This window comes from Miniopterus schreibersii (genome assembly GCF_964146895.1).
Source record: "Miniopterus schreibersii genome assembly, chromosome: 4".
In the NCBI taxonomy this organism is placed as follows: domain Eukaryota; kingdom Metazoa; phylum Chordata; class Mammalia; order Chiroptera; family Miniopteridae; genus Miniopterus; species Miniopterus schreibersii.
Window position 1 is genome coordinate 68,294,649 of NC_138105.1, and position 143,010 is coordinate 68,437,658.

At 49.2% G+C, this 143,010-nt stretch overlaps 1 protein-coding gene across 1 annotated transcript; it reads right to left on the reverse strand.

The window, feature by feature from the left end:
- Nucleotides 1-15,737: 15,737 nt before the first annotated feature.
- Nucleotides 15,738-74,621, reverse strand: MUC16 (mucin 16, cell surface associated). Its single transcript, XM_081135770.1, has 56 exons — nucleotides 72,769-74,621; nucleotides 71,339-71,457; nucleotides 71,177-71,244; nucleotides 68,687-68,859; nucleotides 66,861-66,896; nucleotides 66,562-66,627; nucleotides 65,800-65,924; nucleotides 65,645-65,712; nucleotides 63,666-63,838; nucleotides 61,671-61,706; nucleotides 58,387-58,511; nucleotides 58,133-58,200; nucleotides 56,287-56,459; nucleotides 55,940-55,975; nucleotides 55,615-55,680; nucleotides 53,594-53,724; nucleotides 53,432-53,499; nucleotides 52,657-52,829; nucleotides 51,980-52,015; nucleotides 51,663-51,722; nucleotides 50,345-50,469; nucleotides 50,009-50,076; nucleotides 49,309-49,481; nucleotides 49,153-49,188; nucleotides 48,883-48,927; nucleotides 46,278-46,399; nucleotides 45,872-45,939; nucleotides 44,325-44,497; nucleotides 43,956-43,991; nucleotides 43,663-43,728; nucleotides 41,972-42,096; nucleotides 41,712-41,779; nucleotides 38,264-38,436; nucleotides 38,086-38,121; nucleotides 37,468-37,592; nucleotides 37,215-37,282; nucleotides 36,385-36,557; nucleotides 36,242-36,277; nucleotides 35,543-35,578; nucleotides 31,705-31,829; nucleotides 31,544-31,611; nucleotides 29,690-29,862; nucleotides 29,030-29,065; nucleotides 28,014-28,079; nucleotides 26,967-27,088; nucleotides 26,811-26,878; nucleotides 26,476-26,648; nucleotides 25,082-25,212; nucleotides 24,659-24,726; nucleotides 23,930-24,078; nucleotides 22,204-22,367; nucleotides 21,794-21,861; nucleotides 19,910-20,076; nucleotides 18,455-18,496; nucleotides 18,177-18,256; nucleotides 15,738-16,481 (listed from the first exon to the last, which is right to left on the reverse strand). The coding sequence occupies exons 1-56, from the start codon at nucleotides 74,612-74,614 to the stop codon at nucleotides 16,431-16,433; spliced, it is 7,149 nt and encodes a 2,382-aa protein (XP_080991896.1). The 5' UTR covers nucleotides 74,615-74,621; the 3' UTR covers nucleotides 15,738-16,430.
- Between the last annotated feature and the right edge of the window lie 68,389 nt (nucleotides 74,622-143,010).

Here is a 143,010-nt window from a genome sequence, read left to right on the forward strand (position 1 = left end):
TCCATGTGAACTTTTAGCCCAATTTTTGGTCACAGAAATGAATGGACATGTTAGCAAAGGACATCCTGAAGAAATGCATTGTGTTTTTATTACCTCTCCACTTGTAAAGGTCAGCACGTACAGGCCCAGTGTCAATTCAAGCTGTTCAATAAATACTTGAGTGCCGACCACATGCAATGCTTCATGCCTGAGTGGTATTTGCCTTCGCGACACAAACCAGAGCCCTTCATCCCAACTCCCCAAGATCCCTTAAAAGCATGCAGGGCACTGCCATTTGCCTGGTTGCTGGGACCCAAAACCTCCACTTGAGTTAGCTTAGCTTGCTCCGATCTGTTAGCAATTCTTGTTATCTCCACCGATCACTGGCAATCAGATCGCTTTCTATTCTACTTGTCACTTCTCACCTGTGTCACTGTTATTGCCTCATGACTTTACTGCCTGCATTCGGACTCCCAGCGACAGTCTCTTCTCCCCAAAGCAGCCAGAGAGACTGTGTAATTAAGAGCACTTCGCTCCCCGGCTGGAGGGAGGACTAATAAAATCCCAACCACCTCTCACTAGAAGAGAACCTATTTCAAAAGGTTAAAATCTTACCATAGGAATTCTGTGTGGATGGCACAAAGGTCCTTACACAGGTGTAGCTTAGCAGGCCACTAGCAAAGCCTTTCAGGTGCGATTGGCACTGTGATCCGGGGCGACTTCACAGGCAGGCACAGGACAGCAGGGTTGGAGGAACAACCCTCATTGAAGGAACAGAGAATCTAGGGCTCTAGTTCCCAGTCAGGGCACACGCAAGAGCTGCCCGGGGCACAGCCTGGGGCTCAGAGGGACTTTCCCTGAGCCAGTCTGTCCCCCGCCCTGCCAGGCCCGCACACCCTGTATGCGTGTGCACTTCAGGCGCATGTGTCTCCTGAGGAGTGGAGGGAGAAACTGGAAATCTCTCCTGATGTCTTTAATAGCAATGGCGACATTTTAAATCGCAAGGATTATTTAGCTCGAATGTGTGTATTTTACTTAGTTTGATAGGTTTCGCTTAACAAAGTTCTGATGATCATTTCGGGAACTTACTTTGCTTTGAAAAGCAGGACTGTACCCTATGTACAGGACAGAAAAGCTGCCTTCTGCAAGAACTGTCTTACCAAAGTCACAATTGCACATTCGGCGGTTAGGTGTTCGGCGCTGAAAAGAGTACAGACAAATCTGTAGATAATTTTCAGTTCAGGATCGAGCATGAAGTGGTCCCTTGTAATTAGTTCTTGCTGAAAGAGAAAACATGCAATATAAGTATCCACTGAAGAAAAATGATTGGGTGACATGTCTTTTAGTCTTTTAAATATAAACAATGGATCTTAAACAATACTGATTCAATGCTCACCAGTTATTAAAGAAAAATACAGGTGCAACCTCAGAAAACATATATATATGCTCCTTCGCCCTACAGAAGTCTACCTAAATGAAAACTATTTTTAGGCTCAAAGGTCTTGTTGATCGCCTGTCATACTTCCCTGTCACCAACTCTGAAAGTACATTTTCAGTTTCCTGTAACCCTGAGACCCTGTGCTCTATAGTAGTCTCCAGCCACATATTGCTACCGAGCATCTCAAGAATGAATTTGAAAATTTCTGTCATTTTAATTGATTTAAAATTTAAATAGTTGTTTAATTTTTTTCATAGATATCTTAACCTATCTTTTAGGTTTATTTAAAAATATTTATGTTGTTTGATATCTTTTAAAAAGATATATTTACTTACTCGAGGCACAGTTATTATCCAAAGCTGAGGCTCGGTTCTTAGTGACGTGTCCCCTACACAAACACTCCTGTGTAAAATAATTAGATACAGCATGGAGTGGGGAAGCAGACTTAAAAGAAGATGGTTTTGACTTCAAGCTGGAGGGAGTCATTTTCTTCTAGCGATTCATTTCAAAGTGGATCAGTATGAAAGAAACACAACTGCACGAGAGAAATAGAACCTCAATAAAGCCCACACTTACTGCGAATGGATGTGTTCTTTCGTCAAAAATGTCGTAGGATCTGTTTCCAACTCTATAAAATAAGAACATGCATTTAAAAAACAAACTCAGGAATTGTTACTATCACCTGGGAGTGGAAAGAGGGCACAGGGGAAGCTTAACTTTCAACAAAGCAGTTTTGCAAACTCTTGCCTTAGATTCGGTGAGAGGGTTTCCTGACTTCTTTTTATTCAGCACATCCAATTCCGTGAAATCTTTTCCTCACTGACTTCATAAGCACTGACCCTGACAGGCAATGCTAGTCAACCAAACCTGTTTCCACAGAGCATTTTATAAAGCTAAGTGTTGGGCAGTCGTGTCTTTAGAATTTTAATTCATGTGGATATGGGATTCATGTTTCTTCTATTTTTTCCCCTCTTATTATTTTCCTATATTATATTCTTATTATGTATTTCTTCCTGCCTCTTTGAAATAGTTTGAGTTAAAATCGTGCCTTTCTATTTTAAAAGTGACCCGTCTTTTGATGAACTGTTCCCGCACTAAAACACTCTGTTCATTGAAAGTGGTTCTGGGCCACCAGCGAGGGCCCCCTAGGCCTTCTCAGGAGGCTGTGAGGTCAAAACTATTTCTATAGGATTATGGCGGCATTACCCGCTTCCACACCGACTTTGCAATGAGCAGGAATGAAGGCAGGGGCACCACGCTGTGCTAGTAGCCATCCCATTCTTCACTGCCACTTGCAGTTGAAAAAAATCCTGCTTAACACCCTTGATAAAGCAGTAAAAATGAACAGTATTGATCCTGTGCTCACATCCTGAACATGGGGAAGGCACCCACCAAGCACTTCTGCACAGGGAAATGTGGTTAAGGAAAAGCACTTACGACTTAGTTGCGAGCAGAACAAGCCACTTTTTTCACAGAATAACATCTTTATTTGATGGTACAACTGTCATCCTCTCAAAGATAAAAAGTGAGCCTGTCAGTTCAGGAAAAATTGTGTATTTGTTTCCAATGACATAATTCAAGCTATCAAGCTAAAAATCAGGATTTGAGAAAATGTGTACCTTCTTTTCTGTTCTTTCTTTCTTTTTGTTGTTGTGTGTGTAGGTGTGTGTGTGTGTGTGAAAGAGAGAAACATCAATTTATTGTTCTACTCATTTGTACATTCATTGGTTGATTCTTGTATACGCCCTGACTGGGGATCGAACCCACAATTTTAACATACTGGGACAATGCTCTAACCAACTGAGCTATTTGGCTGGGGTAAAAATGTGAACCTTCTTTTGTGAGCTTGACGGCTTCTCAATACTTAAAGATTTTTCTGGTAAGATTGGTAGTGATACTCACAAAAGCGAGTTTTGACACTGTATAAAGAGCGTGAACCAGTACTTTCCAAATGATCAACACAGAATATCATAAAATAATGTACAAGTAAAAGATCCATTCAGCGTACAAGAGAGATCAATGAGTATTAACAGAATACTTACTACAAGTTCATGGATATGATTTAAAATTCCATTGTAAGTAATTTAAAAAAACAGCACTTGTGGACTTTTGGTCTAGTATCAAAGAATATTCACAATTATCCGAGGCTTTAGAAATACATCTTTTTCTAGCCATACTACATGAGGCTGTCTTCTTCATATTGCTTTTTCAAAACAAAGGATTAAAATGATTGAAGTAATTGCAAATGATTGAAGACAGAGTATACATGAGAATCAGGTGTCTTCTATCAAGCCAGACGTTAAGGAGATTTGTAAAAATAAATGACACACTTTCCACTCAAACTTTAGTGTGGAAAGTAATTGTTTTTCATACAAAATTACATTATGATTCCCAAGCAGGAGGGATTTGGTCCCCTAAGGAGGCATTTGGCCATGGCTGGAGACATTTTTTGTTGTGATAATGTAGGGGGGGCTGCTGTTGGTGTCCAGTGAGTACAGGCCAGGGACGCTGCTAAACATCCTATAACATGCAAGACAATCTGCCACAACAAAGCATTATTTAGCTCAGAATTTCCGTAGTGCTAAAAAAATTTTTTAAACATACAGTGTACTGATTTTAAAATTCTCTATTTTAATTTCTAATACAGCAAATAGCAATATAACCCACATAAACAAAAACTCTTTGGGATCCTCAATAACATAAGTGTTATGAGTCATAAGACAAAAATAAACGATTCGATTCAATCATGTAATAAAAGCAGTCCACAGCTTACTCCAAAAGTGTATACAGTTATGACCCGACACTGAACTTGATGTCTTATAAATTTATTAGCTAGAATAACAAGACAGGTTTTAAAACTCACCTGTTCTTTATGCGCTCATGTATCGCCAAGGTAACACTGTGGAGGAAAAGAGAATTGTAGCAGCTGATTTTATTGTCAAGTCTGAGGACATTTTTCAAGGGGTGGGGGTGGGGGAAGATCTTCCCAGCTGCCCAGGGGCCTCGGAATCCTCATTCACAACAGTGCCATATGGGCACATTGCCCTTGTTTAGGTATTTTGCTTTAGCAAAAATAGAACCAAAATGCTAGGTGATATGCTGTTAGAAGATATGTTTCAATTTATTATTATAATACAGGGTGGGGCAAAAGCAGGTTTATAGTTGTGAGTACATGAAACAGTTTATTCTTGTATTATTTATTAATTATTGTATCATTTTCCATACAAACAACTATAAACCTACTTTTGCCCCACCGTGTACATGTTACTACATATTCCCCCATCATTTGCCTTCCTACCCATAGAACTTGCATTCTGTACACGCTATATGCATTTGTACACTTGCTCAAATTTAAGCCATATAGTAGTAGTTTTTGTGCTTTTTAAAGAAGTTGTTAGGCCCTGCATTTCAGTTGATTTAGTTCACTGTCCACCTATCTACCCATTTTTCATTTTCCTAAAAGTAAATAAAGTGTTCTATACTAAAAAAAGAGGTTTAAGGTCACTTTTACATAATTATTAGAAAATTTAATGGCAAATGTAAGATACCACACATCGGTAGGTCCAGCTATCCTGACACAAGCAGTGCTAACAATGCAGCACACTTCCTCACAGTGTAATATTTATAATACTTATTTCCTAAGTAGGTTAAATGAGATTTTAATGAGCAGATGTATTCAGATACTATGTAAGTGACTGGGTTTTAAGTTATTCACAGATGTGGTGTCATAGGCAACAAAGAGGTTCTCTTAGTTAAGTTAAATGCTTCTTCTCCTTGCCCTCAGTGTCTAAAGGAAGCTCCATTTAACTGAGAGAAGGCAAATCCGAATTTTATAACTAGGTCTGTAGAATATGAGCAGTTGTCAAAAGGCCTATAACACTGTGAGCATCGAAGATGGACATTTCTATTGTGCTTCAAACAGCTTCATCTTCAAATTGATTTCAAAGTCACAGAGTTTGAAGCATTATAAGCTGCAAAGGACCACTAAACTTTAGATGATATTTAATTCAACAACCTATTTTATAGATAAGAACACAGAGGCTTAAAACAGACTTGCTCAAGGTCCTGCCAATAGTGAGGAGCGGTTCTTTCTCCCCCCCTTAACCAGGCAGTGGTCCCCAAGTTTGGCTGTACACTGGATCATCTGGGGAGCTGTGGAAACTACCCGGCTCCTGCCTTGAGATGTTCTGATTTAACTGGAGCTGGGAAGACGTGGGACTGTTCGCAAAGCCCCCCAGGTGCTGCAATGAGCAGCAAAGTTTGGGATCCCATGAATCAGGGTTAAGATGAGAATTTCCATTTGCTTTTGTCCATCTAATCATGCCTCACAATTTTCCTCAGCTGACCAAAAGATTGTGACATTGACAGGCTGTGTTGGGGAGGGGGCATGAAATACATGTATTTAGAGGCAAAGATTTTGAAAAAAGTTGCATCCCCATTGAGAACAATATACGATGATAAACATTTTTCAAAATCATCCCTAAAAGCCAATTAGTTCTATTGATTTTCTCAGTAAACCTTTATTTCACCAACAGTGAATGTTCTGAATGATCATTTTCAGAACTTAAGGAGAACAAATTAAAACTTATTGTACTTCCAAAATTAGACTAATTTGGAGAAAGAAGCATGAAACCTACTTGTCTGAGCAAGGTTAACCTCTAAAACTACTTTAAAAAAATATATATGTATCTTTATTGATTTCAGAGGGAGGAAGAGAGGAGAGAGAGAGAAACATCAACAATGAGAGTCATTGATCGGCTGCCTCCTGCACGCCCCTGACCGGGAATCGAACCTTGATCTCCTGGATCGTAAGTCGATGCTCACCTGCTGAGCCACAGTGGGCCAGGCTAAAACTACGTCTGAATTATATCCTCTAACATCAGACTCTTTTGAATTCAAAAGAAGCTACAGAATGGAGCGAAAGTTGAGTGGTTTTTTTTACTCTTGGATTTAGTGTCCTGGCTGAATGAAAACATTCAGTGATTACTCGATAGGCCTCAAAGCTCAGGACTTTAGAGAGAGACTAGGCTCAGTTTTTGCTGAAACAGAATTTGATCTCAACTATTGTTATAAGTGAGAGAGGAAAGTTACGTTATAATAATTGTGAACTTGCTGGTTTTCATTAAAGTAGAAGTTACTGATAATTAGCAAAAAAGCTGGTACATTATAAACAAAATTATGCTTGTAAGTAAATTATATTTTTAAGATTGAAAAACAAAATTAAAGGTGAAGATATTAATATTGTCAGGGAGCATTTCCCAAACTGTGTTCTGGGAAATCAACACTTGTATTCCAGAGCGACAGAGACAATGTACCTTGGACAACCCAATGGGAGTCAGGAAATTCTACATTATATATGTATTTCTCTCCTGCATAAGCTTGGAAGTTCTATCTTAGAGTGTTTTTAAAGTTCACCCCATTCGTGGACTATGTGGTGTTCCCAGAAATTAGTAAATACTTTTCAGCATCATAACACTGTTATGTTTGCTTAAGTATAAATCTGACTATGGCTATGCTTCCAAAACTTCATCTCGCTCATTTCCCCCCCTGTGATTTTTATATATATAGATTGATATAGTGTCTTGAAGATATATTTATATATCTATACATGTATATAATTAAAGTTAATATATCTATTAAATTAAATAGGTATTAAATTAGATTGATATTGAATTAAATAGATTCAAACCAGTTGAACAAATTTTATCCACAAAGAAATTAGCTTGAAAAGTTGGTTCTTAAGACTGGTGTGATACATTCTCCCCACACACTTTGGGGGGTAGGAAGGAGAAGTGAATTTTTATACAGAAATAGTGCAGGAAAAATGTATGATGGGAAATATCTGATAAAATCCAATTAAATTTTAATGCAGATACACTCTGGTGCCAGTAGGGGACAAAATGTTCTTTCTTCTAAGAGTAGCTTCCAAAGTGATGTGCCCATGTCTCATAAAGAAATACTTTTTAATGGAAACATCCAATAAAAGCACCTCTCCTTTTCATTATGGTCAATAATGTCTTAACAATGGAAATGCACCAAATAAAGATCAATGCTTTCTGAGGGATTTCTTATTTGCTAACTGGCTTTCCCTTCTTCCATTCACTTTAAGAGCAAAATGGAAATTGAAAATTCATATTTAGGTCCTTGAAATCAATATACAATTGACACCAGTTTCTTAACCTCATCACCGAAAGGACGACCAAATGATTGAAATTACAGGTAAGTGGGTGCTTTTAGCAAAAGGGGGCTGTCCGCCCTTGGCAGCCCAGCTGGACTCACCATTGGATTGTGGTTCTGAAATTCGGCTGGCTGACTGTGCTGTCATCGAGAAATACCGTTGGGCATGACCTATACTTTTTAGTAAGGCGCCCCGGAAATCCCTAAAAAGGAGGGGAAAGAGTAGAAAATGTTACAGTACATTAAACCTATAAAAGTGTGTTTTTTCTTTGGTTAAAATGTTAAACGACTAAGCATTAGGATTCTCTTACACTCCATGAACTGCTTGCGTGTGATGTGGTCAGCTCTATGGGAAATGCATTAGCTACTCCAGCCTGCACAGATGAGATCTGAGGAATGGGTTATCAAATGCTGCCCTTGATAGAGTACCGATAAACCTGGCAAACACCTATTATAAATGCCCTTTATAACAGTGTAAAAAGTTTCGAATGAGACTTCAGTGTTTTTTCCCCTTAAGAAATGAAAAGCAGCTGAGATTTTCTGCATCTACTGTTCATTTACTACAGTTACATGTAATGCCTTACATGATAATAAATCAGGACCATTTCATTGCAGTAAATGAAAGCCACTAATAAATATTAGTTCAGGAGACAGGGGGACAAAACAGGCATATTTGACCAGAGGTGTGTGTGCCGGGGCTGCCCCTTCGCTAACAAGCTGGGGCCCAAAGGTCTCGCTGGGGCCCAAAGGTCTCTCGGAGCCTCACTCTCCTCATCTAGAAGATAAAGTGGTGTCCAAAGACCCTCTCACGTGCAAAAAACCAACAACAAAGCAAAAAAACGAAACCAAAACCAGATGACACAGCTTCAGAATTTAAATCTCACTTCAGGTGTAAGACTATCATTACTCAAGTGAGAACCTCAAGAAATAGTTTCCATTCATTTCCAAATGTCATGAATTCCATTCTCTCAGTTGGCACTCTCACCACACTCAGAATCTGGGACAGATTAGCAGTTCAACAAGTGCTTGACAAAATTTTTAACATCATTTATAGCTGGAAGGTAAATCTTACTGCAGATACTAATTAGAATTTATCTGCAGTGGTATTGGAGAGGTGACAATAAACTTCTTGATGAACCTTTAGAAAATAAACGATCTTAACACACTTTAGACATCTCCATTTATTTTACAAGTATCCATTGATTTGCAAAGAGCCCAACAATTCAGCAATAATCAAATACTGACATAGCGTGGACTATGTTTTGCAAATTCTCTTCCTTAAAGTAAAGCCACTGATGAATCCCAGTCACTGTAAGTAGTTGAAAGTAACAGTAGCATTCTTGAATATCAGAAAATGCCAACAATTTTAATAGGCTTGGTTTTGTTGTTCTTTAAACTAATTCAGATGAGCCGTCCTTCCTCATATTCATAGAAAATAGTTTTCATTATGCCGTCAGACTTTCCCGTCAGTATCCCCCACAAATGCACAAAAGATTGGGCAGGGGGAAGATCTACTTGATGCCTCTTAAAATACAGAGCATTTTAAAATCACCAGTAGCCAATAATCAGAAAGATCCCCATATTACATAAAACACCATTTTGCTTGTTTCAGATGTTTCACTGCAAAGCCACTTATTATTTATTAACCAAAAGTTGCAGGTGGTATATTTTTTGAAAAGTATCACTATTTGGAGAAATAAATTCTCCTTCAAGCTAGAATAATTAGGAAAACAGAAGAGATTTAGAAAACCTGCAAAAAGAGGTCCATGCTAATGGTATTGGGCCCATTATACTTTTTAGGAATCATGGCAGACAACTTTTACATCAAACTATTAATTTCTTACTTAACTTTTCAACTGTTTACTTACATGAATCACATCATTGTTCTTCTTCTTGTCTTGCACTAAGAATAAAAAAATTAACTGATCAATTCTGATACAAATGCCATAGAAAAATAAAAGTTGCTGATTATCTGACAGACTGCAACACACAAAATGAGACAAAATTTTATTCCATTGTAAATAATTTCCAACAAAATTTATAATTTGAATTGCCTGGAAAGACGAGCCCCATAAAGTAAAATCTAAAAACTTCATTTTACTTGTTGACCTAACGTATAATCTCCATTAGGTACAAATGAAAGACTCTCCATATAGAAGGAAAGGGCAAAACAAATTAGACCAGGTGAGAAACTTAGCTAATGAAAAAGTTTACCTGTTGCATATCTGAACCTCTACCCAGTGGTAGTTTCTGATTCTACATTTACACCCACCTCACTTGAACCCCTAGGATCTAACAGTTGCCCGCTCTGAGAGCCAGTTTCAGGCCGGGCACTAATCCTTAGACTCCTCAGCATCCCTGGAAATGTCCTGAACCACTTATTGATAATCAACTAAAATATCTTACTAAAAAAAAGGGGGGGGGGTCTTTACTCAGTTGGAAAGTAACTTATTTAAATTTAAATTTTAAAATAAGAGTGCTAACCTAGCCCTGGCTGGGCGACCTCCTGTGCTGATCAGGGCAAATGCCCAGGATGCTGGCAGGTCCCTGGTAGGGGGCGTGCAGGAGGCAGCCAATGTTATGCTCCCACATTGATGTTTCTCTCTCTCTCCCTCTCCCTTCCTGTTTCTCTAAAAATCAATAAACTATTCTTTAAAAAAATAAAAAACAAAATGCGTGTGCCAGCCTAATTGAACACGGCTACGGCACACAAAGCCGTTCTGCACTCCCAAAGGCCAGACAAGAACAAACTCCCCAGAGGCTCTTGGGCTCGCCTGCTGCCCACACTGTCCCCTACAGTGTGGGTCAGGCAACGTAGACACATGTCCCTTAAGAGCGAAGAGCTGCTTCTTTGGGAAAAATCCAAGCAAACGAAAAGCTCCAAAACAAACGCCTATTCTCTGCAGCGCCAGCAGCAACACTGCACATTGTTCAGTAATTCAGTTAAGCTCCCTCTTCCACCACTTTCTTTCCTTCTGTGTTCAAATCATAGTTGGAAGGAATAAAGCAGTTTCTATCGGCAACTGAGAAGAGCCCACTTACACCATATAACCCTGGCCAGTGGCTCCGTTGGTTGGAGCATCATCCTGAGCACCAAATGTCGCGGGTTCAATTCCCGGTTAGGGCACAGACCTAGGCTGTGGATTTGATTGTTGGTTGGGGTGCATATGGGAGGCAACCGATCGATGTTTCTCTCTCACATTAATCTTTCTTTCTCATATCGATTTCTCTCTCCCTCTCCCTCTCTCTAAAAATCAATTTAAAAACACATACCATATAGACTCTCCTATGTTCATCTCTATTTTGAATTTAAGTAACAAACCGTAAAATGTTTGCATCTGAATTGTCTTGAGTATCAACTACCTTAACAGGTGGGAGCTAGGGTACCACAGGCCCTTGCCTGCTTCCTTCACTTAGGTACCATGCAGATAGACAAGGATGGGGGATGGGATGGATACCCTGGAGTTGGGTATGAAAGTTTCATTGAGAAAAGAAAGAAAATATACCCCGAAGTCTCATGAAGTCCCACGAGATGTTAAATAGAGCCATAAACAGGAAGGGGTGCAAACCGGAGGGTCACAGGCAGGGGTGGGAAATGGCTGTAGGGGAAAGAATTAGGTCTTAGGGTAGTAAAGAGGAAAAAAACTGGCTGGCCACCTGGGGAAGGAATTAGGGGTGGGGACCCCAGGCAGAGCCAGCTTTCATCCCCAGTGCCTAGCTCTAGAAAGCTGGCTCCAGGCAGGAAGGAGCCCAGGCAGTGGCCCCCTCCCAGGGGATGCTGGGGGCAGCGGAGGCCAGAGGCAGCCAAAGAGCAGGTGGCATTTGCCTCTTCTTACCTTCGGGCGTCTCTGGGCCTCTGATGTTCTCCGGGTGGAGGCCCTTGAAGCCTCCGAAATTCCACTTGGGGGGCTTCGGGGAAGCAGGAGAGGTGCCTACCGCCACCGCATCCCTGGCAGCCGCCTCATAAACCTCAGACTCACACCTCGGCTCAACCCGCCTGGAGTGTCGGCCCAGCTTGGGGTTGGCACTGGGCTTCAGGCAACAGGTCAGCTTGTTCCCCATGGGGAACCTGCACTCCTCACTGCTGTTGCCGGTTCTCTGGCACCCCAACTCCCCCCCACCCACGCCACAGCCCTCAGCAGTTCCCTTTCCCCCAGCAATGGCCTCACCAAAAAAGCAGGTAAGACCTCACCCACTGTTTGCTTGGCCGCTGGGCTGCCAGGCCCCGGGCAGGGCTCAGGGCCCAGCCACACCCCTCAGGTTGACTAGTCTGAAAGGACAGCAACCAACCCGACTTATTTAAAATGGGTAGGGGCCAGGCAAGCGCTGAGAGCTGCAGCCACCGCGGGAAGAGAGCACAGCCCAGGCTCCTTGCCTTTCCACAGTTGCCTCTCAACTGAAGGCTGTTCTCCTGGCAGGTGCCAGCCAACCAGGACACATTCCGCAGTTACCTGGTTACGAGGGACCAATCCCACCGAGTTCCACCTGCTGGAGCTCACGGAGAAGCCAGTGACTTACAACCCCTTCCCCCAGACGTGGGTTTCCATTCATTGCCCACAGCCCAGAGCTTTCCAGCCCCGCGGGAAGCGCAGCGGGCATTCATTAATGCCAGCAGGCCTGTTCCATTAGTATCCCCGTTTCCCCAGGTCTGACAGCCCACCCATTTGATGTATTGCGCACTGAACTTAGTTACACCCTAATTGTTGACCATTTTTGTAATTAAATGCTCCTTCTCTCTATCTTCCAAAAAATGTTAGTTTTCACCTGCGCCTTGACTGTAGCAACCCCTGGAGCCCTGGTCCTGCTCTCAGTAAAGAGCTATGACTGTGTGTTTTAAATGAGACTCAAGGAAACATCACCCCTCTGCTTCCTCATAAGTGAAATAGGGACCAAACTTGTCTATCCCAGGTCAGAAACACAGGGGTTCACCAGTTTGCTTTTCTCTGTTTTTCCTTGTTTCCAGATTTTCCTTTTTTGCCAACAACAGTGCTTAAAGCCAAGCTTAAGGAAGCACAGAGAGGCACACAGAGGGACAGATGGAGACCCTGGCCAGGTCAGTGCTTGTGTCTTTTAGGCTGCTGGCCTTTCCCACACCCCAGCTCTTGGTCTGCAGTGGGGCTCCATGGGCCTGAGGGCCTGGGCAAGGGAACTGGGCCGGCTCTGCCTCCACACCTGTGGGCACACAGAGCTCCCAGTGCAAACCTCCTCTCCAGAGCCCCAGCTTCCACAAGCTGGCATGGAGTTGGGGCCTGGGCAAGCAAAGGACCCTCTCGTCTGGGAATGCATGGACTGGGGAGTACACATTGGGGCCCAGTGTGGTTTTGCTACATCTGAACTCCTTGGGAGCCCTGGAGTTAGAGACCCCCTTACTTGCTGTCCACCACCATGTTTTCCACAGCGCTACAGGACCAGCTCTGCTTGCTGTTCCAAACCTTGCTGTTCCCATTCCCAAAGGAGTTCACCTGACCCTGGGCTGGGTCTCCAGCTGCACCTCCTGCCTGCTGGACAGGCTAGGAATTGGCAGTTCTGGGACCCAGTGGAGCAATTTCCCTGCTCAACTGAGCTGCGTGCTCCAGGGCCTCATGTGAGTTGTATGAAATTGAGCCCTGATTGCTGTTGGCATGTCAATGGGTGGAACTGACCCTCTGGCTGACTGGTTGTGAGGACTGGCCATGGCTACGGTGGATGTGCTGATGTGGGAGGGCTGACCCCATGGAGTGGGATTCACTTTAGTGGAGCTCTGGTGCCTGCCTAGTCCACCCTTTGTGCGTGTCACTTGTGGGACTAATTGGCTGGTGCCCTGGTGTGCTCTGAGCTGGCCACCAGGTGCGTTGGTATTTGGGCCTCTTGGGAGGGGCTCTTGTGCAGGCCAAGGTCAGCCGCTTCGTGTGCCTGGCCTGCGGCTCCATGGTAGGAGCTAGAGTGGTCTGTAGTTGGTAGCTGTCTGTGCTAGGCTTGGAGTTGCCTGGGAGAGGCTGGCTGCCACTAGTGACAGCCGAGCTTGAGGCCATTTAGCAAGTTGTACAGTGTACTCTGAGGCCAGCCGCTCGCTGCTTGTTTGGGCTTTGAGGACCAATGAGAGATTATAGGTAATTCCACAGAGTAGGTAGAGGCCAGCTGCTTGTGAGGAAGAGCTGCTGAAAGAGGTTCGGGCCTGTGTGCTGGGTGGGTGGGGCCGGGTCTCAGGGAATCACCAGGGTGAGGCAAGTGGTGTTAGCAGATAGATGCAGGCTCAGGTTTTGCACCACCTGTGCCTGCAGGCTGGGTGGGAGGAGAAGCAACAAAGGAACAATGGCCTCTACCAGCACTTCTGTCCCAGACAGAAGGGCCCCTCCAGCTCTCACCCTGAAGGCAGACAGCTCAGTTCCTCCCTGACGCTCTTTTCAAGCTATTGTCCCTTTGCTGCAGCTTTGGGCTAGTGTTTGTGAGCCAGTGAGATTGTGCTCAGGCCTTTTAAAAGGATGCCTGGGTCTCCAGCAGCCCTCCATCTCATCCACACAGAATCCCCGCTGGTTTTCACAGCCGGATGTTGTGGGGACTCCTCTTCCCAGCACTGGTGCTCCGGGATGGGGAGCCTACTGTGGGGCTAAGACCCCTCACTCATCAGGAGGCACCTCCAAAGCGGATTTTCCACCACCACATATGGCTATGGGACCAGCCTGTTTCATGTCTCTGCCCCTCCTACCAGTCTCCACGTGGCTGCTTCTGCAGAGCCTTAGTTACAGGAATTCAATTCAGCTAGCCTTGAGGTGAGCATCGACCTACGATCCAGGAGATCATAGGGCACATGGTCAGGGCACATGTCTGGGCTGCAGGCTTGATCCCCAGCAGGGGCTGTGTAAGAGGCAGCTGATCAATGACTCTCTCATCACTGATGTTTCTCTCTCTCTCTCTCTCTCTCTCTCTCTCTCTCTCTCTCTCTCTCTCCCTCTCCCTTCCTCTCTCTGAAATCAATAAAGATATATTTAAAAAAATAATTTAGTTGTAATTTTGGTGTGGTCATGAGGGTAGGTGAGCACAGTGTTTGCCTACTCTGTCATCTGACCAGAAGTCCTGTCCTTACAAACTTTTGTCTGATTTATCAGTTTCTGACAGTGATGTGTTACACAATATATCATGGTATTTATATATTCCCTAAAACTTAGTTTAAAAAAAAGTTTTGATTTTAGAGAGAGAGGAAGGGAGCGGGAGAGAGAAAATGAGAAACATCAATGTGAGAGAGAAACATTGATTGGTTGCACACACCCCGACTGGGTATGGAACCCGCATCCTGGTCATGTGCCCGACTGGGATTTGAACCAGAGGCCTTTTGGTACATGGGATGATGTTCAGCCAACTGAGCCACACCAGCCACACCAGCCAGGGTGAAAATTAGTTATTTTTAATTGAATCTTTTCTCCACTATTCTCCCATGTAATCATCTTGAGTTTTAGTAGAATGTTTTTAATGTCTTGTTTTCAAAACTAATACTAATTTTCATACACTTATTTTTTGTTTTCCTCGTGACTCCTGTGATGGTTTTCTGGGTTCACATTTCTTCTTCCTGATGTACATTCTTTACTGGTTTTCTCAAGAACTTAGGAGAGGTCAACTTTGAGACTATATGTCAGAAAATGTCTTTATCTCCTTCTTTGACAGATAGCTTGGCTAGGTGCTTAGTTTCTTAGTAATTCTTTTTCCTTCCTTACTATTTAATATTTCTTAGCTAGCACATCTTTATAGAAATAAAGCCCCAAGGATGGTGAGAATAACTGAGACAATGCATTCCAAGCTTATCAATCATGTTGCTCAGCAGATATGAAGTTATCAATAGTGATAGCTAATATTATCATTATTAAAATCTTCAAAAAGTACATTCATTCTCAAAGAATGGCTGTTTAAGACTGAGGAGCAGAAGTTTGCACCAAAAAAAAAAAAAAAGGAATGGTTGTCATTACTGGGACTTTAATTTTTGGCCCTTGGGTGTCTTCAGCTGAGGTCATCTGCAAAATGTGTAGAGATCATACATCTGTTTCTGCAAACCCACTGCAGGACAGCACAGCTGGCCCCATGCCTGCGATGCTTTGAGCTGCTTACTGGGGAGTTTCTGCTATAACTGTCTTGTCAGATTCTGTGTAGACGTCTGAATAAAGACTCATTCTCTCACATTTTCCCCCTGAGTTTTATTCACTGTACATCCAAAGCAGACACTCTCTCTCTAGAGCCTGGGTATCACTCTGGATCCCTACATATCAAGTCATTTCAGGTCCCACGTCCCAGGCTGAATGCAGAGTCGAGTCTAAGCCATTCCTTCCAGCCTGTCCTATTTTCCATCTTGGAGAACCACGAAGAAATAGGAGCCACCGAGACAGGTTGATCTTAAGTCCTGACGAATCTGAACTTCAGAGAATGAAGTAGTGCCGTTGGCGCCTGAGATGCCAGGGCTTTGGGGTGGGAAACGTGGAGGAACAGAGATAAGTGTGGTGGCTTACACAAGTCAGGGGCGTGTGTTGCAAAGTTTCCTAAGAAAGGAAACCTCGCACTGAAGAGGATATGATTCAGTAGGACGGCAATTTCTGCTCCAGGTTTGCCAGTTCTGCTGTTCCTGAGGGATAAAGGGATGTGAAACCACAAGACAGAACCAGCAGCTGCCTTCAGGACTTAACGAAGGGGGAGGATTTTATCTTAGTTTCCAGTGAACCAGACAGGGGCCGTGTTGGGAAGGGCCCAGAGACTGACGGGCGGTGTGGCAGGTCTCTCTTCGGCCACACTCCTTTGGGCCCTAGCTGGGAACAGGGGCCTCTGGCAGACCGTGTCGTCGCAGCGTCCTCTGGTCTAGGCATGGCAGGTACTAGCATCATCGCTGGATCTCAAAATCGCCCTCCTTCTTCCGCAGGCACGTGGTGACCTGCCAAGGGGAGGAGGGGAGGGGGCCTCAGCGTGGACTGTTCAGCTGCCCGGTAGATGCCAGGGAAGAAGATGGCCAAAGCCAGAGGCCAGACGTGCCCTTCTCCTTTTTAAATTTAATTTTCTCCCTGTCCTTTTTGTCCTTTCCTTTTTTCCTCTTTTAACCCTTCCTGTTTTTCTCTCTCCCTTTTCACTCTCATTTGTTCTACCATTTCCCTTCTAGTAACCGTTTATGTCCCTCCCTCCCTCCCTCCCTCCCTCTCCCCTCCCCTCCCCTCCCTCCCTCCCTCCCTCCCTCCCTCCCTCCCTCCCTCCCTCCCTCCCTCATGCTGTAGCTTAACTGAGGTATAACTGACATACAATAAACTGCATACATTTAAAGTGAGTGACTGATAAGTTTTGATTATAACTTACTGAACCATCACCACAATCAAGATAAGGGACACTCATCACCCCACAGTGTCCTAGGGCTCCCTTGTTCTCCTTCCTCGCCTGCCGTTTGCAGACACACTCTCATTCCCAGGCAAACAGTGACCTGATTTCGGTGCCTACAGATTGGCCAGTATGTTGTAAAGTTTGTTTATAATGGGATCATACAGTCTCTTCTTCACCTAGCTTCTTCCACTCAGCAGGATTATTTGAGATTTATACATGTCCCTGCATGAATTAATAACCTTTTCCTTGCCATTGCTGAAGAAGGTTACATCGGGGGGGAAGTGTGTCACATCTTGGCTGTTTTCCATGTCAGGCTAGTCCATATAAACCACTTACAGACATTTGTGTACAAGTCTCTTTGCATAGATGTATGCTTTTATTTCCCTTGGGTAAACTCCAAGGAGTCGCAGGGCTGGGTAGGTGTATGTAACTTTAAAAAAAATACCAAGCTCCTTTTCACTAGCACTGTATGAGTTCCTGTTGCTTACCGACACTTGTTTCAGTCAGTCTTTATAATATGCTAGCGATTCTCACATGTAAGGTAACTACCACTAGGATGGACTTGTGACTTTTCTTACCTTTCCCTAATGGCTCCAGTTGTTAAGAAAACAAGCAGGCAAGCCACACACAGACCGCGAAAATTATTTGCAAAACGTGCCCATCAAAGAACTTGTATTTCAAATACAGTCATGCACCACATAAGAACAAGGGGGTGTTCTGAGATAGGTGCTGATAGGTGATTGCCTGTACAGCACGTTACTCTACAAAACAACACACGATTAAATCAAGCAGAGAAAATGGTGCTAGCAAGATGCAGTAAACACGAGATGTATGGGGCTGCTGCGGGAGTAACACGGCCTAGCGTTTTACAGCAAATGTTTTCATAAGTAGAAAGAGCACACTCTAAAATAATAATAAAAGTATGGTATAGTAAATACCTAACCAGTAACATAGTCCTTTATTATCACTAGCAAGTAGTGTGTACTGTATACAATTTATACTTTGGTGCAAGCGGAAGCGCAGTAGGTTTGTTTGCACCAGCATTAACCTCAGACACTTGAGTGACTTCTTTTGCCAGGACCTCATGATTGCTACGATGCCACTAGGTGGTAGGAACTTTTCAGCTCCATCATAATCTTAGGGGACCACCATCGTATATGTGGCCCATCGTTGACCAAAATGCTGTTATGCGATGCATGAGTGTATATAAAAACCTCTTACTACCCAATAGCAAGAAGACAAGTGCCACGTCCTCGCTTACCAGCAGACAGCAGATCAGGCATGTGATGAGCACCGAGAGCCCTGTCAGGCAGATGAGGATGACAGCCCAGAAGGGGAGGCCTGGGGACACAAGGGCTGGGCTGAGCCACCTTCCCCCAGGCCCGCAGGGACCTTGCTTTCTCCCCACGGTGCCTCAACAGTCCTTGACACGGATTGGCCAACTCCTGTTATCCCCCACGTTCTTGGGTGCCTGGTCCTCTTGGGTGAGGCACGGCACCAAGACAGTCCCTCCCTGCCAGGGGCTGCCGCGAGGCTTACCCGAGTCCCCAGCCAGGGCGTCGTGTCTGCTGGGAGGATACCCTGGGAGCGAACAGAATGCAGAGGGCATGTGAGTGTGTGTTACTCTGTTTAATAAAACTCTTCAAACACACAGGAAAATAGAACAATATCATAAACACCCACCCCTGGTTTTAGTAATATTTCATCCAATGAAAACAGATTTTGTCCAGTGAATAAATTATTAACACTCGCTGCTCTTGCCTCGTCCCATAATTTTTCATGGAAATATTAAAGCAGACACCACGATGGCTCACTCCACTTGAGTCTGCATCTCTAAGAAATGAGGTGCAGTGGCCTACATAACTGAAGGCCATTATCACACTACAGGAGTGTGTGAAATTAAATCAAATTCGTACCTCTGGGCATGGAAGACTGAAAGTGGGCTGGACCATCCTATGATCGTCAGGGGACAATGGTTCATCCCAGTTGGCAAGCACATGGGATCTCTCTAAATATGTAAATTCCCACTCACAATCTCTCTTCTCTGCCTGGAAACACATTCACCTCCTTCTCCTTTACTGAGTTGTTTTATACTCATTTTCCAGGATTCACCTACAATATAATTTCTTCTAGGAAGCCTTCTCTGATTACCACTCCCAAGTATGGATTGGTTTATATCAAATAATTTACTATTGACTATTGCCTATTCTGTTATTTTCAATTGCAACATAAACTCCATGAGGGTAAGGACACATTGCACCCATTGGGCATGGGGGGAGGGTTGCAGGTCCCCTACTTCTACAACTTCTCCCTAGCCAACTTCTTAAGATGTGCTGTCCAATACAGAGCTGCCACAAGGGGCTTCTTAAATTACAATTTATTTTAATTAAATACAATTTAAAAATCTGGTACCTCATCACATTACAAATCAGTACCAATAAAAATCAGTCCTATTAGCCATATGTCAGATACTCAATAGCTCTACATGGCTGATGTCCTGGACGGCACAGATAGAGAATGTTCCCATCAGTGCAGAAGTTCTATTGGATGGTACCGATCTACAGCAGTACCGGGAAAACTACAGCCATGGGCCAAATCAGGTCCACTGCCTGTTTCTATACAGCCTGTGAATCAGAAAACAGGTCCACCCCATCAAACCTGCTGAGGCTGGTTCACACACAGTTTGCTGCTGAAAGCCCTCACTGACCGCCTGGAAACAGGCTTTCAGTACAGAGAAGTACACAGAAGTCCAGAGCAGGGAAAGGACTAGCCTGAGGGCACAGAGCTGTCTAGGTGAAGGGCAAAGGCCTCCTATATCCCACTGGGTGTCCTTTCCTCTCCCTCAATAATGGGTAAAGCCAGGGGACTGTGCTACCTCCTGCCAGCTTGAGAAAGTTCAATGCTGACTCATCCCCAGGACTCCCAATTCCCAGACAAGTCCATCGGTGCAGAAGTTAGACCCCCACTCCCGCCCCAATGACTGGGAAGTCTTACCATCCACTAGGACACTGTCCCTGTCCAGGGTGAAGTTCTGCAGCTGGGTGCCATTCCGGGTCAGCTGCAGGAATTCCTCATAGACAGCAACTCTGTCCACTCTCAGTGCCAATGATGAGAAGTGGCACAGGGTGTCCACTCTGGTGTGGTTGCTGTGGGGGACAGACCTGGAAGCACATGGGATGCAGGGATATCAGAAAGTCTGCCCTGATTCTAGGTTCCCTGTTCTAGGTCCTGCCCAAGAAAACCTTCTGCAATGATGTAAACCTCTGTGTCTGCACCGCCCAAAGTAATCATTATTGGCCACCAGTTGTTATCGAGAGCTTAAAATGCGACTGGTGCCTGTGAATGAAGAACTGAATGTCTCATGTGATGTAATGAATAGTGAGAATACAGTAAAAATGGCTGAGATCAACTTTTCAAAAGTCCAGAAATGAACCAGAGGCTTGCAACAATCTGAGGAGTGATTAGTTAATAAAAACGGCTGAATCATGACAGAGGGAGAAGGCACCGTGGCATTGTAACCTGCACTAGTCCCATTCTGCTCTCACAGCGTCCTCAATAACTTTGAAAACCATCAATTTCAGAACCATGGTAACTGAAAAACAGCAGCCAAGTAGCCATAGTGGGTTTGGAGCTCCCCAAAATATCCATCCCAATTTGTTTCTATTGGACCTGTCTAGCGACCCCTTGAAATATCCTCATTTTCAGGGCTTGCCTTTATTTGTCTCAGAGTTTGCTCAGCAAGGAAAGTCTATCCTCAGGGAACTTTCTAAAAACAATCAATGGTAACTGTTTTGCATTGTAGTTACATGAAGCAATATTAGTTGAGGCAGGCAAGAGGTGAGCCAAAACTTAAAAGAAAAAATTGGAGGAATGAGATGTCCATAGTGGCTTTGAAAATCTCCAATGTATTTGAGAGGATCTAGAAGGCTGCAGGAGTGCAGGTCTGGGTGCATGCCCAGGAAAAACTTGAAAAGAGATTAATCACTTATCTCTACCTGAGAAGTTGGCTTACTATATTAAAAAAATTGGCTGACGTGATCCACCATAGTAATAGAATAAAGTACAAACACCACTTTATCTTAATACACACACAAAAGAATTTCACAAAATAGGTCTTCTTTGATTGAAAAAAAAAAACCCACACTCAACAACTTGGAGATTTTAAAAAGGAGATTTTTAAAAGGAATCTTCTTAACCTGATAAACAGCATCCAACTCCACACCCCCCCCCCCCCCCCATATCCCCATAGCTAATATTAGAGTCAACAGTAAAAGAAAATTTTCCCCTAAGACCAGGAACAAGACAATGATATCTGCCCTCATCTCATATGTTAATCACATGGTATTAGAGGTTCTAAATTGAGCACTTAGGTATGAAAAAAAAACGCATCCAGATTAGAAAAGAAGATGTAAAACCATTTACTTTTGCAGATGACATGATATTGTATATGGAACATTCTGAGAAACAAACATACACACACACACACAGTATGTGAATAATATCTCAATAGGCGTATAAAATACTTGAACTGCCACGTGGGGTTAGTGGCTACACTACTGGACATCGGGATTAGACTACTGGATTTTAAATCATCTCATGATAGCCCCCATATATGGATTGTGGATTCAGGAGCTGATTTCTTAAGGCATGTTTTCTACAATCCATATCCCTTGGACCCCAGAACCAGGCACCTCCATCTCTGCTGAGACATTGTTTGTTTGTTTTTTAAGTAACAGCTCCATATTCCTAGGGCTTTCTTCTATAACAGCCAGGGGTGGAGAGATTGTAGCCTAGGGATACTCCTACCGAAAAAAGACAGTATATCCTTTATGTAAAAGAGAAGGTTACAGAGTCACTAGGTCCTGATTGCAAACTCACCTGAATGCTAAAACTTGACAGTCAGAAAAAGAACTCTGGATGCTGCTGTTTTGGAAAAGCCGGTTGAGCTGAAAGACAGGGTAAAGTTTCTTTCATCAGAATCCCAGGCTGGGTGGCCTTCGAGAATGTTCAGCCACTGAGCAGACTTCTCCATCTATTTTTTCTTGGCTTAACAGAGACTAGTGAAGGTATATGTACCAAAAAAAAGCAAAAAAAAAAGCCTTGTTCCAGGGTGACTTAACTACATGACCCTGGGACAGCTAGTAAACTTCTCTGGGCCTATTTCTTCATTTGTAAAATGGGAATAAGAACCTTTATTCATGAGTTGTTATGAAAGTCATCATCTGACTACCTGGCATCCATAGGTCAGTCCCTACATGGGAACAGAGTGGACACCACCCCATTCTCACCACATTCTCCATACTTCTCTTGTTCCGCTGGTGTGTGGCGGTGCCTGGCTGGGCTATGTCCTGGACATAGAGTAGGTTGGTGACAATGAAATTCAGCTGGAAGTGCTGAAGGCTGGGACTGCTTGTTGGTTTGTCTGTGGGCAGATGAACTGATGTTTCCACTTCTAGAATAAAAAGAAAGTATAAAATTCCCATATCTGGGGAAGGTTTTAACAAGAGGTCATTTAAGCCAGTCTACTTATTTCTGGTAATGTGATCTGAACAGGGGTTTTTAAAGTAGGCTCCAGCCTGGCCGAGCTTGGCTCAGCGGTTGAGCATCGACCTAGGATCCAGGAGATCGCAGGTTCAATTCCCGGTCAGGGCACATGCCCGGGTGACAGGCTTGATCCCCAGTGTAGGGCATGCAGGAGGCAGCCGATCAATGATGACTCTCTCATCATTGATGTTTCTATCTCTCTCTCCTTTCCTCTATCTCTGAAATCAATTAAAAAAAAAGTATATATATATATATATTAAAATTGCTTAAGGTGGGCTCCAGAAGACCCTCCATCTACCTGTCCACCTTGAATCTAGTCATCTGTGTACCTGTGCAACCCCTTTCCATCAAGGATTGTGAGAGTTTCCTAGGATGTCTGGCAGAGGAGACTGGGCTCTCTGAGGCATGGCTGGCAAGTGCAGGTGCTGACCACACCAGCAGGCATCTGTCGCACACCTCTGCCGACCTAGGTTCCTAGTGTGTCTTGCTGCCTCTGGTCTTCTTCCCCTCCCAATCCATTCTCCATGCAGCACCCAGGATACAGCCTTTTGAAAGCAGAACTCAGAGTGTGTTGTGTTCCTCCACAAACCATTCCAGTGCCCAGGAAAGTCCCTGACCACCTCTTTAGCCTCAATTGTTGCCTCAGCTCTCACCTCTCCCATGTCAAAGTGCATGCACCAGCCACAACACACTTCTTATAGCTTCACCAAATATGCCGTGCTCTTTCTAACTTCTAGGTTAAAGACACATGTAGCACAACTGTCAATCTCTTCCCACAGGCTAGGTCATGTTCTCCATCACATCTGCACTTCTTCATCACTTTCTTATGAAAACGTTCTAAGACAGGGATGTGCGTCCCTCCCTGAGGGTCCCGCAGGCTCTTGAAATCCCCTTATAGAAATTTCACAGTGGCCCGGCCGGGCGTGGCTCAGCAGTTGAGCATCGACCTAGGATCCAGACAATCAGGGTTTGATTCCCGGTCAGGGCACATGCCCGGGTTGCGGGCTGCAGCCGATCAATGACTCTCTCATCATTGATGTTTCTATCTCTCTCTCCCCCTCTACTTTCCTCTTCCTGAAGTCAATAAAGATATATTTTTTTTTAAAAAAAAAGAAATTTCACAGTGTTATCATCAGAACCTATTTACTTGCATTAAATATTAGTTAAATGAATGAAAGAATAAATGAATCACAAATAGATGGCCTAAAAAGGCAACTCAGGGTCCTCCACATTTGAGGCTGGAAAAATTTACGTGTAAAAATAAGTATTCCTTTGAGGGTAACTGCTGCATGTTCTCTTCCTTACTCTTGCTGGATGACCCACTTCCATGAACATGGGTCACCAGCACAGGCCTCCAAAAAGTACCACATCTTCCTCCAGAGCCTACGTCCATTCCATTGCCACTGAGAAGACCCATCCTTCCTCAAAACCCCATCTCCACAACCATGTAACCAGTCCCCCATCTTGTACCTGTCACTTGAATATCTACCAAATGGTAGGTGGCACCCAGCCAGTGGGATGAAGCATTGAGGGTCTTGTCTAGAAAGACTTGCTTCACCATGCTGAGGTCGATGCTGGAGGAGAACAGCTCCTGGATGGTGACTGACACAGAGCCCAACCTGAAGTCAAAGACCATGGGGACTCAGCCAGCGTCCAACACCAGCAGTGTCCCCCGAGCTCCTGCTTTATAGATTCAAAGAACTAGGAGAGTCATCTGGCTGCCTCCTCCCTCAGGATAGAGAAGAAACCCTGACCAAGAAGGGAAGGTTTTAGGAGTTGGGAATAAGGGCAATAAGTAATACTCATAAACATCTACTAGGCACTCCTAAGAAGTGACTTACACATTCTCTCACCATCACAGTGGGGGAAGGTATTATTACAACTATCCTCATGTTGAACACAAAGAAACTGAAGTTTAGAAATATTCCAAGTTCAATATTAAATTCAATATTCAAAACAATGTGTCTCATGATCCTCCTCTCCAGTGTAGATGTCCTAGTTCTTCTACTCGTCCCTCAGAGACCTGGGTACAAACCCAGCTTGGACAGTTCTTGGGCTGTTCATTTTGCTGAGCCTCAGTTTTCCCATCTGAACAATGGGGACAATCATTGTATCCACATCATGGGGCTGTGATGAGAATTAAATGATATGATCATGCATGAGAGTGCTCGGCCAATGCTTCTAATCTCCTCAACTTACTTCAAATCAGTAACCAGGCAGGAGCGGAATACATCTCGTAGCTGGCTGCCTCTGTAGAGTTTGGTGACCTAGAATAAAGGGGGGCAAGAGTGGGTGATATGGCGGTCTCTAGGGGCTGGAGGCAGCCACTGGAGCTAGTGAAAGAACAAAGGCCTTGGAGCAAGGGAGAACCGAGTTCAAATCCTGGCTCTGCCCCCAACTCACTGCGTGATCTCAGGCACACAACTCCCTTTTCCGAGCCTCACTTTCCCAATCTGGGAAAGGGGGAAGGCAGACATGCCTCTGCTTCTGGAAACTGACAAAACTCAGAAAAATTGGGTAAAGTGAAGTGTTGAAGCAATCACTTAATCGATGTAAGTTAAACAGAGGAATGAGAGGGGCACCCAGAGCAAGGAGAGATGAGATGGGTGAGAGAGACCACACCTTGTCCTGGATGTCCCTCAGTAGGGCAGCGTACTCGGAGGACATGGGGTCTGAGTTGCTGAGGTTCCGGTTGATGATGCGGAAATTTAGCTGGTACTCACTCTGAACAGATAAACTCTGGGGGGAATAGCCTAGGGCCATGAAAAGGAAGAAAACACAGGTGAAGATGCTCAGCTTCTAGCACAGAGGCATGGTATCACAGAGGGCCCCTGACTGCTATCAGAATCAGCCAAAATAAGCCCCACACCCTGGCGGGCTATGGGGGTTCCCAAATGGAAAGTCACCCAGAGGGGGAAATGGGAGTTTTACAAGAATTCTTCTGAGCTGAGCTTTTATGTTTGTGCTTATGAAGTTACCACTTCGTGGAATACCTTTCCACACTCTTCTTCTTGGAAAACTCCTATTCATGCTTCAGAAGCCCAAAGATATGGAACTCCTGGAGGGTAGGAACCCACCCATCTATCTTGTTCTAGTCGTGCCCCAGTGCCTAATACAAGTCTGGGCACATAACATTTTTCAGGAAGCCTCCTTGACTTGCCCCCTCCCCCATCTCTGCTCCCACAGCAACCAGTTATATAGTGTTGCTGCAATTTTTGTGTCCCTCAGTAATCATTAGTTCACTTCACTGAGTTTTCAGGGACAGAAGCTTTGTCTTTTATCTCCATACCCACCCAGCACATGGTTTGGGACAGAATTGTCACACATACGTGTTTGTGAAATGAATGAATGGGAACTACAGCAGATACCTACAAATGAGGGGCTGAGATTCTCGAATTTCATCTGTTCACTCACTCATTCATTCACTGAGTACTAAAATGTGCCAATATATTAAGAACCAGCACCACAGTAGACAAAACTTGATTTTGTAGAGTTAGATAATTAAACAAACAATTGCAGTGAAGTGTGGTAAGTGTTGGCATGGTGCACATCTAGGTATTATGGACCATGTACCAGGGTTTCTCATCTTCAGAACTACTGCTGTTTGGGGCTATTCTTGGTGGTGGGGTTCTCCTGTGTATTGAAGGATATTAGCAATAACTCAGCCTCTGTCCACTAGATGCCAGTAGCACCCTCTCCCAATTTCGATAATTAAAAATATCTTCATTGTCCAGTGTCTATGGGGGTGGGCAGAATTGTCCATGGGTGAGAATGACTGGCATAGAAGAACCTCAGAAGAACCCTGTCCCAAGAGATATCATGTGTCTGTATTTTGGTTTTGAATTAAAATTTATTACATTAATTTGGTTAAAGAATTTCATGTTATTTACCTGAAATAACAGGAGATACCTTCCCCATGGGGGTTGGGGACGGTATCTCCCAGCCAGACCTTGGACTGGTTTCTTAAAGAGGAAATAAATGGTCTCTGTAAATTCAAGTTTAGCATAAACACTCACCATTGACGAAGAGGCTGCCCCTGACCAGGGTGTAGGGGTTCATCTGGGTGACACTGTGGGTCAGCTGGCTTAGCTCCCAGTAAAGTCGTTCTCTGTCTAGCCCATGGTCCAAGGGGTCAGAGTGGTAGGTGCAGATAGCATCCACGCCGGTGGCTGCCCCATTCTTCTCAGACCTGGGGAGAGAGGGAGGTGGGGACTCTAGAGAGAGATCCTGAAACTTCTGGGTGTCGGGGCCAGAAAAATGAAGAGGCAAATGTGAGGTCAGCGGGAAAAATGGAAAGGGGGTGGTCACCAAAAGTGCCCATTGCTGGCAAATGTTCAGAGAAGAGTCTTACCTGAGGGACATCAGTCTGCAACCTGAGTAGTAGGGGCCCAGACTGCTCTTCGTGAACAAGGATCTGAGCTGGAGAGGAAGGAGGGTGGGCAGGAGGGTTGGGTGAGGGGCTGGGTGAGATTCGCCCCACCAGGAGCTGCCAGGACCAGGGTCTCACCAGGTGCTGCAGGACCCTCTCGGTGGAGTTGAACGTGGCCAAGCCATTGCTCATGTTTGTTGAATACTGGAGGTTGGAGATGGTAAAGTTGAGTGTGAAGGTCTCCAGGTTATGCAACAGAACTGTAAGAAGAGAAGGGGAGAGATGGCTGTCACTGAGAGCTGGCCCGAGTCCAGATCACAGTCCTGCAATCATGATAATCTGTTGTCTTCTTTTCCAGGGGCACCCCACCCACCAGCGTGGTCAAGTCAAAGCCATCATATCCACTCAGTAGTATGAGTATTACTCACCTCACCTCCGCGCAATACCAGTTCCACATGTGGAATGACCCTCACACACCTCACCTCTCTCCAGCCCTCTCCTAGCCCAGGTCCGACCTTCTCTCACCTGGACCAATACCCCGGCAGAATCCCTTGGAGACCCTGTCTAAAAGACATTCTCTACACTGACTACTAGAAGAAATGTTCTTAAATGAAAGTCTCACTATGGTCACCACTGTTCTATATCATCCATGACTATGGCCTTCAGCATTGATCTGGCCCTCAAGTTCCTTTCTAATCTTGTTCTTGCCAATCTTTCAGTTCCATTTATCTACCTACTCCATCTTAAGCCTTATATCCAAGCAAACCAAATCCCTCTCAGTTCTCTACACTATGCTGTTTGTGCCTACTGACCCTTTGCTCATAGAATCCCCTCTGCCAAGGACTCCCCTCTCCAAGCCCTGTTAGCCCAGAGCACCCCTCCTCATGCTAAAGGCTTTGTGTGGGTGAAACACTCACCAGAAAGCTCTTCCCTTTCAATTTACACCAGATGCCTCTTCCCCAGACATCCCACATTGTGTTATAATGGTCTGTTAACCTCACAAACCTGGGGCCTCCAGGAGGGGAGGCATTGAACTGAACTGTTGGTATAATCCTTAAGGTCAAGATGGTTACCCTAAAACCAGAGCTTCACACCCTAGCTTCCCAGTTCCTGTGTGACAATTGTCTGGTGGAGGTATAGGGCTGGAGAGCTTCTCTTAGGAAGGAAAGGGGGCCCCTCAAATACCTGTGGTTGCTTCCGGTTGCACAGGTGATGATGAAGTGGGCAGGGGTGGGGTGGCTGGCTCAGGAGCTGTGGGAAAGGCAGTCATCAGGGAGGGACAGAGCCCCCCCACCCAACCCCCTGGACACAAAGTGGGCAAAGTCCCCTCAGGCTCTCATGGGCTCCACGCACGTGCGTATCAACAATGGGAGTGAGGAGAGTGACTGTGTGAGTAGAGGGGTGAGCAAAGCTGAAAAGGAAATGAACTCAGGGGAGTGAGAGCGGGTCAATGAGAGAGACTGAATGAGGGGACACAGCAGGGTGGGCAGGAAATGTGCAGCCACGTGGGACACCTGGGCGGGCAGGGGGAGAGTGAACAAACGAAGGGTCAAAGGGAAAGCAGGGCAAACAAAGACAAGGGAGAGAAGTTGGAGGGATGAAATGAAAAAAGGAGGGAAGGGCATAAGCAGGGAGGGACAAACAGGTCAGAAGGATGGGTGGACAGATGGGAAGCTGGAGAGATGAATGGAAGGACAGAAAGAAGACAAACAGGTGCCTAAGCAGAAAAATGGTGGGAGGGAGGGAGGAAGGATGGGAGGGAAGAGCGGAGAGGGAGAAAAGGTGTCTGAAAGAAGGGATAACTGGGCTAATGGGGAGCAGGTGACTAAAAGGTAAACAAAGGGCCGCTGGATGAGTGCATGGACAAATCTGGCCTAACCACTGAGCAGCCCCGGGGGGATTTTGTTGTCAGGAGGCATGGCCTCTAAGTCACTATCTGACCCCAACCCCTATCCCTGTGGGGAATTCTTGTTCAAATTTCTTATTCCAAACCAAAGGGATGTGGAGAATTTAGAAAGCCAATACCATGGATGCAGGTCCAAAAGGAGGCCAAGGACTCAGCATTCTCCCTCCCACTGACACCTTGGCCCCACTCAGGAGACCAGCCTGAGTTTGGGGCAAGTGCCTTTTGTCCGTGAGGAGAACAGTTTGGCTCAAGACCCATGGAGGTTGAAACGGGCACGGGAGGCAAAGATACGTACTTGTAGGAGGCTCATCTGGGCCACGTTCATTATAACCTGGAAACAAACAATCACAAATAAGGGGAGGTGGCAGAACAATCCCAGGTATTCCATGCATTTGACCATGTGGGGCCCCTGCCCGGGTTCTTTTCCCTACGTGTACCAGTGAGCATCTGCGCATCTTCTAAGATGAGACTCAAATGTCATGTCCACTATAAAGACTTTCCTGATCTTTCCATTAAAAACAACCGTTCCCTACCCACCTATCCAGCACGCCCCCAACAAGAGACTCTCACACATTTGTTCATACATTTATCCCCCCACATATCCGTATACTCCACGATCTTCCCTTCCACCCTCCCTCCCATCTATCCCTCCATCCCATGCTTATTTATTGAGGCTTACTACGTGCCAAGTTCCATTACATTTGGGGAATACTCTCAAACTACACCCACTTGGGCAAATTACTTAACCCTTCTAAGCCTTAGTTTATTCATCTGTAAAATAGGTTTAATCAAGGATCAACCTTACAGGGTGGCTGGCGGGGGGAGAGAGAAGAACCAGTGTGGAGTAAGAGAGTCACACCTGAGTTTGTCTCAACTTTTCTCCTAGAGAACTGGTAAATGGGAACCCTCTGGAGTCAGGGGGTGGCCCCAGCGCAGTGGGCTGAGGACTGCTAACCATTGAGGTAGAGGCTGTCCTTATCCAGAGAGTAAGGGCCCAGCCAAGTGATGCCGTGGGTCTGCCAGCTCAGCTCACGGAACACCTGCTTGGCAGGCAGGCCTGGGCCGCCGGGGGGCTGGCGGTAGGTGCAGAGAAAGTCCACCCCGGTGTTGGCGCCGTTCCTCACAGACCTGGGGGAGAAGAGGTTCATCTCTGGGGGATGCAGTCACTCGGCCCCTCTCCACCTGGGGTCACTGTACACCCCGGATCCTGTGTTTCGGCCTGTTGAATCTTTCCCAGTTTCTCCACATGGCTACACTCCATCACTTGGGATCTCTGCACTTGCAGTGACTTCTGTCTGGAAGTCTCTTCCTTCCTCTCCTTACCTGGGCAGTTTCCTGCTCACCTTTCAGGTCTCAACTTAGACACCTCCTCTTCCTCCAAGAATCCTCCCAGGAGGGTCAGGGATCGCTTCTGTTTCCCACCATGCCCTGTGATGCCCCCATCTCAACCCTGGTCACTGTTTGTGAGCATGTATTATTTGTCCCTGTTCCCACCAGACGGTGACTTCCAAGAGGTCAGGGAATGGGACAGTCTAGTTCATTGCTGTTGTGTTCAACCCCCAGCACTTAGCACATTGGCTGTTCCCTGTAAAAACCAAAGTCCTAATGAATTAATTAACAAAATGTGATATATACATGCAATGGAATATTATTCAGCCTTAAAAAGGAAGAAAATTCTGACATGCTACAACATGGATGAACCTTAAAAGACTTATGGTGATTGAAATAAGCATCACAAAAAAACAAATACTATATAATTCTATTCATATGAGGTACCTGGAGTGGTCAGGTTCATAGAGACAGAATGTAGAGTGGTGGGTGCCAAGATCCAGGGTGGAGAGAATGGGGAGTTGTTGTCTTGTGAATACAGAATTTAAGTTTTGCAAGTTCTGGAGATTGGTTTTACAGCAACGTGAATATACTTAACACTACCAAACTGTATACTTAAAAATGGTTCAGATGGTAAGTTTATGTTATGTGTATTTTACCACAATTACAAAAGATCAATTCCTTCAGGACTCTACACAGTGTAGACCCTGACAATATCTCAGATCTCATCCCCTCCCTCTTTCCCTTGTTCTCTCTCTGCTCCAGCCATACTGGCCTCCTTGCTGTTCAGTGAACTTGGCAAGTTCAATCCTACCACGGGACCTTTGCACATGCTGCCCTCTCTGCCTAGAACCATTTTCATGGCCAAATCCTTCTTGCCAACTGGGCCACAGCTCAGATGTCGCCTCCTCAAGAGGCTCCCCTGTGCCCCTGGGTAGACCTCCTCTCCCACTGCTCTCCTCTTGGGTATGCTTCGCATCACCTTATGGCATCTGAAAGCCTTTTACTTCAGCACCGACTCTCCCGATTCCTGTCTGTTTTCTCCACTAGATAAGGGCAGAGGCAGGGCCTGTCTTGTCGCTGTGGCACCTACCACCTTCCTCAGAGGAGCTGTACCATCATGTCAGTTGAATGAAAATACGAATTGAGAAGTCCTTCATAAATACCGACAGAACAAAGTCTGACCCGGAGGCGTGAGAACAATTGCCCAGTGGGTACAGAGTTTTTGAAACTAGATGGTAATGATGGGTGTACAACATTGTGCACATAATTGATGCCACTGAATTGTGCACTTAAAGTGGTTTAAATGGATCCTTTTGTGTCTATATGTATTTTATCACAATATAGCAAATTAATAATGCAATATTTTTTAAATGGATGTAGAAAAGGCCCCTCCAAGAGTAGCCTGCAAGCAGAGGCAGCTCCCGCAGTCAGAAGTCCATGTCCTTTGGTGGTGGGCTATGGTGGGGGGTTTTCTCACCTTAGCGAGGTCACCTTGCAACCTGCATATCGGGGACCCAGGCTGCTCCTCCTGAACAAGCGGCTGAGCTGGAGGAAGGAGAGAGGCCATGTTGGTCAGAGGCGAGCAACAGTCCCCGTGGCGGGTCATGGCGAGGCGGGAGGGGTAAGCAGGCCTCTCACCAGGTGCTGCATGAGGGTGTCTGTGATGTTGAACGTGAGGGAGCCCGGATGGCCCATGTTCGCTGAGTAGCGCAGGTTGCTGATGGTGAAATTCAGCGTGAAAGGCTCCTCATGGACCTCCGCAGCTATGGTGGGTGCAGAGAAAGCCGAGGCTCGCAGGGAGGCGGGGGGGCCCAGTGTCTGCTTAACAGAGGGGCTCCAGGGGGCCATGTCCTCCTCCTGATAAGCCTGAGGGTCACTTACTAATGGAGACAACTCCAGCAGAGAGCGGAGCAGGCTTAATGTGGGGGTAGCGAGATTGGTTATTTCTACCCAGATGCAAGAATGGAGGGCTCTGTGAACACACTTGGCTTTGTACTTTCCCAAGAGAAGTCTCCAACCTGCCACGCTGATGAAGAACTGATGACCCTCGGTATTTTTATTCTCTCTGCTCCCATCTCTATCTTTGTCTCTCTGTACCTCAGGCTTTCTCTCTTCCTTTCCACAGATAGACAGACAGACCGACAGAGAGAGAGAGAGAGAGAGAGAGAGAGAGAGAGAGGGAGGGAGATGATAGATATCTAAATCTATATTTATATCTATGATAATTGTTGGCTTTTTAAACTATTGCATAGAGAAGATGGCATACCTGTTGTAACGGCAGGAGACAGATCTATTTCTTTCTCATCTATCTTTCTATGTCATCTATCTATCTCTCTATCTATCTATTATCTATCTATCTATCTATCTATCTATCTATCTATCTATCTATCTATCTATCTATCTATCTATCATCTATCTATCATCTATCTATCCATCCATCTACCCATCTATCATCTATCTCTCATCTCTCCCGCCATCACAACCAGGTATGTCAACCTTCTATGCATTGATTTAAAAAGGTTACAAAACCCTAGCAACTATAACCAACCTCTCTGCACCTCAACTTACTCACCTGTGAGATGAGATAGTAACGATTCCTACTTCAAAGGTTGCTATAAGGTTTAAACAAGTTAATTTTTGTAACGTGCTTAAGCACAGTGCTGAGCCCAGAATAAGTGCTATATGAGGATTCATTACATAAAATAAGGAAATACTTTCTTACTGTGCCGAAGCTTTTTACATGGATAAAAATAATCTGGGTACTAGAATTACCCATGTTAAATAAAGGAGGAAACCAAAGCACAGAAATGGTAGTCTGCCCAGGGTCACATGGCTGGAGGGAGGGAGGCTCTGGTTTGGACCCCAGACTTTGCTTGTGAGCACCCCTGTTGTGCTCTGGCTCAGACTCATGCAGCTGGCACAATGTTCAATAGTTGGGGTGACCTGTGTAAACCCCAATAGAAGTAGCATAAATGAACATATAATGCAGGTAAGATCAGTGGCCCCATGGCTTGACTCTAGAATAGATAAGTGATGCGGGGCAGAGTATTTAAGACAAAACTCTGGGGGAAAAGCTTACCTCACTCTGTTCATCACCCCTTTCAAGCTTCCTTCTGTCCATAATTCTTCTACCTTTCCATCCACCTTTCTTTTCATCCATCGATGGGTCCTTCCTTCCTTCCTTCCTTCCTTCCTTCCTTCCTTCCTTCCTTCCTTCCTCCCTTCCATCCATCCATCCATCCATCCATCCATCCATCCATCCTTCCAGCCAGTATCCCTTCCTGCCTTGCTGCTTCCCTCTCTTACTTCCTCCCATTTATACCTCCTTCTATGTGTCCTTCTGCCCATCCCTCCTCTTCCCCCTCTTCCCCCATCTCTTCATCCATCTTTCACTCTTCCCATCCCCCTTTTCTTCCTTCCGGCTGCTCATCCATCTCACCTCCTTCCTTTCGTCCACTCATCACCTCTTCCTTCCTTCCACCCATTCATTTTGCATTCCCTCCCTGTGCACTGACTCGCTCCTATAATGCTCCAGGAACTATTCCAAGGACCGGACAGTGATAAACAAAAACACAGTTAGTGGGGCTGATTTTAACTTATTTTTCCTAATATAATTTAGGAAAAGATGGCTATTATTGGACCTCAGGAGCCCAGAACCCTGTCATGGCTTAGAAAAAGTAAAGGAAGCCAGTGGTGGACCCAAGGACAGTTTGAGAAACCCACCCCTAATGCAAGGGCAACTAATTTTTGAAAACCTCCAATGTTTTGGTGCACACCTACTATGTTTCAGTTTATGGGCCAGACTCCCTTTGCCTCGGTCTATGGTATTTTGTTATGGCAGCCAGAGCTGACTGATACTGTATGTAACTTAGATGGTGCCTGGAAGGTAGTGAGTTGAAATAAATGTTCACTAAAAATCAATAGAACAACGGGTGTAACACTGATGCTGAGAAACTCTAACACCAACAAACAACAAAGATATGAATGAAAGGATGAGAAAAGAGTACCAAAGGCAGAGTCTTAGAAAAACTGAAATGAAAAGTACAGCCATGGGCTGCAGGAGCTGAAGGAGAGAACATTATGGAATTGCTAAGACATCAGGAACCTTCACTCATATATTCAGTGAGCATCTACTGAGCGCCTACTGTGTGAGAGGCTCTGTGCTGGGCTCTGCGGTTCAAAGGTGAATAAGGCATAGTCTCGATGTTGTGACCAGGAGAGGGACCAGAGCATGATGATGCAGGGAAGCCGGGGGACATGCCACAGACAGACACCCCCTCAATGACTGGGAAAGCCTTCTCAAGGAAGCATCATTTCTGGTGTCACCAAAAGCAAGAGTAAGAGTTAGGTGATAGGAGCTGAGCAAGTGGGAAGAGTGCTCAAGCAGAAGGACCAAGGCCCGACAGTAGGACAGAGCAGTTGCCCTCAGAGAACTTGAAGTCCTTTCACTACAGCCTTGGGAGTGTAGACATGAGACTGGAGGGAGCCTCTGAGCCCAGGAAGGGGAGGTAGTGACTGTGCCGCAAAGGGTTTGGGTGTGATTTATAGAGCAGGTGGTCATCCAAAGACTGTCAACAAGACAGGAGTGATGTGGACAGAGGTGCACTGGGAGGGAGGCTGGGGCTGCTGCGTGGACTGTTGCAGGCTGGAGTGGAGGCAACTGCAGTCATCCCAGCAAAAAATGCCAGTGGCCTGAAAAAAGGCTGAGTGATGCAGATGCTGAGAAAAGAAGGACTCATGAGACATTCTGTATGGAGCAGAGATGACCTGGTTATGCACTAAGGTGGGAGGTGGGTGAGAGGGTGAGTCAAGTTTGGCGCCTATTTCCCTGTTTTTGGTGATGAGAAAGTACGTTTGGGAAAAGATGATGACTTTAGGGTCAGAGACTGAGGGGCCGGATGACGGCAGGAGGTGAGTGGACCAGGGGTCAGAGCAGCTGTGTGATGTGGGTTGGACTCAGGATTTGGATTCTGAGCAGCTGGACTCTGAGCAGCTGGGGGTGGGGGAGGGCTGAAATCTACAGATCTCACCCCCTGGAAGGTGAGTGAGCAACTAGAGAAGTGATCTTCTGAGTGCTTTGCAGAGGGGACTTGGTGCCTCCTACCTGTGGGCCTGCTGGAGGGGGGTGGAGCCAGAGAAGTGAAGGATATGGAGGTCACAGGAACTGAGGGGAAAAACAGGAATAAAATCCAAAGTGTGTTATAACCTTACGGGAATGGTGGCGTCAGCGGTGGTTCTAGTTATAAAAACATGCACCTTCTCTATGCACCATTTACCCTGCGGTCAGTGGTTTGGGGAGTGGGGAGAAGGGGTGACTCCTTACACCCCCAGTTTAACCACGGTTCTATGTGTGGCCTCTGGACTCCTTCCCATCCAGATGGGGGGTGGTAACAGGAGGGAAGTTTGGCTGGTGGAGCAGCTCCTATTTTTAGGGACAGCGCAGTGGTCACAGGTACACAGAAGTCAAAGTACTCACAATTGGGCGTGGTAGCTGAGGCCAAAGGGGTGGAACCTGTAAAGGGAGGAAGAGACGGTGAGAAAGGGGGAAAGGAGAGATCTTCAATCAAAAGGCAAATTGGCCACCGGAGAGGTGGCAGCTGGGCCCATCTGTTTTTCCCCTCGGTTCCTGTGACCTCCATATCCTTCACTTCTCTGGCTCCAGCCCCCTCCAGCAGGCCCACAGGTAGGAGGCACCAGATCCTCTCTACAAATCACTCATAGATCACTTCTCTGGGATTCATTCAAAGGAAGACAGAGTACTCACCTGGAAGATACAAAATACCCCCTCCCGCCCCAGAGAGGCCAAAGCCTTGCTCAAATCCCTCTGAAATTCGAGACCCAATGAGAGTCTGAACTAGGGCCAGAAGCCTGCTGCCCAGAGCGCACTCAGTGGGGAGGAGACCCGGCCCCCACATAGCTCCTCAGCATGGACGTAGACACCTGCATCGCAGAAGCTGGGGAGAAAACACCCCAAGTGCTTGGGCAGGAACCTCATCATTCTGGAGATGCCAGGGAGAAAGTGCCCACTTCTGGACGCTATGGGTACCAGTCCCCATTTCCCCAGGCTGAAGGTGAGGTGGGGGTGGGAGTGGAGGCAGTGAAGTCCTGGTCTCTTCCATTCCTAAGGGCTGGGACTTACAGGACTCTAGAGACTTCTGAACCTCAGAAAACTTACTGCTGGGGGTGGTGGTCTGGATCTGGCAGGTGTAACCTGCAAAGGTAGAGAAACAGTGAGGAGGAGGAGGGATTAGGGAAAGGGGCAGTGGAGAGGAAGGATGTGGGACCTGCTGAGATGCACAAAGGACGGCAGCCTCTCACCATTGACGCAGAAACTGTTCTGGTCCAGGGTGTAGTGGCCCAGCTGGGTGAAACCCCGAGTCAGCGGGCTCAGGTCCCAGTACAGCCGTTCTCTGTCCAGCCCGGGGATCACAGGGTCAGGGCGGTGTGTGCAGACCATGTCCACTCCAGTGGCCGTCCCATCCTTCTTGGGCCTGGCGAAGGGTGGGTAATGGGGGTGACAATAAATGAAGTGAGTTCCTAGGGAGGGGTCCTGAGATTCCTGGGGGCAGGACAGGAAGAGGCCATAGGAAATAATGAGGCTGTTAGAGAGGTGACAAGTCAGACAGATTCTCTGAGCTCACCGGCTCTGACCATCCCCACACTGTGAGCAGGGTCAGTGGGTGGGAAAACTATTAAGTTGCAAGGGAGAAACTGTCAGTGGGTGGGAAAATTATTAAATTGCAATGCAGACACCTGCATCCTTAAGGCCTGGGGATAGGAAAGCTCATATGCGAGACATTTAGAGATGAAATTTGGGATTAAACAAGTGGAAAAGACATTTGTCTTGAGAAAAATGCTGGAAACAGAATTGAAAACCTAAAGGAAATGCCCTCACTGGTCAAAGGGAGGGGGGAGGAAATACCGAAAGATGACCAGGCTAGGGGTCCAGTCCTGCTGGTGGGCTCTGCAGAAACTGGGGACAGCGACGTGGGGAGGTGCAATCAGAAGAGGCATTGGTCCTGGAACAAATGCCTCCCGAATTTCACTTCTTCTAAGGACATAGACAGGGAGGGCAGGAAGGAAGCAGAACAAACTCCTCAGACCTGGGCGCACCTGAGGCTGCTCCGGCCCGCTCCTGGAGGTCTCACCTGAGGCGAGTGAGTCTGCAGCCTGAGTAGAGGGTGCCCACGCTAGAATTCTTGAACAAGGGCTTGAGCTGTGGGTGAGGACAAGGGGAGTGAATAGATGGGCTCAGAGGCAGGGGCAAGATGGTCATCTATGGTTGGGACAAGAGCTGGGCAGGGCTAGCACTGATGGACAAGGCAGAAGGGGAGTGGTGGTCATCAGTGTGCTGGGCAGAGGTTAGGTGGGCAGGTCTGGCATCATGGGCAGGGCTCTCACCAGGCTCTGCAGGATCTTCTCCATGGTGTAGAATTTCAAGGAGCCTGGAGGCCACTTGTCCTCCATGTAGTGCAGGTTGGTGATGGTGAAGTTGAGGGTAAAAGGCACGAGGGGTGGTCCTGTGGCTGTAGCAGGAGAGGGAGAGGACAGCCCACACTGAGTCAGGCCTGTGGTGGATGTAGGGGGCAGGGCCTGGGGCCACCGTGCTGAGACCAGTGGCTGTCTCCCTGGAGACACAGTGAGGGCTGATGGTCCTGTGTCTGGTTCCAGAATGACCAGTGTGGAGGTGAGAACACCCCATGCAGCAGGTGAAGGAGGGAGCCATTTGGAAACTGTCCAGCTTTGAAGGAGACTGTTTACAACCCAACCTTATTATTTATTTCCATTTAGTTGCTGACTTATTTATCTTCCATCCATCTACCCAACCATCATTGACTGGCCATTTCTCTGCATCCAGCTGACAACACAGAGGTGATTCACAGCTGAGTCATATCGCAATGACTCCCCAGCCTGTGTTCCTGACTCTGTCCCTCCTTGGGAGCTGGAGATGTGGGCAGGGGCCTGTCCTTTCCTTCCCTGGTAGGGTAGAGGGGCTTCTGAAGTCCACTCGGTACTTACCACTGGGGGTGGTTTCTGAAGTCTGGTGAGTGTAACCTGCAGAGAGAGAGGGAAAGAAGAGAGAGAAAAGGTGCTGGATGTGGAAAAGGAATTGAAGAGGCATATGGGGGGGGGGGGGAGAGGGGGGCGTAGAATGCAAGCTAAGCAATACAGCAAAGCAAAGGTGGCCCCTGCTCACCATTGACATAGAGACTGTCCTGGTCCAGGGTGTAGGGACCCAACTTGGTGACACCTTGGGTCAGCTGGCTCAGCTCCCGGTACAGCCGCCTTCTGTCCAGCCCAAGGCCTGCAGGGTCAGGACGGTGGTTGCAGACTGTGTCCACACTGACGGCTGCTCCATCTCTCTCAGGCCTGTGCAGGAAGGGACATGGAGGCAGAGACACTGGGGATCCATCTGTGGAAAGTCCTTGAGAATGTTGTGGGGGCACCGTAGGGAAAGTTAGAAGGGGTGCGGCTCTTATCAACAGGACCTGGAATGCCGTGTCATCCACCACTGAGTGAATTTACTCCACATGTGAAACCAGTTCCATGAAAGGCCACCTTCGGAGCCCAGGACTCCCCTCACTGGCCTCGCTGGGCTTCACAATCCGTTCTATGCGCAGCGGCCAATCCCTGCTCTAAGTGGAAATCCCTCCTTGTTAGACATTTGCTGAAGTCCTTTCCACTCCTCGCTGCCTGTGCACGAAGCCCCAGTGTCCCAACAGGCACGTTGGGACGCCCACGGCCTGCCTCGCTCACCTCTCTGCCTCCCTCCTTGCAGGGGAGGGTTTCTGCTCTGCCTGTCCTCTCTGCCTTAGACTCCGCTTTCCCCGCATGCTATCACCTCTTCCTGCAGCACGGCTCCTGGCCCGGAGCTGTGTCTCCTGGCCATCACTTACTGCTCTCCAAGAGTGAGGGTCCATCTAGTTCCTCCTAGATTCTACACTTCCCTCATCCCTCAGCACTTCAGTGCTGTCACTGGGCCTCAGTTTCTCATCTATAAAATGGGTGTAATCATGGTATCCAGGTGTATCATGTGAGGATTAAATATGTTGATATTAGTAATATGCTTAGAACAGTATAATTAATAAAATAAAAAACAAAAATCGTGCGATCATATAACTTAATGCAGAAAAAGCCTTTCACAAGATACAACATTCATTTATGATTAAAACATTCAATAAAATAGATATAGAAAGAAAGTACCTCAATATAACGAAGGCCATATATGACAAACCCCTAGCTAATATCACGCTTAATGGTGAAAAACTGAAAGCTTTCCTTTAAGAACAGGAGCAATTCTGCCCACTCTCACCACTGTTATTCAACATAGTACTGGAGGTCCTAGCCAGAGCAATCAGGCAAGAAAAAGAAATAAAAGGCATTCAAATTGGGAAGAAGTAAAATTGTCACTTTTTGCAGATGGCAAGAATCCACCTAAAAAACTATTAGAAACAATCAACAAATACAGTAAAGTTGCAAAATACAAAATCAATGTACAAATACCCATGGCATTCCTAGATTAACAATAAAATTTCAGAAAAAGAAATGTAAAACAAACAATTCCATTTGCAATTACAACAAAAGAATAAAATACCTAAGAATAAACTTAAAGAATGTGAAGGACCTATACATTGAAAACTACAAGACATTATTTTTAAAAACTGAGGAAGACAAAAAGACAATCATGGATTAGAAGACTCAACATAGTTAAAAAGACTCAACGTGGTTAAGACTCAATATACAGATTTAATACAATCCCCATCAAAATTCCAATGGCACTTTTTGGAGAAGTAGAACAAAAAAATTATCAAATTTGCATGGAACCACACAAAAAACTCAGATTGCCAAGGGAATCCTGAGGGGGGAGAAAAAGCCAAAGCCGGAGGTAGTACACTCTCTAACCTCAAATTATACTACAAAGCTACAATAATCAACAGTATGGTATTGGCAGAAAAATAGACACACGGATCAGTGGAATACAGTTGAGAGCCCAGAAATAAACGCACATGTATATGGGCAACTAATTTTTGACAAAGGTGCCCAAAACATACAATGGAGAAAAGAAAGTCTCTTCAATAAATGATGTAGGGAAAATTGGAAAGCCACATGCAAAAGAATGAAACTAGACTGCTACTGCACACCACACACAAATATTAACTCAAAATAGACCAAAGACCTAAATTTAAGACCTGAAGCAATAAAGTAAATAAAAGGAAACATAGGTACTAACTTATGGACATTGGTCTCAGAGAGGATTGTGTGACTTTGATCCCTGAGGCCAAGGAAGTAAAAACAAAAATAAATCAACAAGAGTACATCAAATGAAAAAGCTTCTGCACAGCAAAAAAAGCCCAACAAAACAAAAAGGCAAAAATGGGGGAAGATATTTGCAAACAATACCTCTGATAAGGTGCTAACATCCAAAACACATCAACAATTCATACAACTCAACAACAACAAACAAACAGTCCAATTAAAAAATGGGCAGGGGATCTGAACAGACACTTTCCCAAGAAGACATACAAATGGCCAGCAGATATATGAAAAGATGCTCAACTTCACCAGCTATAAAGAAAATCCAAATCAAAACTACAGGAAGATAGCCCCTCACACCTGTTAGAGTGGCCATTATCAACAAGACTGGTAATAACACCTTTGGAGAGGTTGTGGGGAAAAAGGAACCCTCATTCACTGCAGGAGGGAATGGAAACTGGTACAGCCACTGTGGAACACAGTATGGAGGTTCCTCAAAAAATTAAGGAGATAGTTACCATATGACTCAGCAATCTGTCTTCTGAATATCTACCTGGAATTTTTGAAAAGACTTATTCATAAATATATATGTGCCCCTACGTTCATTGCAGCATTAGTCATGAAGCCAAGACATGGAAACAACCTAAGTGCCCTTCAATGGGTGATTAGATCAAAAAGATGTAGTGCATACATGCAATAGAATACTACTCAGCCACGAAAAGGGATGAACCGCTGCTGTTTGCGACAACATGGATGGACCCTGAGAGTACCATGCTGAGGGAAATAAATCAAATGGAAAAAATAAGAAGCCTATGATTTCACTAATGTGTGTGATATAAAACAAAAAGTAACAAACGAACAAAGTCATAGCCACAGACCACAGAATGGTGGCTACCAGAAGGAAGGGGTTGAGGGGAGGCTGAACAGGGTGAAGGGGTCAAATATATGGCGATGGACGGAGACTACACTTTGGGTGGGGAGCACACAATGCAGTATATGAGTATTACAGAATTGTATGTTAGAAACATATATAAGTTTGGTTATTAACCCATGTCACCCCAATGAATTAAATTAAAAAAATAAATATATGCAGTGTGAGTTGGTGGCATGGTAGGCTGTGGGTTTATTCTTTGTGAAGGATCAGGGATGCATCCTTTATGTAAGAAGTCTGTGCATACTTTCAGGTTATTACTCTTTATCGTTTTGTTCGTATGTGAGATTTGAGGCTCTTGGGAATGGGAAGGTCAAGAGCAGGGGGCCAGAGCCGGAGGGATAGTGGCTGTTTTAGGTGGGGAGCTGGAAGAAGCTGAGGCCAAAGGGAGGACCCAGCCCTAGAGGATTGTGGATAAAAATCTCCACTGTGCTTCCCTGGGGCACCCTGGTGGTCTTACCTGAGCAAGGCGAGCCTGCAGCTGGAGTAGAGGAGGCCGATACTGGTGTTCTTGAACAAGGGTCTGAGCTGTTGGAGGAGAGGAGGTGAGGAGAGGACTGACAGGGAAGGACAGGGGCAGGCTAGGATGAGGTGGGCAGGCTGGCATCAGTTGGAGGGCAGGAAGAGGTGAGCGGGGCATAGGAGAGGCGGGGGACTGATAGCAGTGGGCATGGTGGGCATCGGTGGGCAGTGCAGGAATGAGGTGGGCAGGACTCTCACCAGGTGCTGCAGGATCTTCTCTATTTTGTAGAACTTCACTGAGCCCGGACCCTGCATGTCCTTCATGTAGTGCAGGTTGGTGATGGTGAAGTTCAGGGTGAATGGCACCAGGGCGGGGACAAAGACTGCAGCGAGGTCGAGAGAGGAGACGTCACACCCCGAGCTAAATTTAGGGGCCAGGGCCAGTGGGGTGGGGGTGAATCTGGTATTCACATCTCTTGCAAGAGCTCAGAATGTCTCTCCCCAGAACAGGAAGCTTTATTTTGAACAACACTAATAATAGTAATAATGACAATAAATAAAAATAGCAGCAATAATAACAGCTGATGTTTGGTAAGAGCTTACTCCACGCTACACTCCGGGCTAGCACTTTCCATCCAGCATCTCATGTAATCCTCACACAAGCTTTGAAGGTACATCCTGTTACTTACCCACAACTGATGGGGATGAAAATGAGTCTCAGAGAGATTAAGGCACTTCCCCAAGGCCACACAGCTATTTTAGGGCAGAAGCTTAGGCTCTAGAGTTTGAATAACTTAGGGTTCAGTCCTGACCATCTGCGGGCTGTGTGACCTCAGGAAAACATTGGTTACTCGAAGAACCAGCCTATGCCTCTCTGAAAGGGAGAAACAGCAGTGGCCAGCTGCAGACGTTGAGGATCAGATAAATCAGGGTCCCCTTATGTGGCAATCAGCGAATGCCGGGACATTTGCTCTGTTGTCACTGTTGTTATTTACGTCTGCTTCCTCTGCTGACCCTTCTGGTCTGCCCTTTGGGAACCAGTCCTGGATTTGCCCTTGCCTTTATCTATTCCATTCTAGTAGAAGGTGAAGTCTGGGGAATTATTCCAGAATGCACGTCTGGATCTGTTCTCACTAACTGACCCCCCTCACACCCCAGGTCACCATGTGGTCAACCTAAGGCCACATGGTCACAAGTTCCCTAGCAGGTTTGGGGTAGATTATAAAAATGGCCAGCAATCCTTCACATCCCTGAACCTACACACTTGCAACGTGTGTTGCCGCCTGTCTCTTGCGATGGGAGCCTGTTTCTTCACCTCTTGACTCTGGCTCAGCCATGATTTGCTTTGGTTAATGGGAAAGAGCAACGTGGTGCAAGCAGAGGCTTGAAAGACCCTTGTGCACTGAGGCTTGCCCTCTCTTGGTGCTGGGAACTCTAGGACCCCCATATGAATGAGCCGGAGCTAGACTGGTAGATGAGAGGCCACGTGAAGGAGAACTGAGGCACCTCACCCATGAGCCCACATCCTCCAGAAGCAGAGTCGCCTGGCTGACCTGCAGGAGGCTGCAGGCACATGAGGATGCTGAGTTCAGACCACACAAACTGCCGAGCTCACCTGTATACTCATGAGCAGCGCCGAATGATTGTTTTAATCCAGTAGATTTGGTGCTCATTTGTTATACGGTAAAAGCTAACTGATACAAAACCTTAACGGAAAGCCAAAGGTGGATTAAAAGGAGCCATACCTTCAGTCTTGGATAGAAAACCTGGAGTCTCAGAGCTCTCCAAACACAGGGATGGAGATGACTGGTCTGCGATGAAGGTGTGGGCCCCAAGTTTTACCCTCCCACACTGTTCCCTTGCCTTCCTGCCCGTGCACACTGTCCTCTCAGTGCAAACCATGGAGGAGTGTATCGGGAAGGTAGTAGACATGGAGAGGAGGCTCTTACTTGTAGAACTGGAGGAGGCGACTGGAGTCACTGAGGTTCCCAAGGAGGGTGTGGAAGTCACAGAAACTGAGGAGGAAGCATCAGAAATGAGAATGATGCAGCTTCACCTTGGAGATGCTAGAGGCAGTTTGGCCTTGATGCCCAAACTGAGTTGAAGTTGGGGTGGCGGTGGGCATAATAAGGGCTCTAGGGCTTCTCCCCCCACCATGAGGCCTTAGCCATAGGGAAGAGGAACCAGCTGCCCCCACCAATCACTGTGGGGCCGTGGGGCCGTCTAAGGTTTAAACACTTACCACTGGGAATGGAGGTCAAGGCTGGTCTGGTGTAACCTGCAGAGTGGGTAAGAGTGAGATGGGACATTTCAAAGGTTATTAAGAAAGGGATGAAGGGGTTAGACCGTTGGTGGAAGAGTAGATACTATCAAGAGGTTGTATCCCTACAGACAGTGGGTTGTGCCTCCTATAACCTTTCTCTGACTTTCCACCTCTCTCTGTGTGATGTATATGCACATGATGGAGAACAGGGACCTCCCAAGGAGAGGGAAAGTGAGGAGAGAGAAATCTAGAAGCAGACATAGGTGCATCCTCTGGTTAGAACTCAGACCATCAACAGAAGAATCCAGCTGGTGCTGCAAAGGACCACTGTCACCACCAGAGGCTCACCATTGACATAGAGACGATCTCTGTCCAGGATGTAGGGACCAAGCTGGGTGACACCATGGGTCTGGTGGCTCAGCTCCCAGTAGAGCTGCTCCCTATCCAATGCCAGGCCTGCAGGATCAGGATGGTGGGTACAAATGGCATCAACTCCAGTGGCTGTTCCACCCTTTTCAGGCCTGGAGAGAGAGGGACATGGATATGGAAACAAGACAGAGACATCCTGGTAGGACATTCTTTCCTCAGCCCACTTGTATGTGGATGCCGGTTTATCTGTTCTCCTGGTCCAGGCATGAGTGGCTCACAAGACAAGGGGCATCATTGAGCCACAAAGGACCAGAGTGGATATTTTAGAGTCAGATGATCATCAGTTCAACCTTAGCTCTGTCACTTGTTGAATAATCCACATGGTTTCTCTGACTCAGTTCTCCCATTTTTACAGCACAGAGAATTCTGAAATGTCATGGGATTCAGAAATGATTGATATAAAATACCCAGCCCTCCTGCCAAGTACATTAGAAGTGCTCATAATTAGTTGTTTAATTAAACAAATATTTACAAGCACCCACCGTCCCTAGGGAAACTGGATAGCAGCTCTGAATAGAGATTCATCAGCTCTCTAGCTGATCCAGGCCAAGTTTTGGACATGAGCATCTGAGCATGAGACACTGTGTAGCAGAGACGCCACCACTGCTTACCTGCCTCTTGTGTTACCACCTCTTTGGGCCAGTAGGAGAACCTAGGCCTGAAGAGATAACCTAGGAGACCCAGCAGGTTGTACTGACAGAGGGCATTAGCAGGGAAAACAGAGTGTCCCTTGCACCTCAGCAGGGTGGAAGCAACCTGGAGCTAAGCTGCTTCTGGCTCTGGTTTCCTACTTGACAAAGGTGCAATGTCGGTTGCCTTGCCAGGCGATGCTGCTTTTGGCCTGCAACTTTTCTGGGAGGACATTAAATGGACATCTACACCCAGTAGGAAGCTATAGTTTTGGGCTTAGGTGTGGGGTGACCCTGGTAACTGGGCAAGACTGTTACAAGAGATATTGGTTCCCCTTTGGGACATGGGACATCTAAGCCAGGGTGTCTCCAACACCTATCCATTGAGGTTTCATTTCTGTGCACAGGGACAGCCACCTGGAATGCCAAAAGATCAGCCTTTCAACTGCCAAGAGCTTTCCTGCAGAGAAATAAATGCCCAGTGCTGCCCTGCCGGCATGCTGTTTCCTCTCCACATCCTTCTAAGCAAATCTATAGTCGGGTCTGTCCCATTCAGATCTTGCAAGTCAGGCTGGCTGGTTGGACGATCTAGAGCGAGGAGGGCACAGCACTAGCACCAGGGCTGGGAATTTAGGTAAGCAAGGTGCCCAGGTACAGCATTTAAGGACATGCTATCGCTCAGGGCTGTGCAGGCACAGGGTTAGTACCCAAGGGTGGGCATCTCATTAAGTTCTGTGCTCTAGGCACCTCGCTTCCCATAGCTTAGTGTAGGCCCTGGCCAGCCCAACCAGCCCACCCTTACCCACCACTAAAGTCAAGACCAACAGGAGGTCTCACCTCAGTGCGGTCAGTCTGCAGCCAGTGTAGACGGAGCCAATGATGCTGTGGCTGAACAAGGGCCTGAGCTGCGGAGGAAAGCGTGGGTGGATCAAAAGTAAGAATAAAACTAATCATCATTTAAAACACAATGTTTTCCAGTAAAATAACAGCTCCCTAATCTTCTCATACCACATTTCATTCTCAAAAGGCACCTTTGGGATAAGGCTTTCATTGTCTTGGTTTTACAGGTGAGGAAACATTACCACAAGGCTGATCACTCCAAAGCCCATCGCTTGCCTGTGGCAGTTCCAAGCTTTGAACCTGGAGCTACCTGCCTCCCAACCCCTCCATATCCTCCGAAATTGTGGCAAGGAGGGGTAGGGTGGAAAGTTGGAAAGGAAAACGGGTAGCAGGGAGCCCTCACCAGATATTGTAGAACCGACTCTGTGGAGTTGAACTTCGCAGAGCCTGGCTGCATGTCCTCTGCGTGGTGCAGGTTGGTGATGGTGAAGTTGAGGGTGAAGGGCACCAGGGCAGGGCCAGCAGCTGCAGCGGGGAGGGGAGGGGAGGCCACGCCTGAGTCAGTGCTGGATCAGATGTGGGGCAAAGGGTCACTGGAGCACAATCCCTGTCTGCTCTGGGACCCCATCAGCTTGGACATAAAAGGGAGGGGTGCCCATGGCTGGGGCTTTTAATGGGTATCATTTCCTATTTATCTGGGGCTGGAGATGGAGTGGGGGTGGGGAGTGGAGGCAGTGGTATATTTTGTTTTACATGGTTCCCAACTTTGGCCACATTCAGAAAGTAAAGATGATGGTATCAGGCTGCTATATTAATGACCCCGAGATGGTGCCTGTATATGAGCCTCTAGGTTACTTATTTCTTCACAGCAGGCTGGGATCCATCAGCTCAAAAGCTTATCAGGACTAAACTCAAATTTCAACACGTACAATTGTTTTAAGCAAAGCCCAGACAAGCATATTTTAGCCATTTCGAGCCTGCCTGCTCTGCATATCCTGTGAAACTGCACCCACCATATGATAGCCATAAAAAGGGTAACCCTTGTGCCTGCAGACATCCTAAGCCACTGCTGCCCCTCAGAGCTGTCTAACCCAGAGACCTGCCCCCTGGGCTGCCGGGTCACATCACCTAGACACATAGCCTCTCTCATCCCCCCCCCCCCCCCCAGTGTTCCCTTGCTTTTCCCTCCTCAGTAGTGAACTCTCTCTTTTATAAATTTTTGTTTCAATGACAATTTACATTCACTATTATTTTGTATTAGTTTCAGGTGTACAGCGTAGTGGTTAGACAATCATATACATTACAAAGTGTTCCCCCTGATAGTTCCAGTACCCCACTGGCACCACACATAGTTATTACAATATTATTAACTATATCCTCTATGCTGTACTTACACCCCTGTGACTATTTTGTAATTTCCAATTTGAACTTCTTTTTTTTTAAATCCTCACCCGAAGATATGTTTTTATTCATTAGAGAGAGAGAGAGAGAGAAACATCTGATGTGAGAGAGAAACATCAATAGGTTCCCCCCCTCCACCCGCATGCACCCTGACCAGGGACCAAACCCGCAACCCAGGCATGTGCCCTGACGGAGAATCGACCTGGTGACCTTTCGTTGCATGGGACAGTGCTCAACCAACTGAGCCACTTAGGCCAGGGCTTGGCTGACTTCAAGTAACCCTCCTTCCAAACCTCTTCATGAGAACTCACAAGCTTCAATCCCTGTGATGACCACTTCCACAAGGGAACACCAGGTCTCTCTCAAGGTAAAGGGCTATATTTTTTGTAGTATTTATGTATTTCTTAACCACTCAACATACATAAAACTTCTGTTTTATTAGATTCCTATTTTTTTATGCCACTGACAAGGTTTTCAGTGTTGAGCCCCATTTTTTGCATAAGCCCCGTGATTTCCACTGTGCAGTTTTGCACAGCACAGGTCAGCAACGCCTGGGTCAGGCGATGGCGCAACAATGCTGTGTAAGAAACAAGACCAAATGTCAATAATGGGGCCAGGGGCATGGAGGCTCCTGGCACTACTGTTTCCATGTTTTGGCTATTTTTGACAGTTCTCATTATAAAAAATTGGGGGATGGGACAAACACAGGCAAAATAATCGTGAAATGGAGAAACACTCCATGGTCCCTAGACTTCAATAAGTTTCATGTTCCTTACCGTGTGGCTAAGATGAAATGATTCTCTGCACTGACTATAGCCAGAGAGACTATACAGTTGACCCGTGAACAGTGTAGGCTTTAGGGGTGCTGACCCCTGTGCAGTTGAAAATTGCATGTAACTTTTGATTCACCCTGAAAGTTAAGTTGACCTTTGGTATTTAGAGGGATCAGTTCCAGGACTCCCTGTGGCTACCAAAATCCATGGATGCCCGAGTGCCCTGTATAAAATAGTGCAGATCAATATATACAGTCGGCCCTCCTCTTCCATGGGCTCCTAACCATGGATCAAAAACAAGACAGGTATTTCTTGAAAAAAAATCCACATACATGTGGACCTGCATAGTTCAAACTTGTGTTGTTTGAGGGTCAACTGTATATATTCACAAGGAACAGATTCATAAAGGTATTAAAAAAATAAAGTCATATCTATTCAATATATTCACAAAGAATACTCCTCAAAGTGAGCTATTGGTGAAGTAGGTAAACTGGGGAGTGGATCCTTTACCGATCTGGCAAACTGGCCACTGGGCAAATCGGTTCTCAGTGAGAGGTTCTGCTTTCTGTTCTTCTAAGGTTTGTGAGATGGTTTAGAATTCTGGGTCTACCTATAGTTTTCAGAAACATGTCACAGAGAATGGCTTAGGACTCTGAGTCTGGGGGTGGGACTGGTATTCAAGAAATTTGCAGGGGCCTGGGTAGCTGGTCATACACTCCAGAGTCAGCCTTGGCCTCGCTGGAGAGATGCCACCTACTGCACCCCTCCTCTACGTCTTGTGCTTAGAACCCAAAAGGGGAGACCGGGAGCATCTGCAGAAAAGACAATGCCTACCTGTGGAACTGGAGATCCCTGCAGAAACTGTGGCCACCATAGACACTGGAGAGAAAAACCCCCATAAGCTTGGGCTGGGGAGCCATCATATCTTGGAGATTCGGTGGGGGGGTGGTCATGCCTGGGGATTTCTTGGGTACTGGTTTCTTTTCATTGGAGGCTGGGGGTGGAGTAGGGGTGGGCCGTGGAGGCAGTGAACTTCTGGTCTTTTCCATTCCTAAGGGCTGAGACTTATGGGGTTGTAGAGCTTTTAAACCTCAGAATACTCACTGCTGGGGGTGGTTGCCCGAGTCTGGCGGGTGTAACCTGCACAAGTAGAGAAAGATAAGGTGAGGAGCCGGAGGGATGGGGGAAAGGGGGAAAGGGGGAAATGAAGAATGGGGATGTGGGACTTGCTGAGATGCAAAAACCACGGCAGCTCCTCACCATTGACGTAGAGACTGTCCTGGTCCAGGGTGTAGGGGCCCAGCCGAGTGACATCATAGGTCAGTTGGCTCATCTCCCAGTACAGCCGTTCCCTATCCAGCCCGGGGACCACAGGGTCGGAGCGGTATGTGCAGACCATGTCCACTCCAGTGGCTGTCCCATCTTTCTTGGGCCTGGCAAAGGGTGGGTAATGGGGATGACAATAAATGAAGTTAGTTCCTAGGGAGGGGTCTTGACATTCTTGGGGGCAGGACAGGAAGGAGCCAGTGGGTGAATTATTATTAAATTGCAAGGTAGAAACCTGCATGCTCAAGGTATGGGGACAGGAGATCTCATACTTGAGATGTGTACATTTGAAATTGGGGATTAAAGCAAGTAAAACAGACACATTTGGCTTGAGAAAATCCTGGGGATGGAAATGAAAACCTAAAGGAAATACCCTCGCTGGTCCAAGGGAAGGGAGGAGGGAATTCAGAAGGATGACCAGGTTAGGGGTCCAGTCCTGCTGATGGGCTCTGCAGAAGCTGGGGACAGTGGTAGGGGGGAGGTACAATCAGAAGAGGCATTGGTCTTGGAACAAGTGCCTCCTAAATTCTACCTTGCTGGGGACCTGGACAGGGAGGGCAGGAAGGAATGGGACCAAACTCCTCAGGTCTCGGAGCACCTGAGGCTGCCCTGACTGGCTGTTCCAAGGTCTTACCTTAGCATGGTCAGTCTGCAGCCCAAGTACAGGGGGTCCACACTGCTCTTCTTGAACAAGATTCTAAGCTGTAGAGGAGGCAGAGGGAAGTGAGTGGATGTGCAGCAGCAGTGAGGTGAATGGGGCTGGCATAAGTGGGTGGGGCTTGAATCTATGGAGACAAAGATGAGATGGGTAGAGTCTACTTCCACGGGTGTGACAGGTAGGTGGACGGGACTTGCATTGGTGGTGGGGACTAGAGTGAGGTGGGCCAGGGTCAGCTTCCATGGGTGTGGCAGGGGTTAGGTGGGCCAGCTTCAGTGGCTGGGACAAGAGTGAAGTGGGTGAGGCTCTCACCAGGCCCTGCAGAACTCTTTGAGTGCTGTTGAACTTCGAGGAACCAAGGCGACCCATGTCCTTTTCGTAGTGCAGGTTAGTGAGAGTGAAGTTGAGAGTGAATGGCACCAGGGCAGGGACAGTGACTGCAGTGGAGGTGGAAGAGAGATGCCCACTGAGCCCACCCGGAGCTCAGTGCACCTGAGTGTGGGGCAGCACACATGTCCTCTTCCAAAACGGGCAGCTTCAGAGAAAGGACATCCCGGACATCAGCATGAACTGGGGAGCACTGAGGACAAGTGTGACAAATTGCACTACAGAAGCAAATTCACCATGAAGCCGGAAGCAGACACACATGGCCTTCCAGTTTGCTAAAATTCCAGACAAATATCCTCTCTTCCGGAGGGTTTTCTTTTTTATTTTATCCAAATTGTTTTTATGAGATCCACTTACTTACTGATTTTTTTAAATTGTCTGAAGAAACACACTGTGGTTTTAGGGGTCAGGACCTGTTTTAAGTGCTTCACTTACATTTTAACTCATTTAAGCCATGAGGCTAACCCTTTGGAGGAAGGTAGTATTCTTATCTGCAGTGTACAGATGTAAAGACAAAGCCCAAGGGAGTTTAAATAATTTGCCCCAAGTCACACAATCTCTAAATGGAAGAGGGTAATTTGAACCCAGGCCTTGTGGTCCCAGAGTCTGTGCTCCTGTCCTCCACCTAGGACCACAGGCAGATCCCACCTTCACTGACCGCTCTTTCTGGATGAGTGAACAGGGATCCAAATGCCTTCAAGAGGCCCTGGCTGATGAGTATGACGGGCTTGAGTGATAAAGAGGTAACGCCAGTCCATCTAGGACCCTCATCTGGGACAGTGGGTGTTGTCACAATCTATCATGAGCCCAGGAGTGGAAAGCTGGCCCTCATTCCAACCAGAAAATGCCCAAATCCCTGGCCAGGGCCTGTAAGAGGGCATTTCTAGGTATACACAGAGCTCATGTGGTTCCCTTGTTTCCTGGAAATGAAAACTAAAGATCCTAGAGAAAGAAGCCCCCAACCCCCCAACAGACACTTGCAGAATTCACCCAAAGCCATCCTGATTGTAATTCAATACCGATTTATACCCTCAAGTCTTTATTGTCTGTCTTTCTTGCTGGAAGCCTATCAAAGACTAGGCCCCTTTCTATTCTGTTTGCTTCTGCACTGCCGGGGCCTTTTATGAATACTTATTGAATGTGGATCTGGATCCACATTCGCAAGTGCCAAATGAATACTTATTGAATGAATGAAGAAATGGTCGTGGCTCGCCACTGGGAATTACAGAGAGGAAGCCCCTACCTATGGAGACTGGAACTGGGGTTGCTGAGGTTGCCGGGGAGATGGTGGAGGCCACAGCAACTGCAAAGAAAACACAGCAAGTCACAGATGATGGATGAGGGCCTCCCTAGCCAAAGAGGGCCCAGCGTGGGGCCTTCAGACCTTTTTCCTGTTTGTCCTCTAGCCTGTACCAGGCTTCTCTTTTCTGAGCAGGAGAGTGAAGGTGTGAAAAATTGAAGTTTGCTGACTTTTTGCCTCCCTGGAGAAGTGTGGTAAGGATAGCAGAGAGGAGATGGGCCCCAAGGCAAAGAAACCTTGGGACCCATAATAGTACTTACTGCTGGAGGTGGAGGTCAGGGCCTGATGGGTGTAACCTGCAGCAATAGAGGGAGAGAGAGGGTGAAGAGTTGTAAGGATCGGGTTGGGAGGAAGTGTCAAGAACTGAACCTCAGAGGGAAGGTGGGGGTGGTCGGGTGGGGAGAGATTAACCAAAGAATCTATATGCATATACACGTAACCCATGGACACAGACAATAGTGTGGGGAAGGCCTGGGGCAGGGAGTGGGTGGGAGGTGGAAGGGGCTAATGAGGGAAAAGGGGGATATCTGTAATATTTTCAACAATAAAGATAAATTAAAAAAAGAAGAATCTGGGCCCATTGAGTATCTATGAATCTATTTAAGCAGTATTTTTGGAGCATCCTCAAAATGAAGACCCTATAGACCAATCCCAAACAATGCTACTAAAGAACAGGGAAGAATTTCTATATCAGGTCATCTGTCATCTTCATCCCTCTGTCCTCTGTCCCCAACCCCCTTCTCTGAGTGTCTGATCTCTCACTATATCTCTGGAAAAGCTGTGAACGGATAGATGCCTCTTCCCTAATGGTGTCGGCCAGTCTGAGACAAGCTCAAATCCTCCCCACACCGCAGAGGACGACGGGAGATCCAGAATGTGTGCCATGAGCCAGAGCGCACAGTCTGCATGAAATCCTGACGGCTGAGCCTCCACTCACCATTGACATAAAGACTATTCCTGTCCAGACTAAAGGAGCCCAGCCAGGTGACACCATGGGTCTCATGGCTCAGCTCCCTGTACAGCTGCTCTCTGTCCAGCCCAGTGCTTGTGGGCTCATAGCGGTAGGTGCAGATGGCATCCACTCGGGTGGCAGATCCATCTTTCTCGGGCCTGGCGTAGGGGAGGAACACAGATATGAGGAAATATGCAGGACTGATGCTGAGGGAGACTATAAGAATGAAATATCTAGAAAAGTCACAAAGCTGAAATACTCTTCCTCAGAAGGGAAAATAAAAAGACAAAATATCTAGAATTTATTAATAATCAATAGACGAAGAAGGTGGATTGAAACTCAAGTTGCCAAGGTTTGTGCATCTTTCAAGTGCCAGTTTCTTGCTATCCCACTGTCAGATTAGGCCACGGTGGGCAATATTCAGGTGGAAGCAGCCCTGAGATCTTGCATCACCTTTGAGCCTCTTAAATGTGGGTTAAGAAATGTGCATGCCACAAGGATTGTTCATTTTTGCTTTTTAAATATTCCTCAGTACAGTATAATTTTGGAAATTACAGGGCTTTAAATACTGGGAGATGTTCTACATCTTGGTTAGGACCTATCAGAAGACAAAACAACCCAGAGAAACAGGAACGGGGGGGGAGGCTCAGTAGGTGCAGCAACACAGGTACCGAGAGCCTGCTATGCTGGGCAAAGGGGACACACGCGGGGTGGAGAACAGAAACTGGATCTGGGAGGCACCCTCTCCCCAGCACCTCACCTCAGTGAGCTCAGTCTGCAGTCAGAGTACAGCGGGCCGATGCTGGTGTTCTGGAACAAAGAACCAAGCTGGGGAGAAATACGAGGGAGGTAAGCAGGAGAAGGCAAGGGAACTGGAGGGGGGGTGAAGAGGAGTGGGCAGCAGGCAGCCTGGGGCTCTTACAATGGGCTGCAGGACCCCTTCCGTCATGTTCAACTTTGCAGATCCTGGACGCCCCATGTCTGGCGTGTACAGCAGGTTCGTGATGGTAAAGTTGAGGGTAAATGGCACCAGGGTAGGGCTTGTTGTTGCAACTGGAAGGTGAATGAGAGGACCTATCTTGAGCCTGCTAGGACTCTCTGTTTAGTCCAGCCTGAGCTTCTGAGCCCTCACAGAGATGGGCTCTGATTTCTCCAGACGGCTCCACCCAGCCCGGTTCTTAATCCAAAGCAGCCAGGATCCTCCATGTAAATCATACCCAACGCTCCTGATATCTGGAATTGGTTCTTCCCTCAGGAGTTCTGATTTGGAGGTCCCTAATGTGATGCCAAGACTTTATCAGCCCTGTTATGTGACCAGACTCATGCCTCAGGTTCTTAGTTACAATTTTAGTTCATTCATTCATTCATTCATTCATTCATTCATTCATTCTTTGAGCAAATATTTATTGATGCATAAGGCATCACATCAAATTATGTGCCACCACCACTGGGCACATATATTTCTAGTTAGGAAAACAGAATCTATGTCAGGTATTTCAATAGAGGGAATTTAAAACAAAAATACTGAAAGCATAGCACAGAGAGAGATGAGTAAAATGAAGAATCCCTAGCCCCATAAGGCTAATGGCACAAAGGGACGAGAGAGTGGCATACCAGAGATTACTGAGACCATGGAGGGGACAAAGCCCCTGCTGGAGATGCTACATGAAACAGAAGAGCGGAGGGTGAAGAAATACCCTGGCTGTTCTCTTGCCTTGCCCACCACTGTTCTGCCAATGCCTCCTATTGGCTGAGCCTCACAGGCAAGTAGTTAGCCAGTATGAGTAGTCTTGGATCAAACTGGGGTTCTCAGTTATGACGCAGTTGAACCTGAGCTGAGAACTTCCAACTCACAGATGCCTCCCAGGAAAACCAAGGAGCCTCTCGCACATCATCTAGGAAACTAATTTCCTTGAGTTGTGCCCCAGAATCCTGTGACAATTCCAACTGACATGGCAGCGACTGCCTGGGGCATTTTGTTGGTAAAGATTCTGAAGCTGTCTTGAGCTCAGAAAGAATGGATGCTGTTATCACTTGGTGATGCTGGCCACGGGTGAGGGAGTGGGGAGTGCTGACACAGAGCCATACATTTGTACTGGGCACAAGCTGACAGAGTCAGTCGGGGTTAGAACCAGGGAAGGAATGGAGGGTTTCCACACATCACAAGGAATCATACTTCATTCCTTCCTCTCCTGGGAGGATCCACCTATTTCCTATAGACCTACCATGAGCAGGTCACTGCAGTGGACGCTGGGGAGCACAAAGGAGGAAGACACAGTTGCTCCATACAGCAGGTTTACTTAACATTGAGGTCAACAGAAATAAACATAATGCTCAAATACAGAGGAAATGCAAGAGTGTGCAGTATATCTATTTTTAAAAATAAGCAACAAGATTTAAAGTGAGTGATAAAATGTTTCCATGCCTTCCATGGCTATAATGATAAAAAGTTTTTAAAAGCATCTTTAATAATACTAGTTAGATGCTGAGCATAGCACTGGGTTCATATTCAATACTCAATAATGTCAGATATTATCTGTTATCTTTTGATCCCCACCATCACCACTGTCACCATCACCATTATCATCACTGTCATCATTAGCACCATCAGCAGCCTCATCACCACCCTCATCATCACACCATCACCACCACCACATCACCATCAATCATTATTATTATCACCATCATTACCATCATCATCATCACAACATGTATTCTTATATCACAAGGATATAAGCTCTGTGAGGGCAGGGATTTTTTAAAATTTCACGTTCCCTGTTGTATCCCCAGGGCCCACATAGAGTAGATGCTCAATAAAGTTTGTTGGCTGACTCATTATTACTAGATTTACTATGACTTTCCATCTTATTCCAGAGAATAATATCGGGTATGTTTACACTCAACGGGCACTCTCTCACAGATGTGCCATTGACTGGTACTCACCTGTGGGGCTGGAGAATGAAGATGGAGTCCCAGAGTTCTCTAGGTCAACTGTGGAGGTCGCAGGAGCTGCAGAAAAGCCTTGTCAGTGAAAGCAGAAAGGCACTCACATGGCAGAAATGCCAGCAGGAGATATTATTTATTGGGCTTACTGTATGTGGGGATGGAGCAGGGATTCCCTCTAGAACTGGGGAAGAGGGGACAGTAAATAATTTGTGCCCTCCCGGGAGCTCCTTCCCTCCTGGAGAGGACATAAGTGGGCGTGAGGAAGGGTCAGCTCCTTTCTTGCCTGGTGTAGGGGGCACTGGGACACCAACTGTATACTCACTGCTGGTGATGAGTGTGGAGCTCCGATGGGTGAAACCTACAGCAAGAGTGAGAAAGGAAGTGGGTAAGGGTTGGGGAGAGGTGGGGGACCAAATACGGGTCGGGGTTACCCTGGTGCAATGGAGGGGGTTTCACGGGGCAGAGGCTATTGGGGATTCTCCATCAGCTCCCTCACATCAGGAAAGAAGGCCCCGAGGGAGAAGTCAGTCCAAGTTGAAGAAAAAGTCATGAGCCCAAATCACTCTGTGCACTTGGCCAAACCCCGAAGGGCCCACTGGAAGTGTGATCTCAAGTCAGAGGGGAGGGGCTGCCCAGTAGGGAGGAAGAGACCACGTTGCAGCTGCTCACCATTGACATAGAGACTGTCCCTGTCCAGCATGTAGGGTCCCAGCAGGGTGATGCTGTGGGTCAGCTGTGTCAGCTCCCAGTACAACTGCTCTCTGTCTAGTCCAGGGCCTTCAGGGTCAGGGCGATGAGTGCAGATGACGTCCACTCTGGTGGCTGTCCCGTCCTTCTCGGGGCTGGGTGAGAACCTCCATATGGTTGGTCCAACTATCTCTCCATCATTCATCCTTCCCTCCCTCTCTTGGCCAGCCCCTAAGACAGGAACTAGGGAAACTAACTGCTGCCCTCAGGAAGATAACCTCCAGAAGCAAGTAGCTAGAAACCCATGGACTCCAAGCCTCTTGCATGCCTGGGAGAGATGCCTCTGAAAGCACTAGGTGTGGGACAGACACAGAGAAGGCACTTGTTGAGGGGGGCGAACAATCCTGGAAGAGGCCAAATGACAGCCAAGTCCTGTCACAAATCCTGACAGACATAACAAGGTGCTTAGGCTCAAGCTGTAATGGGTGGTCACCCTGTCTGACAGCGTAACTCATTCAACATAAGGGCCTCCTTGTATCGGCACCATCTCCAGAGAGAAAGGGGCACCCATGCCCCAGCGCCAGGGATGCCCTGCCTCCCACAATAACAACGACCATCTGTTTATTTACTTATTGAATCCTCACCTGAGGATATTTTTCCCATTGCTTTTCAGAGAGAGTGGAAGGGGGAGAGAGAGAGAGAAACACCGATGTGAGAGAGACACAGCAGTTGGTTGACTCCTGCAAGGGCCCCGATGGGGGCCGGAGACCAAGGCTGCAACCGAGGCACGTGCCCTTGGCCGGAATTGAACCTGGGACCCTTCAGTGAGCAGGCCGACGCTCTAGCCACTGAGCCAAACCGGCTAGGGCACAACTGCCGTTTATTAAATATTTACTACGCAGGAGGACAGCATTTCATACTCATTAGCATGTCATTCAATCACCAAAGCATCCCTACGGGCTGTATTGTTCAATTCCTACAACTTTCATTACACTCATTGTAGTATGTATTATATATAACACAACTATATATAATGTAAATATAATAAATCAACAAACATAAATATATGTTTAACATGTATAATAATGTATATTTACTTATATTTTATTTATTATTGTATTCTATATTGTGCATATATAAATTATATGTTATTTCTGTTATACCTATACCTAATATGTGATATATATACACTAAGTAATATAGATTATAATTCAATAATGTGTATTAGGAATTATACCAGTGTCAACCCATTTCCACCCCAGGCTGTGTTCAGATGCCCTTTCTAGCCCTTTTTAGGGGATGGTGTTTGCCTAAACCCCTAGCTGTCTCTGGGCAGGGCAGGCTCCCTTCAGCTGAGTCTGACCCATTTGGGAGCACACCTTCTCTCTGTAACACTAGCTCTTCTTCCTCTTGTAGATTATCTGGGCAGTTCCTTTAGAGAGGTTGTCAGATTGATATTTTCCACACACTGTAAGGTCATAATGTGGGCAGCGGAGACAGTGCTGCTTAAAGGCTAGGAGTTTGGATCTACACCCCAAAATGCTGGGATTGCTCTGTGAGACTTGTGCAAGCTACTTCATCCCTCTGAGCCTCAGTTTCACCTTTTGCTCCTGCTTCATGAGGCTGTTGGGAAGACTGATGAGATCAAATATAAAGTGACAGCACAGTTCCCTGGGTCTTAGTAATTTTTAAATGCTGTTGTTGTTGTAGGTATTTTCAATGCTTAGGATCCATGGGCAGTGGTTATTCCAAATAGGGACAAAGTCACAGAGCCCATAGGTTAGGGTCCCATAGCCCAGCAGGGCTGTGTTCTTGGGGAGGGTCTCACCTGAGCGAGGCTAGTCTGCAGCCTGCATAGAGTAATCTCAGACTGCTCTTCCTGAACACAGATTTGAGCTATGAGAGAGGAGAGGGGAGGTGAGAAGGAACCACTGAGGGAGGGCAGGAGGAGCTGGGGGATTGGTGGGGTGAATAGGGTGGAGGTGGTGAGGATGGGGGCATAAGCGGGGTGGGAGGGGCTGACACTAGTGGGCAGGGCTGGGTAAAGTGGGTGGGGCTGGCATTAGTAGGCTGGGCTCTCACCAGACCCTGCAGGATCCGCTCTGTGGCATTGAATTTCCTGGAGCCCCGGTGCTGCATGTCCTCCTCGTAGTGCAGGTTGGTGATGGTGAAGTTGAGGGTGAAAGGCACCAGGAAAGGGATTGCTGCTGCAGCAGGGAGAGGGGAAAAGGAGGCATGATTGCGTCAGGCCTGGGCCGGGCTCTCAGACAGCGTCTGGGGACCAAGATGAAGGGTCCAGATCTGAGGAAGCAGGGGTTTAAAGTAGGCAGGTAAACTAGCTTAGGACCAAACTATATAAAGAGCAAAGCAAGATGCTGTCAGATGCAGTAGCGTGCACATCCATTAGAACGGCTATTATTTTTTTAAGAAAAGGAAAATAGCAAGCGTCGCTGAGAATGGGCAGAAATTGGAGCTCTCGTGCATTGTTGGTGGGAATGCTGGTGGAGCTGTATGGAAATCAGTTCCTCGGAAAATTAAACACAGGATTACCATATGATCCAGCAACTTCACTCCTAGGTACATACCCAAAAGTAATGGAAACAGGGACTCAGATACTTGAACACAATGTTCATAGCTATTGAACACAACAGCCCCAAGGTGAAAACAAAATAAGTGTCCATCAACAAACAAACAAATGTCCATTCATGCAATGGAATAATATTCAGCTATAAAAAAGAATGACCTTCTGATATATGGTACACTAGTTATGCTAAGTGAAATATGCCAAACACAAAAGGACATATTTGGTATAATATTGTTACTGTTGTTACATGTTGTATATTATGTAAGGTACCCAGAACAGGCAAATTCAGAGACAGAAAGCAGGACAGAGGTTACCATGGGCTGGGGGTGTTCATGGGGAGTTAAGTGTTTAATGGGGACAGAGTTTCTGTTTGAAATGTTGAAAAAGTCCTGGAAATGGATAGTGGTAATTGTTGCACAACATTGTGAATGTGCACTTAAAAATGGTTAAAATGGTAAACTCTATATTGATTTCAAGTCCTTTCTAGGCCCTCACCAGCATGAGACAAGGGGCATGTTACTCAACCTGTATGTACCTCGATTTCTTTAATGGTGAAATGAGGAGAATCATACTTTGTAAGAAAATTATGGAGGTTAAATGACTATTGAAGGAGTTAGCACATTTCAAGGGCATTAAGCTTAGTGATAAAAACCAGTTGCCAAAGGTCACATGCTGTATGATTCCATTGATATAATATTCTCAAAATAACAAAATTGTAGACACGGTTTATAGATTAGTAGTGTCCAGGGGTTGGGCTGGGTGGGTGTGACTTAGAGCAGCACAAAGGAGATTTCTGTGGGGATGAGATAGTTCTGTATCTTGATTGCAGTGGTGGTTACAAGAGTCTACATATGTGATGAAATGGAAGAGTGCTACATGTACATGCACACACACAAGTGCATGTAAATAGTGAAACCTGAAATCTGAGTTCTGTAGAGTTTAACAATGTCACCTGACTTCCTGGCTTTGACATTGTACTGTAGTCATGTAAGATGTCAATCATGGAGGAGAAACCAGGCGAACGGTACAGGATTCTCTGGGGGGGGGGGGGGGTTGGGTTTTTTTTTTGCAGTTTCCTGTGAATCTACATTTATATCAAAATGAAAAGTTAGAAATAAAAAGAAGAATAGCACAGGGCCTGGCATGTAGTTGTAGAACTGAAACATATAGTATCTAATATTAAAAAAAGTCACTTGATGGGCAGGATGGAGATGACAGAGAAAAGCGTTGGTGATTTTAAACATATATTAATAGAAATGATCCAAGAGAAAAAAATGATTAAAAAATGAACAGAGCCTCAGGGACTTGTGGGACACTATCATTAAACTGGAGGACCAGAAAGGAGAGAGAGATACTGCAGAAACAAAATATAAGAAACAGTGGCTGAAACTTCTCCAAATTTCTTGAGAACCTACATTTTCAGTTTCAGAAGCTTAGAAAATTCCAAACAATATCAACTCAACGAAAATCGTGCCAGACACATCATAATCAAACTTCTGAAAAACAATGATTAAGAACAAATCTTGACTGCACCTAGAGAAAAAATGACATCATCAGTCACGGAACAACTTGGTCTATAGCACATGTCACACATTTTAAAGCCTGTAGGAGCTGGGTACGTTGAGTTGATCAGGGTGGAGCAGTGAGGAAGTGGAGAATGTGATCTGTTTAGAGCATGTAAAACATCTGCAGTGTCAAGACTTACTAAATATAGATCTGAAGGCAAAATTCAAATTATAGGACACCAATGTGTATCCCATAACTTCAGACTCACACAGCAGGATTAAGCCTAGGCCATGACATAAGCACAGAAAAACTCAGAGACTCAATTTTTAAAACAAATCTTAAGGGTAGAGATAACACAGGTTTCACGGCAAAAACAAAGTCCCTGTGTTAGGTTTCTGGAAACTGAGATGCCCTCAGACCCACATCTGGGCAAGGCAAGGAGACAGGGCAAGATTCAAGTTCATGACTAAGATCTTGAATGAATTTCTGGACGTCCAAAGAAAATCCACAAACGTGGGTGTATACAGAGATTGCTACATTCATCCATTCATTCAATCTATAAATATAAAGTGAGCGCCTACTAGATGCTCAGCTGCAGAGTGACAAATACATAAAGATTAAGTAAACCAAATGGTGGTGAATTCCATGAAAGAAATACTTGTGGTGATATGATGGAGAAATGAGGTATGTATTCAAAAGAAGTGCTACTTCATACAAGGTGGCTGGGAAGGTCTTTCAGAGAAGGTAATGGTGGAGCTGAGATTTGAAAGGCAATAAGGTGCCAGGAATAACTGATCTACAGGAAGGGCTAGTATCAAGGCCAGACAGAGGCTAGGACACTAGAAAAAGAGACAAATGTCTGATGTGGCCAGTTTACAGAGTGCTGGAGAGAGCGAGGGAACTTGAGGCTGGTTCACAGGGACCAGACCACGCAGAGGTAAAGTTCTGTAGAACGCAGAGGGCAGGCTCCGACCTGTAGGGCTGGGAATGGGCGACAGAGACATGAAAGGCTCTGGAGAGAATGTAGAAGTCACTGATGCTGAGAACAAAATCAAACGGGAAAATCATTGAGTCCCGCCCTGGAATGCGGGGCAGAAGCTGTTCACTGGAACTTGGGCTTCTATCTTGACTCAGAGCAAGACTTTAGGTGGGTTAGGGGCTGCTGTGAGGCTGGGGCTGGGCACTTGGGAGGGGACGTTAGTAGTTTTTCTCCTGAGGAATGCACTCTGGGGATAAGGGTGCCCTGGGCATCGAAGTTTCCATTTTGAATACTCACTGCTGGTGGCAGGGGTCCAGTTGCGACGGTTATAACCTGTAGGTAGGGAGAAAGAGTAAAGAAGTGCTGTTGGATGGGTAAGATTTAAGGAAGGGGTGGATGGCAGACCTAGAAATGAAATTCATTAACACTTTTTTGAGATTCAAAAATGAACAGTAATGTCTACATTTCATTTGGTGCCCTTAGGTGCCTTGTCCTTTGAAAATAACGAACATCATCACCACTATTATTCCCAAAATAAAAGTACGATAATAGCTGTCCCTACTTACTGGGAATGTACCATGCCCCAGAAGTAATGCTGAACTCACTACCAGGGTAATGGGGCAAAGTTATGAACAGGTGTCCGTTCCCAGCCTTACCTGTGTTCTCTCAAATCCATTAAGAGAATTTTCTCCTGTTCTCTCAGCTTCTCTCTCTTCCCAATATTTTCCGACAGTCTGATTTTATTTTTCTAGCTTAGTTTCTGGCTTTTTGTGACGTACAGTAGAGAAAATTACAGCAGCTTAAGAGAGTGGCACGTGAAGGTAAAAGTGTAGCGAGATGGAGAAAAAGGAATGTTCATGTGCTGGGGAATGTTAGAGAAATTTGGAGATGGGGTGGGAGAGTAAAGAAGAGAAGAGACTTGGAGGTCGAGTGGATGGTGTAAAACCTGGAGCATGAGAGAAATCGGGGAAAGAGAATTTTTCACGAGTGTTTCTCTGGGCTATGTGTTGCATCTCCTTTGATGCTCTGTGACAGGCGCTGAGTGAACGCTGGACCCAGAGGCGTCCCGGGATTTTGTTGGGTTATTTCTAAATAAGCCCATTTAATTTTCAGGACAATCCCGCCTGGTACGTATGTTTATTCTATAAACGGGACATGAGTGCCTGCAGAGGTTACATGACTTGTTCAGCATCACACAAAACAAAGATCTGTCGCTCACCAGCTCCCACACTATTACCCACCGCTTTAAGTCAGTCCTGGCGCTGGCGTTCAGTCTGCTACGGACACAGGGTAGAGTGTGCTGTTGTTCATACAAACATATATTTCAAACCATATATAAAAGGAGTTCTAAGCTGACAAGGAGGATAAATAACGAATGAAGCACCAGGTTGGATTGCTGGGCTTGTGGTCATGAACGTCCCCTCCTGTCCTGAGGTTTGGGGCCTTCTCCATCTGAAGGGTCTGCAGGGCTGCCTTGTGGTTAGGAACTTGGCATTTGGACTCGATATTGGGTTCGAGTGTTGCCTCTGCCAACGCATTACGGCTGGAAGATCTCAGGCAAATGACTTCCTACGTGAGTGAATGATGGATCTCTAAAAATGAGCATAATTACTCCCCTTGTTGTAATTCCTGGCACATGAGGACCTTTTGGTGAGAATTACCCATTATTAGAGTTATTCTAGGTGTCAGCATGGCCGTTAGGGGCACTGTGGCCAACAGTGTTGTGTAAACAGCTATGATTCATGGAGTACTGGCTAAGTGTGGTGCTTCGTGAAGAGTCTCGTGAGTGTCGGTCTGGCTGCCCAGAGCACGGGGTAGAGTGAGGGCTGAGCTGGGCACCGCTGCCCACCGGCATCACCCACTTCTCTCCTGAGCCTGTGTGCTCCTGCTGGGGTCTGACAGGAGGAGGAAATATTTTTTCCCAGGTGGTGAAAAAGGAAAGACAATTGACCTACTGTGGTGTGTGAAGCTCTCATCAACGAGCCCCCAAGGAAATGCTAGGTTTGTACCAGAACTGTGAATCCGTGTGCAGAAATTTCTCAACCCCAACACTGTGGACATTTGGGTCTAGATTAGGTTTCCTGGTGCGGGGCTGCCTTGTGCATTGTGGGGTCTTCAGCAGCGCCCGTGGCCTCTACGCACTAGATGTCATTAGCATCCCTGCAGTAGGGCATGAAAATGTCTCTGTACGTTGCCAAATGTCCTGAGGAACAGAATCGCCTCCAGCTGAGAGCTATTGGGAGAGAGAGACAGGGGACTGCAGGAGGCTCCCGCAGCAGCGCAGACACGCACCATTGACATAGAGACTGTCCCTGTCCAGGGTGTAGGTGTCCAGCCGGGTGACGCCCTGGGTCAGCTGACTCAGCTCCTGGTACAGCTGGCCTACGTCCAGCGCAGGGCCCATGGGGTCAGGACGGTAGGTGCAGACGGCGTCCACTCTGGTTGTTGCCCCATCCTTCTCGGTCCTAGGGTGGCAGGGTTAGGGAAACAGGATGTTCAAGACATGACTTATATAATTTGTTCAGCTCTTTCCTTCGAATCGACTCGTTCCCCAAGTTTTATGATATTCCTCTTTATTGGGTCTTGACTGGTTTTGCAAACAGGCCCCTTTCTGCGTGCTGTTCATCTAGGCACCTTCCCACCCCACCAAGTGGCCGATCTTCAGGGCTTCATCCTCAATCAACTTCTATTCTTATGGAGCCATTTGTTCCAGCTACCAGCTTTATTACCATGAGGTCGAATCTCATTCAGTCTGCCCAAGGCCTCTCCCCCAAGCCCTGTGCCGTGTAACCAACAGGCTCAGGGATGCCCGTCAGACCTCTCAGGTTCCAAATATCTCAGACTAAGCTTATCGTCTTCCTTCCCGAAAGCACAGAACCTGCTTCGCCCCCCGTGTTTCCATATCCAAGCCAGAGCCAGAGATGTGAGAAGCTTCCTGAACCTCTCACCATCTTTTGTCCCCCATCCAGGCAATACCCAGGCCTGGGCCAGCATCTCACTGGTCTCCCCACCTCCTGTCCCATCATTACTTCAAAATTTTCCATCCCCATATCTACCAGTGTTCCACTTAAAATAAATGACATCACGGCAGGGCTCTGCTCGCAGCTCCATGGTCCCCGGCGGCTCTGAGCAAGCATAACCGATACTCACGGGACACCTACTAGTTGTGCCACCTTTACATTGGCTTCTCTTTTATCTTTTCAGCAACTCTGAGATCAATGCGGATACAATTCCCACTTTATAGTTGAGGAAGCAAAGTCATGGGGGTGTTAAAGAACTTCCAAACCTCACCAGGCTAGTGACAGAAACAGGATGTGACTTCATGCATGTGGACACGGAGACCATTAGTGCTCTGCTGTGCAAAATACTACGAAAACTCCCTAGTATGCCTTTAGCCCCAGCTCCAACCTGAACTCTGATGTTATCCACTTCTCAAAACTCATCCCACAACTGACCCACCACTCGAGCAACTACACTCCTGTGCACCCACCCATCTGGGCAGGAAGCCCCCTCCCCATCAGCCAGCTCCCTCCCTCCCTCCCTCCCTCCCTCCCTCCCTCCCTCCCTCCCTCCCTCCCTCCCTCCCCTTTCTTTCCCTTTTTCCTTGTATCCAATTGCTATTCCCCCCATACTCTACTCTCCAATTTCACAGGACTTCTCTCATGCATCAGGATATTTCTCACGTCTGCCCCTCTACTTAAGCCTCACCGCCCCTTGAAATACCTTTGCCACTATTTCTCCGGCTAGTGCACACTCGACTGTCAAAATGCACTTCAGGCACCACAGTCTTCAGACAGCCTCCACCCAACTCCCCAGGCTGAGCTGAAAGTCCATTCTCCAGGCTCCTATGGCCCCGTGTAGTGCTTCATCATTGCACTAACCCCAGTCGTATGATGGTTTTAAGTCTATATGACGACTCTGGGCACCTTGTGGAAAGGGTCCATGGCCAATTCTCTCAGTGCCCTTAGCTTCTGTCACACGGTGTTACCTGAGGTGTCTCATTTCATGTTTGTTTAATGAGTCAGTGCTGCATTTTTTGACAAATGAGCATGAATGCTCTGTGGATCTGTTTATCCAAATAATTGAAGACCTTTGACAGACACCGCTTTCAGGAAGCCCTCTTTGATGCCCTCAGTCAGAGAGGATACCTTCCAAGTCTGAATCCCCGGAAGGCCCCAATCATTTATGATTCCCGCTTTGTAGTTGTCGTGTTCAGGTCCTCACTGCCAGGTGAGCTTGCCCTTCATGCATGTCGGAAAGGAAAGTCTTACCTGAGCAGGGCCAGTCTGCAGCCAGAGTACAGTGGGCCGATGCTGGTGTTCTTGAACAAAGGGCCAAGCTGGGGAGGAGGGAAAGGCAGGTAAGCTGCAGAGACTGGGTGGGACAAGGGCAAGGCAGGCCAGGGCAAGCACCAATGGGCTCTTACCAGGTGATTCAAAGCCCTCTCGGTGGAGCTGAACTTCGCAGATCCTGGGTGCCTCATGTCTGGGGTGTAGGGCAGGTTGGTGATGGTGAAATTGAGGGTGAAAGGCACCGGGGCTGGGCCCACATCTGCAGTTGGAGGGAGGGAAAGAGTGGACACTCATCACAATCTTAGGCCTGAGCTGCATGTGGGAGAAGGGACTAGTGTTATCCGTCAGTCCATAGTGTCCAGTTGTTGAGGCCTGAGATATCTTTTCTGGGATGCCCTCCCCCCTCAGCCAGCCAACAGGGGAGAAGGGACCTCCATGGTAGATGTGTGACATTAACTCAATAGGGAACCTCAACCCTTTCATCCCAAAGTGTTCAAAGGCCGGCAAGTTGTGGACATTTTAGTGGGAAGAGGAGGTGCTGAGAACTTTTGTGCTCAGCCTTGAGCCACAAATACTTCAGCAGTCAAGAAACCCAGGACAGAGTAATTGCCATGAGTGAAATGGTGGTCCGAGCAAGAGCATGCTGAGCTGGGATTTGGAGGACAAGGGGGAACCACGTACAGTTCCAAGAACAGTAAGTGCAAAAGCCCTGAAGATAGAAGGATGTTTGGGGCCTGGGGGAAAGGAAATGAGGCTGCCGTGGCCAGAGATCAGGGAGTGAGGGAGCAAGTGGGACAGGTTGCCCTGGGTGGGCATCATGGTCCAGATCAAGCAGGAATTCATCAGCCAAGGGATGAGAGTTGAGGTTTAATGGGGCTCAGAGGCTAGATTCCTACCTGTGGAGCTGGGGGTGGGGCTCAGAGATGCTGGGGGTCCTGGAGAGGATGTGGAGGTCAGCAGAGCTGAAAGAAAATACAGTAGGACTATAAATTGTTGAGCCCTATCATGAAACAGTGAGAGGGTGGAGCTGTTCATGGGAACTTGCATCTCTAGCTTGGCTTAATCCGAGTCTCCTGGTGGCTGCAGCTACTCTGGGGCTGACACCTGGGGGATGGGTGGTACTTTCCTCCAGGGGATTAGGCTTAGGGAGGAAGGGTCCCGGAGGCAGGAGGACATCCAGGCCCTCATTACTCACTGCTAGTGGTGGGGATCCAGTACCGATGGCTGTAACCTGCAGAGAAGAAAGAGGAAGGGGAAGATGGTGGGAGGAGGTCAAGAATGGGGAGGGGGTAGAAATAGAAACACAAGCACACAAGCCTCCCTGAGCGCTTTCTCTGAGACGCATCAATGGACAACAACAGAACTGCATTCTTCATGAGGTAACTGCCTGAAACCCTGATGCTGATGATAATTTCATCCGTGTTATCATTAACCAGAAAGACAGCAATGACCGAAGCACCCCCAATCTTGGGGGGGTTTGCTAAGTGCTGGAGTAAATGGCAAGCTTATCGAACGGATAACTGGGACAACAGTTTTAAAATTAGTTTTTCAGCCTTAGTTGTGTTCTCTTTATCTACTAACTATAATTTTGTCTTTACTCTTCAAGTTTCTCCCACTACCCAACTCTCCAAAGACAGCTTGATCTGTGACCTTGTGGTTCTCAGACTTCCATAGTGTTGAACTGAGATGATGGAGAGAGATGGAGAGGGGGAGAGAGGGGCGGGCTTGTGGAGAGGGGAAAGACTGGGCTGGTGTCAATCAAAGACTATACAGTTGAAATATAAGAGGAAATGGGAAAAAGAATTTAAATAAGTATGGTTCCGGATCATGGGTTGGATCCTCTTTGATGCTCTGTGAGTAACGTAAGTAAAACTTTGACTTCTTTTTATATTTGATGGTCTGACCGGGTTTCTTGCAATGAAACTTATCTCTGAGACTGGGCCAAGTGGAGCCCTGTGACTTACTTGGGTTATTCAGATTTTTATCCCATTTGACCCTCACAATAATCTTAGGTGACTTTTCTACTTGGAAAATGGACACTGGAGCTTAGAGAGGTCCTGTGGCTTGTCCAGGGCCACACAGTAAGTCAAAGCAGGGCGAGGGCTTGACTAAAGCAAGAGCTGCAGTCACTAAAGCTCACACTAGTAACTACTGCTTTTAAGGAATCTCCAAGCACTAACGAAATCCAATTACAAGTTTCAATCCAGGTAATAAGAAAACATCCACGGTGATGTAATGGGGACACAACTAGTCAAGCTCTAGTTTAAAGAGTTCTCCTGAGGCGCCTTCCCATCCTGAGGTTCGAGGCTTGTTCTTGCTGGGCTGGTCTGCAGCGTAGCTTAGTAGTTAGGGGGCCTCAATTTTAGAGTCAACTAAGGATTTGATTCCTGACACTCCCACTTACATTAATGATCTGATCTTGGAATTTCCCCACCAGCCTTGGTTTCTCTTCTACCAGATATACACGATACCTTAGAGAGTGTTGGGCAGGATTAGCAATGCATAATACATATGACATTCTGGGCCATAGGAATCCCTCAGTAAATATTAGCCTTCAGTAAGGCGTTGTTGTGGGTGTTGTTGCTAAGAGCATGGTTGCAAAGGAATTTATTGTTAAAAACATTCCTAGCAGCTTTGTTGTTTGTTTCTCAGGTGGGGTGTAGTTCCAGCCCTTGGAGAACGGGTAAAGGACCACAAGCTGCTGTAGGAAGTGAGAGTGCAGATCAGTCACTGCACTGGGAACCCATTGGCTCTTGAGTTGACAGCCATGGGCTTACTTTACTCTCTTCCTTCCCTGATGTCTGCATGCTCCATTTGGGCTCCTGTGAATGGTCATTGGGATGAAGAAGACTAGAGGGTGTTTCCAGACCTTAAAGGGTGCTCTTTACATGTTATGAAGGGAGAGAACAGAGCCCCCATGGAAATTCTAGGGGTACAGAGAAACATGGGTACAAGGAAATGCACTCCAAGGAAACCCCACCCGGGAGCAGGAGGAGATCCCACGGCAGCAGAGCTACTCACCGCTGACGAGGAGACTATTGCTGTCCAGGGCATAGGGGCCCAGCCGCGTGACCCCATGGGTCTGCTGGCTTAGCTCCCAGTACAGCTGTTCTCTGTCCAGCCTGAAGCCTGTGGGATCTGGGTGGTGGGTGCAGATTGCACCCACTGTGGTGCTTGTCCCCTCCCTTTCAGCCCTGGGGAAGGAGGGACATGGGAGTCAAGACATGAGGGGTAAATACTCCTGAGTGCTCCTTCCTTAGGTTGCACCCCTTAGTTTTTAAATCAGCACCCTTCCAGGTTTCCTCTCTTTCTAAAACACGTCCTTTCCCGTCTCACAGGGGGGATCCAGACCCCCCGCCTCCTTAAATGCGGTGTTCTTCGGGTTCCCACAGCCACTCCTCAGGTAACATTCTTCTTCCTGGCCCCCTTATCTTTTTATTTACCGGCTGAAGCTCACTGTCTCAACTACCAGCCCCCAGGACACTCCCTGTCCACTCATGAAGGTAGATAGATGGTGTCACTCCTGTAATAGCTTAGTCTTGCTTGGGCCTTGGGGTTGGGGATGTGGGGCTCCCAGGGGAAAAACTCTGAGGATCCTTGGGCCAGGCAGCCTGTGGAAGGGAAAAGCAAGAGGACTGAAGGTAAGTGATCACCCCATGGCTGGTTGTGACGCTGAGCCTGAGAGGGGGATTTTATTTCAAGTTGGCAAATCTCAAGGCCGAGGCCAACCCTTTGGGAACACATTTTGGGCAGGCAACAAAGTTTGGAGGAAAACAGAAAACTAATTAGGAAGTAACCAGAGGCAATTGGTTCAAAAATAACTTTGTCCTGAATTTAAGTTGATCCTGAAGTGTTTCACTCCAAGCAGGGACTGTACAAGTAGGAAGGACCCCTCCCTCTCTTGCCTGTGACTTCTGCTTGCTAAGATCCGTGCTACTCAGAATATTCTCACTATACCCACAGAGTGTCACAGCGGTTCTCAAAGTGTGGCCCAGGGGCCTCTAGTGTTCCCAAAACTATTACACTACCACTTACAGTAATTATCTGATCTTAATTATCTTCACCAAGTGAAGAATATTTTTATAATAATCCTAAGACATTACTTTCACATCTCTTCTTTTGGGAGTATACAGTGACATTTTTTCCAGAGGCTATGAGGTGAAATATTGTAAAAATTGAATGCAGAAGCAGATGTCCTGGTCTCTTCTACTAAGCCAGGCAATGAAAGGATTTGCAAAAATGTAAACAATGGCCCTCTTCTCATTGTGCTTCTTTTTGGGGGTTGGGAAGATATGGTTATTGTTTATAAAAATACCTCATTTATGTTAACATGTAATAGGTTTATTATTTTAATAAATAAATGAATAAATTTTCTGTTTTAATTTCTAGCACAGTTAACATGGGTAGATCTGATCTCAAGTCCAAAGGCTCTTTGGAGTTCTGAGTACTTTTTAAAAATGAAAAGGGCTGTTGAGCCCAGCGACCTTGAGTCCTGCTGGTACTGTGGTTATAGGAGGAGCTCCAGAGCCAGACACCAGGTTCAAATCCTAGCTCCCCTTAAGCACGCAACTTGACTACTCTGCAGGGTCGGATAATTATCATATTGTTCTGAGGGTGAATGAATGAAAACATGCAAGTGACTGGCATTTATTGGATGGCATGTACCATGAGCAACATTATTATTACTGATTCCCCCATGCTATGGAGAGATGGGGCAAGTATGGTGGGCTCAGCTTTTTGGAGGACACTGATCTGCAGTACACCAGGAATCTCTCCTCATGGAGCGATGCAGGTAGAGGGCCCACTTCTCTGGTAGGATGACTTGAGTTGGTTGGAAGAAGGAACTCACAGAGAGGCCATAGGGTCATCAAGTATAAGGAAAGGGTCCTGAGACCACTGACCTCGGAGGACACCGACTATGGACAGAGGCAGAGAAGAGATGACAGTCCATTTCTGAGAGTTCAGGTCCATTTGAGGGTTTTAAGATTACAATATACTCTGCTAGTACTCAACGTTTGATTTGTTTCCCCTCTGGCTCAGTAAGAATTCCTTTTGGGAAATCCCTACCTCTTTTCAGGCAATAAACTGCAGAGCTGCAGAGTCCAGTGTTTGTCTGGGACAGGGGAGATACAAGCTGGGACAGAGAGAGTGTCAGGGACTCTGAGAATACAGTTGGTAAAGATGCTACACTGGCTGGTACTACGAGATCCCATTACTTGAGAGCTCACAATGGGGCAGGCATTGCGACGAAGGATTAACAATTCCAAGAGTAAGGCACTGTATTATCACCATCTTCTAGATAGTGTGATTGAAGAACAGAGAGGCTATGTGACTTGTCCAAAGTCACACAGCTAGCAAATGGAAGAGCAGGGATTCCAACTCAGGCACTTTGGATCCACTGTGTTACACTGCCTCTCAGCAAAGGCCTAAGTAGCTGTGGTTGGCTAGGGTGTGGAGGGCCAAGAAAGGAGAACAGTAGGATTTTTGTAGGTGCTTTAGAGGGGGTCTCACCTGAGCGAGGTCAGTCTGCAGCCGGCATAGAGGGAAGCGATGCTGCTGTTCCTGAACAGGGGCCCCAGCTGGGAAGGAAGGAGAGGAAGGTGAGCAGGAGGGGCCAGGACAGCAGGGTGTGGCAGGGTTGGCGCAAAGTGGGAATTGTTGGGGAGCTCTCACCAGTCGCTGCAGGTGTCTCTCAGTGGCATTGAATATCTCAGAGCCCAAGTTTCCCATATCTTCCTTGTAGCGCAGGTTGGTGATGGTGAAGTTGACAGTGAAAGACATCAAGAAAGGAACTGCAGCTGCAGTGAGGGGGAGAGGAAAGTGAGGCCCATCCTGGGTCTGGCCTGGGGCTGAGGGTGGGAGGGAGGGCTCTGAGGACTCGCCTTAACTCCAGTGCGAGTTGGGGCCTGGCCTAGGCTGTCCTCGAGACATCTAGAGTAGCAGTCACTGTCCACGATAACCTCACTCAGGGTGACCACCCATCCTAGTTTCCCCAGGACCATGTCGGTTTCTGGAGTACGCACTCTCAGTTTCGAAGTGCCACTGTCCTGGGCAAACTGGGAGGAGATGGTCACCCTGTTCCTACTCTCCTTGACTTTTACCATTTCAGCACATGCCAGAACCTGCATCTGTTTGTCTTGGGGAAATGATCAGGCCCAGAGAGCATCCCTCTAGCAATGACAGGAGGGAGTTGGAGGATAGGCACCCCGACTCCCCCACCCTCATGTGGGATGACTCGAAGGTGTCTGTTGCATTCATTCTCCCTTCCGGCCTTCAGGACAGGTTTCTGTGGTTGAAGCCTCCTAGTTTTTGGTACTTTCTTATAGCAGCTCTGGCAAACTAATCCACCAAATGCCCCAACAATTCCTTTTTTAGCACAGTAAGTCCTCATGGAACGTTGTTGATAGGTTCTGTGACTTTAAGCGAAACAACGTATAAAGAAACCAATCTTACCATAGGCTAATTGATATAGAAACCGGTTAAGTTCATACGACATCTCATCAATGTTCTACTGAAACGATGCTGAGCAAATTGACATTGTTTGAGGACCTGCTGCATATCCCCAAAGCACTGGGAACAGGGACTCAGATGGATGCTTGTATGTCCTGGTTCACAGCAGCATGATTCGCAACAGTGAAAGATGGAAAAAGCCTGATTTTTCCACCAACAGATGAATGGATAGATAAAATGGGGTCTATCTGCATAATAGAATCTTATTCATCCATAGATAGGAATAAAGTTCTGATGCGTAGTATGGCATGGAGGAACCTTGAAAACATTTGCTAACTAAAATAAGCAAGACACAAAAGGACAGATGTATTGTATGATTTCTCTTATATGAGATATCTATAATAAGGAAATCCATGGAGACAGTAAGTAATTAGAGGTTACCAGGGACTGGGATGGGGGGGAGGGAAACGGGAGTTATTGCTTAATAGGTACACAGATCCTGTTTGGGGGCGATAAAAATGTTTTAGAAATAGTGGTTACACAGCAGTGTGAATGTAATTAATGCCACTGAATTGTACATTTAAATGGTTAAACTATATATCACAGATAGGTAGGTAGATGGATGATAGGGAGAATAAAAAAGTTATTCTTACTTGTTCTTGAAGTCACACTCACATAGGCCAAGGTGGACATCTCGGGCGTGGTCGCGGGGACAAAGGAACTTTCAGACAGTGTACTGAAAGCGGCTGGAGTCTCCGCCACGGTGGGGCCTAATTTAGTGGTCGCAAGAGTTGTAGTGTTCAGCATGGTGGTTGGACTTGATCCTTCGTGGCTGGTTTTAGGTGCAGTCAAGGTCACAGTGCCCCCAGTCACAGTGCTGGAAAATTCTGGGAGTCCAACTGAGGTTGCAAGTGGCGAGGTTTGTGCGCCCCAGGAAGCCACAGTGTAAGGCTCACCCGTGGTTGCAGGGGTACTGGCAGGCTCAAGATCACCAGGGGAAGCAGGCAGAGTTGGAATACCTGTACTGGCCTCTGATGCGGGGCTGGTGGCCAGTGAGCCTGCGGTCTCTGATAAACCGTGGAAAACAGCTGAAGTTGAAATAGTTGTGCTGAGGTCTGTCTCGGGTTGGGTGGATAGTGAGGCTGTGGTATCTGGTAAGTGAGGAAAAGCTGTTGAAGCAAAAAAATGTATGCTTGTCCCTGCACTGGGGTGGGTGACCAACACGGCTGTCGTCGCTGGTTCACCAGGAGTAAGAGTCAGCGTTGGAATGGCTGTGCTGGCATCTGTCTCAGAAATAGTGATCTGTGAGGACACCTTATCTGGTACACCAGGAGAGACAGTCATAGTTGGCAGACCTGAACTGGCTTCTGTCCCAAGGCTGGTGACCAGTGAGGGAGTGCTGTCTAACACACTGTGGGAAAAGTTGGGCATTGTCTTGGACACTGTTGGGCTGGTCTCTGCAGGATGGGTGACCAATAAGGCTGTTGTATCTGGCTCACCAGAGTAATCAGTCAGAGTTGGGACAACTGAACTGGCTTCTGCTCCATAATGGGTGGTCCATGAGGGTGTGGTCTCCAGTTGATCCGGGGAAATTGTCAGAGTTGGAAAAGTTGTGCTGGTCTCTGCCTCAGAACTAGTAGCCTGTGAGGTCACCACCCCTGGTACGCCGGGTGAGACAGTCCTAGCTGGAATGGCTGAACTGGATTCTGTCCCAGGACTAGTGGCTGCTGAGGGCATGGATTCTGATTCACTCTGGGAAACATTGGGGGTTGTTTGGGGGAAATTTGGGCTGGTGTTTGCAGGATTGGTGACCGAAGGGACTCTTGTATCTGGTTCAGCAGGGGAAACAGTCAGAGTTGGAACAGCTGAACTGGCTTCTGTCTCAAAATGGTTGGACCATAAGGCTGTGGTCTCTGGTTCATGTGAGAAATCAGTCATAGCTGGCAAACTTGTACTTGTTTCTGCTCCAGAACTAATAACCAGTGTGGTCACCACCCCTGATACATCGAGGGAGACAGTTGTAGTTGAAATGGCTGAACTGACTTCTGCCCTAGGACTGATGGCTGTTGAGGGTGTGCTCTCTGATCCACTATGGGAAAAATTTGGAGTTGTTTTGGAAACAGGTGTTCTGGTTCCCATGGAGTGGATCCATGAGGCTGTTGTACCTGTCTCACCAGGGGAGACAGTTAAAGTTGGAACAATGGACCTGGCTTCTGTCCTAGAATGGGTAACCCATGAGTCTGTAGTCTCTGGTTCACTTGGGGAATCAGTCAGAGTTGGAAAAGTTATATTGGTCTCTGCTCCAGAAATGGTCGCCAGTGAGGTGACCAGCCCTGGCACAGTAGAGGAGACAGCTGGAGGTGGAATGGCTGAACTGGTCTTCACCCCAGGATGAGTAACCAGTGAGACTGTGGTTGCTGGTTCACCAGGAGAAAGAGTCAGACTTGGAATAGCTGTACTAGCATCTTTCTCAGAACTAGTGACCTGTGAGGTCATCATATCTGGTACACCAGGAGAGATAGTCATAGCTGGCAGAGCTGAACTGGCTTCTGTCCCAAGGCTGGTGACCAGTGAGGGAGTGCTGTCTAACACACTGTGGGAAAAGTTGGGCATTGTCTTGGACACTGTTGGGCTGGTCTCTGCAGGATGGGTGACCAATAAGGCTGTTGTATCTGGCTCACCAGAGTAATCAGTCAGAGTTGGGACAACTGAACTGGCTTCTGCTCCATAATGGGTGGTCCATGAGGGTGTGGTCTCCAGTTGATCCGGGGAAATTGTCAGAGTTGGAAAAGTTGTGCTGGTCTCTGCCTCAGAACTAGTAGCCTGTGAGGTCACCACCCCTGGTACGCCGGGTGAGACAGTCCTAGCTGGAATGGCTGAACTGGATTCTGTCCCAGGACTAGTGGCTGCTGAGGGCATGGATTCTGATTCACTCTGGGAAACATTGGGGGTTGTTTGGGGGAAATTTGGGCTGGTGTTTGCAGGATTGGTGACCGAAGGGACTCTTGTATCTGGTTCAGCAGGGGAAACAGTCAGAGTTGGAACAGCTGAACTGGCTTCTGTCTCAAAATGGTTGGACCATAAGGCTGTGGTCTCTGGTTCATGTGAGAAATCAGTCATAGCTGGCAAACTTGTACTTGTTTCTGCTCCAGAACTAATAACCAGTGTGGTCACCACCCCTGATACATCGAGGGAGACAGTTGTAGTTGAAATGGCTGAACTGACTTCTGCCCTAGGACTGATGGCTGTTGAGGGTGTGCTCTCTGATCCACTATGGGAAAAATTTGGAGTTGTTTTGGAAACAGGTGTTCTGGTTCCCATGGAGTGGATCCATGAGGCTGTTGTACCTGTCTCACCAGGGGAGACAGTTAAAGTTGGAACAATGGACCTGGCTTCTGTCCTAGAATGGGTAACCCATGAGTCTGTAGTCTCTGGTTCACTTGGGGAATCAGTCAGAGTTGGAAAAGTTATATTGGTCTCTGCTCCAGAAATGGTCGCCAGTGAGGTGACCAGCCCTGGCACAGTAGAGGAGACAGCTGGAGGTGGAATGGCTGAACTGGTCTTCACCCCAGGATGAGTAACCAGTGAGACTGTGGTTGCTGGTTCACCAGGAGAAAGAGTCAGACTTGGAATAGCTGTACTAGCATCTTTCTCAGAACTAGTGACCTGTGAGGTCATCATATCTGGTACACCAGGAGAGATAGTCATAGCTGGCAGAGCTGAACTGGCTTCTGTCCCAAGGCTGGTGACCAGTGAGGGAGTGCTGTCTAACACACTGTGGGAAAAGTTGGGCATTGTCTTGGACACTGTTGGGCTGGTCTCTGCAGGATGGGTGACCAATAAGGCTGTTGTATCTGGCTCACCAGAGTAATCAGTCAGAGTTGGGACAACTGAACTGGCTTCTGCTCCATAATGGGTGGTCCATGAGGGTGTGGTCTCCAGTTGATCCGGGGAAATTGTCAGAGTTGGAAAAGTTGTGCTGGTCTCTGCCTCAGAACTAGTAGCCTGTGAGGTCACCACCCCTGGTACGCCGGGTGAGACAGTCCTAGCTGGAATGGCTGAACTGGATTCTGTCCCAGGACTAGTGGCTGCTGAGGGCATGGATTCTGATTCACTCTGGGAAACATTGGGGGTTGTTTGGGGGAAATTTGGGCTGGTGTTTGCAGGATTGGTGACCGAAGGGACTCTTGTATCTGGTTCAGCAGGGGAAACAGTCAGAGTTGGAACAGCTGAACTGGCTTCTGTCTCAAAATGGTTGGACCATAAGGCTGTGGTCTCTGGTTCATGTGAGAAATCAGTCATAGCTGGCAAACTTGTACTTGTTTCTGCTCCAGAACTAATAACCAGTGTGGTCACCACCCCTGATACATCGAGGGAGACAGTTGTAGTTGAAATGGCTGAACTGACTTCTGCCCTAGGACTGATGGCTGTTGAGGGTGTGCTCTCTGATCCACTATGGGAAAAATTTGGAGTTGTTTTGGAAACAGGTGTTCTGGTTCCCATGGAGTGGATCCATGAGGCTGTTGTACCTGTCTCACCAGGGGAGACAGTTAAAGTTGGAACAATGGACCTGGCTTCTGTCCTAGAATGGGTAACCCATGAGTCTGTAGTCTCTGGTTCACTTGGGGAATCAGTCAGAGTTGGAAAAGTTATATTGGTCTCTGCTCCAGAAATGGTCGCCAGTGAGGTGACCAGCCCTGGCACAGTAGAGGAGACAGCTGGAGGTGGAATGGCTGAACTGGTCTTCACCCCAGGATGAGTAACCAGTGAGACTGTGGTTGCTGGTTCACCAGGAGAAAGAGTCAGACTTGGAATAGCTGTACTAGCATCTTTCTCAGAACTAGTGACCTGTGAGGTCATCATATCTGGTACACCAGGAGAGATAGTCATAGCTGGCAGAGCTGAACTGGCTTCTGTCCCAAGGCTGGTGACCAGTGAGGGAGTGCTGTCTAACACACTGTGGGAAAAGTTGGGCATTGTCTTGGACACTGTTGGGCTGGTCTCTGCAGGATGGGTGACCAATAAGGCTGTTGTATCTGGCTCACCAGAGTAATCAGTCAGAGTTGGGACAACTGAACTGGCTTCTGCTCCATAATGGGTGGTCCATGAGGGTGTGGTCTCCAGTTGATCCGGGGAAATTGTCAGAGTTGGAAAAGTTGTGCTGGTCTCTGCCTCAGAACTAGTAGCCTGTGAGGTCACCACCCCTGGTACGCCGGGTGAGACAGTCCTAGCTGGAATGGCTGAACTGGATTCTGTCCCAGGACTAGTGGCTGCTGAGGGCATGGATTCTGATTCACTCTGGGAAACATTGGGGGTTGTTTGGGGGAAATTTGGGCTGGTGTTTGCAGGATTGGTGACCGAAGGGACTCTTGTATCTGGTTCAGCAGGGGAAACAGTCAGAGTTGGAACAGCTGAACTGGCTTCTGTCTCAAAATGGTTGGACCATAAGGCTGTGGTCTCTGGTTCATGTGAGAAATCAGTCATAGCTGGCAAACTTGTACTTGTTTCTGCTCCAGAACTAATAACCAGTGTGGTCACCACCCCTGATACATCGAGGGAGACAGTTGTAGTTGAAATGGCTGAACTGACTTCTGCCCTAGGACTGATGGCTGTTGAGGGTGTGCTCTCTGATCCACTATGGGAAAAATTTGGAGTTGTTTTGGAAACAGGTGTTCTGGTTCCCATGGAGTGGATCCATGAGGCTGTTGTACCTGTCTCACCAGGGGAGACAGTTAAAGTTGGAACAATGGACCTGGCTTCTGTCCTAGAATGGGTAACCCATGAGTCTGTAGTCTCTGGTTCACTTGGGGAATCAGTCAGAGTTGGAAAAGTTATATTGGTCTCTGCTCCAGAAATGGTCGCCAGTGAGGTGACCAGCCCTGGCACAGTAGAGGAGACAGCTGGAGGTGGAATGGCTGAACTGGTCTTCACCCCAGGATGAGTAACCAGTGAGACTGTGGTTGCTGGTTCACCAGGAGAAAGAGTCAGACTTGGAATAGCTGTACTAGCATCTTTCTCAGAACTAGTGACCTGTGAGGTCATCATATCTGGTACACCAGGAGAGATAGTCATAGCTGGCAGAGCTGAACTGGCTTCTGTCCCAAGGCTGGTGACCAGTGAGGGAGTGCTGTCTAACACACTGTGGGAAAAGTTGGGCATTGTCTTGGACACTGTTGGGCTGGTCTCTGCAGGATGGGTGACCAATAAGGCTGTTGTATCTGGCTCACCAGAGTAATCAGTCAGAGTTGGGACAACTGAACTGGCTTCTGCTCCATAATGGGTGGTCCATGAGGGTGTGGTCTCCAGTTGATCTGGGGAAATTGTCAAAATTGGAAAAGTTGTGCTGGTCTCTGCCTCAGAATTAGTAGCCTGTAAGGTCACCACCCCTGGTACACCAGGTGAGAGAGTCCTAGCTGGAATGGCTGAACTGGATTCTGCCCCAGGACTGGTGGCTATCGAGATTGTGCTATATAATTCACTATGGGAAGCATTGAAAATTGTTTGGGAAACAATTGGGCTGGTGTCTGAAGGATGGGTGACCATGGAAACTGTTGCATCTGACTCACCAGGAGACACAGTCAGAGTTGGAACAGCTGATCTTGCTTCTGTTTCAAACTGGGTAACCCATGAGGCTGTGGTCTCCAGATGAACTTGGGAATCAGTCAGAGTTGGAAAAGTTGTATTGGTCTCTGCCCCAGAAATGGTGACCAGTGAGGTGACCGGCCCTGGCACAGCAGAGGAGACAGCTGGAGGTGGAATGGCTGAACTGGTCTGCACCCCAGGATTAGTAACCAATGGGGCTGTGGTTGCTGGCTTACCAGGAGAAAGAGTCAGACTTGGAATAGCTGTACTGGCATCTGTCTCAGAAATAGTGACCTGTGAGGTAACCTTATCTGGTACACCAGGGGATATAGGTATATTTGGCTGAGCTGAACTGGCTTCTGTCCCAAGGCTGGTGACCGATGAGGGTGTGCTGTCTAACGCTCTATGGGAAGCATTGGGAGTTGTCCTGGGAACAGTTGGGCTGGACTCTGCAGGACGGGTGACCAAGGAGACCTTTGTGTCTGATTCATGCAGGGGCTCAGTCAGGGTTGAAAAGGTTGTACTGGTTCCTGTTCCAGAACTAGTGAGCAGGGAGGCCACTGTAGCCTGTACATCAAATGAGATAGTCTTTGTTGGAATGGCTGAACTGACTCCTGCCCCAGGACTGGTGGCTGTTGAAGTTGGGGTGTCTAATTCACTATGGGAAAAATTCAGAGTTTCTCTGGAAACAGGGGTGCTAGTCTTTGGGGAATGGACCCATGAGGCTGTTGTATCTGGCTTAAGAGGAGAGACAGTCATAGTTGGAACAATGGAACTGGCTTCTGCCTCAGGATGGGTGACCCATGAGGCTGTTGTCTCTGGCTCACGTAGGGAATCAGTCAGAGTTGGGAAAATTGTACTAGTCTCTTCCCTAGAACTGGTGGCCTGTGAGATTTCCACCCCTGATACACCAGGGGAAGAAGTCAGAGTTGAAGTGATTGAACTAGTCTGTGCCCCAGGATGGGTAACCAATGAGACTGTCGTGTCTGGCTCACCAGGGGACTCAGTTAGAGTCTGAAGAGCTGGGCTGTTCTCTGCTCCAGAACTAGTATCCAGTGATGTCACCAACTCGGGCATACTAGAGGAGACAGCTGAAGTTGCAATGGATGAACTGCTCTGTGCTGTAACCCATGAAGTTGTAGTCTCTGGTTCATCTGTAGTATCATTCAGAGTTGGAATAAACATACTTGTCTCTGTCCCAGGACTGGTGACCAGTGAGGTCACCATCCCCAGTGCACTAGGTGACACAGTCAAAGTTGAAACAGATAAACTGACTTCCTCCGCAGAACTGGTAGCCGTTGCAGCTGCGACATCTGATTCACTATGGGAAGCATTAAGAGTTGTCCTGGAAACAGCTGAGCTGGTCTCCACAGGATGGGTGACCCACGAGGTTGTGGCCTCTGGCTCGCCAAAGGAAATAGTCAGAGTTGGAACAGTGGTACTGGTCTCTGCCCCAGAGCTAAAGACCAGCGCAGGTATGGTTGCTGATCTACTGAACATGGATGGGGTTGTCCTGGAAACTGCTGTGCTGGTCTCTGCTCCAGATCTGGTGGTCCAGGAGGCTGTCGTCTCCAGAACATGTGGGGAAACATCCGGGGTTGTGATGATCACTCCTGTTGTGCTTGTGCTGGTCATTTTACGGGATGTCCCAAGGAGAGTCAGCATTCCCAAAGTGGAAGCAGAGACTCTGGGGGTCAGGGTTGCTGTGGTGGTGGTCTGCGCCTTCTCTGTTCCTCCTGTTGGTAGTCCTGTGAATTGTGGGATGGACACACAGTTTAAACAGAATGATTACCACTTACTGGACTGGCAAGAACTTATTTTTTTCTTTACATGAGGAAAGGGAGAGGAATGTCTCTGCCCCAAGTGCCCCTGCAATGCTTCTGGAATGGGAAAAGGGATTGTGACACAGCCCTGTATCACTTGGGCTGTCACTCCCAAGTGGACCACTCCCTGCTCCCATGTTCTCTGTACTCCCCATCCTCAGAGCCTTCGTTCAAGCAGTTTTCTCTGCTTGCCGGGACCATCTCTCGCCGGATTCCTTACTTTCTGCTCTACTTCAAACCCCAGTTCCAATATACCTTTACAGATTCACGCCAGAGTTCATCTCCCCCTCATTGTTTCCTTCGCCTGCTGTCTGACCCAGCGCTGCGCCACGCCCCACTGTCTCCTTGGAAATAGCTATTAATGCCCGCCTGCTTGGCATATAATAGATGCTCAACAAATATTGTTGAAGCAGTGAATTAATGAATGAATGAACACATGGATGGACATATACATAAGGCAGGTCTCCTGTGACTTGAGAGAGATCATGTATCATTGTGCTTAAGAGCTTGGGTTCTGGCATAAGAGAGCCCCGCACTAAGATTCCAGCTTCTCCACTAAATAGATGTATTATCAATTCTTGCTGGCTCTTCATTTTCTCATCTATAAAGTAAGGATAAGTAGAGTGGCCATCTCAGAGCGCTGATAAAAATGCACCAGGAACAGTGCTTCTTGGCTACCAATGACATTATCACCACGACCGCGATGTTACCTGCCATTACTAGTGTTATTACTCTCCCTGCTACTGTCTACTACTACTATTGCTACTGCTAGCACTGCTGGCGCCTCCCATTGCGGTTATTACGACTGTTACTGGTACCACCCCTACTACCTGCCGTTACTGCTGTTGTTTTCACCATGGTGATTGCTATTACTACCACCGCTATCATCTCACTCTGCTGCTTTTATTATTACCATCCCTACTACCACTGCTACTACTTACCGTTACCGCTGTCACTATTATCACCACCTATGACTATTGTTATTGCTACTGTTATTATGACCATTAGAGTTGTGGCTATGTTACTATTACTAGAGTCATGACTACTATTATTACTACTACTATTGCCACTGTCACTACAACTTCTACATTTTGTACTTCTACTGCAAAATAAATGTTTACTGAATTAAATCTGCAGGGAACCATACTAGCTGGCCATTGTGGCGGGGAGTCAGCCTCTGAAGGAGAGTAAAGTGTCTTTGGCTGACACAACTGCTGGCCAGGGCTTCAGAAGATGGTTCCCAGGAAGGAGGAAGAACTACCTGGAGGCTTCTTGGTAGAGACCACAAAGCCTACTGGAGCTTGGTGCAGGGAGAGAGACAGAATTAAGAGGATTTTGACTCTGATGGTGAAGCCGTGGCCCTGTGTTACTGAGAATGCCTTGAAACGTATTTCTGGGAGGAGGCATTCTAAAATGATTCATATGTGTTTGACGATGGTAGTGGAGGCGGTGATGATGATGATGATGATGGGCAACTGGAAAGCACCTGGCATCCTTTCACTCTTCCATCATCACCAGAACACTGAACATACACCCCACTGTTGTCTTTTACAGAATAGAAAAACAGAACCTCAGAAATCACAATTTGCCAAGGTCACACAGCTCCTGACAGTGCAGAAACCTGAACAGATAGTATTGTTTCCATCCTAAACCTATGCTCATACCCACTGTTTATATTAAACTTATAATTGAATTTCAGGATCCTGTGGGGTCCAAAATGGAAAGGCAGGACATGAGAAAAAAACAACCATATTGCTGGTGGCGGGTGTCTTACCAACATTTCCTAATTCAATAGACATAAGCCCAGGGCAATGTTGGTTGTCACAACAGTGATTATGGAGGGTGCTCCAGGTATCTATGAGTATAGGCCAGGAATGCTGTTACACATCCTACAAAACATGAACAACTCACCACAACAAATTACTACCTGGGCTCTTAGTTGTCGACTCTGTTGAGAGTTGAGAAACTTCTGAAGCACGTGCTACTGTTCCAAAGCCCATGTTCTCTGTTACTCTGGTATCCACAATGGGAGACAAAGATGTCTTGATTGGCTGGGTCCAAGTTTCCACACTACTGCCTATAACCAAGGGTGTATCAGCTGTGCTAATGTCCGTCCAGACGGTGGTATCTGCAGTAGGAGGGGGAGTAGGTAAGGAGGTGACACTGCTGGGGGCGGGACTGGTTGCGGAGTCAGGGGTGCTGAGGGTTGAAGACGAGAATGATGTTGAAGCGGATGGAAGTAGGTTGCTGGCCGTGGTGGACTCGGAAGCATACGCAGGGCCAGGTGCTGTACCAGAAAATGCACTGAATGTGTGGGCACCTGAGCTGGACTCTGGAACTCCTGAGGAGGTAAAGGAAGGCATAGCATGTGACAAAGAAGGGATCGATGTGTCAGCCAGGACAGTCTCAGCTGAGAAAACACGATCGGTGGAAACCGTCCAGGAGCTATTCAAGAGATAAGGAGACTGAGAAGGAGACGGCAAACGAGTAGTTGAAGGTGAAAGTGAGTCCACAGATATTCTTGACAAGCCATGGTCAGATCTAAAAGGCAAACCTGACACTGATGTTGAAATACGCGTTGCATTTAACAAACATGTAGTTCCCATTAGATGTGACATGCTAGAAGGCTGAGAGGAAGGGGTTCCTGGCCAAGAACTGGTGGTCCGGAAATCGGTCACCGCCGTGTGCTTGGAAAGGTGAATTGCCTCCGTCTGTGCGGAGGCAACAGACGTGGCCAGAGTCTCAGCGCTGGTGTCGCTGACCGTCGCAGTGGCATGGGCTCCAGGATCCGCGCTGGTGCCCAGCAGGCCTGTGGTCTCCACCGGGCCGGAGGTCCGCAGAGAGGTGCGCGGAGGAAGAGAGGAGGAGACTCTGGCTGCTGTCGTAGGAGAAACTGGAGCAGGTGAGCGTGTGACGGGGGCAGATTCCGGGGCAGAGGGGCTGCTTTCCTCCACAAAGGAAGGACTTGTCCTTGACGCATCCTGAGGACCTGTGCTCCTGACGGTGGTCACGTCTGAGTGTGTCAAGCCTGGCGTCACAGCCGACCGAGTCCCTGCCGGGGAGGCGGAGGTCCCTGTGTCCCAGGGGCTAGTGCCCTGTGTCGTGGCCCCAGGGCGACCCGTTGGCGTGGCGAGGGTCATTTCTGCAGGTTGCGCCGTCATGGGGGAGGTAGAGAGCCCGGGCTCTCCTGTGGGGATGTCGGGTGTCAGGCTGGAGGGAGCCGGGCCAGAATGGGGCGTCCCGCTGGAGGACATGCCTTCCGTGCTTGGGGCGTCAGGGCTGCCCTCGGTGGGCGCTTGGGAAAAGACGGCGCTTGTCTCCGTGGCCGAGCTCATCTGCTGGGAGGGGCTGGGGATCCTCAGTCCGGGCCCGCGGGACGAGCCTGACCCGGCCTCCAACCCAGTGGTTTCAGAAGAGCCTGGCCTTGGTGTGGAGACAGTGGCTTCCCTTGCCATGGAAGAGGTGGCCATTGCAGAAGTGGCTTCGGAAGGCCGAGAGTCGGCTGGCTCAGAGGAAGGGGTTCCTTGGCCAGAATTGGGGGTCCTGAAATCGGTCACCGCCGTGTGCTTGGAAAGGTGAATTGCCTCCGTCTGTGCGGAGGCCCCAGACGTGGCCAGAGTCTCAGCGCTGGTGTCGCTGACCGTCGCAGTGGCATGGGCTCCAGGATCCGCGCTGGTGCCCAGCAGGCCTGTGGTGTCCACCGGGCCGGAGGTCCGCAGAGAGGTGCGCGGAGGGGGAGAGGAGGAGCCTCTGGCTGCTGTCGAAGGAGAAACTGGAACAGGTGAGTGTGTGACGGGGGCAGATTCAGGGGCAGAGGGGCTGCTTTCCTCCACAAAGGAAGGACTTGTCCTTGACGCATCCTGAGGACCTGTGCTCCTGACGGTGGTCACGTCTGAGTGTGTCAAGCCTGGCGTCACAGCCGACCGAGTCCCTGCCGGGGAGGCGGAGGTCCCTGTGTCCCAGGGGCTAGTGCCCTGTGTCGTGGCCCCAGGGCGACCCGTTGGCGTGGCGAGGGTCATTTCTGCAGGTTGCGCCGTCATGGGGGAGGTAGAGAGCCCGGGCTCTCCTGTGGGGATGTCGGGTGTCAGGCTGGAGGGAGCCGGGCCAGAATGGGGCGTCCCGCTGGAGGACATGCCTTCCGTGCTTGGGGCGTCAGGGCTGCCCTCGGTGGGCGCTTGGGAAAAGACGGCGCTTGTCTCCGTGGCCGAGCTCATCTGCTGGGAGGGGCTGGGGATCCTCAGTCCGGGCCCGCGGGACGAGCCTGACCCGGCCTCCAACCCAGTGGTTTCAGAAGAGCCTGGCCTTGGTGTGGAGACAGTGGCTTCCCTTGCCATGGAAGAGGTGGCCATTGCAGAAGTGGCTTCGGAAGGCCGAGAGTCGGCTGGCACAGAGGAAGGGGTTCCTTGGCCAGGACTGGGGGTCCTGAAATCGGTCACCGCCGTGTGCTTGGAAAGGTGAATTGCCTCCGTCTGTGCGGAGGCCCCAGACGTGGCCAGAGTCTCAGCGCGGATGTCGCTGACCGTCGCAGTGGCATGGGCTCCAGGATCCACGCCGGTGCCCAGCAGGCCTGTGGTCCTCACCGGGCCGGAGGTCCGCAGAGAGGTGCGCGGAGGGGGAGAGGAGGAGCCTCTGGCTGCTGTCGAAGGAGAAACTGGAGCAGGTGAGCGTGTGACGGGGACAGATTCCGGGGCAGAGGGGCTGCTTTCCTCCACAAAGGAAGGACTTGTCCTTGACGCATCCTGAGGACCTGTGCTCCTGACGGTGGTCACGTCTGAGTGTGTCAAGCCTGGCGTCACAGCCGACCGAGTCCCTGCCGGGGAGGCGGAGGTCCCTGTGTCCCAGGGGCTAGTGCCCTGTGTCGTGGCCCCAGGGCGACCCGTTGGCGTGGCGAGGGTCATTTCTGCAGGTTGCGCCGTCATGGGGGAGGTAGAGAGCCCGGGCTCTCCTGTGGGGATGTCGGGTGTCAGGCTGGAGGGAGCCGGGCCAGAATGGGGCGTCCCGCTGGAGGACATGCCTTCCGTGCTTGGGGCGTCAGGGCTGCCCTCGGTGGGCGCTTGGGAAAAGACGGCGCTTGTCTCCGTGGCCGAGCTCATCTGCTGGGAGGGGCTGGGGATCCTCAGTCCGGGCCCGCGGGACGAGCCTGACCCGGCCTCCAACCCAGTGGTTTCAGAAGAGCCTGGCCTTGGTGTGGAGACAGTGGCTTCCCTTGCCATGGAAGAGGTGGCCATTGCAGAAGTGGCTTCGGAAGGCCGAGAGTCGGCTGGCTCAGAGGAAGGGGTTCCTTGGCCAGAACTGGGGGTCCTGAAATCGGTCACCGCCGTGTGCTTGGAAAGGTGAATTGCCTCCGTCTGTGCGGAGGCCCCAGACGTGGCCAGAGTCTCAGCGCTGGTGTCGCTGACCGTCGCAGTGGCATGGGCTCCAGGATCCGCGCTGGTGCCCAGCAGGCCTGTGGTGTCCACCGGGCCGGAGGTCCGCAGAGAGGTGCGCGGAGGGGGAGAGGAGGAGCCTCTGGCTGCTGTCGAAGGAGAAACTGGAGCAGGTGAGTGTGTGACGGGGGCAGATTCAGGGGCAGAGGGGCTGCTTTCCTCCACAAAGGAAGGACTTGTCCTTGACGCATCCTGAGGACCTGTGCTCCTGACAGTGGTCACGTCTGAGTGTGTCAAGCCTGGCGTCACAGCCGACCGAGTCCCTGCCGGGGAGGCGGAGGTCCCTGTGTCCCAAGGGCTAGTGCCCTGTGTCGTGGCCCCAGGGCGACCCGTTGGCGTGGCGAGGGTCATTTCTGCAGGTTGCGCCGTCATGGGGGAGGTAGAGAGCCCGGGCTCTCCTGTGGGGATGTCGGGTGTCAGGCTGGAGGGAGCCGGGCCAGAATGGGGCGTCCCGCTGGAGGACATGCCTTCCGTGCTTGGGGCGTCAGGGCTGCCCTCGGTGGGCGCTTGGGAAAAGACGGCGCTTGTCTCCGTGGCCGAGCTCATCTGCTGGGAGGGGCTGGGGATCCTCAGTCCGGGCCCGCGGGACGAGCCTGACCCGGCCTCCAACCCAGTGGTTTCAGAAGAGCCTGGCCTTGGTGTGGAGACAGTGGCTTCCCTTGCCATGGAAGAGGTGGCCATTGCAGAAGTGGCTTCGGAAGGCCGAGAGTCGGCTGGCACAGAGGAAGGGGTTCCTTGGCCAGGACTGGTGGTCCTGAAATCGGTCACCGCCGTGTGCTTGGAAAGGTGAATTGCCTCCGTCTGTGCGGAGGCCCCAGACGTGGCCAGAGTCTCAGCGCTGGTGTCGCTGACCGTCGCAGTGGCATGGGCTCCAGGATCCGCGCTGGTGCCCAGCAGGCCTGTGGTGTCCACCGGGCCGGAGGTCCGCAGAGAGGTGCGCGGAGGGGGAGAGGAGGAGCCTCTGGCTGCTGTCGAAGGAGAAACTGGAGCAGGTGAGTGTGTGACGGGGGCAGATTCAGGGGCAGAGGGGCTGCTTTCCTCCACAAAGGAAGGACTTGTCCTTGACGCATCCTGAGGACCTGTGCTCCTGACGGTGGTCACGTCTGAGTGTGTCAAGCCTGGCGTCACAGCCGACCGAGTCCCTGCCGGGGAGGCGGAGGTCCCTGTGTCCCAGGAGCTAGTGGCCCCAGGGCGACCCGTTGGCGTGGCGAGGGTCATTTCTGCAGGTTGCGCCGTCATGGGGGAGGTAGAGAGCCCGGGCTCTCCTGTGGGGATGTCGGGTGTCAGGCTGGAGGGAGCCGGGCCAGAATGGGGCGTCCCGCTGGAGGACATGCCTTCCGTGCTTGGGGCGTCAGGGCTGCCCTCGGTGGGCGCTTGGGAAAAGACGGCGCTTGTCTCCGTGGCCGAGCTCATCTGCTGGGAGGGGCTGGGGATCCTCAGTCCGGGCCCGCGGGACGAGCCTGACCCGGCCTCCAACCCAGTGGTTTCAGAAGAGCCTGGCCTTGGTGTGGAGACAGTGGCTTCCCTTGCCATGGAAGAGGTGGCCATTGCAGAAGTGGCTTCGGAAGGCCGAGAGTCGGCTGGCTCAGAGGAAGGGGTTCCTTGGCCAGAACTGGGGGTCCTGAAATCGGTCACCGCCGTGTGCTTGGAAAGGTGAATTGCCTCCGTCTGTGCGGAGGCCCCAGACGTGGCCAGAGTCTCAGCGCTGGTGTCGCTGACCGTCGCAGTGGCATGGGCTCCAGGATCCGCGCTGGTGCCCAGCAGGCCTGTGGTGTCCACCGGGCCGGAGGTCCGCAGAGAGGTGCGCGGAGGGGGAGAGGAGGAGCCTCTGGCTGCTGTCGAAGGAGAAACTGGAGCAGGTGAGTGTGTGACGGGGGCAGATTCAGGGGCAGAGGGGCTGCTTTCCTCCACAAAGGAAGGACTTGTCCTTGACGCATCCTGAGGACCTGTGCTCCTGACGGTGGTCACGTCTGAGTGTGTCAAGCCTGGCGTCACAGCCGACCGAGTCCCTGCCGGGGAGGCGGAGGTCCCTGTGTCCCAGGAGCTAGTGGCCCCAGGGCGACCCGTTGGCGTGGCGAGGGTCATTTCTGCAGGTTGCGCCGTCATGGGGGAGGTAGAGAGCCCGGGCTCTCCTGTGGGGATGTCGGGTGTCAGGCTGGAGGGAGCCGGGCCAGAATGGGGCGTCCCGCTGGAGGACATGCCTTCCGTGCTTGGGGCGTCAGGGCTGCCCTCGGTGGGCGCTTGGGAAAAGACGGCGCTTGTCTCCGTGGCCGAGCTCATCTGCTGGGAGGGGCTGGGGATCCTCAGTCCGGGCCCGCGGGACGAGCCTGACCCGGCCTCCAACCCAGTGGTTTCAGAAGAGCCTGGCCTTGGTGTGGAGACAGTGGCTTCCCTTGCCATGGAAGAGGTGGCCATTGCAGAAGTGGCTTCGGAAGGCCGAGAGTCGGCTGGCACAGAGGAAGGGGTTCCTTGGCCAGGACTGGGGGTCCTGAAATCGGTCACCGCCGTGTGCTTGGAAAGGTGAATTGCCTCCGTCTGTGCGGAGGCCCCAGACGTGGCCAGAGTCTCAGCGCGGGTGTCGCTGACCGTCGCAGTGGCATGGGCTCCAGGATCCACGCCGGTGCCCAGCAGGCCTGTGGTCCTCACCGGGCCGGAGGTCCGCAGAGAGGTGCGCGGAGGGGGAGAGGAGGAGCCTCTGGCTGCTGTCGAAGGAGAAACTGGAGCAGGTGAGCGTGTGACGGGGACAGATTCCGGGGCAGAGGGGCTGCTTTCCTCCACAAAGGAAGGACTTGTCCTTGACGCATCCTGAGGACCTGTGCTCCTGACGGTGGTCACGTCTGAGTGTGTCAAGCCTGGCGTCACAGCCGACCGAGTCCCTGCCGGGGAGGCGGAGGTCCCTGTGTCCCAGGGGCTAGTGCCCTGTGTCGTGGCCCCAGGGCGACCCGTTGGCGTGGCGAGGGTCATTTCTGCAGGTTGCGCCGTCATGGGGGAGGTAGAGAGCCCGGGCTCTCCTGTGGGGATGTCGGGTGTCAGGCTGGAGGGAGCCGGGCCAGAATGGGGCGTCCCGCTGGAGGACATGCCTTCCGAGCTTGGGGCGTCAGGGCTGCCCTCGGTGGGCGCTTGGGAAAAGACGGCGCTTGTCTCCGTGGCCGAGCTCATCTGCTGGGAGGGGCTGGGGATCCTCAGTCCGGGCCCGCGGGACGAGCCTGACCCGGCCTCCAACCCAGTGGTTTCAGAAGAGCCTGGCCTTGGTGTGGAGACAGTGGCTTCCCTTGCCATGGAAGAGGTGGCCATTGCAGAAGTGGCTTCGGAAGGCCGAGAGTCGGCTGGCACAGAGGAAGGGGTTCCTTGGCCAGGACTGGTGGTCCTGAAATCGGTCACCGCCGTGTGCTTGGAAAGGTGAATTGCCTCCGTCTGTGCGGAGGCCCCAGACGTGGCCAGAGTCTCAGCGCTGGTGTCGCTGACCGTCGCAGTGGCATGGGCTCCAGGATCCGCGCTGGTGCCCAGCAGGCCTGTGGTGTCCACCGGGCCGGAGGTCCGCAGAGAGGTGCGCGGAGGGGGAGAGGAGGAGCCTCTGGCTGCTGTCGAAGGAGAAACTGGAGCAGGTGAGTGTGTGACGGGGGCAGATTCAGGGGCAGAGGGGCTGCTTTCCTCCACAAAGGAAGGACTTGTCCTTGACGCATCCTGAGGACCTGTGCTCCTGACAGTGGTCACGTCTGAGTGTGTCAAGCCTGGCGTCACAGCCGACCGAGTCCCTGCCGGGGAGGCGGAGGTCCCTGTGTCCCAAGGGCTAGTGCCCTGTGTCGTGGCCCCAGGGCGACCCGTTGGCGTGGCGAGGGTCATTTCTGCAGGTTGCGCCGTCATGGGGGAGGTAGAGAGCCCGGGCTCTCCTGTGGGGATGTCGGGTGTCAGGCTGGAGGGAGCCGGGCCAGAATGGGGCGTCCCGCTGGAGGACATGCCTTCCGTGCTTGGGGCGTCAGGGCTGCCCTCGGTGGGCGCTTGGGAAAAGACGGCGCTTGTCTCCGTGGCCGAGCTCATCTGCTGGGAGGGGCTGGGGATCCTCAGTCCGGGCCCGCGGGACGAGCCTGACCCGGCCTCCAACCCAGTGGTTTCAGAAGAGCCTGGCCTTGGTGTGGAGACAGTGGCTTCCCTTGCCATGGAAGAGGTGGCCATTGCAGAAGTGGCTTCGGAAGGCCGAGAGTCGGCTGGCACAGAGGAAGGGGTTCCTTGGCCAGGACTGGTGGTCCTGAAATCGGTCACCGCCGTGTGCTTGGAAAGGTGAATTGCCTCCGTCTGTGCGGAGGCCCCAGACGTGGCCAGAGTCTCAGCGCTGGTGTCGCTGACCGTCGCAGTGGCATGGGCTCCAGGATCCGCGCTGGTGCCCAGCAGGCCTGTGGTGTCCACCGGGCCGGAGGTCCGCAGAGAGGTGCGCGGAGGGGGAGAGGAGGAGCCTCTGGCTGCTGTCGAAGGAGAAACTGGAGCAGGTGAGTGTGTGACGGGGGCAGATTCAGGGGCAGAGGGGCTGCTTTCCTCCACAAAGGAAGGACTTGTCCTTGACGCATCCTGAGGACCTGTGCTCCTGACGGTGGTCACGTCTGAGTGTGTCAAGCCTGGCGTCACAGCCGACCGAGTCCCTGCCGGGGAGGCGGAGGTCCCTGTGTCCCAGGAGCTAGTGGCCCCAGGGCGACCCGTTGGCGTGGCGAGGGTCATTTCTGCAGGTTGCGCCGTCATGGGGGAGGTAGAGAGCCCGGGCTCTCCTGTGGGGATGTCGGGTGTCAGGCTGGAGGGAGCCGGGCCAGAATGGGGCGTCCCGCTGGAGGACATGCCTTCCGTGCTTGGGGCGTCAGGGCTGCCCTCGGTGGGCGCTTGGGAAAAGACGGCGCTTGTCTCCGTGGCCGAGCTCATCTGCTGGGAGGGGCTGGGGATCCTCAGTCCGGGCCCGCGGGACGAGCCTGACCCGGCCTCCAACCCAGTGGTTTCAGAAGAGCCTGGCCTTGGTGTGGAGACAGTGGCTTCCCTTGCCATGGAAGAGGTGGCCATTGCAGAAGTGGCTTCGGAAGGCCGAGAGTCGGCTGGCTCAGAGGAAGGGGTTCCTTGGCCAGAACTGGGGGTCCTGAAATCGGTCACCGCCGTGTGCTTGGAAAGGTGAATTGCCTCCGTCTGTGCGGAGGCCCCAGACGTGGCCAGAGTCTCAGCGCTGGTGTCGCTGACCGTCGCAGTGGCATGGGCTCCAGGATCCGCGCTGGTGCCCAGCAGGCCTGTGGTGTCCACCGGGCCGGAGGTCCGCAGAGAGGTGCGCGGAGGGGGAGAGGAGGAGCCTCTGGCTGCTGTCGAAGGAGAAACTGGAGCAGGTGAGTGTGTGACGGGGGCAGATTCAGGGGCAGAGGGGCTGCTTTCCTCCACAAAGGAAGGACTTGTCCTTGACGCATCCTGAGGACCTGTGCTCCTGACGGTGGTCACGTCTGAGTGTGTCAAGCCTGGCGTCACAGCCGACCGAGTCCCTGCCGGGGAGGCGGAGGTCCCTGTGTCCCAGGAGCTAGTGGCCCCAGGGCGACCCGTTGGCGTGGCGAGGGTCATTTCTGCAGGTTGCGCCGTCATGGGGGAGGTAGAGAGCCCGGGCTCTCCTGTGGGGATGTCGGGTGTCAGGCTGGAGGGAGCCGGGCCAGAATGGGGCGTCCCGCTGGAGGACATGCCTTCCGTGCTTGGGGCGTCAGGGCTGCCCTCGGTGGGCGCTTGGGAAAAGACGGCGCTTGTCTCCGTGGCCGAGCTCATCTGCTGGGAGGGGCTGGGGATCCTCAGTCCGGGCCCGCGGGACGAGCCTGACCCGGCCTCCAACCCAGTGGTTTCAGAAGAGCCTGGCCTTGGTGTGGAGACAGTGGCTTCCCTTGCCATGGAAGAGGTGGCCATTGCAGAAGTGGCTTCGGAAGGCCGAGAGTCGGCTGGCACAGAGGAAGGGGTTCCTTGGCCAGGACTGGGGGTCCTGAAATCGGTCACCGCCGTGTGCTTGGAAAGGTGAATTGCCTCCGTCTGTGCGGAGGCCCCAGACGTGGCCAGAGTCTCAGCGCGGGTGTCGCTGACCGTCGCAGTGGCATGGGCTCCAGGATCCACGCCGGTGCCCAGCAGGCCTGTGGTCCTCACCGGGCCGGAGGTCCGCAGAGAGGTGCGCGGAGGGGGAGAGGAGGAGCCTCTGGCTGCTGTCGAAGGAGAAACTGGAGCAGGTGAGCGTGTGACGGGGACAGATTCCGGGGCAGAGGGGCTGCTTTCCTCCACAAAGGAAGGACTTGTCCTTGACGCATCCTGAGGACCTGTGCTCCTGACGGTGGTCACGTCTGAGTGTGTCAAGCCTGGCGTCACAGCCGACCGAGTCCCTGCCGGGGAGGCGGAGGTCCCTGTGTCCCAGGGGCTAGTGCCCTGTGTCGTGGCCCCAGGGCGACCCGTTGGCGTGGCGAGGGTCATTTCTGCAGGTTGCGCCGTCATGGGGGAGGTAGAGAGCCCGGGCTCTCCTGTGGGGATGTCGGGTGTCAGGCTGGAGGGAGCCGGGCCAGAATGGGGCGTCCCGCTGGAGGACATGCCTTCCGAGCTTGGGGCGTCAGGGCTGCCCTCGGTGGGCGCTTGGGAAAAGACGGCGCTTGTCTCCGTGGCCGAGCTCATCTGCTGGGAGGGGCTGGGGATCCTCAGTCCGGGCCCGCGGGACGAGCCTGACCCGGCCTCCAACCCAGTGGTTTCAGAAGAGCCTGGCCTTGGTGTGGAGACAGTGGCTTCCCTTGCCATGGAAGAGGTGGCCATTGCAGAAGTGGCTTCGGAAGGCCGAGAGTCGGCTGGCACAGAGGAAGGGGTTCCTTGGCCAGGACTGGTGGTCCTGAAATCGGTCACCGCCGTGTGCTTGGAAAGGTGAATTGCCTCCGTCTGTGCGGAGGCCCCAGACGTGGCCAGAGTCTCAGCGCTGGTGTCGCTGACCGTCGCAGTGGCATGGGCTCCAGGATCCGCGCTGGTGCCCAGCAGGCCTGTGGTCCTCACCGGGCCGGAGGTCCGCAGAGAGGTGCGCGGAGGGGGAGAGGAGGAGCCTCTGGCTGCTGTCGAAGGAGAAACTGGAGCAGGTGAGTGTGTGACGGGGGCAGATTCAGGGGCAGAGGGGCTGCTTTCCTCCACAAAGGAAGGACTTGTCCTTGACGCATCCTGAGGACCTGTGCTCCTGACGGTGGTCACGTCTGAGTGTGTCAAGCCTGGCGTCACAGCCGACCGAGTCCCTGCCGGGGAGGCGGAGGTCCCTGTGTCCCAAGGGCTAGTGCCCTGTGTCGTGGCCCCAGGGCGACCCGTTGGCGTGGCGAGGGTCATTTCTGCAGGTTGCGCCGTCATGGGGGAGGTAGAGAGCCCGGGCTCTCCTGTGGGGATGTCGGGTGTCAGGCTGGAGGGAGCCGGGCCAGAATGGGGCGTCCCGCTGGAGGACATGCCTTCCGTGCTTGGGGCGTCAGGGCTGCCCTCGGTGGGCGCTTGGGAAAAGACGGCGCTTGTCTCCGTGGCCGAGCTCATCTGCTGGGAGGGGCTGGGGATCCTCAGTCCGGGCCCGCGGGACGAGCCTGACCCGGCCTCCAACCCAGTGGTTTCAGAAGAGCCTGGCCTTGGTGTGGAGACAGTGGCTTCCCTTGCCATGGAAGAGGTGGCCATTGCAGAAGTGGCTTCGGAAGGCCGAGAGTCGGCTGGCACAGAGGAAGGGGTTCCTTGGCCAGGACTGGGGGTCCTGAAATCGGTCACCGCCGTGTGCTTGGAAAGGTGAATTGCCTCCGTCTGTGCGGAGGCCCCAGACGTGGCCAGAGTCTCAGCGCGGGTGTCGCTGACCGTCGCAGTGGCATGGGCTCCAGGATCCACGCCGGTGCCCAGCAGGCCTGTGGTCCTCACCGGGCCGGAGGTCCGCAGAGAGGTGCGCGGAGGGGGAGAGGAGGAGCCTCTGGCTGCTGTCGAAGGAGAAACTGGAGCAGGTGAGCGTGTGACGGGGACAGATTCCGGGGCAGAGGGGCTGCTTTCCTCCACAAAGGAAGGACTTGTCCTTGACGCATCCTGAGGACCTGTGCTCCTGACGGTGGTCACGTCTGAGTGTGTCAAGCCTGGCGTCACAGCCGACCGAGTCCCTGCCGGGGAGGCGGAGGTCCCTGTGTCCCAGGGGCTAGTGCCCTGTGTCGTGGCCCCAGGGCGACCCGTTGGCGTGGCGAGGGTCATTTCTGCAGGTTGCGCCGTCATGGGGGAGGTAGAGAGCCCGGGCTCTCCTGTGGGGATGTCGGGTGTCAGGCTGGAGGGAGCCGGGCCAGAATGGGGCGTCCCGCTGGAGGACATGCCTTCCGAGCTTGGGGCGTCAGGGCTGCCCTCGGTGGGCGCTTGGGAAAAGACGGCGCTTGTCTCCGTGGCCGAGCTCATCTGCTGGGAGGGGCTGGGGATCCTCAGTCCGGGCCCGCGGGACGAGCCTGACCCGGCCTCCAACCCAGTGGTTTCAGAAGAGCCTGGCCTTGGTGTGGAGACAGTGGCTTCCCTTGCCATGGAAGAGGTGGCCATTGCAGAAGTGGCTTCGGAAGGCCGAGAGTCGGCTGGCACAGAGGAAGGGGTTCCTTGGCCAGGACTGGTGGTCCTGAAATCGGTCACCGCCGTGTGCTTGGAAAGGTGAATTGCCTCCGTCTGTGCAGAGGCCCCAGACGTGGCCAGAGTCTCAGCGCTGGTGTCGCTGACCGTCGCAGTGGCATGGGCTCCAGGATCCGCGCTGGTGCCCAGCAGGCCTGTGGTCCTCACCGGGCCGGAGGTCCGCAGAGAGGTGCGCGGAGGGGGAGAGGAGGAGCCTCTGGCTGCTGTCGAAGGAGAAACTGGAGCAGGTGAGTGTGTGACGGGGGCAGATTCAGGGGCAGAGGGGCTGCTTTCCTCCACAAAGGAAGGACTTGTCCTTGACGCATCCTGAGGACCTGTGCTCCTGACGGTGGTCACGTCTGAGTGTGTCAAGCCTGGCGCCACAGCCGACCGAGTCCCTGCCGGGGAGGCGGAGGTCCCTGTGTCCCAGGGGCTAGTGCCCTGTGTCGTGGCCCCAGGGCGACCCGTTGGCGTGGCGAGGGTCATTTCTGCAGGTTGCGCCGTCATGGGGGAGGTAGAGAGCCCGGGCTCTCCTGTGGGGATGTCGGGTGTCAGGCTGGAGGGAGCCGGGCCAGAATGGGGCGTCCCGCTGGAGGACATGCCTTCCGTGCTTGGGGCGTCAGGGCTGCCCTCGGTGGGCGCTTGGGAAAAGACGGCGCTTGTCTCCGTGGCCGAGCTCATCTGCTGGGAGGGGCTGGGGATCCTCAGTCCGGGCCCGCGGGACGAGCCTGACCCGGCCTCCAACCCAGTGGTTTCAGAAGAGCCTGGCCTTGGTGTGGAGACAGTGGCTTCCCTTGCCATGGAAGAGGTGGCCATTGCAGAAGTGGCTTCGGAAGGCCGAGAGTCGGCTGGCACAGAGGAAGGGGTTCCTTGGCCAGGACTGGGGGTCCTGAAATCGGTCACCGCCGTGTGCTTGGAAAGGTGAATTGCCTCCGTCTGTGCGGAGGCCCCAGACGTGGCCAGAGTCTCAGCGTGGGTGTCGCTGACCGTCGCAGTGGCATGGGCTCCAGGATCCACGCCGGTGCCCAGCAGGCCTGTGGTCCTCACCGGGCCGGAGGTCCGCAGAGAGGTGCGCGGAGGGGGAGAGGAGGAGCCTCTGGCTGCTGTCGAAGGAGAAACTGGAGCAGGTGAGCGTGTGACGGGGACAGATTCCGGGGCAGAGGGGCTGCTTTCCTCCACAAAGGAAGGACTTGTCCTTGACGCATCCTGAGGACCTGTGCTCCTGACGGTGGTCACGTCTGAGTGTGTCAAGCCTGGCGTCACAGCCGACCGAGTCCCTGCCGGGGAGGCGGAGGTCCCTGTGTCCCAGGGGCTAGTGCCCTGTGTCGTGGCCCCAGGGCGACCCGTTGGCGTGGCGAGGGTCATTTCTGCAGGTTGCGCCGTCATGGGGGAGGTAGAGAGCCCGGGCTCTCCTGTGGGGATGTCGGGTGTCAGGCTGGAGGGAGCCGGGCCAGAATGGGGCGTCCCGCTGGAGGACATGCCTTCCGAGCTTGGGGCGTCAGGGCTGCCCTCGGTGGGCGCTTGGGAAAAGACGGCGCTTGTCTCCGTGGCCGAGCTCATCTGCTGGGAGGGGCTGGGGATCCTCAGTCCGGGCCCGCGGGACGAGCCTGACCCGGCCTCCAACCCAGTGGTTTCAGAAGAGCCTGGCCTTGGTGTGGAGACAGTGGCTTCCCTTGCCATGGAAGAGGTGGCCATTGCAGAAGTGGCTTCGGAAGGCCGAGAGTCGGCTGGCACAGAGGAAGGGGTTCCTTGGCCAGGACTGGTGGTCCTGAAATCGGTCACCGCCGTGTGCTTGGAAAGGTGAATTGCCTCCGTCTGTGCGGAGGCCCCAGACGTGGCCAGAGTCTCAGCGCTGGTGTCGCTGACCGTCGCAGTGGCATGGGCTCCAGGATCCGCGCTGGTGCCCAGCAGGCCTGTGGTCCTCACCGGGCCGGAGGTCCGCAGAGAGGTGCGCGGAGGGGGAGAGGAGGAGCCTCTGGCTGCTGTCGAAGGAGAAACTGGAGCAGGTGAGTGTGTGACGGGGGCAGATTCAGGGGCAGAGGGGCTGCTTTCCTCCACAAAGGAAGGACTTGTCCTTGACGCATCCTGAGGACCTGTGCTCCTGACGGTGGTCACGTCTGAGTGTGTCAAGCCTGGCGTCACAGCCGACCGAGTCCCTGCCGGGGAGGCGGAGGTCCCTGTGTCCCAAGGGCTAGTGCCCTGTGTCGTGGCCCCAGGGCGACCCGTTGGCGTGGCGAGGGTCATTTCTGCAGGTTGCGCCGTCATGGGGGAGGTAGAGAGCCCGGGCTCTCCTGTGGGGATGTCGGGTGTCAGGCTGGAGGGAGCCGGGCCAGAATGGGGCGTCCCGCTGGAGGACATGCCTTCCGTGCTTGGGGCGTCAGGGCTGCCCTCGGTGGGCGCTTGGGAAAAGACGGCGCTTGTCTCCGTGGCCGAGCTCATCTGCTGGGAGGGGCTGGGGATCCTCAGTCCGGGCCCGCGGGACGAGCCTGACCCGGCCTCCAACCCAGTGGTTTCAGAAGAGCCTGGCCTTGGTGTGGAGACAGTGGCTTCCCTTGCCATGGAAGAGGTGGCCATTGCAGAAGTGGCTTCGGAAGGCCGAGAGTCGGCTGGCACAGAGGAAGGGGTTCCTTGGCCAGGACTGGGGGTCCTGAAATCGGTCACCGCCGTGTGCTTGGAAAGGTGAATTGCCTCCGTCTGTGCGGAGGCCCCAGACGTGGCCAGAGTCTCAGCGCTGGTGTCGCTGACCGTCGCAGTGGCATGGGCTCCAGGATCCGCGCTGGTGCCCAGCAGGCCTGTGGTGTCCACCGGGCCGGAGGTCCGCAGAGAGGTGCGCGGAGGGGGAGAGGAGGAGCCTCTGGCTGCTGTCGAAGGAGAAACTGGAGCAGGTGAGCGTGTGACGGGGGCAGATTCCGGGGCAGAGGGGCTGCTTTCCTCCACAAAGGAAGGACTTGTCCTTGACGCATCCTGAGGACCTGTGCTCCTGACGGTGGTCACGTCTGAGTGTGTCAAGCCTGGCGTCACAGCCGACCGAGTCCCTGCCGGGGAGGCGGAGGTCCCTGTGTCCCAGGGGCTAGTGCCCTGTGTCGTGGCCCCAGGGCGACCCGTTGGCGTGGCGAGGGTCGTTTCTGCTGGTTGCGCCGTCATGGGGGAGGTAGAGAGCCCGGGCTCTCCTGTGGGGATGTCGGGTGTCAGGCTGGAGGGAGCCGGGCCAGAATGGGGCGTACCGCTGGAGGACATGCCTTCCGTGCTTGGGGCGTCAGGGCTGCCCTCGGTGGGCGCTTGGGGAAAGACGGCGCTTGTCTCCGTGGCCGAGCTCATCTGCTGGGAGGGGCTGGGGATCCTCAGTCCGGGCCCGTGGGACGAGCCTGACTCAGCCTCCAACCTAGTGGTTTCTGAAGAGCCTGGCGTTGTTGTCCTTGAGAGTGTGGTCACTGCTGAGTGGGTGAAGCCTTTTGTTATTGCCAAAAAAGATTTTGGTGGGTTGTCCATGTCATATTTAGCTTTTGGTTTATTCCATGTACAATTTTGTTTTTTAATGATAATTTTACTGTTATTTTGTATTTCTTCAGGGAGATTAAATTGCCTGTTCGTGTCTAATGACCTTGTACTGTGAAGTTGGCTCGTGGTGATTATCCCAGCTTTGTTCGTCGCTTCTGTGTTTGTCTCCCTCGAAACAGCACTAGAATTTTTTGAAGGGTCTACGTTTTTCCGTTCAATTGAGTTGTTTTCCACGTCATTATTTTCCTCTCTCAAGTCAGTTGTCCAGTAATAATCAAGCTCTTTTCTTCTCTTTGTGGGATCCGGCCTGGCGTTTGTTTCTTTGGAGACAATATTGTTCACCATGTTCGGGGCAGTATCCATTACATGTACTGTCTTGGGTGACCCTGGCTGTGCCGCAGCAGTGATGCCTGGGGTATATTTAGAACTTCTTGCCCACCCTGTTGTATGTAATGTGTGCGTAAAAGGGTTCACTATCTCTACTTCTGTGGTGGGCTCAGCACTCGCTCTTCTCTTAGTTGTGCTCTTTATAGTCCTTGGAGATGAATTTGTCCCAGATTCCAAGCTCATGCTCAATCGACCTGTGGGCCTCAATAAGCCTGGGGAGTCAGCCATCTCCTTGATGTTCTCTCCTGCGTCAGAAGAGACATTTATCATCTCAGTGTTAACATGTGTACTTGAAGTTGAGTTTTCTCCTCCCATCTGGGAATCAGATGTAGCTCTTCCCTGTCCTGTAGGAGCCCTTAGCCCTTGCCTCTTTGAAGTTGTATCTGGGCTTCTAAGTGTGTAAAAAATCCCATTGATATTTTCTGTTTCTGGTCTGGAGACATGTTCTGGATCTGCAGTGGTTGTGGCAGGAAGCTGCAAAGAACTCTTCTCTGATTCTTTGCTGGCAAGTTCTGGCGTCCCTGATAAAATTACTCTAGAGCTACTTTCCATTGCAGCAGGTGTGACTCCACTTGTAATGTGCCCTACAGCAGATGGCTTCTGTGAGGTAGTTGGGCTGCGTAGGTTGTCCAAAGGGATATCTGGAGGAATTGTGTCTTCCTGAGGAGCTACGGTAGTGCTTGTAACTGATGACACAGATCTCCCAGTGGCCCAGTCAAGGTTTGACAGAGGATCAGGCAGAAGAGTGGATAAGACGATATTTGGGTCAGTCTTTATATTTGGATGGTCAGTAGGAACCATCAAAACAGGCAGCATTTCTGTTTCTCTTCTACTGGCTGACATGGTGCTTAAAATATCAGAAACTGAGGTGCTCATTCTTTTGACACCAGAGGAAGCTGAGACGGGTATAGATGCAGTTGTGTCTGAAGGCCCCAGTGTTCTATTTGTGCTGGCCTCTGTCTTTTCAGCTAAAGCAAAGAAAGAAGGAATGGCTAGGCTGGTCCCAATAAGGGGGGGTGGACACAGAGCCTCAGTTAGTGCTTGACGCTAAGGATGAAGTTGTACCCATTGCATAAATTGCTTCAGGAAAATCCCTGTCTGTGATTCTCCAGGGACCTGCTATTGGGGCAGTCACAGTTATGGAATTTCAATTCAAATTATTTCGGTCTTATCCCAAAATAAAGTGTTAATTCTTCCATACCACACTTAAGGCTCTGGACTCCAGGGAGTACACTGACCATCCCCAGTGATACAGTCGGGTAAGATCTTTGACTCATCTTGTTTGCTCAGGAGAAATTGCCACCTGGAGCTCAGTCTTCCCCATGCCCTATATATAAGGGCTCTTTGTACGAGGTAGAATGTGATAAACCTGGACTCTGCCCATGCAAGAGGCTTTTCCGACCCTATTTTCACTCCTCTCCTTGGGGCCTGCCTTTGCTGAACCATTTTTAGCTTACAACTTCCAGCCTCCTCTAGGTCTCCCAAATCTTAGTTCACTGCAAAACCACCTGAGGGTTTATATTTGAGCAGGAAGAGGACAGGGGGGTGAGATCATTCTTGTTTTCTTTTGCCCTCATCATCTTTCAGATGAATCTCCCTCTCTGAATCCTCTGCCTGTCCTTTGGGAAAAGACCATCTAACTGCCACAGGGCTGAGGAAAGCTCAGCCCTCCAAAGGCACTCCCCCTGTGGACTCCTTTTTCACATTCTTCTAACCAACACGGCATAGCCAAGGATCACGAACCCTTCTTCTGCTGCAGCAAAAGGGGCCTATGTCATCACAAGCCTGTCTGTGCCCTTCCTGTGAACACAAGATTTCAGTGATAGTCTCATTTAGAAAGATCCTCCCTGCTGGGGCAAGAGAATGAATAGAGAGAACTGACTCTGTGGGCATTTCCTAATCATATACATTACAAAGTTGAATAAAAGTGTTCAGTTAATGAATTCTTAAGAAAACAACAACATTTTTAGAGAAGACTGATGAGAAACCCATTTCAAAACTAGTTTACTCCCTTAAACAACCCAACTTTTGACCTCAGAGAAGAGAAGAAATGACTCAAGTATAGCCTTGAAGGAAATAGAAATGATGCTCCTACTTACCCCCCAGGCTGACTGCAGTCACGAGAGGCGTGGGGTTACTGGTCGACCCGGTGGTGCCTCCAGGTTCTCCCTGATTCAGTGCCCTCGATTCATCGGTCCCTGAAGGGGAAGGGAATGGAGGTGTTACCCTTTCATCCCCAGAATATGGGTCCGTGAGGAACATTCATACGCGACACTGGCTTAGCAATGTCCTCTTTTGTCTCTGAGAAGGCATTTAAATAATATCTGGCATTTAAAGGCTTAAAGGTTTAATTCAATAAGAATGAAATGAAACCCTCACTATGGGTGTAAGAAATGAAAAGGTGTTTGTTGATGGGGTGGGGGGGGGACTGCTGATTTGGTTGGTCTCAAGCATATCAATTTTTGAAACACCGTCTCCTTAGAACCAGTAAGATCTTTGTCACTCTATTACACCTTTACTCACTTTGAAATACTCATATGTAAAATGAATTTAATATCACAATATTGTTGCAGTTATTGAAAAATTTGACTTCTGGTTAAAAACCTATGTGTGATTTTCAGACCCAACCATAGGAAAGTACTTCAAGGATATTCACTTCAAAGAGGACATGTGGCCCTGGCTGGGTGGCTCGGTTGGTTGGAGCGTTGTCCTGTGCACCAAAGGGCTGTGGCCTCGCTGCCCTGTGAGGGGACATACCTAGGTCGCGGGTTTGATCCCCAGTTGGAGCCAACCAATTGATGTTTCTCTCTCACATGGATGTTTCTCTCCCCCTTCCTCTCCCTCTAAAAAAAATCAATAAAAACATATCCTCAGGTGAGGATTTAAAAAAAAAATAGGACATCTGTCCTCGCCTAGCAGATCTGGTGGGCAGCCAGTACACTGCAGTCACTCAAGGGAGCTGTAGTCAAGCACTTGGACCCTTCCTCCTCCCCCTCCTCCTCTCCTCTCTTGTTCCTTCACTCATATTCCACTCTATTTTATTTTTTAATTGAATTTATTGGGGTTGCACTGGTTGACAAAATGATACAGGTTTCAATGCAGCCCTAGAATACATCATCTGTTTGTTGTATGTGTCTTTACCGCCCCAAGTCAAGTCTCCATCCACACCATTTATCCCGCCCTTACCTTCTTCTGCCTCCACCCAATCTCCCCCCCAAGTAATCACCCTATTGCTGTCTGTGTCCACGACTCTTTCTTTTTTTTCTTTGCTTAATCCCTTCACCCTTTTCACCCAGCCCTCCCCCTCCCCTCTGGCAGCTTACAGTCTATTCTCTGTATCCATGAATCTGTCTCCTTTGTTAATTAATTTTGTTCATTAGATTCCATGTATAAGTGAAATCATAGGGTACTTGTGTTTCTCTGACTTGTTTATTTCACGTAGCATGATACTTTCCGGGCCATCCATGCTGTCACAAAAGGTAAGATTTCTTTCTCGCAGCTGAGTAAATGTGCCACAGCTTTTGACCAGCCTTGCTCGCATGCATATTTGCACTCTTAGTCTCCTTATGTGGAGTATTTCTCATGTGGCTCTGTTGAGCTCTCTTGATTGATCGGGGGGGGGGGGGGAGGGGGGAGAAAAAACCTTAAAACACTTTTTCCCACTCTGATTCTGTATTTTCTCACTCCTAGCCTTCACCCCTCCCCCATCCTCCTGACTATTGGGTCCATAAAATATCAGGATCCTTTTGTTCAAGGCCCCACCAACAGCGAGACAACCCTCACGTCTCTGCTAATCCCCCTGGTCTCAAGCCACAGGCCATTCCTTGGAGTGAAATAGAACAGGGAGGAGTCAGTGCTTTCTTCAGTTTTACCTCTTGCTTATACTATCACAGTAAGCGATTAAGGGCTTGAATGTTATTTTTATTTTTGGCTTGTTGTCTTAATCAACTACTCCAACACCTGGTAGCTCAGTGCTCTCACCCCAACTCAGCTGAACTCTGGACAAATGTTATAATAGTTAAAGCATGTAACTAACAAAATTAGCAATCAAGAATTGCTTCCTTTGCACAGCAAAGGAAACCATCAACAAGACAAAAATTCAACCTACTGAATGGGAAAAGATATTTGCAAATGATATATCTTATAAGGGGTTAATATCCAGAATATATAAAGAACCCATACAACTCAATTAAAAATGGGCAGAGGACCTAAAGAGACATTTCTCCAAAGAGAACATATAAATGGCCAACAGGAACATGAAAAAATACTCAACATCAAGAAATGCAAATCAAAACCACAGTGAGATATCACCTCACACCTTTCAGAATGGCTATCATCAAAGAGACAACAAATAACAAGTGTTGGCAAGAATGTCTAGAAAAGGGAGCCCTGTGCCTGGTGGTGGGATTGTAAATTGGTGCAGACACTATGGAAAACAGCATGGTGATTCCTTTAAAAATTAAAAAATAGAACTACTGTATGACCCAGCAATTCCACTTCTGGGTATTTATCCAAAGAAAACAAAAACACTAATTTGAAAAAATATGTACACCTATATTCATCACAGGATTGTTTGAATAGTCAAGATATAAAAGCAACCTAGGTGTCCATTGATAGATAAATGGGTAAAGATGATGTGATATATACGCAGTGGAATATTACTCAGCCACAAAGAATGAAATCTTGTCATTTGCGACAACATGAATGAACCTAGAGGGTATTATGTTAAGTGAAATAAGTCAGACAGAGAAAGACAAATACCATATGATTTCACTTATATGTGGAATTTAAAAAAACAAAATAAATCAACAAACAAAACAGAAGAGAAACAAATGCATAGATGGAGAGAACAAACTGTGTCTCCCTGAGTATCAAACTGGTGACAGTTGCTGCTGATGAATATTCTGTAGTTGTCTAGTTTAAGGTAGAGCCAGGGTCAGGCAGAGAAGTGAGAAAGGGGTCATTTATGTCAGCTTGTGTGCTTGGCTTTTCAGAAGAAGTAATGGAAGCACAAAGTGTTGTCAGTTCAGGGCTTTGGGGAGTCTGATTTATACCTGAAATCTCAGGGACCGAAGTGATTCGAGCTTCTCATCATTCAAAGAAGGTGTAATGGGATAAGATGTACTTGCGTCCACTAGACTCTAAGTCCTCACACTGACGCTGTCTTCAGTGACTCCAGCTGAATAAGGGGACGGTGGGGTGTCCAGACTGGTTCCAGGGAAGCTGTAGAATGTTGGGTAGAGCCTGGCGCAGAGATTGTTGCTAAGGAAGAATGTGTCTGTCCTGTGGAACCGGCCTTGGGCAAGCCTGTGAGTTCCAGCTGCGTCTCTGACAGTCAGCTGTCCAGACCCTGAGGCCTGGGAGCTGTCCCTGGTGCTGAAACCCTCCTCCAGGCTGTAGGCTGGCATTATTGCGGGAAGTGGGCGTGTCCCCCACTGCTTCTTGTTTGGGATACTGGAGTGGAGCTTTATAGCAGCCCCATCTAGGAGATAAAGACTCAGGTGGAATACTCGGTGAAGGGGCACCTTTAAAGATCTCCACTTCTGTGATGAAGTTATGAATCTTTGGCTCTTCTGACAAAGATAGTACAAGTGTAGGGAACATGGATTTTCCTTTTGAGGCACTGGTGAAGCTCACGGTGGGTTGACCAGGTCTCTGCTCCTGCACTTGAATGGCCATAATGACCTGTGGGAATATGCCAAGTTGGTGTTACTTCTGCTTCTATATTTGTGTGCCAATGATTTTCGAATCTTCCCCAAACCAGTGGTAGCCCCATCTTCAGAAGTAAGTGATGAACTACTGATCTTAGGTCCAAAGGAACTGGTTTTATATATACTTGTTGTGTGTGTCATATATTCAGGTTTCTAACTGATGATGATACCATGTTCCTGGTTGTAGATGTGGCTGCAGGGCCAGCATGGGGCTTAGGGGTGGAGAGTGGCCAAGAGATTGTTGCCTGAGGTGACACTGTTTCTTTCACAGAAGGTACTTCTGGTAAAGAGATGCTTTGCCAGTGAGTGGTGTAGGCAGCTGTGACTGGGCTTGTCCAAGTGACTGGGAGAAAGGTAGCTACTGATCCATCGATGGGCATAATCCCAGGGTATCCTATGGTGACCTTCATTGGTTGAGTGATGTCCGTGGTTTTGATTTCCTTCTTGGTTGGGGTTGATCACAAATATGGTGGGGAAAAGCTAGGTGAGGTGGCTTTGGTTTCTTTGCCAGAATCTGGGGCCTCAGTAGGAGGCACTGTTGCTGAAGCATTCTTAAGGGTTTCTTCTTCTGCCCCAATGCATGTCTCTGATATGGATTCCAAGGCTGGGGTTGTGCTATAAATGGAGAAGTTAATAGGGTTTGAACCTTCTGTCCAATCAAGTGTTCTGAGTGAGATGGTTTCACCGTGGGTGGTTCCCATTGTGCCTGTCCCCAGGGAAAGCACTGGGGGACAAGCCACTCTTCTGTCTGCTCTGCCTTTACAAAGGGAGGTGAATACAGTAAAATCACAGCTGGTACAGTTCTTGGAACTTTATTCACAATGGGAGGAAGTACAGATGGACTGAAGCCTATCCCTGTGGCAGACACAAATTCTTCTGAGATTGTGCTTTTGGTTACCACATGGGTTAGCTCAGAGTCAGTTCCTGGAACATCAACACCTAGAGTTATGGAAGATGATGTCAGGGGAAAATTGGTGCTCATCCTGGTCCCACCAATGGAGCTAGTCCCAGGAAAGGAGAAATCAACCCCAGGGTATGTTGGATCTCTCTTTGGAAGCTATGATTGTTCTAGGTGTTAACTCCGAGAGGACAGATGGGTATGCCTCAAATGAATAACTGGTTCTTTCTGAATCATTTGAGCCAGGGGTAATATCAACTGAGGAAGTGAAATTGGGGTTACTTTCTGCACCCATGGTCATGTCAGAGAGTGACTCACTTGGATCCGTGGCTCTGGATAATAGCAAGACATTGTATGGGATGCTCACTGTCCTTCTACCCCATGTAGCTGCGGGCCCTGTGAGAGTACTGGATTGAAGGGGGCAGATCCAGTGGTAGATGCTGTGATGGAAACTGTTTTTTCTTCTTCAGTGGCTCTCATCCCGTGGATACTGGTGGGCTCCCTGAAGCCTTGGGTAGTGGATATGTCAGTGGCCCTTGCTGTCTTTTGGATGCTGTTGGACAGGTCTGTGACAGGATCACTTGGTTGTTTGGAAAATGTGAGAAATGCAGTTCCTGCTTGTCTGTGAGTGGAGAGGACGATTCCTGCTTCCTCTGAGAAAATCTAGTCTGTAATTGTGCTCCCACCTAACCCTTCATATTCTAATAAATATACTCATGATTTTAGGATGTATTAATGATTACAGTGAGGTTTCTATGCTTATCAGATTGATCTCTGAGTTTGTCCTAAAGGAACATTTAACAAAGCCCAATTCTGACAAAAATGGGAAGAGATTCTTCCCCTCCTCTTCATGCTCACTGCTCCTTCTCCATACCTGGCCTTGTTCTCTGAATGTCCACAGTCCTCTCTCCCCCATCTAAAAACCTTAACCACTGAGTATTATATTTAAGGGATCAGGGTATAATTTAATATCACTCCTCTCTTTTTTCCCATATTGGAAACTCCTGTTTGGCCTTTAAAGAGAAGTTCAATGCAAGAAAAATTAGGTTCTAAAAATATTGGTTAGTCTCTAGGCCTCCATCACTTCCTCCTGAGATGAACAACAGTTTCCTATTTGGGAAAACCTCCAGGACACAGAGTTAACTTTCTCATGGCATCACATCCTCCAAGATGGTGACTCCTTCCCATTAGGATGATTCCAAGGACCATCAATATTCCTAATCAATTCTTATTATGTTAGTTTCAGACCTCTTTCAGTAAGAACCATCTACTAATAAAAATCTACTGGACACAAAATGGTCTCTTGTGTTCTTGGAAATACTTAGGTACCCTGGTGAAGAAACAGGACAGAAATCAACATTTTTAGGAGAAAGCCAGGTGGTACCAGGTTCTCAGATTGCTTCTAGCAAAAAACTACCCATGATTTATCAGAGAACAAACAATGAGGGTCCTAGAGAGACAAACTTAAGTGTCAGCCATCATACCTGCTGAGTAAACTGCTGTCACGGGTGTTGAAGGTTCACTTTTCAGCCATGAGGAACTTTCATACATGGGGGCATTAGCAGTGGACATCACAGCCCCAGCGGTGCCTGCAGGAGAGACAGATGGGTTGGATGGATGCTGATACATTTAGAAGGAAGGCACATGGGAAAAACCAATATGTGCACACTTTGGAAACAAAGACGTTTGTTTACAAGGAAGTGTTATGTAAGGACTAGAGACAGGAGGACACATGTTTTGGGTGATTGAACTCTAATTTTGCCCAGGAATTGTGCCATAAACAAGCATGGCAGAATAAAGGATTAACAGGCAGTAACTGATCCTTTTCTCTCTTTGGTCCCAGCGTCACCAGAAGCCACATAATGTCTGGAGGTCATGGGCACCACAGTGCTAGCCTTTTCCATGGAGAACGGGCCAAAGACATGCATGAGTAAGCCAGACTGCCCAGGTGACTGCGTAGCAGACATTCTCAAGGGCTTGGGGAAGTACAAGTCCTGGACACCGTCAGGAGAAACTGTCAGATCCTGATGGTAAGCTGTTCATTTGATAAATAAGACAACAAAGGTGATGTGGTCAGTCACCTCAAGGACAAGAGACAGACACAGAAGCCACATGCTTCTATTTTCACCATTCTTACTGAGGAAGATCTTCCATTGGGGATACCTGGGAAAGCTTAGGGTGCCCTATTCATGATGGGTTGACTCGCATCTGGGTGAGAAGAGGTGACCCTGAGAAGACGTTTTAACACCTAAACAGAGAATCGTGGTATTCTGCCCTATGCAGCAATTCCACTTCTAGGTACGTAGCCCAAAGAGTTGAAAGTAAGGACTCACATGGACATTTATACACTAAAGTTCATAGCAGTATTCACAAGAGACAAAACCTAGAGAAAACGCAATGTCCATGTATGTATGACTAAACAAAATGAGGTAATGTCTAGAATGTGACATTATTCAGCCTTAAAAAATGAAATTCTGGCAGGTTACAACATGGATGGACCTTAAAAACATTATGCAAAGCAGAATAAGCCAGGCACAAAAGCGCAAATATTGTGTGATTTGCTTATGTGAGGTACCCAGAATAGTCAGATTCATAGAGACAGAAAGAATGGAGACTCCAGGTGCTGGGAGAGGGAAATGAGGAGTTATTGTTTAATGGGTACAGAGTTTCCACTGGGGATAGTAAAAAACTCTTAAGACGGGGGGTGGTGATGATGCAACAAAGTGAATGTACTTAAAGCCACTGAATTATATGTTTAAATATGGTTAAAAGGCCAAATTTTATGTTATATATATTTTACCACAATAAATAAGCTTTTTAAAAAAAGTGTGGTACCCATCAGGAAAGGATATAAAGCATGAAGTGGATGGGTGATCCCATAACTATAAATATCTGCAGGTGAATCCTACAGTGAACTAGGAAACCACTCACAGGGAACAGCCAGGATCCTGAAGCAAAACAAGTGAGAAACCTTGTGGATAAAAAGAGAAAGATTCCTCACCATCTTGAGACTAACCAAGGAAAAGCAATGCCCGTTTCCAAGAAGGCCGAAGCAGCAGGTCCTTACCCATGAACAGAGGTAAGCTGTCAAGCTCAGGGACATAGGTACCCCCTAACCCAGAAGCCTCACCTCTGTTGGCTGGGACCTCTGCCGGGGGCGAGGCAGGCGTCCAGGGAGGCGCCCTCTCGGGCTCAGAAGAGGTCAGTGCTCCTGACGGGGTTTTGTCCAGGCCGGTCTCCTCTCCTGGGCTCCTGGGCTCTGCCCCTGGGCTTCCTGAGGAGGGAACAGTCTCAGAAGTGTGGCTTGTCTGTGCCCGGATGTTGGTAAATGCCTCTGAAGAGATCCAGGCTGGGTTGTGGAGTGCAGGGAACAGGCCCGAGGCCTTGCTCGGGTGGACAGATCAAAAAGAAGACTCACTAGTGTGGGGGACGTGCAAATAGAGGAATTGACTCCCCTTCGGCAGATGAGCTGGACCATGAGGTGGCTGAGCTTGTCCCTGCACCCGCCCAAATGCCCGTGGAGGGTGTGGCCCCTGGGAGAGGTGGGAGAGAGCTTGTGCCTAGCAGTCCAGGGGCCAAAGAGAAATCTGACACCTTCTCAGCTGACATTTCCCACCTTAGGAAAGTCTGAGGTTGAGCCTATGGTTCCGCACTGCAGGAGAAGTGACTGGTGGAGTGCCCATCTCGGGGGGCACAGAGGAGGCTGAGGAAGAGGGTCCTGGCCCAGCCCTCCTTTTGGTCGCTAATGATTCTGACCACGGGCCATTATGCCTTCCAGGAGTAGCTGCCTCAGGGGAAGCTGGGGCCCCAGCAGTGCTTGGGGTCAAAGGCAGAGATGAATTAATTCCATTTGTCAGCTAAGCTTGCTCCCAGGTTGACTGTGGTTTTTCCATGGTCAGATGTCTGAGTGACCCTTACGCTGGCTTCTACAGAGCTAGCAGTGGCAGCAAGACTCTGAACCTCTGCAGACCACTCTGGAGACGAGCTTGTCTCACCTTGAGACATGAAGCTGACTGGCACTGCTGCCTCTGATGGTGTGGGTCTTCCCCTGGATGCCTGAGGGCTTCGCGCCAAAGTGGTCAGTACCGTGAGAGATGTGGGCTCTGTAGATGAAAGAGTGGAGATGGGCTCTTCTTGGCTTCTGTGCTGGGGACGTCTGGAAGTCTAGATTCAGGCACATCAGTGCTGCTTCTAGTCCCTGAAGTCATGACAAAGTCATGACAACTGTGGTTGTCGTGTCTGACAATGAATAAATCAGTGAGATGGATGGACTCGGTTCGGGGTTCATAGCGAGTTCTTGGGAAGCTGTGGCTGGAAAGGGAGTTAAGTTGTACCCAAAAGTGTGAGTTCTTCTAGGTGCTGACCCAAGGTGGTTGTATTTTTGAGAGCACTGGTATCTACTCCTGGATTTGAAAGTTTATTAGGAGGTATGGACACAGGTGAAAAAGTACCAAATGTTGTCTTGGATAAACTTGGACTTAAGACATCAGCAGTTGGGACAGTTTCCTCTGTTGAGCTGGTACTCAGCCATGTTGCCACGGGGAGAGATGTGGTGAGGGCCCACAGCCCAGAAGTGACTGTGTTGTGCCCACTGGCAGGGAGGGCCAGCGGATTCACTTGGAGCATCAGAGGGCAACTCCAATGTGCTGCCTCCAGTGGTTCAGGAAGTGGAGGCTTCTACAGAAACTGGTCCTGGAGCTGACTGTGTCCCAAGTGCAGGAGATTTTTCTGCCATATTTGTGTCATGCAGTCGAGTGGAGTACTCAACAGTGCCTGGGCTTGTGGCTGGGCTAGTAGGATAGGGTGTCTTTGGGATTTTTAAACTCCCAGCATGACTAGCTGGGCTGGTGGACTCTGTTCTTGGATAGCAGTCTGTGGGGCTGAGCTCCTCACCATGTAGGATAAAGAGGTGAGTTGAACTTGTAACCCTGGGATCGCTGGTGGTGGTGTACATGGTGGAGGCCCAGGTATCACTGACGCTCATCTTTCCAGAAACAGATATTTCTGGTTGGGACCCAGAAGAGTAAGAAATTCACTTGTCTCCATTTCCATACCGATAGAGGAACGGTCTCCACGGGGGAATGTGAGGAGGTGGAAGATCCAGCTGAAGCTGTGGCGAGGCTGGTGTTGCTGGGACTCTCTGAACCAGTGTGACTGCTGTGTGCTCTGAGGCTGACGCTGGATGTGATTGTTGACTCGGGGCAGGTGCTGAGGGTAGAGACTGTCCTTTCTGACAACTCCCCTGATGGGACTGGAGGCAGAGTACCCAGGGGAACAGTGGTGTTTCCCCCTATGTCAGCACCTGTTGGGATATTAGTGACAAGGAAGTTGTGGAAGGTAAGTTGGGTGTGTCCCACTTACTAGTTTCATCTGCTTCCATTGTCATGTTTGTGGTGACCCTCTGGGTTGAGACTGGTGGACACTGTGACTTTGGCAACGGGAGCAGAGAACAAAATGTTGTGTGGTCGCATCTAGCAGAGCCAGGCTCAGGAGGTGAGTGAACTGCAACCACCTGCGAAGTCAGAGGATGGCTAGTTCCATCCCCAGAAACTGTGATCCCTCCAGGGGTTGAATGATAGGGGCATCAGAAAATGTGCCAACCAGTTGGCTTTTTCCTTTCTGGAGTGCTCGAGCTGGCAGCACCCATGGGCTGAGAGGGAGATATTGAGACTGGGACACTTTCACTGGCCAAGGTGAAATCTGTAGATGTCTCAGATGGAGATGTGGTTCCAATGGGCAGGTGGGTTGTCCCCATCCTTCTTTCGCTGTCATAGCCCCTTGCCGTTGTTATATTTATGGAAACTGTAGAAGGAACAGAGTCTGGGCCACTCGTGGTTCCTGTTATGAGTGTGGCTATTGATGGTTCCCTGAGAGATGTCCTTTCCATGGAGCTAGTTGCTGAGGAAGTGAATCCAGTGACCCCCCACAGTAGCAAAGAGAGGAGTGGTGGGGACTGAAACAGTGGTTGGTGCTAAAGGTGACCCTGTCTCAGATTTTAGACTAGTCTCTGGCCAAGTTGTGTCTCCAGGTGCAGTGGAATAATTAAATGTTCTGTGTTAGTCTGTGACATCGCTGCTATAGAAGCAAAAGCCGAGGTCCTAGAGGGGAGAAATGTTTTAGGAAGAGCTGTTATGGTTGAGTTTGTAACTGAGTCATTGCTTTTGTCTCTGAGTTTGCTCAATGGGTGGGATGAAGATAGAGCTGGAAGGGAAGCCCAGGTGTCCACGGTGGGGACGGCTTGGGTGGGGGCATAGGTGATAACCAAGGTGGTCTTTACTCTGGAAGCAGATGTGTCAAGTTGAGAAACAGATGGATTCAAAGTTCCCCTTGATTCCTCTCCAGGAATAAGTAGATAGGTATTGGTCTCTACTGAGGTGGAGGGGATAGATGAAGAAAATCTTGTGTTCATTCCAGAAAAAATAGTGGAGCTGAGGGTCCCAGGACAACCTGACCTTTCAGAAGCTAAAGCCCTGGCCTGGCCGTGGGAATGCTGGGTGTGCCTGTGGTTTCAGGAGAAGTGCTGATGGTGTGGACACTGCCTACTGTCCCTTCCCCTGATGCCGATGGATGGGCCAGAGAAGTGGTACTTCTGACTCTTCCAGCACCTGTTGCTGCAGGGCTTAGTGCCATGGGCAAAGGGACAGCTGAGTTGGGCTCAGTTCTTTCTGTGGCCTCAAGGGTCTCTGTGGCCATGGAGGAGGTGACTCTCTGGCCCGAGATTGTACTGTACCCTGATCCTTTATCACCATGAGTAGAAGCAGATGACCATCGAGGAATGCCGGTACATATCTTCATGTCTTCTGCAGAGCTGGTCTCAAGAGAGGAAAAGGGTGGTCCGGTGTTCGATGGAGTCTGTTCCACGCTGGTTCCACCCCAGGAATGTGGAACCCCATAAGAGAAAACTCAAGTAGGAAAGAAGAAACTGTCCCAAACAATGGAGTCATGTTTCCCGGAGCATGTGAGTCAGTAGTTGTGGTCTCAGGTGAAATCACGGACATTGGGACATTTTTCTTGGAAACGGTCAGATCTGTGTTTGTTTCCACTGAAGCTGGGATTTCTGCAGGAGGATGTTTTGTGTCCTGGATGCTCCGTTTTATTGTCTTCCATCGTTGAAATATCAGTGAGAGCAGTCGTACCGTCAGTGACTTTGCCATCAGTGGTCTCTTCAATGTGTGTGTTTGTAGATGCTTCTCTGGCTAAAGTACCTTCTGCGGAATTGGTCCTCAGAGAACTAGATCCCAGAACTATACTGTTAGTAGAGGAGTTCCCAGAAGGAGTTTCATTTGCCTGCAGACTCAACAGTGGGCTGGTTCTTTGCTCAGAATTTGCAGTTTCTCTAGAGGTTAAGTCAGAAAGGGCAGAGGACATCATTTCCAAGGGTTGGGTGGTTCTTCCCTGAACCATAGATGCAGGACTGACTGTGGTCTTAGCTGGAGAAGTAAAGGGCAGGGCGCTTTCTTTCATCACAGTTACACCTACAGATCTATCCTGTAGCAAACTGGTTCCTGAGGATCCAGAATGCATCCCCAGTGTGGTTTCAGTGCTGCTGGCCCTGCTGACAAGGATTGGGTAGGACCTGTTGAACCAGGCAGGCCTGCGGGTTCAAGCATGAGGGGTCAACATTTGCCTCTTGGGTGTAGGTGTAAGAATAGTCCCCTGAGTGGAGGCTGCTGCAGAGCTACTGGGCTCCCTGTAGTTTCTTGTTGTGGGAATGGAGCTGATATCTCTGTGCTGCTGCTGGACAAACCTGTGTCCCGAGTGCTGTAGGTACAAGAGGTTGGGGAAAATTGGGCAACTCTTCTGACCGAGAAAATACAAACTTGGGCAAGAGAAAGGGAAGGATGTTGCAACTACAGAAAGTTTCCTTAAATAAAAATCTGAACATCTGCTTCCCTCCTGCAAAATTTTAAATGGAACCTCACTGCCTACAAGATAAAATTTCTTATGTCTATCGTTCTTAATGATCCATCTCCTGCCCTCTCTCCTCCCTTCCCCCCTCACTCTCCCTTCCTCTCCCTCTTTTGCTCTCTCAGGGTGATTCTCAACCAAGTGTCACTTCCCCCACATCCCCACCCCCATTCCCAGAATATTTAATATTCTCTATACCTTTTTGGTCATCACAACTAATGGTGTTCTTCTGCCATCTAGTGGTCATTGGCCAGGACGCTGCTAACCACCCCAAGTGGAAGAATTACCCAGCACCAAATGTCAATAGTGCTGGGTTAAGAAACCCTGCTCCAGTCTTACCTCCCACAACCTCCTTCTACCGCGGGCATTTAAACAGACACGAGCAGAGCAAGGCCCCCGATGAGCCAGGTACAGACAGTCACCAGGTTGGAGAGCCCCTCGTGCCTAGCAACAGGCAAAACTGGGAGAACAAAGACCTTGCCCCCAAGGCAAACTTTCCTGCCCCAGCATATCGCTGGAGATGCAGTTTAGACCCCCCCCCCCCGACATTTCATATCCCTGGTCTTGCGGTGTGGACCCTCCCCTGACCCTTCCTCCCCTGACATGTTGCTAGTATTTCTGGTTAGACCCCTTTAGAGGAGAAACTAACAAGGGGGCCGGAGACTAGCCCTTAAGCATTAAGCCCCTGGGGCAATGAGGTTCTGACCTGCATCACACTGGTACCTCAGTTTTCGAACATCTCTGCTCACGAACATTTTGTGTTATGAACGCCGTAAACCCGAAGTAAACGCTTCAGTATGTGCCTCGGAAGTGGAACATGCCACAGGGCTTCCGCCCAGGGCAAGACCCTGAGGCCTAGCTGTCAGAGGCTGTCGATCCCTTGGTTTTCAAACAGTTCAGAACTTGAACGGTCTTCCGGAACGGATCACATTCGAAAACCGAGGTACCACTGTACATCTAGGCCTCAGTTCTGTTTCAGCTCCAGGCCCAGAAAAACAGCAAAACCAGACAAGCGATGCCAAGGCTGACATCAGGACCAGCTACATTGACTAATGACCCCCTGCCCTGGCACCGACCAATTGGTAGAGACGAAGACCTTGAAAGAGCAAACTTGGAAAGCTGATGAATATTCTATTGAGATCTTCCCCTGGAACGTTCCCTAAAATCCCCACCCTTAAAAGCCCTTAGGAGGGAGGACCCAGTGCACTCCCCCTCTCTGGAGCACTTTCCCTCTCCCCCTCCTCCTTCCCCCAGGTGCATTACCTTTACTCTTCTCTTTCCTAAGCTCCAAGGGCCCTTCTTTTGCCTCTGTAACTTGTTTCTTGAGCCCATTTGTTCTACAGCTCACTTCTTCTACCTCTGTGACTTTCCAAATAAACTTTCTCTTATAGTTTGAGTCTTGGCTCTGAATTCTTTCTTAGCCAGAACTGAAGTATGGAGGTTGCTGGGCCAAGGTCCGTCTGAGGCCTACCTGTCGGACACCTGGTGCTGTTTTGCCCCCAGCACCTGCGCTTGTCTCCGGTAAGCCACAGCTACATTCTTGCAGTTCCCCAGCCAAACAAATCACACTTCTGCAGTCATCTTTTCATTCTGTCTGCAATGATCACTGCACCCTTTTCACAAATTAACACCTAGCATCATTTAACATTCAGCTCTAAGTCCCATATTCCTTCCTTTGACTTTACTGAATTTTCTAGATGTTCCACAATGAGCATACGTTACTTCCAGTGTCTTTTTTTTTTTAACTTCTGAAAACAAAATTAATACCAGCTCATTTTAGAACATTGGAATTTTCATTTTTTTTGTCTATAAAGTTAATTTTAAAAATATGCAGCTCAAACACCTCCTCTGTGAAGTCTTCTTTGAAGTTGCGATACTGTAATTTATTAAAAGTATATATTTGGTCTTGGTCCCATTTCTGGCACAGAGCTCCTAAAACCCTTGGGATTTCCTAAGTGAAGAGAGGGACAAGGGTGTCTTTTGTTATGTGAATGCTGTGACTTTTGGGAAGCCTCCTTGACTTCAAAGGATGGGGGGCTGGTTGCCAGCAGAACCTACCATGTTATTAGAGGGTTGAAACTTTTGGGGTGGGTGGTAGAGCTGGAAGTTGAATCAGTTGTGAAAGGCCAATGATTTAATCAATCATGACTATGTAATGAGGTCTCTATAAAAAACTGAAAAGAGTGAGGCATGTTTAGAGAGTTTCCAGGTTGGTGACCACGAGGTGCTGGAAGAGTGGTGTATCTGGAGGGCAGGGAAGCTCCTCACCCCTTCCTGTTCCTGAGTTATATCCTTTCACAATAAACCAGTGAACTAGTAAGTAAGCAGTTTCTCTGAGTTCTGCGAGCTGTTCTAGCAAATGAATTGAACCCTAGAAGGAGGTCTTGGGGGCCTCTGATTTATCACCAGAAGTACAGGAAACAAGCTGGACTTGTTCTTGGCATCCTGAGCTGGAAGGGGTCCTGAGAACCTTCAGTCTGTAGCCAGTTGGTCAGAAGCACAAGTAACAGCCTGGGCTTGATTCTGGCACCTGCAGTGACTGTTGTGGGGCTGGGGGAGGGAAGCAGTCTTGTAGAACTGAGCCCTCACCCTGTGGAATCCTGATGCTACCTCTGGGAAGATATTGTCAGAACTGAGTAGGGTTCTCGGACACCTTTTTGTGTCCAGGAATTTCTGGGTGTTGGGTGGGGAGCCCCCCAACATGCATACATTGGACATTGGATCCAGGAACCTAAAAGAGAAGCCCTTTCTGACCCTGTCTTCTCTCTGGGCTGCAGTGTGTATCACTCTAACCATACATCTCATGCTATCTCTCAGTTATGTGGTGACATTGCCATAGATCAGAAGCTTCTATGGGGCAAAAAGAAAAAAAGCCTTTGGAACCTGCATCTCTCCCACATATCACAGTGTCTGGTATCCATTTGTTGCACAAACGAATCAATGCACAAATGAATTCAGCTCCTTAACGGTATGACTTCAGCCTGAGTATCCTATTAAGGGGATGAAAGTAAAATTCATTGATTCATCCATATGTGTTAAGTTTCTACTGTTCACAAAAATAGATCATCTGTCCTGCAGAGAGCTGCCACCTCCAGAGGGTAGGGCATAATGAAGACAATGATTGGTTAAAGAAATGGCTCAGGATCTCTGTGCCAGACCCCCTGCTTACTTGCCTTGTCACTGACTCTCTATAACAACCCCACGAGGTTCTTACTAGTCAATGAATTAATATGTACAAATAGTGTGTGACACATCGTAACGGCCCCCACCCCAAGCTCTCCGCTCTCATGTCATTACACCTTCTCAGGACACTGGATGTAGAGTAATAGGAATGAGGTCATTTTTTCCTATATATCCATGGTACAGAAGGCTCTCTCCAGTATCTGAGTGTCACCAGCTACCCCTACTCCCCCCCTTTTCCACTGTGCTGTGAGAGTTTTGTATGATGGTCTCTATAGCAGGCAATGAAAGATACAGAATCAACAATTTCGGAAGAAGGCACCATCATATATATATATATCAGCTCACTTTCTGAACTGAGAACTCTTTCTCAGAAGAGTCTGGTAAAAAAAAAAAAAAAGTCTGAAGCTGAGATACATGCTGACATTTGGCCCTCCAACTGGTAAGGAGTGAAATCTCCAAACAAAGTAGAGATCGGAATGGTGAAAGCTTGCTAAATCTAGGCGGCAGCAACTGGTCAGACTGATAAGATCGGGTCACCATTCTGTAAGCAATTAAAGAGATGGATGCAGTTTTGGGGAATGGAGCCCAGAAGAGGTCTCACTGGCATGTTTCAGAAACCAGAAACCATTGTAAATGCTCCCAGAGGCCCTGACAGATGGGCAGCCAGAAGGAGAACACTGGGACCAATATCCCCAAGGAGCTACGGCCCTCAATGCCAAGAACCGCAGCGCAGAGGACAGTAGGGATTAAGGACTCTACCTGCAAAAAGGGTGCCGATGGCAGAAGCAAGGATGGGATGTTCCATAGCATCCCTGGCCTCTACTCACCGGAGGTCAGCAGCCCTTGTCCTCCCAGAAGTGACAACCAAAAGTATCTCCAGACATTGCCAAATGTCCCGGAGGGCAAACATCACACCCAGTTGAAAACCACTGTTTAGGAGGCATCATCTAATTTAATTTAGATTTTATAAATACTCAATCACACACTTAATCCCACATTATAGATACAAAGCTGGAGGCTCAGAGAGGTTGCCTCACTTGTCTAGGATGTGGCGGAGGGGGGATCTGGACCAGGATGTCTGGCACCAATGCCTGTGCGGCTCACTGCTGTGCCATGGGGCTTATGAAATCTGTTGTCCAAATATAAGGAAAAAACTAGATGCCCGGCATAGGGCAGACCCATCACTCAGGAGCACGGGGTGGAGGGCATGAGGAACCCAGATAAGGCTCAGGCCGCCAACTCCCTCTTTTACCTGTGCTAGTTCCTACCAAGGGCCGTCAGGGCAGCTGTGTCCCAGCAACAGGAAACTTGCCTGTGTATGTGTCTGAGCTGATGGTTGGGTTTGGGGTTGAGGCCCATGGACACAATTTGCATCCAGGACACTGTAATTGTGGAGAAAGAAGGTGAGTGGGCAGCCAGGAGGGTCAAAGGGAGAGGGATAAGGGCAGCTCTCTCCTGCCTGCTTAAGGAAGCCAATATCCATGAGAGAGAGAGGCAGAGGCCTCAGGTCCAGTTCACTTCCTGGAAACCCACTCTCTCCCCTTCTTAAAATCAAGCCATTGTAACCTCCGCAGGACAGGAAACAAAATGCAGTGGGAGGAATCTGGGAAAGAGTGGACTCAGCTGCATTTGAATCCCAGCTCTGTCACTTACTTGCTGTACGACCCAAGGCAGGTGACTCGACCTCTCTGAGCCTTGTGTCCTCGTGTGAAGATGCCATGAAATGATGCAAATGAAGCAGTTAGCAGCACACGGGGCAAGCAGACGGGACTTAATAAATGCTGGTTGTTAAGCGTTTGTTATTACCTACCCACAGAGATGGCGAGTGATCCTGGAAACGAAGAACTGTGTACCGACTGTCTGCTGGCTCCAGATGTCACTTGGTCTGGGGTTTGGGCAAAAACCACTGTATTCCATGGCACCCCTGTGGAGGAAGGACCCAGGTTGATTATCACAGCAGGAAGCAGCAGGAAGGAAGATCTTTTCCTCCAGACTTCCTCTTCTTTCCATTGGCAACTCTACATTAAGACTCATTCATTGACCATCTCAATCATTCATTCATTCTAGACCTTCCATCCCACATTCATGACCTCCCGTGGGCCGGCCACTATTCTGAGTTGTGGGGACAGAGCCGTGAACAAGACAGGTCTTTGCTCCGGGATTAAGTAATTATTAATGGCCTTACCAGCAAATCCTCTCTCCCCGGCTTTAAGAAAAGCAACTTTCTGGTTTCATGGCTTCTCTGGATGTCTGTCCCCCAAGGTTAGACTCCCTCACCTCCACCTCTTTGTCAATTTGCCCTAAGGCCTTCTTAGTGCCTGGACGTCAGCCTTGTGCCCCAGACCCAGGAGTACTTTTCCTGCCCCCGAATTCCATACTCCCCTTGACTGGGCCCTCCACTCCTGGAGCTGGAGGTCACGTGGGCAATTGCCATTCAGATTTTGGCTTTGGTTCCTAAGAGTTGGTAGCAGTCACAGCAGTTAAGAGCAGTGACTTAAGATTCAAACGTGTTCAAGGTTCAAATCCCGTTTTCCCACTCGCTCCCTCCCCGCCCCATGTGGCCTCATTGGTTGGGCCAGTAGGAGTCTGAAGGGTAGGTAGCGACAGGATGAGCCATAGCTGTGGGGAGGGGAGGGACTCAAAAAACAAGCTGGACATGGTCCCAGAGGATGTCCCCAAGACATAGAAGCTGAAGCCATGATGGGATCAGGGACAGAGCTCGGCTAAAGAGGAAGTACCTGTGGCTGCCTCTTTAGGGCAGCCCCACGAGCTCCTCCAGAGGGCCCAGTGGCGATGGAGAAGGTAGCAGAGGAAGAGGTGGCCCAGCTGGGTGCCTCCGCAGGCGCTCCGGAGAGCTGAGGGTTGGGTTTGTCCTGGGGCTCGCTGTCAGGGAAGGCGTCCGCCTGTCTTCACGCCAATGCTGCCAGCTTGAGAAGCCTGGGTTTTTGCTTTGGACAGTGCTAGCGGACCCAAAGGCTCTCAGGGCATCTGTCACGACTTTGGGGAAGAAGGAGGTAGACCAGGAGTTCTCACCAAGTGCGATGCTGCATCCTTCATTCATGCAGCAGATATTTACTGCACACCTACTATGTTCCAGGTATGAGGACAGGCCTCAGGAGAAGTGACAGGAACGGGATAACTGCAGGACAGGGACCAAGATAGAGGGTGACCAGCTCGTCTTGGTGTGGACTTTCTCAATGTTAGCACTTAAAGTCTCACATCAGGAACTCCCTCAGTCTTGGGCAAACCAGGACAGTTTGTTGGGGACTATCCTATGACATGTCCCCTTGACCTGACATTTGCCTCCCACGGCTCAGGGCCTGTGATGAATTAAGGCCCCTGTGAGCAGCTCTGAGCGTGCAGCAGGGAGCGGGAAGATGAAGCTGGCTGGTGCCCTCGCTCAGAAGCCAGACCTGGTCAGGGACAGGGGGGTGCAGATTGCTGTGTTTGGAGCTGGACAACCTGGGTTTCAAGCCCAACTCTACCCTGGCCACATGGGGGACCTTCCTCTTTGAGCTTCTGCTTCTTCACCTGTGAAATGGGGACAGTCATCTAAACCACTGAGCCTACCATCAGGAGTGGGTGGGGTCCTATATGAGCCACTGTGTCTGGCCATGGGTCTCCTGGAAGGTACCCCTCTGGGGCAGCCCTGGCAGCATCAAGTGACCAGAAGGACAAGCTGGGCGTGAAGAAGCCCAGGCTGCCCCGCCCACCTGGGCTCATCACCTTCCTTTGAGGAGGCCACTTAAGTCACTGGGAAGAAAGCCTGGGGCTTAGAAACCATCCAGAAACCGGGATTCGGATCCTTGCTGTGTGACTTTAACAAAAGGCTTAACCACTCTGAGCCTGTTTCCTCTTCCATGAAAAACAAGTCAATGGTGCCTCATTCTTAACCATGCAGGTAGAGATAAGGCAGGTAAAACTCTAGCACATAGTAGGTGCGGAATACAAAATGATGGTTACTGAGGTCCTTTGGGACCTGGGAGTGTCTCGGCCCCAGAGGCAAGGAGGGAAAGAGGACAGGGTACAGGTGAGGAAGAGGACAGGTGAGGTCCAGGGTGAAGTGACAAGTGCGTGAAAAACAGATTTCCTCCAGGGCTATAATTTTTCTTTAAATTACTCTTTGGGGCAATAGGAACTCAGAGAGGTTAAGTGTCTGGCCCAGAGACACACAGCCTGTCAGCACTGGATTTAGATTTCTTTCTATCTCTGCCCAGGTATTAAGGGAGCCTTTGCCAGTGTTTAAGTCAGAAGTCCTGGGATATCTCTGGATTGATTCCAGGGGAATTCCTGCCCTGAGAGGTTGTCCCATGTGCTTCAGACCTAATGGGGTGGTGGGGAGGGATGTGGACCCATAGTCCAGACAACCAGCCCTCCCTGGGGCAGGAGCAGAAGTCTGCCCAGTTCGAAAGTACCCCAACATCAGACCTCAGTGACAAAAGCAGTTAAACAACCTCTGTTTGTGGCAGCATACTTTGGGGACAGCTCACTGGGCCGCGCCCCATCGGAGGTGGTGGGATTGTTCCGTACAAACCCGCCCACCATTCATGTCATTGTGTGGACACCTCACAATGGCGTCCAACCTCAGTGACTCAAGGCTAGGGGGCTGGGGCCCCTCCCCACCTGCTCCAGGAGCTGCAGCCTGGCCCTGGCTAGGGAAGGACAAGGTGGAAGCTCCAGGCTGCCTGTGTCCAGGGCCTTTGCCCACCCAGGATGCAGAAGGCCCTCTCCTCTCCCCCTCAAGCCCTGGTGGCCTCCAGTAGTCCTTTCTCCTGGGAGGGTCAATGGAACAGGTGCTCAAGCACCCAGCACACCATAAATGCCCTTTCTGTGAGCCTCAGTTTATCTTGAAGGCCAGATAATTTTGCCTGGAAAGTCCTGACTTCCTGCCCAAGGAGGCAGCGGGAGTAAACAGTGAGGGTCTGGGCAGCCCAGGGGCCACCCGTGGAGGGTCTTGACCCTTCTCTCTGTAAGGCAGAGGACCTGGCCCTTCCCCCCAACCCCAAGCTGGACCCCCACCTTTCCCTGAGGCTTATGGACTTTCTCTGGGCAGCAAGGCCCAAGCTGACCCCCAAAATAACAAGCCTGCAAAGTCCCCCTTGGGATCTAAGAGCAAACTCCCATAACCCTCCCAGGCTGCCCTCCTGCTTGTACCTTTCCCCTCAGCATCCCCCTGACAGGCAGCCCAAACGCACCCCATCACACCGCCTCCTGAAACACACCGGGCGGCCTCCTGCCTCCTGGCCTTTGCCCACCCAGTGCTCCCCACCAGGAGTGCCTTCCCCTTTCTACTAAGCCTGCCTACAGAAATCCTGCCAACCCAACGCCGCCCTGCCATATAGGCCAACTCCCCCTGAGCCCCGCAAGATGAAAAAGCTCCTGCTCAGCCCGGACCCCAAGTGCCCGGGCACCAGCCTGCCTCACCTACCAGCCTGGAGCTCCTAGAAGCCCAGAGCTGTCACTTGCTCATTTCCCACCTGAGAGCTGGGCACAGGCGCTGGGAGCAGAGCTGTCAATTTAAAACAACAACGAAACACCCTAGGGAATGAACGTGTGAGTGAGCAGTGAACTAGAGGAATGCCTAGGCCTCGCCACACCGGCCTCGGCTGATCTCTACTTCAGAAAGCAGCAGTTTTGTGAATTTGCCCAAGTCGGTCCATAAAATCACAGCCTCACCTGGCTGGCTGGGATGTAAGCTGCGCCCAAAAGCACAAGTCCTCCTGGCTGCCCCCTTGGAGGCTTGGGAAGCCCCAGCTACCAGCCGCCTCTGCCCCTCTCCTCTGCCAATCGGTCAGGTTCCTCCACTGGCCTCAGCCCAGAGCCACTTACCTGGCCCACCGGTGAGGAGAAGACTCACAACCAGAGCCATCAGGTGCCCAAGCCGGTGGGGCTGGGGGCGAGCAGGGGCCTCCCAGCCCATGTCCTGCTTGCCCACCCTGGCTGTGCTCCTCGCCCCTGAACAAGTCCCTGAGACTGAACCCTGCCCAGCCCGGGCCCCAGCTTCTGGGAGGGAGGTGAGGACACGCCTTGCTGAGCTTCCCAGGAGGGGCAGGGCCACCCCAGGGGGAGGCAGTGGTGCCACTGCTGCTGGCAAATGTCAGCAGGGATTATTCAGTGCCCACGGTGACTAACACTTGCAGGCAGGGGCCCTTTGTGAGATGGGCTGCAAGGGGGACCCCACCCACCAGACAACGACTGGCTCCTGAGAGACCCCCATAGATCTGTCTGGGTTTAGGGAAGGACAGGGACCTGGGCATCAACCTGTCCCATTTTTGGAAGCCCTGGGGTTCCACCTCTGAAACCTCCCTGCTAGGGGCTGGCACCGCCAGACTGGAGCGGGCAGACCTTCCCTGGAGGAGGCATGGCCCCTCTGAGGGTGCGGAATGCGCGGGAGTGGAGAGGAGGCCGCGTTCTGGTGGGAACTCCCTGGCTGCCAGGGGAGCCAGGGCCAGGGCTGTGGTACCTTTTGAGAACTCCCAGAGCCACCTGTCCCCCTTTATGCCCCACACAGCCAACACCAGCTCCTCACTCCCCAGCCAAGCCCTTCAGTTGCCCCCTGCCAGGGACAGAGCAGGGCCTGAGGGGCTGCTGCGGGTGCCAGGAGGGAATTTGGGATTCTACAGCTTCCTCCACAACTCCACAGCCCCCTCCTGTTTCTTACCACCCTGGACCTGGGCTGTTAGGATAGCTGCCCCTGAAACGGCCTCTCCCCTGCCATCTGCCCAGCACAGGTTGCCAGGGCATCCTCCTTAGGTATTGTGCACTCAGCACCCCCACTCTCCTCCCTTGTTCAGGCACTCAGAAGACCCCCCCTCCCCCCTCCTTCTGCCCCCCCCCCCCCCAAGCCTCTAACAGCCCAACAGACACGAGAGTTTATCTTCTCACTGAAGGGATGACATACACAGGAGCCCAGTGCTCAGGTGGCAGGCAGTGGACACCCCATGGGTGTCCTCTCCTGGGTTTGTACCCAGAGCCAAACTCCATGGACCCATGGCCAGGGCAAGGTTATCAGAAACCTCAGGTTCTTCCATGTCATATGCCACCAACTCTCTCCTCTCTGCTTGCCCTGATCCCATTCATTCACTCCCAGGATGGACACAGCCTGAACCCCAGCTCCACTCTGGGCATGCAGCCTAACCAAGATGGATAAAGGAACAAGTACAGGGGATCAAGTTGGGGTGTCAGAAGCATAGAGATTGGTGGGAAAGGGCAAGGAATCAGGGAGTGCTTCCTGGAGGAGGTGCCACATACACCAAGGCCGGAAGGATAAGCTAGAGTCAGCTGGGCCAGGGGAGGTGGGGGGAAGAGATGAGAGGGTTCTGAGGAAAAGATACAGTGGTAGCAAAGGTGGGGGCTGCAGGAAGGAAGAAGTTGATTCTAGAATTTGTCCAGCCTCCTTCCCATCCCCACCCCAGTTCTCTACAGAGGCATGCTCTCTCTTCTTTAAGAAAACAATCACAAAGAAACAGAGGCCAAGACAGTGCGTCCAGTGGAAGATCACTGTGCTCAACTTCCCCCACTTCACAGAGGGGAAAATTCAGCCCCAGAAAAACACCAGGACCAGCAAGATCAGTGGTCAAGCTGGGACCAGACCATGGGCCCCTGGACTCCCCAAACTCTTCGCATTTAAGCAATCCAAATCCTTCTCCAAGATGTGACAACAAGCACCATCAGGCTGTGAGGCCTTGGGTAGAGGAGCAGTCCTGCTCTTATGAAGGGCACACAGGGGTGAGTAGGTTTAGCTACTGTCTTCTGAATACCTAATATGTGCTGGGCATGGCTTCCAGTCATCACCATGACACCTAAGCTAGGTCTTACCCTCACAGCAGCTCTGTAAGGTGGCTGCCCTGCATTGCCCATTGCGTAGATGAGAAGGACAGGCTTAGTGACTTGCCCAAAGTCACTCAGCTAGCAAACAGCAGAGCTAGGACTTGAACTCAGTTTGGATCTAGAACTGTGTTTCTCACCCAGGGTGATTTTTCTCCCAGAAAACATTTTGCAATGTCTAGGGTGGGGGTGGGACACCCATCAAGCTACCTCTCTCTCTCTCTCTCTCTCTTTCTCTAAACATATCCCTCCCTTTCTCCTTTCCGCTTTCTAAACATAATCTCAGGTGAGGGCTTTTAAAAAAGGAAGGAAATCTTGCTATTTGTGACATCACGGATGGACCTTGAAGGTATTATGCTAAGAAAAATAAGTCAGGCAGAGAAAGACAAATACTGTATGATCTCACATGTGGAAACTAAAAAAAACACACAAACAACCCGTTCCCCAAGCTCATGGATACAGAGAATAGATTGGTGGTGGTGGCCAGAGGCAGGGGCTGGGAGTGGAAGAAATGAGTGGAGTCAAAAGGTACAAACTTCCAGTTATAAAATCAGTAAGTCAAGGGGATGTAATGTACAGCATGGTGAAAAACACACACAGATCCTCAGTTCAGTTATTAGCAGCCTTATGAGTAGGCTGAGAACAGCGTGGGCATGTGAATGTACCGTTTCGACTGGAATTTTATGAAATCTAAATAGAGATCAAGCAGGTCTGATTAAAAATCTAGGGTCCAAATGGAAATGCACTACCAACTTTAAAACACACACCAGATTTAGAAGCTATGAGCAGAGAAATGGAAATCTTCTCCTTAGTAATTTTGACACTGATTACTTATTGAAATGATAAATACTTGGAAATACTGGGTTAAATAAAACATGATTACAGTTAACTACACCCATATATTTTCACTCTGGGAAATCTACAATTACATATGTAATTTGGGTTCTTTCTATTGTATAACACTGGTCTGGAATCTGAGTGCTCTCCACTATAAACAACCTTAATTATTTAAGATAATATCATGATTCACTTATTTAATCTTAGTAACCTTAACCGTAAACACCCCTGCCTCTGTGCTGTCTCTCCCAACTTGGCAATGACAGAGATGGGGTGAGATCCGTACTCCCTTCCTGGCCCCTGATGATGTTAAGCTACGTGAGCAGGATCACTGGAGACAGGGGCAGGTCTCTGGGCACTACCCTCTGGGAGGTTGGCCTGCACTGTGGGTGCATGGAGGAAAGGGCTGTCCCGGAGAAGGAGGGAAGAATCCTCTGGCTCCTGCTGTACGCAGGCCAACTGGGGCCTGAGCCAGCCTTCCCTATCAGATGGCACTGATGGGGGCAAAGGGGAAAGATCAGGGCTGCGCTGGGCCGGCTGAGCAAGACAGAGGGCTGAGGACACTGCCCGGGCCCGGTCAGAGAAGTGGAGTGGAAACCCACTGACCAGCAGGAGACGAGGGAGAGGCTCCAAGCAGACATCCTACAAAAGGCACAGGAAGCTCAAGAGAGGCTGCCAGTGATCCTCGAGAAGGGAGCTTCTGCGCAGGAGAATGGACAAGGCCTGGTTGTCAGGATCAGAAGTCCAGAGGGAATGAGACCTGTGCCCCCGGAGGTAGCCTGGGGTCAAATCCCTGCGGCAGCACAGCAGAGGTAACAATAACAGTCACTGATCACCTGCTGTGTGCCAGGCAGCAGGGCTAAGGGAGCTGACATTAAACCACAGCGTTAACGAGGCATTTCTTCAATGTTTTGTCTGAGCTTCGTAGACCTAATGGCTCATTTAGTTCTCAGGGTATTTCCATGAGGTGGTATATTCATCAACCCATTTCACAGAGGAAGAAACTGAGGCACAAATAGGTTACATAACTCACACAAAGCCACGCAGGGAGGGATTGTATATTTCCATTTAAAGCAAGTTCAAGGACAGGCAAGATTAATGGGTGGGGATGGAAGTCAGAATAATGTTCTTGGGATGGACACAGTGTGTGAAAGGGACATGAGGGAAACTGCTGGAGCAGCGGTTTTCAATGAGGGGTCAATTATGCCCCCCCAGGGGACATTTGGCATTTTTGGCTGTCAAACCTGACAAGTGCTCTCAAAGACATATCAATGGCCAACCAGTGCGTGAAAAGATGCTCAGCATCACCCATCATTAGGGAAATCCAGTCCAAACCACAGTGAGACACCACCTCACACCTGTCAGAACGGTTCTCACCAAAAGCCTAGAGGCTGTAAGTGTGTGAGAGGGCGCGAGAAAAGCGAACCCTGTGCACTGCCGGTGGGAGTGTAAGCTGGCACAGCCACTGTGAAAAACCGTATGAAAGCTCCTCAAAGAGTTTCGAGTAGAGCTACCGCATGACCCAGCAACTCCGCTTCTGGGTATTTATTCAAAGAAAACAATCGCCACACAGCGATATCTCCATCTCCATGTTCTCTGCAGCACTATTTACAGTAGACGCCCCAGAAACAGCCAAGGCGCCTATCCACGAGTGAGTGGCTAAAGTGAGTTATACGTACGAACATGAATCTATATATAACATATGAATATAAATATATCTAATATATGAAGATATATATGAATATAAAAAGGAAGGAAATCTTGCCGTTTGTGACAACAGGATGGCCCTGAAGGCATTGTGTTAAGTGAGATAAGTCAGAGAAAGACAAACACTGTATATCACTTCTATGTGGAATCTAAAATAAAAAAAAAGGCCCCACATGCTCAATAATGCAGAGAACAGATTGGTTTTTGCCAGAGGTGGGGAGTAGGGGTGAGGAAATGAGTGAAAGTGGTCAAAAATTAAAAACTTCCAGAAAAAACCCCTGAGAGCGGTTGATGCTGCTGGCATCTAGTGGGTGGTGGCCTGGGCCATGCTCAGTATCTTACAAGGCAGAGACAGCCCACACAACAAAGAATTGCCCTGCCCCGAATATCAATGCCAAGGAGGCTGAGAAACCCTCTCCCAGAGGAAAGGAATGTTCTATACTTTGAGTTGTGGGAAGTCACGTGTAAAAATTCATTGAGTCATATACTTAAAATGAAAACTTTTTGTGCACTTACTGGATAGAAGTTACACCTCAACAAAAAGTTTTTTAAGAATTAACTTAAAATTTAAAAAAATGCAATTGGCAGAGGGTGGGGCTGAATGGTACTTTTTCACCCGAACAATGACATCACCCTGCTCACAGGGATCCCTTCTCACTCTGATCCAAGTCATTCTCTATAGCTCACCTGTTCAAACCCTCCAAAGCCCTCCTCATGCCACACTTGGAGTAAAGTCTAAATCCCTCCACAGCTCTTGGGGCTGGCTCCAGCCACCTCTTGGTCTTCTTTTCCCTCTACTCTCCCCTCTCTCTGCTTTACGGCACTGAGCTCCTTGCTGGAAGCACACATGAAGACTCAGGGCCTTTGCACATGTTCTTTCCTCTACCTGGAATTCTACACAATTAGCTCCTTCCCATACCTCAAGCCTTCAATCAAATGTTACCTCTCCAAGAGGTCTGCCCTCACCACCCTCACACTGTCCTGCCTTCTCCATGGCTTATTTCCCAAGTACCCTACTTATTCCTGCCTAGCACAGGCCTATTTTCTATATTTCTAATTATTTTAGGGTCCATATGTTCACTTGTCTACTGTCTCCAATTCTCCTGATGGACAGGGGCTGGGTCTGTCTTAGTGTAGCTGAGCCCCTGGTGATTTTAATGCCCCTAGTATTTTTGACAGCTGGAATGAAATAATTTAATTCTTAACTAGGCCTCCATTCACAGGTTAACCTCTCTTGCTGCTCAATTCCATTTGTTCTCATGAATGTCGTCATAAGTTGCTGAGGTGGTCTCTTGGTCAGGTAGGAGGAGATAACCTCAGCGTCTCCAGGAGAACTTATGTTTGTTTTGCAAAGGAAAGAATATCTCCAAGGTAGCTATGACCAGCTGCTGACACCCAGGAGTCTGATGTGAAAATGTGTTACCTGTGACTAAAGAAACACAGGCTTCTTTCTCAGTTCCCTGGGAGCCCCCTGCACCATGCCCTAGCTGCATAAAAACTCCCTACTTCACTTTTTAAGAGAGAGAGATTTGAGACAGCTTGCTCTGCTGTCCTCTCGCTTTGGCCAAATGAAATAAACCTTTCTCTCTCTTCAAGTGCCTGTGTCTCAGGGTTCTGGCTTTACCTGCGCAATGGGCATGTAACGCTGCAGCATTAGTCATGGCTACAAGCCCTGTGAATAGCACACAATAGATCTCATATATTTGCTGAATAAAAAATATAAATTCCTGCCCAGCTGGTGTCTCTCAGTGGTTGAGTGTCGACCTATGAACCAAGAGGTCATGGTTCGATTCCCAGTCAGGGCACATGCCCGGGTTGCTGGCTTGAACCCCAATAGGGGGCGTGCAGGAGGCAGCCGATCAATGATTCTCATCGTTGATGTTTCTATCTCTCTCCCCCTTCCTCCCTCTGAAATCAATTGAAAAACACACTTTTTTAAAAAAATTAAAAAATATATAAATTCCTAGGATTTCCTCCATGGGGTTAAGAAGGAAATCCTATTCTATTTCATGCAGCCTTATTAGGGCACAGCGGCTCTAAGAGCCAGCCCTCTGGGGCACCCTCTGTGAAACACTGTCCTGAACTTCCTTCCATCCTCGGAAACTTCTGTGTGATTCTTGCCTCCCTGCTAACCACCCCACCTTGCTTAGTTCAGGCCCTCGTGTTCTCTGACTTTTCCAATGACCTTTTCACTCATCCTCTGCCTCCAGCTCCACCCTGCGTTTACCTGCACCCCGCCAACAGAGTGACCTTTCAAAAATGCAGAACTGGCCATGCCCCTCCCCTGGTCCGAATTCTTCAGTGCCTTCTCATCACCCTCGGGATCAAGTTCAAATGCCCCAGCCTGGCTCCGAAGGCCCACCTTGATCTGGGACCTGCTTCCCCCATTCACCTAATCCCCATGGCCCCACGGACTAGTGTTTCAGCCAGGTCAGAGCCCCCCCCCCCCCGCCCCGCGCTTCCCCACGAGGTTTCCCAGGGCTTCTCCCCTCCAAGCCTCTGCCCCGCCGCTCCGCTGCCAGGGCCGCCCTCCCCCCCATGCATTCCTCCAAGGCTTTGCTGACATGTCCAGTGGTACACAGCCCCGCTGCGTCACAAGGACAGGACACGTACCTTCCCCTTCCCATCCCCTCCCCGTTTCCACAGCACCCCATAACTTCCTGTGTGGGAGAACTTAACCACATGCTCACGTCTGTGTTTTCATTCCTTGCACACCCTAGATTCTCGAATACCCCATAGGGTACCTGACACACAGTAGGTGTGCAAAAAAAAAAAATAGGTTGCCAACTGATTCATTCATTTATTGACCAATCACCAAGCACCAAGCACTGGGGACACAGATGAATGAAACGAACATGGTTGAAAAAGCAAATAGGACTGTGCCCTTGGTCTTTCTACACCCCTCTGGCGCTTCGCTCTCTCCCCGAGCTCGGTGGGTCTTCGTACAAGGTACACGGGACCTCCTGACGGAGCCTAAGCTGACCCCGTCCCAAATCCAGGCACATCCTGGTAGGCCTAGAGGACCGATGGACTGGAGGATTTAAGGTCTACTGGGGATGGGCAGTCCTTAGCTGCGGGGGCTGTCCTGTGCACCGCAGGGTGTGTGTCACCATCTTTGACTTCTACCCACAAGATTTCAGTAGTACCTCCACCTCCCTTCGCCCCCACACCCAGCAGTGACAACCAAAATGTCTCCAGATATTACCAACTGTCCTCTGGTTGCAAAATCACTCTTAACCGAGAACTACTGAGTTACATCAATACCAGAGAATCTAGCCCAAAGATAAAATCCAGTTATCAAATAGAGAAGTAATTGCAAGTATAGCCCAGTGGTTAAAAGCTTATGGTTTCTATTTAAAAAAAAAAAAAAATCATTGACCTATATGCTTAAGATTTATAGACTTTACTGGGTCTAAACTATATTTTCACATAAAAAGGAAAAAAGGCATGTAATTAGAGATCAGACTGATAGCTGCCAGAGGGGAGGGGGTGAGGAATAGGTGAAAAGTAATATTGTGATAGGTTTGCATGGTGACTACTAGACTTAGTGCAGTGATCACAGTTCGAGGTATGTAAATGTCTAATCACTAGATTGTACGCCTGAAACTAAGATAATACTATATGCAAACTATACTTTAAAATATTTTAAAAGAACAAAAAAAGGAGGGGAGATATTCTATATCTCTCTGGGGTGATGCTAGTGTTATATATTTTGATAGGGGCTTGGGTTACACCAACATATGCATTTGTCCAAAGTTAGCAAATTACACTTCATATCTGTGCATTTCATGTCAACTTAATCTCAAAAGATGACCATCTATGTACAGATATTAAACTCCGGCTAATGCTCTACATGGTGAACTATTTAGGGGAGATGGTACTGATAATGCAACTTCTTTGGAAAAGATGAAAAATAAGATGATTACAAATGGCAGATTTAGGGATGGATGGATGGATGGATGGATGGATGGATGGATGGATGGATGGATGGATGGATGGACAAAAGGGAGGAAGGATGGATGGGTGGGTGACTAATGGATGAGTGGATGCGTGACTGGGTTGATGGAAGGATTAATGGATGAGTGGATAATAGATGGATGAATGGATGACAGATGAATGGATGGATGGACAGACAGATGGATTGATGGGCGATGAAAGGATTAATGGATGAGTGGATGGGTAGATGGTGGATGGATGGGCAGATGTGTGATGAAGCAAGTATGGCAAAATGCGAATGTAGGATCTAGGTGTTGGGTGCACGAGAGTTTATTGTAACATTCTTTCAACTTTGCTGTATGTTTGAAATTTTTTATAACAAGTTGTTGAAAAACTGAATGTTATTGTACATAAGTTCTAGTTTCTTAAAAAAGGAAAAAAAATTGTCTATATATATATATGGCTTTGGGGTCAGATTTACCTTTGGCTCAGCTGGGCCTTTTTCCCCTCTGAGCCTGCCTTCTGTACATAATAAGTCGCTCTACCCATGTTTCCTGAATTGTGTGAAAGTGGAGGCAAAGGTGATTGCGGTGTTGAGTGTGGATGACTCTCAGGGCAGAAGTGTTGTGTCATGGGTTGAATTGTGTCCCCCAAAAGATGTTAAATTCCTAACCCCCAGTATCTGTGCATGGGACCTTATTTGGAAATAGGATTTTTACAGATAATCAGGTTAAAATAAGGTGATTAGGCTGGGCCCTAATTCAATATGACTGTGTCCTTATAAAGCGGGGAAATTTGGACACAGAGACAGACATGCAGGGAGATCACCTGTGAAGATGAAGGCAGAGATCAGGCTGATGCCCCTACAAGCCAAGGAGTGCCAAGGATTGCCAGCAAACCACCAGAAGCCAGGGGACAGTCCTGGAATGGACACTGTCTCCCCCACAGTAATCAGAAGGAACCAAACCTGTCAGCACATTGCTCATGGACTTCCAGCCTCCACAATGGTGAGATGACGCATTTCTGTTGTTAAAGCCACCCAGTCTGCGAGACTTTGTTACAGCACCCCTCGGAAACCAATACACCTGCAAACAGCAACAAGGGAGCCAGTCCTGGGGCAGCAGGGGAGAAGCAGTGGCTAAATTCAAACTGACAGGTGTTGGCCATGTGCTGTGCCAGGTATGAGGATGTAGCAGTGAAAAGAGTCACTGCCCCTGCCCTTAGGGGCTTAGAGTGAGAGAAGGGGGCAGGTAATAAATAAGGAACAGCACTGTGGTGGCAGGTGACTTTCAAGGTGGGAATTTAACCTAATCAGGGGATTGGATGAAACCTGGAGGTCGGGTGGAGACCTGAAAGGTGAGTAATATCAGACAAAGAGAGGGCAGAGGAACATCTGAGGCAGATGCTCCTCTGGGGATAGAGCCCTAGAGAGAATCTGGAGAGACAGACGGCAGGGTTTGGAAGGTGGTGGACCCAGGTGCGGCTGGCAGAAGAATGGCCTCCCAAGCACGTCCATGTCCTGACTCCCAGAGCCTGGCCATGTGACTGTACATTGCAAAAGGGACTTTGCAGATGGGACTGAGTTAAGGATCTTGAGATGGGAGATCATCTTGGATTGTCAGGTGGCCCAGTGTCATCAAAGGTCTTTACGGGAGAGAGGCAGGAGGGCAGGGTCAGAGAAGATGTGATGAGGTCGCAGAGGTTGAGGGTCAGAGAGAGAGCTGAAGAGGCTCTGCTGCTGGTTTTGAGGGTAGAACTGGAGCCATGAGCTCAGCAGTGTGGACAGCTTTCTAGAAGCTGGAAAAGGCAAGGAACAGATAGGAATCGTACACCAGGGACCAGTCAGTAGAGACTTCACAGGGGGCACTGAACTCCACAGACACCCACACAGACAGCACGGTGGGCTGTGAACACCTGGACTCCAAGAAATGTTTCTGAGCAGCAATGTGAATGGATAAACCAACGAACAAGCCAGCAGTCCTCTCACCATCGTCCCCACTAACTCTTTTTTGAGCCCTTACAGCACACGAAGGCCTTGACTGGCATAACAAACCTGAGAGTTACACACTCTTTTCCCATTTTCACAGATGTTGAAACCGCAGCTCTGAGAAACTGTCCAACTTGCTCAGTCATTCAACAAAGGAGAGGCAAAGGCAAAGGATCTGAACCCAGGCAGAGCCCGTGTGTGTGTGTGTGTGTGTGTGTGTGTGTGTACTTCTGTTTACCGAATCTATTAAACAGATGAATGTATTCACACAACCATCCTTCTCCCAGTGACTTCCATGAGCCAGGCCCTGTGCTAGGCATTTGCCATGTGTGATCTCACTAAATATTCCCAGAAATCCAGAGGAGAGGCATGGACCTTTAAGTAGCGTTCTAAGACCCAATTCCAACACAGGAAGAGAGGGGCTCCCCCCACACCAACAAGCAGTTCTCAGATACCAGCAGGATTCCAACAATTTGACTCAATTCTGACCCTATCTGCCCAAAGATAGCATCCGATTCCACAGATTAGGGGTTCAAGACTGCCCCCACCACACACATGCACACGCTTCAGACGCCAGCCACAAGCCAGCCTCTCACCTGGGCTTCTGACCAACTGACCATAGGGTTCCGGCGACCCCTCCAGATCAGGACGCCAGTCGCAAGTCCAGGTTGGTACCTGTCCTCCTGACAGACTCAAGTCAGAGGTTCCCACGACCTCTTCCTTGGATTCAATTAATTAGCTAGAGCGGCTCACAGAGCTCAGAGAAACATGCTACTTACCAGATCACAGGTTAATAGAAAAGAATGTGACTCGGGAAGGGCCAGGTGGAAGAGCTGCCTAGGACAAGGTGTGGGGAAGGAGTGCCGAGCACTCTCCATGGGCACCACCCTCCCGGCACCTCCAACCCGGCTCTCCAAACCCAGGGTTCAACCCTGGAACAGTAGATGCAGACCAAATATCTCATAAATCACAAGATTACGCTCTTATATCCCCATCTTACAGGTGAGGGTGCTGAGGGTCGACCGGTTAAGCAGTGCGTCCGCAGCCGGGATTCGGAAGAGCTGGGACTCAAACCCGAATCTGGTGCCACAGGAATAACCACTGTCTTCCCTGATCCTCCCCACCTTGACCTTCCCTCACAGGACAACCCCGAGGGTCAGGGATGAGCAACAGCTGAGGGGAACGTGTGCCCCCCCCCCCGCCCCAGGACAGGCGCAGGCAACCTCCTCCAGCACTTCTTCCAGTAGAAGGGATTAGAAGGTACAGACCGTCAATTCCAAAACAGTCACGGGGAGGTAAAGGACAGCACAGGGACTATAGTCAGTAGTGTCGTAGTGACCATGTGTGGTGCCGGGTGGGTACTGGAACTATTGAGGGATCACTCTGTAAAGTATGTGATTGTCTAACCTCTATGCTATACACCTGAAACTAATACAAAATAATACTGAAAGCCAACTGTAATTGTATAATAAAATTAAAAAGAAAAAAATACGAAGTAATTTAAAAAACAATGTAATTTATATTTTTCTAGCAGTCACATGCAAAAAGAGTAAAAAGAAACAGGTGAAAATAATAAAAATCACATATTCCAGGCTCTGCAAACTTTCTCTGTAAAGGGCGGTGTAAGTCTTTTAGGTTTCACGGGGTATGTAGTCTCTGCTATATATTCTTCTGTTCTGGGCGGTTTTATTTTGTTTTTGTATTTTTGTTTGCATTTTGGAGTGTTTTTTCTGTGTGTTTATTTCTGCCCCAGCCCTTTAAACATGTAAAAACCGTTCTGAGCTTGAGGTCTCCACAAAAAAGGGGGGGGGCACAGGCCCTTTGCCCATGACATGAGTGATTCAAGAAATAAATAGTAATCTATTTTAAAATAATTGCAGGAGGGGAAGAAGAGGGCAAAGAAAGTGAGCCGAGGAGGAGACAGTGAAGAGGGAAGGAGAAAGGAGAAATGGAAGGAGGGGGGAGGAGGGGGCGAGAGACGGCAGGCGGTTCAGCCCCCGTGTCTTTGTCTTTCCTTTGGGCCCCCCGCTAGCGAGCTGCTCAGCGTGGCTTCTGTGTCAGCTCCCACTGGGAAAACCCAGGAATTTCTGGACCTCAGCCTAACAGCCTCTACTCCATGAAAATGCTGTGTAACTTTCAGGCATTTTTTCTTTAATACAGTGTTTATGCACGTATGTCCCTCCTCGTTTAGAGTAAAAAGGAAATAGAAAGCTACACACAGCAAGCTAAAACGTAAGGGAGGAAATCAGAGAAAAGAAAAGCCTGAAGCAACGTCTGTGCGAAGCCTGGTGCCTTCCCTCCGGTGAAGCGCGTCACATTGGCCGTGGCCACTGCGCAGGGAGAAGGGTACTCAGGGTGTGTGCTGTCCTGTTCTCAGGGGCTAACCCAGATGGGGCCAGCACTGTCCCTCTTTTTACTCTGTCTCTCCTTCCCTTTTTTGGTCTTCAATCATTTCCTCTGAATACAGTTTTAGGCTTGCCAAGAACCCAACGTTTCAGCCCAGAGAGAATTTGTTGACATAGTTTCAGCCTAGTAAAAAAAAATTTTTTTAAATACAGGAATCCCTAAATTCCAGTTACTAAATGTCAGCGTGGCTTTGAAAAGCTTCTGCAGGGTGCCTGCAGGAGGTGGGTGAAGGTCATTCTTGTCATTTAATTATAATAATGATCACCACCACCCGGTGAGGTGGGTGTTACCCAGAGAGAGACACCTTACAATTACAGAGAAGCTGAAACTCAACTTCTCTGGGGAGATGGGGAGGGTCACATAGCTGGCAAGTGTCAGGGGCTGTTTGTTGCATGTTAATATTCCCAGGAAAGCGACATAGCTGGAGACCCTCCGTCGCTCAAAGTCAGCGAGACTCACTTCCCAGGAATCAGACAAAAAGTATTTCCCTGGTAGTCACACACCTCCCTGAGAGCTGGCACAGCACCTGAAGGGGGCGGGGAGCTGCAGGTGTGGGAGCCCAGAGGAAAGGGCCTGTTCCAGAACAAAGTGTCTCCAGAGGGCTTGGGCCCCACCTGCCCCCGGGCTGTCTGACCACATTTCTCTGCAGGACGTGAGTCAGCCTCTCTCCCTCTCTCTCTCTCTCTCCCTCCCTCCCTCCCTCCCTCCCTCCCTCTCTCTCTCTCTCTCACACACACACACACACACACACACACACACACACACTCAGTAATTGGGCTCAGCAGACACTGAGAAGCCAGGGAACTGGATTTGAAGTGAAACGCTTTTAAAAAATTAGACTTTGAAAGCACAGTTCCCAGAAGACAACAGTGATCTCCAACCAGGCTCAAGAAATAAAAAAGAATGGGACAGATAATGTCGTCAAAAGGTGACACAAAATCTCCCAGTATTTGTTATCTTTCATCTTCTTTAAAAAAAAATAGCTATTCTAAGGTGTGAGGTGATATCTCATTGTGGTTTCATTTTGCATTTCCCTAAGGATTAGTGATGTCTAGTACCTTTTCATGCTCCTTAGCCATTTGTATGTCTTCTTTGGAAAAACATCTATTCAGTTCCTCTGCCCATTTTTAAATTGGATTGTTTGGTGTGGGGTTTTTTTGTAGTTTTGTTTTTTTTTTTTCTAGAATTTATCTTAAATGTTCTCACCACAAAAAGGAATGGTAGTCATGGGATGCGATGAAGGTGTTAGCGAATGCTACAGTGGCTATCGTTTTGCAATATATAAGTCTATCAGATCAACACGTTGCGCACCTTAAACTTATACAATGTTATATGTCAGCTCTATCTTAGTAAAGCTGGCTGGAAAAAATACCTCAAGCCCGCAGCTCAGAAACGGGAGACTCGTGGGCGGGTATTGTGTCCAGAGTGAACCAAGAAGCAGGATGCTCGGAGCAGTGAACACCCTGGCATTGCCCAAGCCTTTCTCCATCAGCCAGCAAGCCCCAGGCTGGGGTACGTGTGTTAGTGAACCCCCTCTAATTACTTTCGAGTCCTTCGGGGCTGTCCCCGCTGTAGAAGAGGCGCCTCTACACCCTTCCTCCTAACACCTATTGGAAGAAAGGTGCAGACAATCAAGCTGGGACTTTAAAATTGGTCAGATTTGGGCTGAAACCTTGGTCTTGCCCCTTGCCAAAATCCTGCCGTTTTTGGCAGGCCACCTAATGCCTCTAAGCTCCAGTTTTCTCATCTTTAAAATGGGGATAACAATGTCAAACCATATTCAAATGCCATTTTTGTGGTCACAATCTGATGTCAGCTTCAGGCAATTCCACATAATGCTTATCAACTGAGGCGGCTGTGCGAATCCAGAGACAGGTCATTCACACAATGAGGTTAGCACAGGGTCTGGTCAGCACTCAGTACAGCTTCTCACTATTCTATTCCAATTTTTTATTGTGGGCAAATGCCTGTAACATAAAATTTACACTCTTAACCTTTCTAAAGTGTACACTTCATTGGTATTAAGTACATCCATGTCGTGGTGCAGCCATCACCACCATCTGCAGAACTTGCACTTGGTAACACTAAAACTCTGTCCCGTGAAACACGGGACCCCCCCTCATGACCCCCCTCTTCCTCCAGCCACAAGCACCCACCATACTACTTTTTTCTAAATCTCCCTTTTCCCCACACCCCAGCCCCTGGTGACCACCATTCCACTTTCTGTTACCATCTGTTCAACTTTTTTTATTCCACAATTCAATAGCAAAAAGACTCCTCAAATAACCCAATTTTCAAAATGGGCAAAGGACCTGAGTAGACATTATTCCAGAGAAGACATGCAAATGGACAGCAGGTGCATGACAAAGTGCTTGACATCACTAAAGTCAAGGAAATGCAAAAGCAAACCACACTGACATATCACCTCACACCTGTGAGAATGGCTATTCTAAAAAAGACAAGAGATTAACAAGTGCTGGCGAGAATGTAGAGAAAAGGGACCTCTTGTGCCATGCTGGTGGGAATGTAAATTGGTGCAGCCACTATGGAAAACACTATGAAGGTTCCTCAAAAAATTGAAAATAGAACTACCATATGACCCAGCAATCCTACTTCTGGGTATATACTCAAAGGAAATAAAATGAGTGCTTTTTTAAATGGTTGCTATCACTCCCAGATCACAATCCATTGAATTAGTCTTCATTCAGGAGAAAGGAGGTGATGAGCCACCCATGTGTCCCCTCATACCTTGAACTTTGGGGGGGGGAGGATTCTTCTATTTTTTAATCTTTGTATCCCCAATGCCTACTAATGGCTCAGGTTGAATGTGTTCATTTATGCCTTCAATCTACCTGTCAGCCTTTACTGAGCACCTGCTGTTTTTCAAGCAATAGACACCAGGAGATCATAAGTCAGAAAATACAACCTTTCTCCTTGAGCAGGTTGTGATCCAGTGAGCTCTCAGGTGGAAGGGTCTGCGCATAGTGAGTGTTCTGTGCTCCCACATCCATACTTTATTCAGCAACTTCCCCCAGGTTCACTAATCTTGTGAGCAGTCTGGTCCCAGAGCTGTTTCCAGAGCCCTGAAATGTATGTGCCTTGGTTTCTTGGGGAATGGAGTAATTGTATGGGAAAAGTCACCCATGTTTCTTAAGAGAAGTTGCTTTTTTAAAACCTCCATGGAATAATCCTGGAGAAGCTGGAGGAGGTGTGGTCTGCTGGTGATTAGTGGAGGCCGGACAGGTAGAGTGTGAGAACCCTCTGGCTTTCTCCACTTCAGGCACCCTGGCCATTTCTCAAATTCTCATGCAGAGTCCTGCCTCCCAGCGTCCACCACAGAGCTTTGCACAGGCTACTCCCTCTGTTTGGAGAATTCTTCCTGCCTGTGTATCTTTCAGATTCAGCCTGTGGATGATAGGACTCAAGTGTCCCCTTCCTGATCCACCATTGGAAACCCCCCCTTAGTACTGATCCCTTCTTCTCTGTACATCTCGTTGCAATGCTTAACCACGTACCAACTTTGTGGTGGTCTGGTTAGTATGACCTCCACCACCAGAATCTGAGCTCCATGAAGGCCAAGCTGGCCCTGCCTTACACCCTAAACAGTGCTCGGGCACAGAGTAGGTGCTCAGTAAATATTAATTGCATATATGTACTATGTAAAGATACTTATGCAACACTCACCAAGCATTACACTAAGTGCTTTAAAGGTACAAACTTACTTAACTGAGAAGCAATTCCATAAAGTAGGTACTAAATGCCATCCAACGGCAGCCAATAGCCCCATGTAGCCACTTGAAGATTGGCCAGTGCAACAACAACAACAAAACCCCTGAACTTCTATTTTATATATTTTAAATTTATTTGTCTACCCTGAGAAAGAAAATAGCTGTGAAAAAGGGCTCTTGGTGGCTGACGGGGCTCAAATTTATAAACGAAACCTAGCAGCCATTGCCAAACAGGGGCCTCTCACACCATCTGTGCTTCAGGGAGAAGCCTGCACTGAACTGCCTGCCTGCGCCTTGTTCCTGCAGCTGAGCCCAGCCTTACAAAGGATTCCTGGAATCATATTGCAACCAATAGGGCAGAGACTCACCCCATCCAACCAGAGTTAGCCACGCCCTCATTAGCATCTCCACCAACCAATCAAAGCGGCTCCATTCTGTACAATCAGAAGAGTGCTTTTTGGATCAATCAGACTGTGAGAATTGGAGTCCTCATTTGCATGAGGACGGACCAATCAGAGAGGACGGGCAGGGGCTTCTCTCTATATAGGTCAGCTCCTCGCTGGTCCTGGGAGTGCGCTTCTAGTTTCCAGTGAAGACTGTCTTTCGGCACCTGGAGCTGTAGCACCACCGTTTTCTCGCCACACTAAACTGGAGCTGTCTCGGGGGGCCAGAACCGGGCAGCAGGAGCAGGCCGGAGCCCAGCACAGCTGACTCGCTGAGGGGGCTGAGCGACACCACCAAGGCAGTCTCACCCCAGGGCCACCTCACAGCTGTGCTGTCCCGTAGCTGTGCTGTATCATAATTCAGCTGTAACATTATTGAGCTGTCTCACAGCCACGCTATTCTATAGCCGACTGACCGGTATCACAACTGATCTGTCCCATAGCCCAGCTGTATTGTAATGGAGCTGTTTTCACTGAATAATATCTCCCCCTTCACTGTACACCTCAAATTAGGGACTTCTCCTGGCATCAAATTGGTTCCAAAGACCATAGTTAACACATTGAAATTTTAAAACTTTTCCTCAATTCAGTTATTAGAAAACTTTTAAGATTGTTTGGGACAACTTGGGTATGTAATCTACTCTTTCAACTGTAAGATCAAGTATTTCCAACAAAAATGTGGCTAGTCCAAATTGAGATGTACTGTAAATGTAAAATACACACCTGGTTTTCAAGACTTGGTACAGAAAAAAGGTAAAGTGCCTCATTATTAATGAGGGTTTATAAAGTTGAAAAGATAATGTTTATCACAATATCAAGATAATATTTGGTATATCAAAATAATATTTACCAAGTTGAAATATAATATTTTGGATAAATTGAGTGAAATAAAATACTTTGTTAAAGTTAATTTTATGTATGTTCAGGCTGTTGCAACGAAATATCACAGACAGGGTGGTTTTTAAACAACAGAAAGTTTTTTCCTCATAGTTCTGGAGGCTGGAAGTGTGAGGGCCCTCTTTTAGCTCACAGACTTTATGTATCTTGATGTGGTAGAAGGGGCCAGGGAGCTCTCTGAGGTCTCTTTTTTCAGGGCATTAATCTCATAAGGGCAGACTCCTGATTACCTAATCAGCTCCCAAAGCTTCTACCTCCTAATACAATCACACTGAACATTAGGATTTCAACTAAGAACTTGGAGGATTGGGGGACACATACATTCAAACCATAGCACCTGTTTATTTCTATTTTAAATATATATATATATATGGCTATTAGAAAAAATTAAAGTTACACATGTGGGTCACAGTATATTTCTTTTGGGTAGTGGGGTACTAAAATCTCCCTCATTTTATAGAGGAGCAAATTGATGTACAGAGGGGTTAAGTAACAAGCCCAGTGTAACACAGTTGGTGAGAAGCATAGATGGAATTTGAATCCAGAACATGTGGCTCCCAAGTCAGTGCATTTACCCACTGTCGTGGTCCAACATCCCTCATGCATTATTGGGGGAAGTCTGTGGGAGGGAGATACCTGAAGATCAGCAGTCCCCACCAGCACTCCAGGAGGAAGCCCTTGCACCAAGATTGTTTGCACTGGGCACAGAAAGCCAGGAGTTCCCCAACATGGTTGTCCTTCCCCACAGACTCCCACCCAGGGTAGATCTCCATCTTTTCCCCTAGGGCCCTGTCAAACAGCAAGAGGGAAATATTTTCGAGCATCAAGTGGAAGGAAAAGTGAGGTGTGGAACAAAACACCATTGTGTTTCTGGATGATTGGGTTTAAAGTAAACAAAACTCTCTCCCTCTTTCTCTTTGAGTGTGACTGGCTCTAGGGAGAGAGCCTAGGCCACTGGCTAGTTTCCAGGGACACCTGTCCCATGCAGAAGGGTCCTCAACTGGTGAGTCTCTGGGACTCAAGACCTTCCCTGGGACTTCAGGGACCAGCCTCTCAGGAAAAATACAGAAGAATGCCAGCTCTTTTCTTTGCCTCTGGAGATTTTCTATTTAAAGCCACACCTACCTGTCACGAAATCCGAGTTGACATTCAGTCAGAGATATTCCCGCCCAGACTTATTCACCCCACACCTGTACCACACACCCAGACGCAGCCCCTCGCAGGTCCTCACCTTCCACTGGTGTGCTCCCTCAGGGACAAAGACTCAGAGACATACATCAGTAGGATCTGCCTTCCCACTTAGAAACACGCCACCACTGTTGTCTGACCCAGTGCATCCTGGTCAAGGAAATCCACAAGGAGAAACAGGCGTGCAGGCCTCCCCGGCAATTATGAAATCGCCCCGCGGACCTCAGGTCATCCCCATCTGTTAGAAAGTAACAGACTCAAGGAGGGACGGGTGAAAAGGTGAAGAAGTGTAAGCGGTACAAACTTCCAGTTATAAACTAAAGAAGCCGTGGGGGTGTCAAGTACAGCACAGGGAATATAGTCACTAATATTGTAATAACTCTGGGTGGTGGCGGATGGGTATTAGATTATCGTGGTGATCATATCATAAGGTGTATGAATGTAGATGCGCTATGTTGCACACTTGAAACTAATTCGATATTGCATGTCAACTATAACTTTCAAATGAATTCAGGTAGTTCAGAAATATATCACACATACATTTAGAGGCCCCCATAGCCTCATTCCCATAGACAATCATTAATTACTGCTAACAATTCCCATGTACATTTTGCTAGGTTTTGCTTTATATGTTCACTAATAAAGACGATAAGGGCACTTATAATGTCCAAAGATTGAGCACCTGAATTAATCTGAAATATAATTATATTACTTATAAAATTGTAGAACACATATACTTACGTAAGCAAGGATTTAAGGTTTTTTTTCTTAAACTTCTTTCTCCTAGGCCTTTGCACCCTGCACTCCCCTCATCCCTGACTGAAGCAATTAAAGAGGTGGCACAGCTGTGAACAAGGAGTGAAGCTATCACCTTATGGAGAGGAGAGGTCCCCAGGCACCAAGATCAAAGGAGTGAAGATATTGAGACATCCCCAGGCACCAAGATCAAAAGAATGACTTCCAGGACTGCAGTAGCTGCATTCCATTCCCAGCCTCAGTTTGCCCCATTTCACCCGATCCCTCAGGCCACTCCGCTAGACAGGTTTTGGATGCTCCTAGGCTCCCTGTCTTCTTGGTTGGCCGACCTTCTCAATAAACTAAACGCCCTCTGGACCTAAAACCCCAAACCCCACCTCTGTCACCTACTGGCTGTGTTTCCTTGGGCAAGTTGTTTAATCATTCTGAGCCTCGGTTTCCTCAACTACAAAACATACACAAATAGAAATTTTGACCTCACATGCTATTGAGAGGATTAAATGGGATTAATTTTTAATGAAAAGCTCTCAGCCCAGTGACTGTCACAGTGAGAACATCAAGAAAATGCTGGAATGAGATGCTGCAATAATAATTCTTATCTAAACATGGCTAGTAATTATAATGCTTTATATAGTCATTAATAATAGTTATATTGACTTCCGGTCACTTCTTACCACATTACAGATAATCAATAGACATTGAGTGAATGAATGAATGGTCATTGAACTTTTGTGAGGGGAGATCATGGATCCCTGTGAGAACTAGAAAAATGGTCCGTTTCCCTGACAAAATGTCATACACATGATGTTACACACAATTCAGAGGACTTAAGTTTCCTTTCATATTTTTTCCACCCACAACCCTTTGCCATATGGTTTTTCCAACCACAGAAAGTCGTTTCTATTTTCTCAAGTGTCATGGGATTTCTTAGGCACGAGGGGCCATACCTCCCTCAAAAGTTTTATATCACGGCCTCTTCATAACCTAAGGAAACTTTTACCACTCTCTCCTCACCTAGTCTCCTGAAATTGGGGCTGGTCTTGTTACCTCAGTGAGGGCAGTGATGAAAACAATTACAATGCCATTACCATCATTAATAGCAGTTTTAATGAGCACATACTATGTGACGGCCCCCGTTCTGATCACTTCTACACATAGTA

Bases quoted from the DNA above. Each gene is read 5' to 3' on its own strand.
- MUC16 (XM_081135770.1), bottom strand. From the start codon at position 74,614: ATGATGACCTCACAGGTCACTAGTTCTGAGAAAGATGCTAGTACAGCT. The intron at 43,729-43,955 runs GTAAGTGTTTAA...CTTCCTCCTCAG, and splicing joins CTTGACCTCCATTCCCAGTG to TTTCTGTGACTTCCACACCC. The intron at 37,283-37,467 runs GTGAGAGCCCTG...CCTCACCCACAG, and splicing joins AGAAGATCCTGCAGAGCCTG to CTCAAGCCCTTGTTCAAGAA.